Here is a 144,179-nt window from a genome sequence, read left to right as displayed (position 1 = left end):
ATAAGCCAAACGAAGTACTGCTTGGAGCTTCTAATAAAGTTTGATATGAAAAATTCAAAGAGAATATCCACCCCCATGACGTCAAATGATTTGATAGACAAAGATGAGAGTGGAGTAGAGATTGACATTACCAAATATATAGGTATAATAGGATCCTTACTCAATGTAATTGTGAGAAGGCCAAATAATATGTTTAATATGTCTATGTGTAATAGATTTTAGGCATGTCTTAGGGAATCCCACTTTAATATCGTAAAGAGAATTTTGAGGTATCTTAACAAAACCTCACATCATGGTATTTAGTTTCCCAAAGGAAGCGAATGTAGCTTAGTAGGTCTTTTGGACTCTGATTTTGTTCGTTTCAAGTTGGATAGGAAAATCACTAGTGGTACCTGTCATTTATTTGGAAACTATTTAGTTTCTTGGTAGAGTAAGAAGCAGCACATCGTTGCTCTTTCTATCCCCAAGGATGAACATGTAGCCGTTGGTAATTGTTATGCACAAGTCTTTTGGCTAAAGCAATAGTTATTGGATTATGATTTAGAACTCGATTGCATTCCAATCAAATATGACAATACTAGCTAAATAAGCCTCACTAAGAATCATGTACTTCATTCACGTACTAAACATATAGGGACTATGCACAATTTCCTTAGGGATCATGTTTAAAAGGGTGATATTAGTTTTGAATATGTGGATACGAAAAATCTGCTTGCTGATATCTTTACAAAATTGTTAGCCTCTGAATCTTTTGACAAGATATGTAGAGAATTGGAAATCCTAGATTCGTTGTGCTTTGAATAGATTAATTTTCCTATTTAGTTGTATTTTTTATTTGTTTATACGGTACACTAACACTTTCTTGTATCAATTTACTCTAACCAATTCTATTGGTATGTTTCTTCAACTCTAATATTCTTTTATATCATTATTTGTATTTTGTTCTTATATGTTCATTTGTTTACTTCTTACATTTTGTATCTCATTCATTCATTCATAAGTTGCTATATGATTGTTCATCAGTTGCATTTAAAATATTTTTAAATGTATACTGTTAATTATGTGCATTTGAGCATTATTGTATTTGTTCATGCATTATTTAATTCTTCCATTCATAGCAGTTTTGATCACGTAACTGTGTTTTGTCGTGTAGCTTCATGTCTAATTGCGTATTTGTTGAATTTAGCATGTCTATCTTTGTATTCTGTATTTGATCTTTGATGTTCTATATTCTTCTTAGCCATGTTCAACTCATTTGTTTCCCTAGAATTTTGTTTGTATTGCTGGGTTTTTTTTACGTGTAGGCTCATTATCATTTATCTCTTTTTGATCTTGTCAAAGGGGATAAGTTCTAATGTGAGTATAAATTTGTTTTATGCATTTATGTTTTGCATGTTGTGCAATAATTAAGGGACAACACAAGCAATTGAATGAAAGCATTGATCACGTTTTTATTTTGCTTGAAGTCGACTCAATTCCAAGTGAAAGCTTGCTAAGCACCAAAAAAGGGGTGACTGAAGTTGCATGTCTCGAATACATTAAGGGGGAGACTATGTGTCTTTGACATATGGTTTTGTTGATTGTCTCTTAAGCTTTACTTTGATTTTTAGTATTATATTTGAGTGTCCTATTCAATTGTGCATCTTTAAGGATCGAGATTTAGATATGTATTTTGCCATGCATAATTCAAACTATTTGTGTTTGAGTATGAACAATATTTTTTAAGTCAATTAGTTGAGTTTTTGGAACAAGAACCATATTTGAGAATTGGTTCAAGTCATGTCACAAGTAGAATCACAAAATATCTTTAAGAACTTTAAAATTTGAGATTTGAGATTTTTGTTTCGAATCACACATTCTATGAGACGAATCAAATAAAATAGAGGGAAAATAGGAGTTTCTGCAAGTTCGTGAGTGGAATTACAAATTGAACATGATTCGAATCATAGAAGCTTGTGAGTCCAATTACAACTTCTACATAAGTTGAATCACATAGTTCCTGTCAGCCACTTTATCATTTGAGTCAAGTCATAGCTACTTCATGACTCAAATCAAAGTTTACTTGACTCAAATCATGCTATGTTCTTGTCTCGAACCACAATAAAATATGTTCATGTGTAGATCTTATTCCATATTACTTTGCCACTTGACTCAAATCAATAAGTGTTCTTGACTTGAATCAAACATGATTTTTACACTAATTTTTGCGCTTCATCTCCAACACCTATATATCATTTTCTATCTCAAAACTTTCACATTGTTAGTAAACATACACTTCCATTGATGATTTGAAAACTCATAAACCACTTGTTTTCTCATTTTCAAAAGAATTTTGAATCTTTCTTAAACACTTGCAAACACTTTCTTTCATCTTCTACCTCATTCTTTTTTCATTATTGCATGGATTCAAATCTTATCTTTGAAAATTTGTGATTGATTGAGGAGATTCATTTTGGATTTAATGTTTCTTTGAATATTTCTTGAAGATTTCAGAGGCTTGTAAGAGTGTGTAGCATTGAGACTAGTTCTGACAATTCCAGTGAAAAAGAAGGAGGTTCTTATCTCTAGGTTAACCTCTGTAATGTTGTAAGGAAGCCTACAGACAAGGTAGGAGTTATTATCAATCTTCAGACAGACTAATGCTAAGGATACTGGTGGAATTATGTGTAAATTTCCACAGACGAAGACTTAGAAGCAGGTTGTTAGGGATGGAAAATTCAAGTATGGAATTCGAGTAAAGATTTTGCATAGAGTTCAGTTCGTAGAACTATGTACAAATCAAAATCCAGAAAGAAGAAATTTAATTTTTCAGCATTTATTTTTGGATTATTGAATAAACGAACTCTTGTTATTTTGTTACAAATCATACTGGAAGACCAAAAATATTTCAATGGGCAACCATTAGAGTGTGAGTTAAGCACAAAGCTAGGACAAACGTGCCAAACCACTATAAATTCGGGTGTACTCTCTTCTCTATCTCTCTCATTTAATTTCATAGTTGATCGCATGGTTATGTTCTTTTTATTGCTTTCTAGAATTGCACGCTGATAGGATTTTCTGTTGGTAGGGATTTATTGCACAAGTTCTAGGTTTTGTTAGAATTGGTAATTCAACCTTGTCTTAGTTTCGATTAAACCTGAAGACTTTGATAGTAGAATCTTGTGTATGATTGAAAATAATTTGATAACACTTCTTGTGGAATTGAGCGATTTTGCAATACAATTAGTTTGTTCATTTAATGTAATTCAATCGTCCAACTTGATTATGTTGTAAACTGATTAAGGACAGTTATGAATCTTTTAATCGACAAGCATATATCTCTTTTACGCAAAATTTGCATCCTCCAAGCAAAATATAATTTGATTTTGAAACTTTAAGAAAAACCTTTCCAAATGGATTTTTAACTTGGGAGGCAACCATTGGAGTGTGTGTTAAGCACAAATCTAGGACAAACGTGCCAAACCACTATAAATTTGGGTGTACTCTCTTCTCTGTCTCTCTCATTTAATTTCATAGTTGATCGCATGGTTATGTTCTTTTTATTGCTTTCTAGAATTGCATGCTGATAGGATTTTCTGTTGGTAGGGATTTATTGCACAAGTTCCATGTTTTGTTAGAGTTGGTAATTCAACCTTGTCTTAGTGTCGATTAAACCTGAAGACTTTGATAGTAGAATCTTGTGTATGATTGAAAATAATTTGATAACACTTCTTGTGGAATTGAACGATTTTGCAATATAATTAGTTTGTTCATTTAGTGTAATTCAATAGTCCAACTTGATTGTGTTGTAAACTGATTAAGGACATTTATGAATCTTTTAATCGACAAGCATATATCTCTTTTACGCAAAATTTGCATCCTCCAAGCAAAATATACTTTGATTTTGAGACTTTGAGAAAAACCTTTTCAAACGGATTTTTAACTTGGGAGGTCTACTCCCCCCCCCCCCCTAGAGCATTCATAGTCCATATTCTCACCCAACATGGAGGATAAGAAAAGTTGCCTATGGGTCTAAGGTTTGGTCACCTTAACTTAAGATCCAAAAATAAATAAGTTAATCAAGGTATGGTGCTAGGTTTTCAAAATTTGAAAATTCCTGACCATATGTGTAATGGTTACTTGGTTAGTAAGAAACCTAGGAACTCATTTTAGACAACTTACAAATGAGGTCAAACAATATGCTAGAAGTTGTATAGACAGATGTGTGTGGACCTTTTGAGTATAAGTATATAGGAGACAATATATAACACATCAAATTTGTTTATGAGCATAACACAAAAATGTGGATCTTTTTTATTAAATCTAAAGATGAAGTGTTTGACATAGTCAAGAAGTTCAAGGCTCTCGTTGAAAATCAAAGCATCGGAAGAATTAAGGTTCTAAGAACTGATGGTAATGGTGAATACACATCAAAGGTGTTTGAGTAATTTTGTGATGATGAAGGTATACAACATGAAGTCACAACTCCTTATACACCACAACATAATAACTTAGATCAAAGAAGAAATAAAACTATCTAAGATATGGAAAGATGTATATTAAAGCATATAAGTATGCCCAAATCATTTTGGGGTGAAATAATAAACACTACAACATAAATGTCAAACTAGGAGGTTAAAGAACAAAGTACATGAGAAGTTTTAAAGAGGAAGCAAGCCCAGTGTGCATCATTTCAGAGTATTTGATACGTTGTGTCACAAACATGTATTTGATGCTAAAATAAAGAGGTTAGATGATAAGAGCATGCCGATGATTTTAGTTGGTTATCATGCAATTGGTTCCCATAAAATGTATGATCCTTCCAACAAAAAATATGTGTATCAACAAAGATACAATCTTAGATGATGGAAGATCATGGGATTTGAAATCAGGGAGCAGTTCAAGCAAGTCTCAGGTGAGTTCGTTACTCAACGACGACGATGATGATAATGAATCATCTGAAGAAGATGCTCAAAATGTTGAGGTGAATTAGAGACCTTTAAGAACAAGGAATATTCCAAGAATGTTGCAAGAATGTGAACTGAGTAATGACAATGAAGTGACTTAAGAAGGTGATTTGGTTCATCTGGAACTGATAGCAGATGTCGAGCCCACCAACCATCATGAAGTCGTAATGAGAAAAACACGGGAACTAGCTATGAAAGAAGAACTAGCTGCAATTGAAAGGAATGATACACGAGAGCTAATAAAATTGTCATATGATAAGAAGGCTATTGAAGTAAAGTGGGTGTTCTAGTTGAAACAAAATCCAGATAGATCGATTGCAAAACACAAGACCATGTTAGTTGCTAGATATTTTCTGCAGTGACAAGGTCTAGACTATTCAGAGGTTTATGACATTGTATCAAAAGCTAAGATAGTTAGGCTTATAATATCCATTACAAATGAAAAGGGATGATCCATGTTCCCGCTAGATGTCAAGTCATCATTTTTAAATGAGCCAATTGGGGAACTAATCTTTGTCATCAACAACTAGGATTTGAGATCAAAGATAGAGAATAAATTGTTTATAGACTAAATAAGACACTCTATTGCCTGAAAGTGGCAGCTAGAGCCTGGAAAAAGAGAATGGATGGATTTCTAGTGCATTTGGGCTTCAAGAAATGCATGAATGAGTAAGATGTCATACTCGGTCATATAGTTCTGATATGCTTGTATGTTGATGATTTATTTGTGACTAGAAGTTACAAATTAGAGATCAAGAGATTGAAGGAATTCATGATGTGAGAGTTTGACACTACGCCAAACAAGACCTTAGACAGCGCTTTTTTTAGCCTTAGACAGCGCTTTAAAGCGCTGTCTAAACCTCCGCTGCTAAAGGTTTAGACAGCGCTTTTTTAAATCTTAAAAGCGCTGTCTAAGCCCCCCCCCCCCCCCCCCTTAGACAGCGCTTTGGCCAAAAGCGCTTTCTAAGACCCTCCTATTTTAATTTTTTTAGGTATACCTTAGACAGCGCTTTTGGCCAAAGCGCTGTCTAAGGGGGGGGGGGAGGGGGCTTAGACAACGCTTTTCAAAAAGCGCTGTCTAAGCCCCCCCTATTTTAATTTTTTTAGGTATACCTTAGACAGCGCTTTAGGTAAAAGCGCTGTCTAAAGGGGGGGCTTAGACAGCGCTTTTCAAAAAGCGTTGTCTAAGCCCCCCCCCCCCTTAGACAACGCTTTTGCCTAAAGCGCTTTCTAATCCCCCCCTTAGACAGCGCTTTTTACAAAAGCGTTGTCTAATGTATACGAAAATTTTTGAAGCTTTTGTTTTAAACCACATTTTTTCCAGGTTTATAAACCAGAATTTCTACCTGTTTTCAACCAGGTTTTGACAGACAGTTATCACATTTTATACATGCCATTTTGGCCTTTTTTCTACCAATTTTTGGCTAACAAATATATATATATACCAATTCAAACCAATTTTGCCTTAAATGTATCAAAATATATACAAATTTATGTACACATTTACAAGTCATTACATATACTACAAATGTACACATTAATTACACAAATTTATGAAAAAACTTTGAGCTCTATCATGAATTGACACCACTCCTTCTTTGATTTCGTCCACTTGATCCTTTGTATAAAATGCACACTTGAATTCCTCAAAGTACTACATAATAATATAACATATTTTTGAATTAATTCCAACTATTTAATTATATGAGATATGTGTAAATATAAAAATAACTCATAAGTTAGAAATACATACATCGGTGGGAATCACTAATCGGCCCAAAGCAAGAGTATCTCGCATAAACCTCAACACGAAATACCCGCAATCTATTTGATTACGTTGTTGAGGACACTACATGAAAAAAAAATATGGATTATAAATCCTAAGTTTTATCAAGTGTCATCACTAATATAATAAAAAATGTGGTAATTAAAAATATACCGCCACTTTAATCCATGTAATGCAGTTGGCGCCCCTCCTTGAGGTTTGGATATCTCATTGGGCCCGAAAAGCTTGTAGGACGCTAATAAAATAAAAATGAAGCAATTAGAACAATTCACATAAACTAAGAAAATTTTTGAACATTCTCACTTACGTGTCAATTAGGACCTTCATATCCGGGTATGTTGTCCAATCATTTCCTAACGAGTCAAGATAATACACAATTTCTCGGATAGGATTGATTGCGAGCAACAACCAATGTCCACTGTAATGATTAGGCAAATGTTAGATGGTAACTTGGAAAATAATTATAATAGATGAATTTAGAATGAAATGCTAACCCGGTATTAAACGGTATAAAAAACAACTTCTCCGCATCTTTATTGTCCATGAGGATCCGAAGAACATACTCCGTCACGGTATGCGGTCTACTTAAGATTAAACCTAAGTTGACGGTCGCGGGTGCTAAGAATCCGAATGACTCGTCCAAATCATTGGGGCGCATCAATTTGTCATACAAAAACCTAATATAAAAACATCATTAACACCTCTTTTGAAACATAAAGTAAACCGGATTAACATAAAGTAAACATCATTAACATAAGTTGTTTAATTAATAAAACAAAGTAGACCGGATTTACCTAATATATGTATTGACAACGTTGACGCCGATTTCTTCATGACCAAAAACTTGCATGAAGTCTTCATTACCAATCATTTGGTCGTAATCAAAGCCGAAAATCCCTACCTCCATATGTACATTCCGAACACCTCCGGGCGGTATATCGGTCATCTCTAGAAATGTCCTGAGGCACGACCTATACTTGGTGGTAGGTTTTTTCCTAGCTACGGTCTTCTTAGCACCAGAACTTTTTACCCGTGCGGAGGCGTTGCTAACTTTTTTTTTTGTTGTGCGGAGGCATTGCTAACCTCATTTTCTTTTGATTTGGATTTTGTGGGAGTCTATTTAACATAACCAAGGAAAATATGTAAGTAAAATTTTAAGCATAAATTTTAAACTTTGAATATACACATTAAAGTTAACATAAGTTTTAAGCATACCTCATATCCTACGCATATGAGGTTTGTCGGCCATGCAACAAACGAACCTACTGCTTCGTGCACCGTTGTTGCATCCGAATCATCGCTAGGATATGGTAATGCTGCATTTGGCTCAACTGCAATATCAACTGATACCTTCAAACATCCAGCAGGGAGCTCTCTAGTGTGGAGTAATACTCCGCTAACGTTATGCACTTTTCCCTTGCCAACCATCCGATAGTATGGTGACGACAAATACAGCTGACAATGGGAAATGCCCTAAAACCAATAATAACAAGAAATCGTTAATGTGTATATATGTCAAATACATAATTTAAGCAAATAGTTCAATTTAAGACAATTATATGTAATTACCTCTGGAATGTTCGGCTGAAAGGTACAGTTGATACTGTTTTTGTCCGAAGCATCTCTGTATACCGTTGAGGCGCTAGCCTCTCTTTCTCTCCTCAATGCATCAAGCTCAGCTTGCATGGCTTCCAATCTTGCATGAAGCTCCCGATTACTAGGAGCCTTTCCTTTTTTAACACTGAGGGAGGTCGGAGTGACTCCAAATCCCTTACCCCTCACCCGACCAGAATACTCAGGGACATCTAATGCCCGACTAAGTATGCTCTTAGTATCATCGGGAGATAGAGACTGAGATAGCTCCTCCTGAAAAATCAGATGAATACCGTATACTTGTCAAATATTTGTGTATAAAAATGTTATTCAATTAATGAAAAAATGTTATACTTACACATTTCTGGTATACGTTTAAAACTTCTTCTTGAGGAACTCCAGATTTGCCCACACGGGCTTCCTTCCACAAAACATGTGCAGGAAGAGATGTTTCTGAACTTTCCTCCTTCTGCAGCTACACATTAAGTCATACAATTTGATCAGATAAAACTAATATATGATGAACAAATTTGTTTTCGCAATTTATAAATACTTACCATGGATTGTTCTAAGCGTCCATATCCGACACGTCCTTTTCGGTACGGATATGCGGGACTTGATGCTCTTTCCCGATTTGTAGCACTTATTCTTTGAAAAGTCGGGTCTTGTCTTTTGGATTTGAAAGCTTCCCATTCTTCAGCCGATATCAAACTTTCATATTTTCTAGGAAGCTCCGCATCCACAAAATTACCATCCGCATCCTTAAGGAACTTGGATGATAAAAATGTCCGAAACCCTCTAAGAAGCTTTCCGGCCAATTTCATACAAAACCCTCTTCTTTCTTCTTCGATGTTAAAACATCGCTAAGAAAAACATACAGATTGATAGTTAGTATCGGTAATTGAAAAAACATAATTGATACCGTATAATTAAGGGCCAAATGATTGTACCTTTATCTCACTCCAAATTTTTCTTTGGACTCTTTCAACTCTTTATTTCTCCAATCATCACATGTAATGGGAATTTCATTCCTTACTAGTGCACCGATGAAACTAGTTAAGGTATGCCCATTAGGTTCTATAAGTTGTCCCTGGTTGTTCCAAAAGACATCTAGTATGATGCCTCGAGATCTTCCTTGGACCACCCTTCGCATTACTGTGATGCCTCTTCGAATTTCTTCTTCCGCGGATACTTTACTAACTTCCTCATGTTGGTCATCAGCCATGTCTAACCTGTAATAAACCAAGGAAACCATCAAATATCAAATATAACTTATAATCAAAGCAATTGAAAACAAAAAAATAAAGAAATCATGCATTATCAGATATAACTTATAATCAAAGCAATTGAAAACAAAAATATAATGAAATCATGCATTATCACATATAACTTATAATCAAAACAAATGAAAAAAAAAATAAAGAAACCATGGATAATTTACCTAAGTCACTAACATCTCTTCTTTTCTTTGTTGGAATATTAATCACTTGTTTCTTAGCAATGCGTACGGATGAATTGATCCAAATTCCCTCATTATGATCGTTTCTTATATATGACTCATCCGGTATAAGATCCTCAACTTCATCATTTCTATTCAACTCATTCCGTCTAATGCATGACTCATTCTCAACATCAATATCACATTGATCGACACCGCTATCATCAGTCACTTTGTTAGAGAAAAGCACTATAGACCATTTTGTACTCTTTGGGTCATTCACATAGAACACTTGTTTAGCTTGAGATGCTAGAATAAAAGGTTCATCTTTGTACCCCACCCTAGTAAGATCAACTTGCAAAAATCCAGACTTATCCATTCGTATGCCACTACTATTCACCCACTTGCAACCAAAGATGGGAATCTGAAACTTCTCGTAATCAAACACCCAAATGTGCTCAATAACTCCAAAATATGACAAATTTGCATATTTGGGGTTTAAGTCCTTCATACTTGATATATGCATTGCTTCAGCTAGCACGGTGACACCACTATTTTGCATAGTACTCTTATCATCTTGTTCTTTGGTATAAAATGTGTATCCATTAATTGAATATGCGCTATGAGAAAACACATGCAAACTTGGACCATATGCCAAACATCTCAACATTTCTGTTACCGAAGAAGGATCTGAAGAGCGCTTCAAATAAATATGATCCTTCAACCATTGTATGAAACTTTGATTGTGCTCTATAACTATCCAATTTTCATTTCTGTTCGGATTTAACCTTCGGAGTACATCCTTGTGCATTTCAACATATGGCTCAACCTCATTATTATTGTGCAGAACATACAAATGAACTTGATCCCGTTCATCCCTTGATATTGTCACAATTTTATTCCCAATTAACTTTTTACCTTCCATTTTGTCGAAAATCTGAGCTCTGGGGAGTCCAATCGATTGAACGTTAGACAAATATTCAGTACAAAACTCAACAGCTTCTTCAACAATGTATCGTTCAACAATACAACCCTCTGGTCGACTTCGGGATTTCACGTACCCTTTTAATATTTTCATATACCGTTCAGCAGGGTACATCCATCTCATATAAGCTGGTCCACACAACTGTGTCTCTTTCACAAGATGAACAACTAAATGAACCATTATGTCAAAAAAGACGGAGGAAAATACATTTCAAGCTCACACAAGGTAATTACAATCTCTTTTTGTAGTGTTGGTAAGATCTCGGGATCGATCACCTTACTACAAATTGACCTAAAGAAAAAACACAATTTAGTTATGGCACTTCTTACTTTTTCTGGCAAAATAGAACGTATACCTATCGGTAGAAAATGTTCCATTATAACATGGCAATCATGTGTCTTCAAATTCTTCAACTTGAGGTCTTTCATAGAAACAAGTCTTCTGATATCAGATGAGTATCCTTCTGGAACCTTAACTTCACTCAGAGACTTACACAAATTTTTTTCTCCTTTCTAGATAAAGTAAAAGCAGCAGGTGGTAGATATGTTCGTCTTCCTTTCTTCACGGGTGCTAATTCAGTTCTCATTCCCATTTTTAACATGTCCTCCCTTGCTTTAAGGCCATCCTTAGACTTGCCTTTTATATTGAGTAATGTACCGATAACACTTTCAAATACGTTTTTTTCAATATGCATAACATCGAGAAAATGTCTCACGTACAAAGACTTCCAATATGGCAATTCAAAAAATATCGACCTTTTCTTCCATCCACCTTTCACAATCTTATGTGCAAAAGGCTTGCCAAACTCAGTACGCACATCTTTCACCTTTTCAAAAACTTGTTCACCTGACAATGCGGGTGGAGCTCTACGATGTTCGGTGTCTCCATTGAATGCTTTTCTCCACCCACGGTAGTGATGTTTAGAATGTAAGAATCTACGATGACCGAGAAACACATTCTTCTGGCAAAGTTCCAATCGAATCGTATCGGTTCCGTCTTCACAAACAGGACACGCACGTTGACCTTTAATGCTATACCCAGATAGATTCCCGTATGCTGGAAAATCATTAATTGTGCCAAACAACATCGCCCTCAAATTGAAACTTTCTTTCCTATATCCATCATAAACCTCCACACCGTTCTCCCACAAAATCTTTAAATCTTCGATCAGAGGTGTCAAGTATACGTCTATGTCATTCCCTGGTTGTTTAGGCCCAGAGATTAACATAGATAACATCATGTACTTACGCTTCATACATAGCCACGGAGGTAGGTTATAAATCATAAGAATCACAGGCCATGTGGTATGTGAGATACTTTGAAGACCATGTGGGTTCATTCCATCAGTAGATAATGCCAATCGAAGGTTTCTTGCTTCTGATCCAAACTCAGGATAATCATTATCAATCTTCGACCACTGTGGTGAATCAGCCGGATGCCGATACATTCCATCAATAATTCTTTCATCTGCATGCCAAGTAAGATGTCTTGCATCGGTTTCACTACGAAACATGCGCCTAAATCTCGGAATTATCGGAAAATACCATAAGACTTTTGCGGGAGATAATCTTTTCTTATATCGAGACAAACCGCATTTAGGGCACTCAGTTAACATTGCATATTCGTTACGAAACAAAATGCAATCGTTAGGACAAGCATGTATCTTATCATAGCTCATGCCAATAGAGCACAACATTTTTTTTGCCTCATAGGTTCGATTAGGAAGAACATTATCATCCGGTAGCATTTCTCTCATAAGGGCCAACAACTCTGTGAAACTTTTATCCAACCATCCATTGCCCGCCTTTAAGTTGTACAACTTTAATACCACAGAAAGTCTTGAGAATTTAGTGCAACCTTTGTACAACGGTTTCTCTGCATCGCTTACCATCCTCTCAAACATTTCAGGACAATCATGAAGATCTTCTTCCAGTGCTTCTACAATCTCTTCAACTCGATCACAATCGTATGTTTCCGTGTCTTTGTCGTATGAAGCATAGGTCGTATTACTTTTTCCACTCGATTCAACATTCTCGTTAATTTTCTCACCATGAAATATCCAACACTGATAACTTTGATCAATTCCATGCCTCAGCAAATGCGATTTCAATCCATGTGCGTCAACCTTACCAATATAACAACAACGCAAGCAAGGACAATGCATTCGTCTGGGGTTTTCAGCGTGTTGAACAGCATACTTAACGAATTCCAAAACCCCACTCTCGTACTCTTTGGTCATTCGATCGGCACAGATCCATGTTTTATCCATGGTTTTCCTACTTATTAAAGTAAACAATTAATCCAGACGAAAATACATAACTAAGGTAGTATCTTTGAATATCCTAACAATTATAAGCTTTAATTCATTTTAAACTTCAAAAACCTATACATAACCAATGTTAATATAAACTTCAATAACGTATCCGATACGCCAATATACCAACTTTAATTACCTCATCACTTTCATTTTTATATTACAAGAATCAAACTTTTTCTATTACAATATACCTATAACTATATTAGAGTTCGTTCAATCATTTTATGGGAGAAATCTTGTTCCTTTAGAATGAAAGTGAGATGAACAACACTTTCACAGTTAAAAAGAAAAAAACTACCTATTCAATCTTCAAGTATAATCACTAAGGAAACATGAAGTTTGAACAATATTGAACATCTAAATCCAAGCCTAGTCATGACAGCCCCAACATGCAATGCATTTCAAAATTCATCATGCATACCAACCAAGTATAAAGAAAATCAAATTGCATACACATATACATACACAACTCAATATACATACATACACAAACTAACAACTCCCAAATCACCAACTATCATTAAACATTGCATTTGTAACACCAACAACTAACCGATTAGCATAGCATTTTCAACAAACAGTTAACCATAATAAAATTAGAATTAATTCAATTAACATCAACATTCAAAATCAATAAACCAACCATATTCCATAGTAGTTTCAACGAACATTCAAATTGATTTCAAAGCATCATTAACTTTAGCATATCATTGCAACGTCCATCAACACAATAATGATTTCTAACTTCCATACTAACCTCAACTAACATGATCAATGGACTTCTAACTCATGTCACCTCTAATTACTAACAGCTTATTAACTAACATTTTTCATAACACATTTTCCTAACTGTTTTGACTACTAATCTAACTCTCCTAACACAATTAGTCTTCAAAGGGCATATGACTCTCAAGTTTTGAGAGTATCAATGAAGATAGGATGTAGTTCATTGAATATGCCAAACCTAAAGAACTTAAGTCCACAAGTCAAACACACCAGTTCTGTTCATTGAATATGCGCTTTAAAATTTACATGGTACTCATAGAATCACCCTAGCTCAGAAAAAACACACAAACACAAGAAAAACAATAAAAAAGAAAAAGAAGTATCTTGAAACATACCAGTTCTGTTCGCTTGGAATCGATGCCCGGTTTTATATGTGCTTCAACAGTTTCGTCAAACTTTGCCTTGGCGTTGGCCTGAACAATATATAATGATATTAAATGATACAGTAAGCAATGGAACATTGCAGGTAAAACAGGAACAGTGTAATTGTGTCCAGTATCTTACTCAATCAAGAATACAGTACACACAAAAAATCAAGAATACAGTACACACAAAAAATTTGGGAATATCGGCACGGTTGAGATTGTTGAGATGAGGAGTGCGGTGGCGGAAACGGTGGAGGTTCGGAGGTGAGAGGCGAGTGCGGCGGTCGCTTGTTTGGGTGACGGCGGAGGGACCCTCGAAGGCGGAAAATAGGGTTTTCGAAAGTTGAAGGAAAATGGGGATGTCGTGTTTGGGTGTCTGAGAGGTGAGTGAAGAAGAGGGAAAACAAAAAGACTGAGAACGAAAATAGAATCCTGAAATTTTATTTTAATAAGACCTTAGACAGCGCTTTTGTGGAAAGCGCTTTCTAAGGTATGCCTAAGACAGCGCTTTCCAAAAGCGCTTTCTAAACCCCCCCTTAGACAGCGCTTTTGGTTTTAATTTTTTTTTTTAATTTAAAGACTTTAGACAGCGCTTTACCAAAAGCGCTGTCTAAAGTCTATATTTATAAGCGCTTTCTAAAAGCGCTGTCTAAGGGGGGGGTCTTAGACAGCGCTTTTAGAAAGCGCTGTCTAAGACCCCCCCTTAGACAGCGCTTTTATTATTTTCTTGGAACATTTTCCGTGTTTGTTTTTAATTTTAACCTTAGACAGCGCTTTCTTTTAAAAGCGCTGTCTAAGATGCGCTGTTAAAAGTCATTTTTGGCGTAGTGTGAGATGAATGGTCTTAGCATGTTATCCTATTTTCTAAGAATGAAAATTCTACACACCTTAAGAGGATTGATGCTACATCCGAGAAAGTATGTTGGTGAAATAATATAAAAGTTTAAGATGGAAGAATGTACCTCTATAATAACACCTATTGAAGTAAATCTCAAGCTAGAGAAAGGAGACAAGAAGAAGAAAAAAGAGTAGATTCCATAATTTTTGTTAGTTCTCTTAGATATCTATGCAATAACATGCTGAATATTTATTTTGTGGTTGGTTTGTAGAGCCGGTTTATAGATGATTCAAGGAGAAACATGCCGAATATTTGTTTTGTGGTTGGTTTGTAGAGCCGGTTTATAGATGATTCAAGGAGAATTCATATGACAAGTTTTTAAGAACTTCGAAAATTGTAGAAGTGCTTAGTGTTTTTACATAAAAAAAACCCCTCCAAAATCCATCTAATAATATTTAAATACATAGACAGTTTAATTTTAAGCTAGTACAACATAAAAAAACATTTCAAAACTATTACTTTCTTATTAATTTAGTTTTTCTAAACTGTAAAGATTAATTTAAAAAATTTAAATATTCTTTCATTCAACTATTTAGTTTTTAAGTTAAATATCTGATTGAACTAAATAATTAAATAAAAAATTAAAAAAATTGAAGTTTTTAAATTGATAAAATAACTGATTTATATAGTTTATAGATTAAATTGATAAAATACCATAAGTATTAAATTGAAGAAACAACCATAAGGATTAAATTGAAATCTTATTGATCCATCGCATACAACTCAGAGTTAGAGACCCCACTTTGACGTCTCTACGCACTCAAAACTCAAAAGCAAAAGTCATATGAATTATGAAAATGAGAATAGCATGCACCCACCCAGCCATCACCTTCTTACATAACCGTTGCACAACGGAACCCATCCCCGGTAACCAAATTCAAACAACCACAAACCCTGAAAAGCAAAAAAGTACCAAAAGCTAAATATGCCTGTTTTTCAAACCCAACTCCCAATGCTATATCAAATTACTTAACCACCACAATCACTTCACCACCCTTTTCTTTTTCCTCACTCCCTTGCATCTCATTTCTTGATTTCTCAACCAAATCATGGGTTGCTGCATTAGCAAATGCAAACCCAACAAAACCTCTCTTGATCAATTCAACAAACACCTTCAAGACAAACTTGTTATCTCTCATCAACATCATAAACCCCTACCATCTCATTCTCCAACAACAACAACAACAACAACGCTTGTTTGTCCTTCAACCAAAATCTCACCTTCACCTCTATCACCTCCGTCACCAACCTCTTCAATTTCTTCATTCACATGCACTACTTCTTCCAACACTATCTCATCTTCAAGCTCTAATTCGTTATCATCTTTAAGCTCCAAAGATCGATCCTTCTCCAACGAGTTTCTCTGGTCATGCTACAAGGAAAACCCGCACATCATCACTCGAATCAATTCCCTCGCCGAATCTTCTCCGCTTTCCTTCGTCCCTGTCAAACCTAAGAAGATCATAAACCCTTCGCCACCTAAACAAAACATGCCACAGAAAAGAGTTCGATCAAATTCACCGACGAACCTAACAAGACAGAAGAGTTTCAGAAAGGAAGTTGAATTACCAATGAGGCCTAATAGAATGACGGGTTCACCTTCTCCAAGCCGTAGGTTCAATGGAGGTGCTTTATCTACCACAATCTTGGACAAAAGTGTTTCGAGGCGAATGAGTAATAATAGTCCCAATGTTAGTGTTTCTCATTATTCCCGTTCGGTTAATTCATCTTCTTCTATAAAGAAAGAAAGCGTTAAAGCATCGATCTCTAGTCCAAATCCAAACAACAGTTTGCGGCGGATTCATTCTTCTGGTTTGAATTTGAGGCAGAGAGAGGCTGTGGTTTCTTGCCATAATCACAATATGGACTCAACAATCATGGAAGATGTTGATAATCCTCTTATCTCATTGGACTGTTTCATCTTTTTGTAGAAAACAGTGTGTGCTATATATTTTGTTTGATTTGGTGTTTATACATAGTTAGAAACCGGTTTTCTAGGTTTTCCTTTGTTTTTTTTTTCTTTTAACTTTCTTTTTGGGGCTTGTTTATTCTTTACTACACTTGAAGTATGTAAGGTTGATGGAATTTATGATTCTACTTTTTAGTTATATAAGATTAATGACACACTTGTGTGTTCTGGTTTGAATTTGTATTATTTATGGCATAATGAAATAGCTTCTTGATTAATATGGTGGCAATATTGTTGAGTATGGATTAAAGGCTTATAACTATGAGAAAGGTTAAAAAAACTGTCTTTTATCATGAAAACCACCGCGAAAAAAACGTTGAAAACACCTTATTCTGAAAGCGTTATTCATCATTTCTATGATAAAAAAGAAATAGTGATTAATTGAGATAGAAATATGTGCACATTAATGTAACACACTTGAGCTAACTCTTGAGATGAATACAATATAAATAACACTTCCATACATTTTATAGTTTTTTTAATGTTCATTTTCTTGATGTAGAAACTTTATTGATGTAAAACATAATTTGCAATTAAACAAAGAATAAGAATGATTGAAACACCTATTATTATAAAATGACCCAACTAACTATTAAGTAGATTATGTCCAACTAACTATTAACTAAATATTAGACACAAAATGACTCAAATCCTAATTATAATATCTAATAGTTCCTTTCAAACTAAGGAGTGTTGGTCAAATAAATCAATTTATCAACTAATCTTATATTGAGTTGTTATTCGCTTCTATGTTACTCACAGATTCTAATAAAATTTTAAAAATATCTCTAGATTTTGAATTTTAAAACCACGACACACCTAAAATACACAACATTCTCATAAAATATGTCATAGACAATGTTAAAAAAAATCTGAATTTTATAATCCGAATTCTTTTTTTGATATTACTAGTTAAACACACCACAATCTCATGTAAGAGGGTTTCTAGATTATAAAATCCGGAATATATCCTATTATAAAAAATCCAGAAAAATGAAATAAATTTCAGATAAGAACACAGAATCAGATATGAGATTTTCTGGATTGTAAAATCCGAAATATACCATGTTAACATAATCAGAAACACATAAGAAATTTCAAACAAGAGATGAAAAAACACAAATTAACATAAATATTTGTTATCACATACACAAAATACATAACGTTACATATATCTTTGTTAACAAAAAATCTAATATCACATTTCATAATTTAGAGATGGTTAGGGACATTTCAACATCTTTAGAATATTGTCAATCTATCTCGTCACTTTCGCATTCACTTCGATCGCACCCTTTCTTTCGTAATGGTGAAACATACTCCACATAACTCTTAAATCTTTGTCAATATTCAACTCAAAGTTGGTGACCTTCAAGTTTTCTTTGTTATCAATCGAGGATGAACAACACTCGATCTTAACCACCCTTCGATTTGGTGGATAGCACAAGAGATTATCCAGTTTATCTTTCAGAACTTTAACAGAGGTGTCCTCTATGACCCTAAATTCAAGAGGAGGAATGACGTCGTTGAAGTAAACAAATGCAAAATATCAATATTGAGACAGTTTGTGTTGTGGTTTGATAGTTACATCTACATAAGATGCATATTTATATATGTTTTAGATAAATAAGGACCATATTATAGCTATCATGTCTCAGTTGTCATTCTAGAGTTTGAAATCTGGATTCAGTTAGACACAATTAATGGTTTAACTGTAGATTGAATTCTAGAGTGAAAATTTTACGTATGAAAAGACAACACATCAAAGACTAGTTAAGCAAGAGGTTCCATGATGTAGCTAAAGTGCTTGGTATAACTAGTTAAGCAAGATGTTCAATATATGAGTATGTATCATCTTAAAATAAGGTTGGAGTTCTAACTATCTTCATATGTCCTTCAGAAGAGTTATGGTGTTGACTTCTTTAGAAGAAACAAATGTTTTATTTTGGGAAGAAGTTTATGTTGTTAATCCAAAACCTATTTGAAAAGATTCAAATTTGTCTCAGTCAAAGAAGATTTGATTTGATGTACCTTAACGGAAGATTTAGTCCAAGATTTACTCTACAAAGAATACCTATATTAAGAGATTTTTTTTTGGATGTTATGGTGTAACATGTGGAGCATTATGTTCCAACATGTGTGCTACAACATCTGGTCTATGTCAACAGACAAATGTTATTGCAGTTGTGGTGAAGAAGGGCGTGCTGCAACATCTAGTATATGTCAATATACAAATGTTATTGTAGTTGTGGTGAAGAAGAGACACATGTGGAACACGATGTTCCAACATATGTGCAATATCTGGCCCTGGTTCAGCAAATCAATATTGTTGTGTTTTTGGAGAAAAAAACTTGTTCATATTCAATAAGATTTATTGCAATATTTTAGCAATGTATTTGTGTGATTTGTTTGATAGATATTGAAGATTAAACCAATTTAAATAGAGATTAAAATTTGAATTTGAATTAAAAACAAATCATATCTTTTGTTGGAGATTTTTATGGAACAATTCATATCCAAAAATATCTACATTTATTCTGGACGAAATCAAATCAAATGCCCATTAGAAAAATCTCATAAGATTGATTGATATTTAAGGAGACTCAAACCTAGAGTTCTAGGTGTGCACTTTTTGAAGACTCTTGGTATTAGGGTTTCTATTTTTTAGTCTTTGTGTGAGTTACTATTGTACACCACTCTAGCGCCTCCATTCATATATTACGGCATAAAGGTTGGTTTCCATGTTGAGTTGTAAATATTTGTTCCAAGATACCAATTCTATAAGCTTGAGAACAAAATGTTTTTGTTTCTTGTATTCCACACTAATGTTGTATTAGTGTTGAATCTATTTGTGTACTTCACTATATGTTTCAGTAACTAAGCATAGTTGTTAGTTTTGTTGGAACATGTTTGGTTATACATTTACTATCCTTGAGTTTTGATGATAACAAAGTATAAATAGAAATTTTGTACTCTAATAGTTTATTGAGTGTGAATACTCTAAATAAGACAAATCCTGAACAGAGCAAACTATGATCAATCCAGATCCTGAATAGAGCAGACTCTAAACAAGCTAGATCCTAAATATAGCAGACTTTGATCAAGTCAAATCTTAAATAGAGCAGACTCTGAACAAGTCAGACGCTGAACAAAGTTGAACAAAACAGACTCTTAACTCTAGATAAGAGACTCTGGACTCTGCACACAAAAAAAGACTCTAGACTATAAACTAGAAATACTCAGGATTTTGGATATAGAGACTTTGGACTCTGAACAAAGAGAGACTTTGGACTCTGGACAAAGAAAGACTCTGGACAAAGAAAGACTCTGGACTCTGGATATATAGACTCTTGACTATTAACATCATTTGAATTTGAAACAAAGTAATAATACGAAGAAGAGCTTAAAGTCAACTTTGGATACACCAGTCAATGCTTCTGAAGTAAGCAACCCAGATATGTTATGATATATTCAAGCCTCATTTTCACTAGACTCTGAAGTCTATTCTCAAGGCTTTGAACTCTGACCAAGCTTCAAATCTCTCAAATATGAAGCCAATTATTTATAGAAATGAATGAATGAATATTCTAAGATTATAGTACAAGTTAAGCTGGAAAATCAAAAGGATTATACTACAAACGGCTATAAAAGATTTTCTCTCCACTACCCATGGTTTACGGATGAACCTCGTACTAATTATTACAATTTTGGATTTTAAGAAGTTTCCAATTCTTACCTCCAATAGTCTTATTCTTCATCTATATAAATAGGACAAAGGAATTGAGAAAAATAATTGATATAGAGCTTTTGCGAAGAACATGAACGTGCAACTTCATGTTGAAAGAATTTCAATAAGAGAAAATCAATATCAAGAAAAAGAAAATAGAGAGAAACACTTAGAACTTCATTTCATATATTCTTAAGTGCAAAGTATGGTTATCATTTTGTGTATCTTCTTATTTAGAAGCAACCTTGTAAATACAAACATTGTATTTCATAGTTGTTAAATTCCTTGAGAGACTAGGTTATAGTCAGAAGTCTCAAGAAGTCACTGATGGGTAGTCTTTAAGTTGTAATTCCTTAAGGGACTGAGTTTAGTCAAAATCCGTGAGAAGTCATTTACGGGTAGTCTTTGAGATTTTAATCAGTTTGATTATTGGATTAAGTCATGTTGAGAACAAAAAAGCACTCTGGCGAGTGGACTGGACTAACCTAGTTAACTGTGAACTAGGATAAAAATACCTCGTTCTTTTTATCATTGTGGTTATTATTTTTGGGTCAAGAAAAATTATCATATTTGAAACCCAATTCAATCTCACCTTTATTATGTTTCCTGAACCTTCAATTGGCATCAGAGATCTGGTTTTTGTATTGACTACTTTATGTCAAACACTTAACAATGTCAGATAAAGAACCATATTTTGAAACACATAATGGCACATGCAAACAATGATAAAGATCATTATACTTCCAAACCACCAATCTTTGATGGAGAGAAGTTCGACTATTGGGAAGATAGAATTGAAAGCTTTTTCATAGGTTGTGATGCTGATTTATAAAATATGGTAATAGATGGTTATACACATCATATAGATGCAAATGGTACAAAGATTTAGAGAAGCAAAATGAATGAGAATCAAAATAAGGATCACAAGAATCATCATAGATCTAGAACTATATTGTTGAATGTTATTTCCTACTCAGAGTATGACAAGATTACAAATAGACACTATGCTAAGTATATATTTGATTATTTGAAAATGACTCATGAAAGAAATGAGCAAGTTAAAGAAACTAAGGCCTTGGCTTTAATCCAGAAGTATAAAGCCTTCAAAGTGGAAGAGGATGAAATGATTGAGGGGATGTTCTCAAGATTTAAAAATCTTGTGGCTGGATTAAAAGTTTTGAATAAAGGCTACACCACTATTGATCAAGTAAATAAAATCATCATAAATCTTCCAAAGAAACGGTGGCCAATGGTGAAAGCACTTAAGATGTTAAAGAATCTAAATAACACGACTCTGGAAGAACTTATAAGTTCTCTAAGGAGTCATGGGATTGAGCTTGAAGATCATGAACCCCATAAGAAAGTAAAGTATGTGGCCTTGAAGTCCAAAGGCAAGCCTGAGAAGGCCAAATCTCTTTAAGCTGAAGAAGAGGACGAGCTATATATACTCTCTAGAAGGGTCAACCAACTATTGAAGCGAAGACATACAAAGTTCAGAGGCTACATAAGAACAGGTAGACAATCTAAGTCAACCTCTGGGCATAAGAAGTCTGGAGCTAATAAGGATGTTACCTTCTTTGAGTGCAAACAACCTGGACATTATAAAAATGAGTGTCCCAAACTCATACCTAAAAGGAAATTCTTCAGAGAGAAGAAAAAGGTTTTGATGGCAACCTGGGATGAATTGGAAGCTTTAGAAGATGACTCTGAAGAAGAGAAGGCTAACATGGCTCTGAAAGCTAGCACATAAGCATCTAAATTAAGATAAAATTCAGAATCAGACGGGGTATTTTTCGCATCTCACTTGTTATGAATTAGAATTATCCATAGTTGAGATTCTTGAGAAGAATCAGAAGACTCATCGAAGATGCAAGAATTTGAAACAAATTCATGTAGTCAATTGTGAAGCCCATAGTGAACTGCTGAAAGAAAGCTCTATTTTAAAAGAGGGAGTCTGTAGTTTAGAAAATGAAAACTCTTCCCTAAAAAGAAAGAGTGAAAAACTTGAAAAATAAATTCTTTCAGAAGCTTTTGTGGAATATGGATGTGCTTCTAAAAGATATGAATCATCTTTTCAAAAGTTCCTAGAAAGAACATAGAATGAAGAAAGATGGCTTCAATGATCTATGGAGTTAGTGGAAACGGGAAAATAGGAATTCATTATGTTAAAATAAAGAACTTTGTGTTTAAGCCAAAACCCAAAGAGACTGTGATAAAGCAAAGAGCTTTATACTCTCATTTCACGTATGGTCACACACAATATATATTCTACACATAAACCCTGGTTTGATAAAACCTCCAGGAGAACTAACCCTAAAGGACACAAAAAAATATGGGTACCTAAAGACAAAATAGTCTATGTTGTAGATATCCTTAGCATCCAAGTTGAGGCACCAGTCACAGTACATGGAATTTGGGTGCTCTCGACACAACATGAATAAGGCATATGTTTCAAGAGTTGGAACATAAGCCTGGAGACTCATTAGGCTTTGGAGGAAATAAAAAGGATAAGATCATTCGTATTGGTACAATAGGTAATGATTCTCTTCCCTCTATTACTAATATATTATTAGTTGATGGTTTAACGCATAACCTCTTGTCCATAAGTCAATTAAGTGACAATGGTTATGATATTATTTTTAACCAACAATTCTGCAAAGTTGTAAGTCAAAAGGATGGCTCTATACTTTTTAGTGGCAAAAGGAAAAACAACATTTACAAAATCAAACTTTCAGATTTAGAAAAACAAAATGTTAAATGCCTTATGTTAGTGAACGAAGAGAAATGGACCTGGCATAGACGGTTAGGCCATGTTAGCATGAGAAGAATATCGAAGCTCAACAGGCTCAACTTTGTCATATGCCTTCCAAATCTAAAGTTTGCTTCAGATGCTCTTTGTGAGGCTTGTCATAAGGGCTTTCAAAAACACATTTCAAAGCAAAGAATGTTGTTTCTACCTCTAGGCCTCTAGAACTCTTGCACATTATTTTTTTTGGGCTAGTTAAGACTGCCATTGTCATTGGCAAGAAGTATGGGCTAGTTATTTTAGATGACTTCAGCAGATCAACTTGGGTAAAGTTCTTAAAACACAAGGATGAGTCACATTTTGTGTTTAATACCTTTTATACTCAAGTGAAAAATGAAAAGAATTTAAAAATTATCAAAGTCAAAAGTGATCATGGAGGTAAATTTCAAAATAAATATTTTGAAAACAATGGCATTTATCATGATTTCTCTTGCCCGATAACTCCTTTACATAATGGAGTTGTTGAACGGAAAAATTGCACTCTGCAAGAAATGGATCAATGAGACTAATATGGCAAAACACTTTTGGACATAAGCAACAAATATTGCATGTTATATTCAGGATAGTATCTCCATAAGACCAATTATGGAGAAGACTCCATATTAACTGTGGAAGAACAAAAGCCCAACATTTCAGATTTCCATCCATTTGGATGTACTTATTATATGTTTAACACTAAAGAAAACTTGAAAGTGTTTGATTCCAAATCTAAAAAGTGTATCATGTTAGGATATTGTGAATGCTTAAAAGGTTACAAAGTGTATAACACTGAAACCCAGATTTTTGAAGAATCAATACACGTTAATTTGATGATAAGCTTGACTCTTAAAAATCAAAGCTAGTTGACTAATTTGAAGATTTAGAAATTATTTATTCAGACTCTGACGATAAAGCTTCTGGAGATGCTCAACAAAAAGGTAAACCATCAGAACCAGAATTTGTTGACACGTCAAAACTAGAACTTGATAATACACCAGCACCTCAGAAGAAGTTCAAGCAAAGGCTATCTCATTCTGAAGATTTGATTCTGGGTGAAAAGACAAAACCTATCAGAAATAGATCATCATTCACAAGAGATGAATAGATGTTTTTGGGGTTGGTGTCTATTACAAAACCAATATCCATTGATGAGGCTCTTCAAGACTCTGAACTGATTTTGGTGATGCAAGAAGAACTAAATCAATTCTCCATAAATGATGTGTGGACTATGGTTCCCGAACTAAAAGGAAAACATGTCATTAGAACCAAGTGGGTTTTCAGAAGCAAGCTGAATAAGAATGGTGAGGTGGTAAGAAACAAATCCAGACTAGTTGCACAAGGTTATAGTCAACAAGAAGGAATTGACTATCCTGAAGCCTTTGCACCAGTGGCCAAGTTAGAATTTATTCGTCTCTTAATATCTTTTGCAGTTATCATAATATTATTCTATATCAAATGGACGTTAAAGGTGAATTATTTAATGGATATATAATAGAGGAAGTGTATGTTCATCAATCCCCTGGGTTTGAAAATCACAAAAGTCCTAAATTTATTTATAAACTTAAGAAATCTTTGTATGATTTGAAACAAGCTCCCAGAGCTTAGTATGAAAGACTTAGCAACTATCTTCTGCATTATGGTTTTTCAAGAGGAAAAGTTGACACAACTTTGTTATGTAAATCATTCAAGAATAACATTTTAATAGTTCAAATTTATGTTGATGACATCATATTTGGCTCTGCTAATGCTTCTCTTTGTTAAGATTTTTTGAAGTCAATGCATGCTGAATTCAAATTGATCATGATGGGTGAATTGAAGTTATTTACGGGAATTCAAATTAATCATGTTCTAGAGGGAACTTACATTCATCAAAGTAAGTATTCAAGAGAACTTCTGAAGAAGTTAGATATGGCCGAAATCAAACCGGCCAAGACTCTAATGCATCTAACGTGCATTATGGAGAAGGAGGAAGAAAGTAAAAAAGTTTATCATAAGGTATTTGGAGGTACGATTTTCTCTCTTCTGTATTTAATTGCCTTTAGAACTGACATTTTTTTCACTGTGCGTTTGTGTGCTAGATTTCAGTAAGATCCTAGAGAATCTCATTTAACAGTTGTCAAGAGAATCTTTAGGTATTTGAAAAATACTACTAATATTGGTTTATTTTATAAGAAATCATCATATTACAACTTAGTAGGTTATTGTAAATTTGACTTTGCTGGAGATAGAATTGAAATAAAAATCACAAGTGGAAGCTATCAGTTTTTCGATGAAAATCTAATCTCATGGTCCAGCAAAAGACAATCAACAATTACACTATCAACAACAAAAGTTGAATATATTGCATCATCTGGATAAAGCACACAGATTCTCTGGACATCTAGAAGACTATCAACTTTATGAGAGTAACATTCTTATCCTTTGTGATAATACCTCATCCATATGTTTGTCTAAGAATCCCATTTTACACTCTAGAGCTAAACACATTGAGATAAAACATCATTTTATAAGAGACTATGTTCATAAGGATATTATTAATTTAAAATTTATTGATACAGACCGTCAATAGCCTGATATCTTTACAAAACCCCTTACTTAATACATATTGGTTTTCATTCTAAAGAATTTAAAAATGGAAATTTTTCTGAGTAAATATACAAGTCTCAATGTGTGTTGCCTTTGGAAAGTCAAAATGAGAATCTGAGGAAACATGACTCTGAACCAGTTAACCCTCTAAAGTGAGAAGGTTATCTGGGTCAGAAGGTCCTAAATCATATTCGCTCTAGGAATTTCTGTCTTCCGGACTCTTTATGATATAAATGCTTTTATTCAGGCGCTTTCATTGTGGCTAAGAACTATTTTGACACATGTCTAACTAATTCTTACAGTAGTAAATCGTTTGAATAGACTTTGGGAACTATTTTTTTGGGTAAAACAAAATTCTTGTTATGACTCACCCTTTGTCATTAATTTTTTTCTTTTTCGAATATAGTCATGATGTCTTATGACAAGTGTGCCAAGTAACGTGTCGTGTTATAAACGTTATTAACGAGGTTTTTCAAGGTAACTGTTGAATTTCCTTTCATTTCAACTCTTAGTCTTAACTCTCTATGAGTCTTTTCAACCCCTCTTCTCACCATATTTAAATCCCTTTTCACCCCCCCTCTCCCTCTCCTAATAATCTCTTGTGTATCCTCAAAACCTTCTTATGAAAAACTCTTTTGTCTCCTTCGTCTCAACCTAAACCACAAATGGCCTATAGAACATTCATGGGTGAAGAAAATCTTTTTTCAACCATTAATGAAATATATATTGTTTTTCAAGAGCTAAAGAATAAATGGTTTGATATCTCTAGAGCTTTCTCTTCTCAGCGATAGGGTAAGTACTTTGACATTCTCTATGGACCCATTTATCCTATTCTTGTAAAAGAATTCTGGATAAATGCTTCCATTAAGCATACCATACTTAATGCTCTAAGAATCTAGTCTGATGTCTTTGGAATCCCTATAGTCATCACTTCTTCTCTATTTATTAAGGAAATAAATTGTGAAGATACTTATGTTTTTGTTGATCAGTACATAAGGAGAAGCCCATTCCTCCCCATCATTCTTAGGTGCATTCTTGCCAATCTTGATAAGTTGTGTCATACCCTCAAATTTACCCTACCTCCACATCACCCTCTATAACCCTAATTGATGAGCATACACCCCACACATGTTATCTTATATGCATTTATACTTAATGATCCATAAACCAAAGGCATGGGGTTCATTTATGAAACTCAAAACCCTCTGATCATGTTGAGGGTGCCCAAGCAACCTTAACCATAATCTATATCCTCAAGCATACAATAATCTTGGAGGATCATTCAAGTCATCTCACTGACTCTCCAAACCCAATTTGGATGGTGAGTTCCCTTTGGAGATACATGAAGATTCATCTGGTCACCCAAGGACCTTAGCCCTAGCTCTTAACCCTCATTGACTTGTAAAATTCATGGTTCACCTTGAATCTTTACCATGCCATTGATAACCCCTAAAATCCAAAGTTTTTTATACTTCAATCCTTTGAAACATCTCAATACATCCCTTGCATCACCAAACCCTAATTTGTCTGACCATGCTTCTTAATGAAACTTGTTATTCAAGAAACCCCGATATGGGCTTCCTTTGATCATTAGACTTACTTCATTTGATCACCATTTCATACTACCACTCACTTGCCATCAATTCAAGTCATTTTCAACCATAATTCACTATTCAAATATCCATTTCATTCATGTTACAAGTCATTGGTTTAGTATTAGTTTTTTTAACTTTCAAGGCATTGAATTCACCTATGAACATGACCTAAAATCACTTCAAAAATCTCCAAGACTCATTTTACATCATGATATGATCATATGATCTCAAAACATCCATCATGGTGCCTTAAAAATCAAGAAATCATAAAATTGCATTTCTATGTCATGTTGGTTGGTCACATTTTGGCAAGTTTGGCCTACCATTTGGTCCAAAGTCCATAACTTTTTCATCTTGCAAGATTTTCAAGATTTTATTTGAGCCAAATGTCCTAATTGAATCCCTATTCAACTTCGTTTCAAGGTCCAAGACCTTATTCATTGAGCAAGGACCTCAATTTCAGCATTGGACAAGCTGGTCCAATGTGCCTAACATGCCCTAAAGCATAACCAAGACCACCATTTTACCATATTTCCATTTCAAAACAACAACTCATTTTGACCTGAATCTTTTTGAATTTGATCAAGGGCATAAAAAAGAGTATTTGACACAAGTTTCATGAAAAAATCACGAGCCAATTTCATTTGGCCTAAGTTCAAAATTGCTGACTTGCCATGTTGCACAAGTCAGACCACACGTAACTAGATTTTACATTAACATGTTTTAGGACCCTAAACCACTTTGTTTCACTTCTATTTGGTTCTAAACATTTCTGTAAACATCACAAGACACATTTTCAAGCTATAATGGAAAGGATTAATGTCACATGTGAACACTTTGAGCCAAAGGTCAAAAAGCAGAATTTGCCAAAAGTGGATAAAAGCAAAGAAGCATCAACACTTATTGAAGCCACCATTGCTTCACCAAAAGGGTACAATTTGCAAAGAAAACTGAATGGAGACAAATTACAAGGTCAGACATAACCACAATTTTCCAACAAGTTTCATCCATGAGCATGTTTTGAGCCTCACCCTTTATGAATCAAACCACTTCATTTTCCCCTCCAAACCACTCCATCACCTTCCCTATAATAAGGGAGGATGTCTCCCTCAGAAACCAATCTTAGAAAGCCATAATCACCTTGCTGCAAACTCGAGTTCCACCATTGAAAACAAAAATTCGGTTTTTAAGTTTCAAAGTCTTTCAGTTCAAACCAACCACCCAAAATCCTTCCTTAAAGATCATTGAAAATTTTCCAAAGACTAACTAACCTTCCCAACACCTCACCTGAGTTGCACCAACTCATCGAAGTTCATACCTGAAACTAATTTCGATCAGGTAGTTACACTCTCACCCTTCACCCAAACAAGTTACCAATCAACTCGAAATCACTCACTGATCAGTAACCCCATGTTTTGAGTTCTGATTAATCATTATCCATCATTTAATTTTTTTCTAGTACAAACTTGTTCTTCTAGTTTTGGGAAAAATACTCCACACTCAGAGCCAATAAATTGCTCATGAGTGTGGAGGGTAGTTCATTGTTATGCATAGGTGTTGATTCCATGTTTAAATCCCATGAAAAACACATGTTTTGTGGTTTTGATTCTGAAGTCTCAAGGTTGAAGACAATGCCTTTGCGCACATTTTTGAATTTGAATGTTTATGCTGGCCACACCTGATTGGCCAGCTTGCACGTGCTTCACATTTATTATTTTATTATATGAGCAGAACTTTCATTGTTACAAATCTGTTGTAAGTTGATCATTTGATCATCTTCAACACTTTGCATCAGTGATAAGCTATCCCCTGATGCACCATATTTTGAATCTTTTGACCTAAGGATAGATAATCCTCAAGTGTTGAACTTGTGCGTACTACTAACCATACTTAACTTTACTAGCTTTGATTAAAACCAACCATTGTTATTGTGACTTTATCATTGTTACTTTGTTATTTAGTTTTATGATGTTACTTTGTAATTTATATTAAAGTACTCATCATATTTATTATATAAACTCATCATGCATGTTTATTATTGTCATTTATCTTTATTGTCATCATACGTTAAAAACAACAAAAACGTGATAAAATGATAAGACCAAAAAAAGATTTATTCCACTTGTAATCAACTTGGACTTAGAGGATCTCATCTTAGGACCTTTGATTGGAGGACCTTTCCATACTTTGTGATAATTTTCCTTTAAACTTTAGATTTCATATGTAACTTGCATACCGGTTGTAAGAATGGCATTATGGCATCATCCTAGGGGGACATGTTTGTAAAACCATTATACTTTGTTTAGCTTATGTCACTTTTGCACATACAACGCTTTCTCTTGGGCTACCTTACAATGAGACCCTTTACTTTTCATGCTTGGTTACTTTGTTTATCCATTGTACATTACCCAATTTGATAATCAAATAAACCAACCCTTAATCCAACTTCAAGCGACATTTTCTTAAGTCAAATATGAAATACATTAAAACTACAATTAGTATTGCACGCCACGAGCCTTAAGTGGTGGAGAATGAGTAAAAATGGAGCTTTACTACCCTTACTCTGATTATTTTGGACACAAGACGCGTGACTTGTTTGTCTAGAATTTTCACCTCCGCCCATAGACTTTAGTGCAATATTCTAATCACAAACTCTTTTTCATAAACCCTTATTCAAGGTAAAAACAACACAACCCATCAAACCTCATTTTTTGTGCCTTAAGTCACCACCCTGAAAAACCTTTTCTCAAAGGTAAAATCAACCAACACACAAACATTTTCTACTCTGAACTATGGAGCTCTGATTCCTCATCACCCGATGAGTGATACGTAGGCACAAAGGCCATAATCCTTGGCGTGCAAAATAATAAAAAACCCAAAACCCTTTCTTTCACACTCAGTTTTATAAATAAGAATAAATAAAAATAAGAGAGATAAATACCCACATACCCAGACAACCTAAATGGTTCCTATGGAGTACCATGAACGAGAGGGATGCTAATAAATTCCCCTTGCGTAACCGACTTCCGAACCCAAGTCTCATTTGTGAGATCGATTCTTTATCCGTACCTTTGCGCTTCCCGTTCACACCTTTTTCTTTCGAGGGTTTTAAGGATTGTTTGGACTTAGATAATTTCCATTTTAGTAGAGTTAAATTTGAAATGAGAATTTCACATTGGATTGTTGTGAAAGTTTTGTTCATGAAACCCCACAATTGGGCAAGAGTTGATGATCAAGATTTATACCTTATGTGGGTTCTTTGAGAAATGTTTGGTGTGATTGGTTCAAGTTCACTCTAAGTAGGATTGAGTACTGTAGAAGTTCTCCAAAGAGACCATTTTTATTTTCTTCCTTCATTTAGTTCATTTTGGACTTGAATGGTATCTCCTCCACTAATGAAGGTTTGGTTAAAACACCAAAGCCGATTGATTCAGCTGTTATCAATTTGATGTGGTACTTTAAGGATGAAAAGAATATGTATTACTATTTGGACAATGTTGGTAGGTATATTTATGAAGACAAGATTGAGGTTCCATAAGGTTAGGAAATCAAGTCAAAGAAGAAGAAGAAGAAGAAGAAGAAGAAGAAGAAGAAGACATCTATAGAAATGCATGGGCACATTGGTTCATCCAAGAATGCTTCACCTTCTTCCACTGACAAGTTGTCGTCTATCGCGGCTAAAAAATAAACAGAGTCGCCACCATCCTTTATTAGTTCCTAAGGAACAGGGAAATAATGATAAAACCTAATAGTTTAGTTGAGATACTAGGTTCGGGAGTCAGTTAGGTAAGGGGAAGGTGTTAGGCGCCCCTTACCTCCATTGTATTCAATGGGATCCTCCTACAATTTTAGGGTTAGTGTATGGTTCTAAAGTGTTTTCTTTAATATTATTTATTTTCTTATTTACAGGAAGTGTTACATTCACATGGGAAAGAGACTTAAGAAAAGGTTTTTATAATTGTACTCGCTAGAGTTCACAACTCCATGCCTACGTACCTCCGCATTAGGCGAGAGATCATAGTATCGTAGTTCTTCTTGAAAATATTGGTCGGTTAGGTGTTTTTATCCCTTGAAAACTCTCAAGCATCGGGGACGGAGAAGTTTTTTTTAGAAAATGCATCAATACACTAGGGTAGAGATCTTACGGTTTGAAGTGAAGTTGAATTGATTTTAACCTTTTATCCCTTGCAAAACTTTTATTTTAAAATTGTTTAATAAAATAAAATAAGAGTCATAATTATGTGATAATCCCTTATCCCGATTTTTATCCCGATTTAACCCTTGAAACCCCCTTAGTTTTATCCCCAAATCGTATCTCATGCCTTTGTCCCATTTTAATTTAAAAATATCGTTTAATTTAATAAAAAAACATATCAAATATGATATAATGATATAATATAAAATAAATTAAATTAAAGATAATAAATTAAATTGGATGTCGTAAGATATACTTTTTTTCCCGATTTTTTATCCCATGTTATACTCCCTTAAAATTCTAAGTATCATCCCTGGTTTTATCCCATAATTCATGATTTAATTAACCCTAATGTACATGATAAAAACCCAATCAATTGAAATATTATCAACACTCTTAATTAATTAGGTAAACATGTCACAATTTTAAAATAACAAAGATTTTATTTTATTGGTTTTATTTGAATTAACATTTAAATAGATACATATTAGTTAATAATTAATTAAGTCATTTAATTAATTAAAAATCAAATGAAAACTTAAAAATTAATTAAGGGATTAATTTATTAAAAATTAGATGAAAAATTAATAATTAATTAAGTGATTAATTAATTTAAAAATGGAAAAATTCATAATTAATTAATTAAAAGATTAAATGAATAATTAATAATTAATTAAGTGATTAAGAAATTAAAAGATTAATTTATAATTAATTAAGTGATTAAAAGATTAAATGGAAAATTTATAATTAATTAATTAAAAGATTAAATGGCTAAATCAAAATTTAATTAATTAAGTGATTAATTAATTAAAAACGAAAGGGGGTGTGTCTGAAAGGGAATAAGCAAATGGGCCAACATTGGGGGGTGGGAATAGCAAGGGAAAGAGTCCATTAAGACTCTGAGGCCCATTAGTGACTCAGGGTCCATGGTGAGGGGGAGTCAACAAATGACTCTCTCTGCACCATCTGATCATGATCTAAGGGGGAGGATGACGCAAAGCCCATGCCATTAATCAGATTGACTAGTCAAAGTATGCAAATCTAGAGGTTTAGATCCAAAGTCAATAGGGGACTCTTGTATGCACGCGCCTACGAGATCTTTGGTTGACCGGGGTGGTCAACTAATCTGGATCTCCTCGGAGTGCCGCTTGGCACGCATCTGCGTGATCCTAGGGGGGTATATTAACACGCTCCCCTCACAATCTCTCATTTTCTTCTCTTCTTTCTCTCTTCTCTCCGATTCTCTCTCTATTCTCTCAACCCCTTCTCCCTCCGGCCACCCATGTTCTTCACCCCCACCGTCCAAACCATCGCCTTCTTCAGTTTTCCGATTGAACTTCAACCGAAAAATTCAAACACTCAAACTCCTTATCCCCAGAACCTTCAAACCAAGCCCATAAACCTTCATAACCCCTCGAACCCCATGAACCTTAACTGGGTTCGGATGAACCCTAACATTTTCCAGATGAACCCTAACCCTACCCTAACCCTAAAAATTGCCCAGAAACCCCCAAATCCACATCAAAACATGGATTGAACATTAGCCCCAATACATCACAAAATCGAACCCCCAATCAATAGAGCAAACACGACCAACAATAATAAATGTCAAAGCAACGTTTAAAGAGGAAAACGATCAACCTTCGGAGACGCGACTTTCTCAAGTAAGGTACTTCGATTCAACTCTTTTTCCTCTTGTCTACGCTGATCCAATTCCCTCATTCTCTAATCCTTTCTTCTTTTCTTGGTGCGAGGTCCTAACGGAATGAAGGTCAAGCTCGGGTACGATTAGAGTTTAATGATAACCTTAATCAACCGGATTTCAAAGCTCTTATGAGGGTTAGTGATTTATGTTTCTATCGATTTCAGAGTCCCCTCTTCTGATTTAGATTCCATTTTTATAGAGTTAAGGTTTAGGTTTTAGTTTTAATTTTGATTTGTAACTTTAGGAAGTTTTCAATTGATTGATTGTAATTCAGATTTTAATTTTAATTAAGTTTGATTTTGTTTAGAAATAGATTAGGGTTTTGAGATTTGATTGTATCTGGACTAATTTCGTTTGTATTATTATCCCGATATTAATCTATTTCTGATAAAATAACGAATAATAATATTATCCCCGATTAAACAAGTTCTATTGTCAATGTTCAGATAAGAAGAAGCATTGATAACAGAAATGGTGAAGATGGAATCAAGATCCATCGAAGAAGAAGAAGATACAAATAAAAGTTTGTTGTGAAACAGTTAGAAATAAGTAAATGATAAAATCTATTGTATTCACATTATCCATATAAGTGGATATATATATTATCTACACAAAGAATGAATGGCTAGAAATAAAACTAATATTTACGTGTCTTTCATCTAATGCTTAATACTAATACACAAAGCTATATATAGGCTAATATCCCCCCTCAAGTTGGGCAGGGGATGGTACAAACTCCCAACTTGTCCAAATTACTCTTCAAATATGGTGAATGGAGGGGTTTAGTAAAAATATCCACCAATTGGTTATATGTAGAGATAGGAAGCAGATGCATAAGTTTTGAATTGATCTTCTCCCCTATCACATGATAGTCCGATTCAATGTGTTTGCTACGTTCATGGAATGTAGGATTATGTGTCAAGTAAATTGCAGACTTGTTGTCACAAAACATAGACACAGGCTGCTCAAAATGAACTAAGAAATTTCGAAACAGAAAATTCAGCCATTGTAATTCACAAGTAATAGAAGCCAATGCACGATACTCTGCCTCAGTGGAAAAACGTGAAACTGTGTTTTGCTTTTTGGATTTCCAGCATAGTAAAGAGGAACCTAACATGACACAATACCCAGTGACTGATTTACTGGTATCAAGGCATCTAGCCCAGTCAGAATCAGCAAAACCAAACAGTTCTAATTTTCTAGTGGAGGAAAAAAGGATGCCTTTAGCTGGGACAACTTTGAGGTACCTGAGAATTTAAATTGCAGCCCGATAATGAGGAGCACGGGGCTTAGACACACACTGACTCAGATGTTATACTGCAAATGAAATGTCAGGTCATGAGTTGGTGAGGTAAATCAACCTACCAATTAACCTTCTATATAAGGAAGGGTCCTCCAAAACATTGCCTTCATTAATAGACAGCTTCAGGGTAAGGTTAAAGGGGACTGCAAATGGTTTTGCTGCCAAGAGACCAGCATGCTCCAAGAGTTCAAGGGCATACTTCCTTTGATTAAGAAATATACCAGTGGGAGATCTAGCAATCTCAAATCCTAAGAAGAAACGCAACTGGCCAAGGTCTTTGATTCAAGAGATGTTTGACCTGTTGAATCTCAGACAAAGAATTACCTACCAAAACCACATCATCTACATAAACAAATAATGCGGTGAATTCATGTTTGACCTTTTTAACATAAAGGGAATGGTCAGCCTGGGATTGTGTGTAGCCAAGTGAGAGAAGGAAGGTGGAAAGTTTTGAGTACCATTGCCTGCTGGCCTGTTTGAGACCATATAAAGACTTCTGCAGTTTGCACACCTTAGATTCATCATAACCAGATAATCTAGGAGGGAGATTCATATATACCTCTTCATGTAAATCACCATGAAGGAATGCATTATTCACATCTAAGTGTTCTAGGTACAAACCTTTAATAGCAGTTGTAGCACCTCAAATTTGCACCTATCATTGTACATACATTTTCATTATTAGGTCATTAACATTTAACATAGTCCACTGCATAGCATTGCATTGTCCTTTGCCCCAAGTGCAAGATCATCAGACAGATTGGGTCAAACTGGTCAGGAGATCAGTCAATCAAGCAAGCAAGTGCAATTCTCATTGAGCCAAGGCCCTAGGGTTTGTCCAACATGTTCACATGACCTAGGGGTCCTTTGGAAGTGTTTTGGTCAGGGATTGGATGTTCAGAAGTCATCAGTCAATGCACAGTTTGCCAGAAACCCTAAAAAGTCAAACTTGGTCAACTGTGATTGATTTTATGGTTTTGATGGTGGGATTTGGTTTGAGAGAGCTTATTCATGTCCAAATAGGCCTCATATATCATGTCAAACACCATCATGGAAGAATTTGAAGCCAGATCAGAAATTTCCAAAAATAGAAACTGGACCTGTAATTGAAACCTGCCAAAAATGGAAACTTCTTGATCCCAAACTTACATCATGATACAAGCTTCAAATGAATTTTTGCCCAATATGAAAGTTGAAGATCTTGTTCTCCCATTTCCAAAAAGTCCAAGAACACTCAATTCCCATGTATGGTTGGCAAGTTATGATCAAGTCATTCTCAAAAAATTTTGAACTTCAAAAGGCCATATCTCTCAAACCATTTGGCCAAATTGGGTGGGGTTTTTTGCAACAAGTCACATTTGATCCCCTCTTTCCAAATATGTCACCATCATTCACCAAAACATCATAGATCAAAATGGCATTTTTGAACCTACTTGAATTAATTTTAAGTGAGGTGAAAAAGTGAATCTTCAATTTAATCATTTCCAACCATTTTTGCCATTCAAATATGTTCTGAAATGTTGTTTAAAACTTGTTGGAGGCCCATTTTCGTGCAGTACATACACCCATTACCAACTTGTTTGAAAATTGGCAAAAGGACACTTTTTACCAACTCCAATTCCACTTTTTCATTAACCTTGATTAGTACCATTAAACAGAGTATATATTCATCATTTTCTCTCTGAAAGAAACCCTAGCAGCCACTCTCACCAACAGAAAACCTCATTTTCTCAAACACACTCATTTTTCTTCATTTGGCATTTTTGCTGAAAACTTTCAAAGAACACAAGCCTTGGTCGATTGTTCCATCATATTCCATCGTTTTTGGAGCTGTAGCAAACACTATCTTTCAACTGTAAGCAAGGATTCATGGACTGTTTCTTCAAAGCTCCTCTAATGGCAGAACTCGTGTGCATCCAAACCAAGCATTCTTGAGCTTGAAACCTTCCACCATTCACTTATTGGAGCTTGGACCTTCACCTGTTTTAAGCATTTGGAGCCAAACAACATCAGAATTGCAACTGCACTTCAGGATTGGTAAATTTTCGATCTCCTTATTTCATCAAATCAATACATGCTTTAGAAAGGTCTCTCCATGCTGAGCTTCATGATGGTCTTGCTTTTGAGAATGGTTGATTATTTCTGAAGATATGTTGTTTTTAAGTTTGAAGATGAAATGTATTTTTGCTCGATTCATGAGTTGTATTGTGTTTTAGTGAAAATTGATGATGGATTCATGTTAGTTATGCTTTGCTGATCATTTTTGTATATCCAATTGTGATTTCTGAAAAAATTTATGGTTGAGTCGAATTTGAGATGATGAAGATACACTGTGCATTCATAAAACCCTAGAACATTGCCTTGCCCAGATTTCTGAACACACTCACGTATGCATGGCCACTATTCATCCATGAACCAATGAGATTATTTCATTTTCGTGGCCAAAACGACCGTGCTTTGTTAAGTGTTTTGGATAATTTCAAAAATGCCATTCGTGGCACATGACTCATTGCATTATATTGTTTTTCTTCATTTAAATTTCATTTTTGATCTCTAACTTTGAAAAATCATATCTCCTCCATTTTAAATCCAATTTGAGTGGGATTTTTGCATTCTTTTCATCATGATCTGTACTTAATTATCATATTTTTTCCAGAATTTTGTGATCAATGGATTTTATTTGGCATATTGGTTTGTGACATGTATCAATATTGTACACATTTTACCAAAACCTTTGTGAAATAGTCATGACTTATCCTATGGACTTGAAACTTTTTGTGCACAAACTAGACACATTCATGTTTATTTTGATGTAGAGTTTGTGAATTTATCTTATCTGGATTGTGAGTTGTGAATTTTTGAAGTAGGGTGTGACAATTTGTGTCACACCATTGATGTGCAACTTGTTGATTTTTATAGCCATGCCTATTGACCTCCAAATGGATTGATTTTTTGTATGATTGAGCTTGAATATGTCTGGTTTGCATATGATTTTTTGTGGATTTGTTTATGGCATTTTCCATTTGTTTGAGATTTTCTCCCATGTTTGACCAAAATGTTGACCTTATGTGATGCATGTGCCCATTTGTTTTGTGAAATGCTCATACTTTATTAGATGGACATGAAATTTTACATGAGATAACTAGACATCCTAAGCTTTGCCACGGTTTTAGTCCCATTCATTTATCATATGCCATCCCTGATTTATGAATTTTTCAAGTTGATGCATGTTTGGTTGACTTCTTTGAGCATGTTCAAAATTGCTTTGACTTTCTGATTTTCGTTGATTGCCTTCCACCTGTCCAAATAAGATGAAATTTGACATGCTTACCATGCTATGTGTTAGGATTGATCATGATTTATTTGGTGATTTTTGGAAATGTTTGAGTTTGCTTTTGATGCAAGTCTTTCTGTTGACTCCTATGAGCTTCTGTTTGTAATGCTTTGACATAAATTGTTCATGAAATGATGATATTGATTGATATGCATGTGAACCCAATTGGTATTGATTCTTGATTGTTTGAACATGATTTTGGATGCTTGCCCTTTGCTGTTTTGACTTTTTCATTCCTTTTTGACCCTAGGCTTGCCCTAGTGGTCCTGTTACTCACCTTTGAGTTCATGTTTTCAGGTTGATTAACAGATGACCAATGAGAATAATTCTTTTGATTGAGCTTTGTGCCTTGCACATTCATTGGTTTCTGACTAACTGTTGATGTCTGTTTCTTTTTGTTTTGTTTGAAGTTGTATACTAACATCTGCTTGACTATTTCAGGTGCTTTTAGTTGCTCAGTTCCTTGTGAACTTTTGCTTTGCTTTGCTTGTATAAGCAAATTGCATTGAGGTATATTTCTCATCTTCATGTAGTCTGGAAGACCTGGCCTGTTACTTGGCCAGGCAACTGTCTGAAGTCCTCCTTAAGAGGCGATGTTTGTGACTGTTTACATTTGTCCTGTACATATTCAAAGACCTCCTAAGTGAAGAGGCATTGGCAGACACAAGGGATATGCAATCTATCCCCTGCTATTCTGTGTGTCATCTGCTTTGCTCACACCGCTGTGTTGATGCATTGCAGATACAAACCCAAGATCTTGTACAATTGTACAGTTGAGTCAGTTTCAAATGTGTAGAAGGGTTCCTACTTTCTGAACCCACACATTCTTGTCTTAAGCTCTCCCAGGCCAGGGATAAGAGCTGTGAAGTCCTATCTTCACTCACCTTTCATCTGCTTCACCTTAGCCCCTCAATGGCAAGGTTAAGAGCTAACACTACCCAGTTCCAGTGGTTTGTTTGTTGAGGTTGATATGACCCCTCGACTAAAACCTAACCTTGTTTGAGCCCATTGCTTGCATATAGTGTGTGCTACTTGTGCTTGTGTGTTTGCTTTAGCTTGCTTCCTGTGCAAGTTAGGTGTGGCTTGCTTCCTGTGCAAGTCATGATTAGGATAGGCTTGCTTCCTGTGCAAGTTAGCTAGAAACCTTAACTTAGGGATGATTTTGCATGATAACATCTAGGCTCGAGTCGTAGTCTCCCTAGTTGTGTCTCCCTCTGTTATCTGGTTAGGCTAGTCCTTTATCCCTTCGTAGGGGAACTACGTCGCCCTGATCCTCATACCAGATGAGGTACGTAGGCAGGAGATGAGCTGATCTCTCCGGGCGCCTGTGTCTTTGTTTTGTCTTGTTGTGTGCTTGGAAGCTGATGTAAGTCCATCGAGTGGCATTTGGTTCCAGTGTGGGTTTTTTTGGTTCGGATGCTGATGTAAGTCCAGTGATTGGCATTCGGGCTCCACGTTTGCCTTTGCCTGTGTCTGTTTGTGTGCGTGTCAGCCGAGCTACGAATGCTCTGATTCTCCTTCGTCCAAGGAGATACGTATGCATAGGATGCGACATCCTAGCGAGCATGTGTCGTTTCCCCAGTCCGAACTACTTTGACTCTGATGTCTATGCCTGATAGACTAAGTAGGCCCAGGATGCGATGTCCTGCCGAGTCAGTCTCTTTTGTTTCTTGTGTCTCTTTCAGCCAGTGTGTGTGTGTTTAAGCAGTGTTTAGCAACCATTTTCCTTTCTACTGTGCGTGGATCCCGTCGAGTACGACGGATGCGTAGGGGTGCTAATACCTTCCCTTCGCATAACCGACTCCCGATCCCATTCTCTTTGGTCACGAGACCGTGCTTTCTTCCAGGTTTACTCTGAGCGTTTCCTTTCCCTCTTTTGGGATAAATAACGCACGGTGGCGGCTCTGTTGTTCTTGTTTTCCCGCCGGTTTTTCGCGTGATGCGACAGCTGGCGACTCTGCTGGGGACCCATAGAGAAGTTGACCTGTGCTGGTCCGTCTTCCCTAAGCAAGTCTCTCCTAGCGCTCTCTAGGTTAGGGTTTTGGTTGCTGTTTGCTGTTGTATTTATTGCATTCATTTGTATATATTTGCATTTACTGTTTGCATTTATTGTTTGCATTAATGTTTGCATTCATATTCATCTGTTCACCTGGCTGGTTGTCTGTTTCTCTCTGTTGGGGTGGGAGTTACATGAGGTAAAAGGCCCAATACCCAGGCCATGAGTGAAATCTAGGATACTTAGGAATAGAGTGATTCATGGGAAGCGGGTGGTATTGCGCCACTTAGCGGAACATTGATATCACGAGCAGTTCAGACCCTGGTGGGATATTATCGTTACATACTTCGGGTGTGTATATGATGATATTCTGCGAAAGGTTATTTATGTTGCTGCGTTCTCTCTCGACCTTACCCTGGCCTAGATGACACCCGTGAGTGGGGAGGGAATGATCATTATTACAGGTACAGTTGGTGACTTGTTGGTGACTTGTTGGTGACTTGTGATCCTGTTGGTGATTATTGGTTCAGAATTTTGGGGTCTCAGATGACTTTGGGTTTCAGATGAATTTGTGGTTCCGAGTTCAAGCCGAAGCTTTGATCCTGTGTTCTGAGAGACACAGCCAACCAGTCGTGTCTGCATCATTTGCATCATAGCATGTTTATTTTCAAAAAAATACGCAATAAAAAAAAAAGGGGGAAAAAGAAAAGAAAAAAAAACTAATCCCTGCATGCATATCATTTCTCAGGTACATTCCAGAGCTTGTTCACTGATAGAGATGGCAACAGTCCCAGGGTTGAAGCGGAAGACTTGTTCCTACAGCTTTCACCGTGAACCTTTGACGTCTCTGATTGAGTTGAGCAACCTTATGACCAGTGGTAACCAGAAGGGGTTTGTCGACCAGTATGGAGATATTCTGACACTGTTGAAGATGGTAGTCGATCCGGTGTCGTTGCAGACTCTTCTACAGTTCTACGACCCAGAGCTTCATTGTTTCACCTTTCAAGATTATCAGTTGGCGCCTACTCTTGAGGAGTACTCCATTCTGCTGAGTGTCCCGGTCCGGTATCAGGTTCCTTTCTTGGATGTGCCCAAGGAGGTTGATTTCGGAGTTGTTGCCAGAGCTCTCCATTTGGGTATCAAGGAAGTCAGCGATAGTTGGAAGTCCAGTGGGGATGTTGTAGGATTGCCTTTGAAGTTTCTGTTGAGGGTAGCTAGAGAAGAAGCAGAGAAGGGAAGTTGGGAAGCCTTTCATGCTCAGTTGGCCGTCATGATCTATGGGATCGTCCTGTTTCCGAGTATGCCCAATTTTGTTGACTATGCTGCAGTCAGTATTTTCATTGGAGGAAATCCAGTTCCTACTCTGTTAGCTGACACTTACTATGCTATTCACAGTAGGCATGGTAAGGGTGGGGCTATCAGGTGTTGTCTCCCGCTTTTGCTCAGATGGTTCTTGTCTCTCCTGCCAGTCAGTGGACCTTTTGTGGATGCTCAGAGCACGCATAAGTGGACTCAGAGGGTTATGTCTCTTACCTCCTATGATATCAGGTGGCAATCTTACCGGATGGATGTGCGTAACGTCATTATGAGCTGTGGAGGATTCCGTAATGTGCCACTCGTAGGGACTAGGGGTTGCATCAATTACAACCCGGTTCTTTCTCTTCGCCAGTTGGGGTTTGTGATGAAGGGAAGACCACTTGAGGCTGAGGTAGCTGAAAGTGTGTATTTTGAGAAGCAGAGTGACCCGGCCAGATTGGAGCAGATAGGGAGAGCTTGGAAGTCTATTGGTGTGAAGGATGGATCTGTCTTAGGGAAGAAGTTTGCCGTTGCTATGCCTGATTACACTGATTGGGTCAAGGAGAGAGTAGAAACTTTGTTGTTACCCTACGATAGGATGGAGCCGTTGCAGGAGCAACCACCTTTGATCCTTGCTGAGAGTGTGCCTGCGGAGCACTACAAGCAAGCCCTGATGGAGAATCGCCGTTTGAGAGAGAAGGAGCAAGATACCCAGATGGAGTTGTACAAAGCCAAAGCTGATAGGTTGAATTTGGCTCATCAACTCAGAGGAGTGCGAGAAGAAGATGCTAGCAGACTGAGAAGCAAGAAGAGATCCTACGAGGAGATGGAGAGCATGTTAGATGCAGAACACCGGGAGTGCTTGAGGTTGCAGAGAGTTGAGGCCAGCTATCAGAAGAAGATCAGAGACTTGGAGAAGCAACTCAGAGATAAAGACATCCAGTTGAAGAAGGAAGTAGACTTGAGACAGGCATCAGAGAACCACCTTGGAGGAGAAGTGGTAGAGCTTAGACGACAACTGAAGGAGAAGATCACTCTTTTGCCAGAATGTTCAGAATGTGACCTGTTGATAGACCAGTGTCAGTACTTGAAGACTCTCATTCCGGGAGGCCGTTTGTCTTAGCTTGTATCTTTGATATGTATGTTGAGAATCACCTCCAGGCTTGTTGGATGGGATTCATTGTTGTACTCCGATTGTTTGGATTGTCGACTTTGTTGTATGATCCTGTTACTCATATAGATGAGGTTGTTGGTTTCACCTTGTACTCATCACTTTTGTGTATGTTGTTTCTGTGCTTCTATGTTGTTCTTGCTGCAGGTTGCCATCTTTTGAGGATGACTCAGGCTCTTTGAATGCCTGAGGAATGAACATATCATGTGCATCATACGCATCATTAGCACCATACTCATATCATTTTGCATAACAGGTGTTCTTGGTCGTGACTTCTCACTCTTGGTTCCTGTTCAGGCAGGATAGCTGATCAACGTCCGCACCGCTACTCAACAAGACTGAATCAACAGAGAGGTATGGATCAAGTTCAAGCTGAGTTGGCTGAGATGAAGGCTAACATGGCCCAGTTTATGAATATGATGCAAGGGGTTGCACAAGGTCAAGAAGAACTTCGAGCCATGGTTCAGAGACAAGAGGCTGCAATTCCACCGGTCAACCATGCTCCGCCAGAGGGAGGCCCGGTCAATGATAATAATGTTGCTGCTGCTGTACCCATCAACAACTATGCTGTAGGTGATGAGTTGGGGGTATTCGAATCAACGGTCAACCTATTGCTCCAGATGCCGCTAATGCCAGAGCAGTCCGTGCCCCGGCCCGTAATCCTGCTCCGATTGTTGACAGACAAGAGGATATGTTCACTCTGCTCAGTGAAGACGAAGACGTTCTGGGAAGGGTTGATGAGAGGGATCGTAAAGTTGATGCCCTTGCTGAGAAGATCCGAGCTATGGAATGTCAAAATTCTCTCGGTTTTGATGTTACCAATATGGGGTTGGTGGAAGGTTTGAGAATCCCTTACAAGTTCAAAGCACCGTCCTTCGATAAATACAACGGTACTTCTTGCCCTCGCACCCATGTGCAGGCTTATTATCGAAAAATCTCTGCGTATACCGATGATGAAAAGATGTGGATGTATTTTTTCCAAGATAGTCTATCTGGGGCTTCTTTGGACTGGTACATGGAATTAAAGAGAGATTCGATCCGATGCTGGAGGGATCTGGGTGAGGCCTTCTTGAGGCAATATAAACATAACATGGACATGGCGCCTAGCCGGACTCAGCTGCAGAGTCTATGTCAGAAATCCGGAGAGAGCTTCAAGGAGTACGCCCAGAGGTGGCGTGAACTGGCTGCTAGAGTTCAACCCCCTATGCTGGAGAGGGAGTTGACAGATATGTTTATCGGTACTCTTCAGGGTGTGTTTATGGACCGGATGGGGAGCTGCCCATTCGGTAGTTTTTCTGATGTTGTCATTTGTGGAGAGAGGACTGAGAGCTTGATTAAAACTGGGAAGATCCAAGATGCTGGTTCCTCTTCTTCTAAGAAGCCGTTTGCTGGGGCACCTCGTCGAAGAGAGGGTGAAACTAATGCTGTTCAACACCGCAGAGATCAGAACAGAAGTGAATACCGTCAAGTTGCTGCAGTAACCATTCCGGCACCTCAACCTCGTCAACAACAACAACAAAGAGTTCAACAACCGCAACAACAACAACAACAGCAACGTCCGTATCAGCCCAGACAAAGGATGCCTGATCGACGTTTTGATTCGCTACCCATGTCGTACGCCGAACTGCTGCCCGAACTACTCAGGTTGGGGTTGGTTGAGTTGCGTACAATGGCTCCGCCTACAGTATTGCCTCCTGGGTACGACGCCAACGTCCGTTGTGACTTTCACTCTGGGGCACCAGGGCATCATACTGAGAAGTGTCGGGCTCTCCAGCACAAGGTCCAAGATTTGATCGATGCCAAGGCGATCAACTTCGCTCCAGTGCCTAACGTCGTAAACAACCCTATGCCTCAGCATGGTGGGCATAGAGTGAACAATATTGAGGGGAAAGAAGCTGAAGATCTGGTTGTTAATGTTGATGATGTTCAGACTTCTCTGCTAGTTGTGAAGGGCCGTCTGCTGAATGGGGGTGTCTACTCGGGCTGTGATGAGGATTGTTTGGGCTGTGCAGAATCTGAGAATGGTTGCGACCAGTTAAGGGCCGGTATCCAGGGTATGATGGATGAGGGTTGTTTGCAATTCAGTAGGGCTGTAAAAGATCGTGGGACAGTGTCAACTATCACCATTTACTTTAAACCGTCTGAAGGACGTGGACAAAGGGTCGTTAGTGCACCTGCAACAAATGGTACCCCAGTTACCATTTCCGTGCCTGTAACCATCAGTGCTCCAACTACTATCGTTGCGTCTGGAAGAAGGGCTGTTGAGAATAGTAGAGCCGTGCCGTGGAAGTATGATAATGCTTACCGCAGTAACAGAAGGGCTGAAAGTCAGACGAGACCAGTGAATCAAGCTCCAGTGACAATTGGTTTACCGAATAGAGTTCCTGCAACTGTTGGTCCGGCTGTGGATAATGTAGGGGGTCCAGGAGGTTTTACCAGAAGCGGTCGTCTGTTCGCACCGCAGCCTTTGAGGGACAATAATGCTGAGGCTCTCGCCAAAGCAAAGGGTAAGCAAGCTGTGGTTGAGGAAGAGCCTGTCCAGAAGGAAGCGCCCGAGGGGTCATTTGAGAAGGACGTGGAGGAGTTTATGAAATAATCAAGAAGAGTGACTACAAGATTGTAGATCAGTTGAATCAAACTCCGTCCAAGATTTCTATACTTTCACTGTTGTTGTGCTCTGAGGCACACCGTAATGCCTTGCTGAAGATGTTGAATCTGGCTTACGTGCCTCAGGAGATTTCTGTCAATCAACTGGAGGGTGTGATGGCCAATGTGAGCACCAGGCATGGTGTAGGATTCACCAACCTGGACTTACCGCCTGAAGGGCGAAACCATAACAAAGCCTTGCACATCACCATGGAGTGCAAGGGGGCAGTGTTGTCTCACGTATTGGTAGACACCGGGTCGTCGCTGAATGTGTTGCCTAAGCAGATTCTGAAGAAGATTGATGTGGAAGGGTTTGTGCTTACTCCCAGTGACCTGATCGTTCGTGCTTTCGACGGATCCAAACGTTCTGTGTGTGGGGAAGTTACCTTGCCTGTGAAGATAGGTCCTGAGGTATTCGATATCATCTTCTATGTTATGGACATCCAGCCCGCCTATAGTTGTTTATTGGGGCGTCCATGGATTCATGCAGCAGGGGCAGTCTCGTCGACTCTCCATCAAAAGCTCAAGTATGTCTGGAACGGTCAGATTGTGACCGTGTGCGGTGAAGAAGAGATTCTGGTGAGTCATCTATCCTCGTTCAAATATGTTGAGGTGGATGGCGAGATCCACGAAACCTTATGCCAGGCGTTTGAGACTGTGGCTCTTGAGAAAGTGGCGTACGCTGAGCAGAGGAAGCCAGGTGCTTCAATTACTTCTTACAAGCAGGCTAAGGAGGTTGTTGATTCTGGCAAAGCTGAAGGCTGGGGCAAGATGGTGGATTTGCCTGTCAAAGAAGACAAATTTGGCGTTGGTTATGAGCCTCTCCAAGCAGAGCAGAATGGTCAAGCGGGTCCGAGTACCTTTACCAGCGCTGGGCTGATGAATCATGGCGACGTCTCTGCAACCGGTAGTGAAGACTGTGACAATGATTGTGATCTGGACAACTGGGTTCGCCCGTGTGCACCAGGGGGGTCTATCAACAACTGGACGGCTGAAGAAGTGGTTCAAGTTACTCTTCTGACAGAGTAATTTTCTGTTGTTTTTTCATTTTGCATGAAAATCCTACGATCTGCCCAAGGCGTAGTGATTCATTGTAGGGCCTCATCATGTTTTAATGATTATCATTAATGAAGGACATTTTTTGCAATCAAACTTTGTGATCCCTGTCTTTCTTTTTTTTGTTTTGTTTTCATCCTTTTTCAAAAACAATAAAAATGGCAATGTTTTTGTTTTTTGTGACTTTATTGAACTCTTTTTCTAAAACAAAGCATTAAACATGCAGAAGCGATCTTATGGCATTCACTATGAACAGTTCTGTTATGGCTCAGTATGATTTCGACAATCCCATCTACCAAGCTGAAGAGGAGAGTGAGGAAGACTGTGAACTTCCTGCAGAATTGGTCAGATTGCTGAAGCAGGAGGAAAGGGTCATCCAACCTCATCAGGAGGAGTTGGAGGTTGTTAATTTGGGTACTGAGGACGCCAAAAGAGAAATCAAGATTGGGGCTGCTTTAGAGGACTCTGTCAAGAGGAGGCTGATTGAGATGCTGAGAGAATATGTGGAGATATTCGCCTGGTCATATCAAGATATGCCTGGGTTAGATACAGACATTGTGGTGCATCGATTACCTCTTAGAGAAGGATGTCCTTCGGTCAAGCAGAAGCTTCGTAGAACGAGTCCTGACATGGCAACTAAGATCAAGGAAGAGGTTCAGAAGCAGTGGGATGCAGGTTTTTTGGCTGTTACAAGTTATCCCCCATGGGTGGCCAACATCGTTCCTGTGCCGAAGAAGGATGGCAAAGTCAGAATGTGTGTCGATTACCGGGATTTGAATAGAGCGAGTCCGAAAGATGATTTCCCATTACCTCACATTGATGTATTGGTTGATAATACGGCTCAATCCTCGGTATTCTCTTTCATGGATGGTTTCTCTGGATATAATCAGATCAAGATGGCGCCAGAGGACATGGAAAAGACGACATTCATTACACCTTGGGGCACGTTCTGCTATAAGGTGATGCCATTTGGGCTAAAGAATGCTGGTGCTACCTATCAGAGGGCAATGACGACTCTTTTTCATGACATGATGCACAAAGAAATTGAAGTGTACGTAGATGATATGATTGCGAAGTCGCAGACAGAAGAGGAGCACCTGGTTAATTTGCAGAAGCTGTTTGACCGGTTGAGAAAGTTCAAGCTGAGGTTGAATCCGAACAAGTGTACGTTTGGGGTGAGATCAGGGAAGCTTTTAGGCTTCATTGTCAGTGAGAAAGGGATTGAGGTTGATCCAGCGAAAGTCAAAGCTATTCAAGAGATGCCTGAACCGAAAACGGAGAAGCAAGTCCGTGGGTTTTTAGGGAGATTGAACTACATTGCAAGGTTCATATCTCACCTAACTGCCACGTGTGAACCAATTTTCAAACTGCTAAGAAAGAATCAAGCGATCAAGTGGAATGATGACTGTCAGAAAGCTTTTGACAAGATAAAGAGTATTTACAGAAACCTCCAATCCTTATACCTCCAGTTCCAGGGAGACCTCTGATAATGTACCTGTCAGTGACTGAGAACTCGATGGGGTGTGTATTGGGACAGCATGACGAGTCTGGTCGAAAAGAGCATGCCATATACTACCTTAGCAAAAAGTTTACCGACTGTGAAACAAGATATTCACTGCTCGAGAAAACTTGCTGTGCTTTGGCCTGGGCTGCTCGCCGACTGAGGCAGTATATGTTGAACCATACTACCTTATTGATTTCTAAGATGGATCCAGTGAAGTACATCTTTGAGAAACCGGCTCTCACCGGACGCGTTGCTCGTTGGCAGATGATTCTAACAGAATATGATATTCAGTACACGTCACAAAAGGCCATCAAAGGTAGTATTCTGTCAGACTACCTCGCCGAGCAACCGATTGAAGATTATCAGCCTATGATGTTTGAATTCCCTGATGAAGACATCATGTATCTTAAGATGAAAGATTGCGAAGAGCCTCTTGTCGAGGAAGGACCGGATCCGGATGACAAATGGACACTGATGTTTGATGGGGCTGTGAATATGAACGGTAACGGTGTTGGGGCAGTATTGATCAATCCTAAAGGTGCTCATATACCTTTTTCTGCCAGATTGACGTTTGACGTCACCAACAACGAAGCTGAGTATGAGGCTTGTATCATGGGGATAGAAGAAGCCATTGATCTGAGGATCAAAACGCTTGACATTTATGGAGATTCCGCTCTAGTGGTCAATCAAGTCAATGGAGATTGGAATACGAACCAGCCGCATTTGATTCCGTATAGAGATTACACCAGAAGAATACTGACGTTCTTCAAGAAGGTGAAGTTGTATCATGTCCCCCGGGATGAGAATCAAATGGCTGATGCTTTGGCAACTTTGTCGTCTATGATCAAAGTTCATTGGTGGAATCATGTGCCACATGTTGCGGTGAATCGACTCGAGAGGCCTGCGTATGTGTTTGCAGCCGAGTCTGTTGTGATTGATGAGAAGCCGTGGTATTATGACATCAAGAACTTCCTCAAGACTCAGGAGTATCCTGAAGGTGCGTCGAAGAATGACAAGAAAACCCTGAGAAGGCTAGCTGGAAGCTTCTATTTGAATCAGGATGATGTGTTGTATAAGAGAAACTTTGACATGGTCTTGCTCAGATGCGTGGACAGACCCGAGGCGGACATGTTAATGCAGGAAGTTCATGAAGGTTCCTTCGGTACTCATGCCGGCGGACATGCAATGGCTAAGAAATTGTTGAGAGCGGGTTATTACTGGATGACTATGGAATCCGATTGTTTCAAGTATGCTCGGAGTGCCATAAGTGTCAAATTTATGCTGATAAGGTGCATGTACCACCAAGCCCTCTGAATGTCATGAATTCGCCTTGGCCGTTTGCCATGTGGGGCATTGATATGATTGGGAAGATTGAGCCTACTGCTTCGAATGGACATCGCTTCATCTTGGTTGCGATTGACTATTTCACCAAATGGGTGGAAGCAGCTTCCTATGCTAACGTTACCAAACAAGTGGTTACCCGGTTCATCAAGAAAGAAATCATATGTCGTTATGGAGTTCCTGAGAGAATCATCACTGACAATGGTTCGAATCTCAATAACAAGATGATGAAGAGCTTTGTAAAGATTTCAAGATTGAACATCACAATTCTTCTCCTTACAGACCGAAGATGAATGGTGCTGTAGAAGCGGCGAACAAGAATATCAAGAAGATTGTGCAGAAGATGGTCGTTACGTACAAGGATTGGCATGAGATGCTGCCTTTCGCTTTGCATGGGTACCGTACCTCAGTACGTACGTCGACCGGGGCAACCCCTTACTCCCTTGTGTATGGTATGGAAGCTGTCCTACCTGTTGAAGTGGAGATTCCTTCTCTGAGAGTTTTATTGGATGTCAAGCTGGACGAAGCCGAGTGGATTCGAACAAGGTTTAACGAGTTGAGCCTTATCGAAGAGAGACGGCTAGCAGCTGTATGCCATGGACAGTTGTATCAGCGAAGGATGAAGCGAGCCTTTGATCAGAAAGTGCGTCCTCGAAGCTATCAGATCGGTGATCTAGTTTTGAAGAGGATCCTCCCTCCCGGTGCAGATAACAGGGGCAAGTGGACTCCTAATTATGAAGGTCCATATGTTGTGAAAAAGGTATTCTCCGGTGGAGCCTTGATGCTTACAACTATGGATGGTGAAGACTTTCCGTCTCCTGTTAACTCAGATGTAGTCAAAAAATACTTCGCATAAATTGACCCGCTGGACAAAAAAAAAAAGAGTCCAGGCAAAAATGGGCATCCCGGCGAACCAAAAAACAGAAAGAAAGGTTCGGGCAAAAATTAGGGATAAAATGAAAAGAATTTGTACACCCGGTAAGTCGAAAACCCGCAAGGGCGGCTTAGGCAAAAATGGGTATCCCGGTGGATTGAAAACCCGAAAGGGCGATCCAGCCAAAAGAGGGATTAAAGCGAAGACTACAGTCTGAGTTGTCTGTACTTCATCGAGCTTTGTCGTCTGCCATCTCGAAAGATGTGATCCGTCCAGTCATTCTTCTCAGAAAGCAAGGAGTTGGGAGGAAAACTGATGATCTGTGAGTTATAACAGAATTGGGAAATAGTGGATGCCGTGTTCACATTGCCATTAGGATAGATTTTTCCTTTTGTGCGCAATTACCTCTTTCTAGGAATTGCCTCCCAATGTATTTGCCTTTTCAGGCGCATTTTCAATCAATAAAAGTCGTTATTCAGATAAATGGCTCTTTTGTTTTTATTTTTACTGTTTTGTTTGCAAAAATGTCCGAATTTTTGATAAGCATTGCATATAAGAACATGAAGGCTACACAATAACGTGCAAAAAGATAAAACATTTGAAAATCATTTTGAATGTTGAGGACACTTGAGCGTATCTTGTCCATGTATCCCCTGGGGGCATTTTGTTGTGCTGTTTTTCAGGTTGGCATCTGTGAGGACGTTTCCTCAGCAGCATATTTTCCCCAAGCAAGTTTGGAAGCTATCAGAGCTATGTTCCCCTGCGGAGACGTCTGTGGATAGTGCCTTCTATTCCCCAGCAGATCCAAGGATTGCCTATCCCCAGCAGGCCTGTATTTGTCGATTTCCTCCCCGAGTGAGGCAGGTTCATTGAAATTTATCTCCAGCAATTATCCTATCTGTGGACCGGATGGGTCGTCCCTAGCGGAGTAGCTTTTTTCCCCAAAGCAAAGTTTTTCCTATTGTGGATTGGTTGCTTTCCTCCAGTGAAGTCACCAGGTCGTCCCTAGCAAGTCGTTTTACTCCCCAGCGAGTGGCTTTGTTTACTCCTCAGCGCAGTCGTTTTGGTTCGTCCCCAGCGTTATATTGGTTGTCCCCCCAAGCGGAGTCCCCGAGTGGATTGGATCCTATGAAGGATATCCCCAGCGGAGTTTACCTTGCCCCAGCAGCAGTGCTATTCTTCAACATGAGTGAGAGGTCGTTGCTCTCCCTGCAGAGTCTCCCCGCAGAGTTGGAGTACCCGATCAGTTTTGGCTCCCCAGCCGGAGTTTTTCATCATTTTTGCATTTTTGCATTTTAGTGATCATTGCATCCTCAAACTGCATAGCATTCCCATTCAATATGGAGCATTACACCATAGAAAAATTCAAACATATGCATTCATGTGTTAACCCAATCAGACAATATCCCCGGCAGAGGCGGATCATTTTGTTCAACATCGGTGCAACACGCCTGCTACAGTGGCTCCTGACAGCACTCAGGATTGATATTCCCCAGAGAGGTTTATTTCCTCACCCGTCCGAGGACGGAAAGTTTGTTTCTCCCCAGTGAGATCCCCAGCAAGTGGTCAACCTTGCCTTGACATATCTAAGATGACGTTCTTGTGATACCAGTAAGTGTCATGCCAGCACCCGCGTGTGTTTCTTTGTTTGGTGTCGGTAAACACCATTGTTTCGGTGTCTGTAAACATCGGGTATTCTCCCCAGTCATCGGTAAATGTCTGGTCATCATTTTTGGTGTCGGTAAACACCATTGTTTCGGTGTCTGTAAACATCGGGTTTCTCCCCAGTCATCGGTAAATGTCTGGTCATTTTTTGATGTCGGTAAACATCATCTTTCGATGTCGGTAAACATCGAGTCTTTTTTGCAGTCATCGGTAAATGTCTGATAATCCCCAGCTAGAGATCCCCAGTAGAGTCATCGGTAAATGTCCTATCTGGTTTCCAGTTGCAAATATTTGTTTTTTCCATTAGTGAAGTGTTCCCCAGTCATCGGTAAATGTCTGGTCGTTTTTGGATGTCGGTAAACATCATCTTTCGATGTCGGTAAACGTCGAGTCTCATCCCAGTCATCGGTAAATGTCTGGTCATGCTTTGTTTCCTTGTTGATAAAATCAAGATCCCCAGAAGTCGTCGGTAAACGTCTTGTTTGATTACACCACAAAGATTTTGTTCCTCCCCAAGTGGAGACGCCATCGGTAAATGGCCCTGTATGCTTCGATATCGGTAAATATTGAATGCCCAGTTTTATCAACCATCGGTAAATGGCCCCGTTTTCTCGATATCGGTAAATATCAGATCCCCAGTTGCAGTAGCCATCGGTAAATGTTCGAATTGAAGTTGATATCGGTAAATGTCAAGTTTCTTTGAAACCACCATCGGTAAATGGTCTTGCTTCCTTTTACATCAGAGTTGTTTCCCAGCAGCCATCGGTAAATGGTCTTGCTGAAGTTGATATCGGTAAATATCAAGTTACCAGCTTCTAAACATCGGTAAATAGTTTCGCCTTTCTGAAGTTGTCAATTGCAGGCGTCATCGGTAAATGACGTGGTTCTCCTTGTATCATATCCGGCAGAGTGCAAATTTCTACGGTTCTTGGTATTCAATCCCTGTTTACCCTGGAAGTCTGACAGCCGTTGCTATCATCCGTTCGGGTTCCCAGCTGATTGAATAGGGGCAGCTGTAGCACCTCAAATTTGCACCTATCATTGTACATACATTTTCATATTAGGTCATTAACATAACATAGTCCACTGCATAGCATTGCATTGTCCTTTGCCCCAAGTGCAAGATCATCAGACAGATTGGGTCAAACTGGTCAGGAGATCAGTCAATCAAGCAAGCAAGTGCAATTCTCATTGAGCCAAGGCCCTAGGGTTTGTCCAACATGTTCACATGACCTAGGGGTCCTTTGGAAGTGTTTTGGTCAGGGATTGGATGTTCAGAAGTCATCAGTCAATGCACAGTTTGCCAGAAACCCTAAAAAGTCAAACTTGGTCAACTGTGATTGATTTTATGGTTTTGATGGTGGGATTTGGTTTGAGAGAGCTTATTCATGTCCAAATAGGCCTCATATATCATGTCAAACACCATCATGGAAGAATTTGAAGCCAGATCAAAAATTTCCAAAAATAGAAACTGGACCTGTAATTGAAACCTGCCAAAAATGGAAACTTCTTGATCCCAAACTTACATCATGATACAAGCTTCAAATGAATTTTTGCCCAACATGAAAGTTGAAGATCTTGTTCTCCCATTTCCAAAAAGTCCAAGAACACTCAATTCCCATGTATGGTTGGCAAGTTATGATCAAGTCATTCTCAAAAAATTTTGAACTTCAAAAGGCCATATCTCTCAAACCATTTGGCCAAATTGGGTGGGGTTTTTTGCAACAAGTCACATTTGATCCCCTCTTTCCAAATATGTCACCATCATTCACCAAAACATCATAGATCAAAATGGCATTTTTGAACCTACTTGAATTAATTTTAAGTGAGGTGAAAAAGTGAATCTTCAATTTAATCATTTCCAACCATTTTTGCCATTCAAATATGTTCTGAAATGTTGTTTAAAACTTGTTGGAGGCCCATTTTCGTGCAGTACATACACCCATTACCAACTTGTTTGAAAATTGGCAAAAGGACACTTTTTACCAACTCCAATTCCACTTTTTCATTAACCTTGATTAGTACCATTAAACAGAGTATATATTCATCATTTTCTCTCTGAAAGAAACCCTAGCAGCCACTCTCACCAACAGAAAACCTCATTTTCTCAAACACACTCATTTTTCTTCATTTGGCATTTTTGCTGAAAACTTTCAAAGAACACAAGCCTTGGTCGATTGTTCCATCATATTCCATCGTTTTTGGAGCTGTAGCAAACACTATCTTTCAACTGTAAGCAAGGATTCATGGACTGTTTCTTCAAAGCTCCTCTAATGGCAGAACTCGTGTGCATCCAAACCAAGCATTCTTGAGCTTGAAACCTTCCACCATTCACTTATTGGAGCTTGGACCTTCACCTGTTTTAAGCATTTGGAGCCAAACAACATCAGAATTGCAACTGCACTTCAGGATTGGTAAATTTTCGATCTCCTTATTTCATCAAATCAATACATGCTTTAGAAAGGTCTCTCCATGCTGAGCTTCATGATGGTCTTGCTTTTGAGAATGGTTGATTATTTCTGAAGATATGTTGTTTTTAAGTTTGAAGATGAAATGTATTTTTGCTCGATTCATGAGTTGTATTGTGTTTTAGTGAAAATTGATGATGGATTCATGTTAGTTATGCTTTGCTGATCATTTTTGTATATCCAATTGTGATTTCTGAAAAAATTTATGGTTGAGTCGAATTTGAGATGATGAAGATACACTGTGCATTCATAAAACCCTAGAACATTGCCTTGCCCAGATTTCTGAACACACTCACGTATGCATGGCCACTATTCATCCATGAACCAATGAGATTATTTCATTTTCGTGGCCAAAACGACCGTGCTTTGTTAAGTGGTTTGGATAATTTCAAAAATGCCATTCGTGGCACATGACTCATTGCATTATATTGTTTTTCTTCATTTAAATTTCATTTTTGATCTCTAACTTTGAAAAATCATATCTCCTCCATTTTAAATCCAATTTGAGTGGGATTTTTTGCATTCTTTTCATCATGATCTGTACTTAATTATCATATTTTTTCCAGAATTTTGTGATCAATGGATTTTATTTGGCATATTGGTTTGTGACATGTATCAATATTGTACACATTTTACCAAAACCTTTGTGAAATAGTCATGACTTATCCTATGGACTTGAAACTTTTTGTGCACAAACTAGACACATTCATGTTTATTTTGATGTAGAGTTTGTGAATTTATCTTATCTGGATTGTGAGTTGTGAATTTTTGAAGTAGGGTGTGACAATTTGTGTCACACCATTGATGTGCAACTTGTTGATTTTTATAGCCATGCCTATTAACCTCCAAATGGATTGATTTTTTGTATGATTGAGCTTGAATATGTCTGGTTTGCATATGATTTTTTGTGGATTTGTTTATGGCATTTTCCATTTGTTTGAGATTTTCTCCCATGTTTGACCAAAATGTTGACCTTATGTGATGCATGTGCCCATTTGTTTTGTGAAATGCTCATACTTTATTAGATGGACATGAAATTTTACATGAGATAACTAGACATCCTAAGCTTTGCCACGGTTTTAGTCCCATTCATTTATCATATGCCATCCCTGATTTATGAATTTTTCAAGTTGATGCATGTTTGGTTGACTTCTTTGAGCATGTTCAAAATTGCTTTGACTTTCTGATTTTCGTTGATTGCCTTCCACCTGTCCAAATAAGATGAAATTTGACATGCTTACCATGCTATGTGTTAGGATTGATCATGATTTATTTGGTGATTTTTGGAAATGTTTGAGTTTGCTTTTGATGCAAGTCTTTCTGTTGACTCCTATGAGCTTCTGTTTGTAATGCTTTGACATAAATTGTTCATGAAATGATGATATTGATTGATATGCATGTGAACCCAATTGGTATTGATTCTTGATTGTTTGAACATGATTTTGGATGCTTGCCCTTTGCTGTTTTGACTTTTTCATTCCTTTTTGACCCTAGGCTTGCCCTAGTGGTCCTGTTACTCACCTTTGAGTTCATGTTTTCAGGTTGATTAACAGATGACCAATGAGAATAATTCTTTTGATTGAGCTTTGTGCCTTGCACATTCATTGGTTTCTGACTAACTGTTGATGTCTGTTTCTTTTTGTTTTGTTTGAAGTTGTATACTAACATCTGCTTGACTATTTCAGGTGCTTTTAGTTGCTCAGTTCCTTGTGAACTTTTGCTTTGCTTTGCTTGTATAAGCAAATTGCATTGAGGTATATTTCTCATCTTCATGTAGTCTGGAAGACCTGGCCTGTTACTTGGCCAGGCAACTGTCTGAAGTCCTCCTTAAGAGGCGATGTTTGTGACTGTTTACATTTGTCCTGTACATATTCAAAGACCTCCTAAGTGAAGAGGCATTGGCAGACACAAGGGATATGCAATCTATCCCCTGCTATTCTGTGTGTCATCTGCTTTGCTCACACCGCTGTGTTGATGCATTGCAGATACAAACCCAAGATCTTGTACAATTGTACAGTTGAGTCAGTTTCAAATGTGTAGAAGGGTTCCTACTTTCTGAACCCACACATTCTTGTCTTAAGCTCTCCCAGGCCAGGGATAAGAGCTGTGAAGTCCTATCTTCACTCACCTTTCATCTGCTTCACCTTAGCCCCTCAATGGCAAGGTTAAGAGCTAACACTACCCAGTTCCAGTGGTTTGTTTGTTGAGGTTGATATGACCCCTCGACTAAAACCTAACCTTGTTTGAGCCCATTGCTTGCATATAGTGTGTGCTACTTGTGCTTGTGTGTTTGCTTTAGCTTGCTTCCTGTGCAAGTTAGGTGTGGCTTGCTTCCTGTGCAAGTCATGATTAGGATAGGCTTGCTTCCTGTGCAAGTTAGCTAGAAACCTTAACTTAGGGATGATTTTGCATGATAACATCTAGGCTCGAGTCGTAGTCTCCCTAGTTGTGTCTCCCTCTGTTATCTGGTTAGGCTAGTCCTTTATCCCTTCGTAGGGGAACTACGTCGCCCTGATCCTCATACCAGATGAGGTACGTAGGCAGGAGATGAGCTGATCTCTCCGGGCGCCTGTGTCTTTGTTTTGTCTTGTTGTGTGCTTGGAAGCTGATGTAAGTCCATCGAGTGGCATTTGGGTTCCAGTGTGGGTTTTTTTGGTTCGGATGCTGATGTAAGTCCAGTGATTGGCATTCGGGCTCCACGTTTGCCTTTGCCTGTGTCTGTTTGTGTGCGTGTCAGCCGAGCTACGAATGCTCTGATTCTCCTTCGTCCAAGGAGATACGTATGCATAGGATGCGACATCCTAGCGAGCATGTGTCGTTTCCCCAGTCCGAACTACTTTGACTCTGATGTCTATGCCTGATAGACTAAGTAGGCCCAGGATGCGATGTCCTGCCGAGTCAGTCTCTTTTGTTTCTTGTGTCTCTTTCAGCCAGTGTGTGTGTGTTTGAGCAGTGTTTAGCAACCATTTTCCTTTCTACTGTGCGTGGATCCCGTCGAGTACGACGGATGCGTAGGGGTGCTAATACCTTCCCTTCGCATAACCGACTCCCGATCCCATTCTCTTTGGTCACGAGACCGTGCTTTCTTCCAGGTTTACTCTGAGCGTTTCCTTTCCCTCTTTTGGGATAAATAACGCACGGTGGCGGCTCTGTTGTTCTTGTTTTCCCGCCGGTTTTTCGCGTGATGCGACAGCAGCTAATGATAAAAGAACTATGACTGTAGTAATTTTTGCTACAGCAGAGTAGGTGTCAAAGTAATCAATACCCTTCATTTGTGTATATCCCTTTGCCACTAGCCTGGCTTTAAATCTCTCAATAGAACCATTTGCCTTATGTTTGATTTTGTAAACCCATTTGCAGCCTATGGGTGTTTTTCCATGAAGTAGATCAACAACCTGCCAAGTATGATTTTCCTCAAGAGCAATCAACTTTGCATCCATAGCCTTCTTCCAACAGTCATGTTTATTGGCTTGGTTAAAGGTCTTTGGTCCAACATGAGAGGATATAGAAAGGCAATAGTGTTTATAAGAGGGAGAACAATTATCATAGGACAACACAGAGGATAAGGGATAAGCAACATTAAAAGGTTTTGGTTTGGTGTTAGAAGAGTTAGAAGAGTGATGTATAACATTATAACAATGGTAATTCGCCAGGTAACTTGGAGGATGAGACACTCTAGTAGGATATCGAGTATTTAAAGGTTTTGAATTGTTAGCTGGCTCTGGTTCAGGTGAAGGGACATGTGATTGTCCAGTTATAGTAGAAGGTTGTATAATAGTGGGTTCAGCTGGAGAAACAAGAGATTGTCCATTATGTAATGGCAAAGGTGGAGATAAAGTATAAGGTGAAGGTGTTAAAGAAGTTCTGATAGGGACAATTTGAGTAGCAGACCTATGTACACCCAACAAAGGGCTAGAGTTGGACATTTGTGTAGAGTCATTCATGACAGGTTGTAAAGTTGGACTGAGATGAGGAGGGTCATTAATGACCGACTGTTGGGGTGTACTAAGAGCAGGCTGAATAGGAGAACAAGGTGAAAGCCTGTCATAAGTTGTAGAAGAGGAAATAGGTTTGTCAGGTGGGTCATCATACGTGGGAAAGGACACGAGAATGGGATTTTCAGGTACAGAGGTGTTAAGAGTTTTAAATGGAAAGTAAGTTTCGTAAAAAACTACATGCCTAGACACAAAAAGATTATGATTTTGTAAGTCATAAAGAATATATCCCTTAGTGAAGGAGAATTGCCATCCAAGGCGCAGCGGAATTTAAAATTTCTCCATTTAGTGATCCTTACGAATGGGCATGATTAGTGATAGAATCGTTACCTCTTGTGGCGATCACGAACGTTGAACGATGACAACGTCTCTACTCAGTCCACACGAACAGATTCCTTCAATCTCAGTGTTAGCTGCTACGAATGAAGGCTTTGAGTGAGAGAGAGAGAGAGAGAGAGAGAGAGAGAGAGAGAAACGAAATTGCAAGTCTAAGTTACAATGCTTCTACCCAAGGGTTCTATTTATAGAACCACTTGTGTGGGCTTCAAGCTAAAAAACCCACTTAATTGTATTTTGGCCCATGCCCAAAATCACTTAAGTATTTGGTACCTTACCATATTTCGTATTCTACTGAAGTACACCGTATCTTACGATGTTCTATAATTCACTTAAGGAAACTGTACATTACAGCATTCCTTAATTACTCTATCTCTCATCAATCCGTCCTTTGTGTGTGACCCTATAGGTTTTCACGGCGTTGGCAATTATATTAAATCACGTATTTAATATAATAAACAGTGAGCGGTATCTAGCAACACATCACTACTACCCAAGACACGAAAATGTCATGTGATCTGACAAGTCCTTCTGTGATAATAATTATGTGTATAATTACCCTTTTGCCCTTATGTCTATATTGAACACAAGGTATAGACCGTGTTATCCTTGTCCAGTTCAATATTGGGCCCATAGACATTTATCCTGTTACGCAGGATGGACAAATTCCATCTAGGTCACTCATGTCCCTCAGCATTCTTCGTGGAGTACCCATCAACTGTCTTTATGGTTATCCAGTTACGGACAATGTTGGATCAGCAATAAAGCACTCGACTCTACATCTAGGGTCCATAGTGGTTTCAGGTCGAAGAGTGGTATACACCATTATCACCATGAGAATAACTTATGACACTTTGCATAACTTTCTATATAGTATTCTCATAGTGGGTCAATCCGGTATAAATATTACTCTTAATATTCATACCTATGTTTAAGACTTGATAACTCCTTATCCGTGATCCATGAGATGTGATCATCAGTCTATATACATAATAGTCTTAATGCTTTAATGTTATCCCACTTCACAATAAAGCTCGACTACGGATACTTTAAGAATAGTTTCCTTATGTTTAATGTGATCTCATGATTAAGTCATACTTGATACATTAAACGGACTAGCTATTCTAGGGACTTTATTAAACAAACATAATAAAGAAAAAGCCTTTTAATTATTAATAAATAATTCGATACAAGTACCAAAAGTATTGGCCTCTAGGGTCTACACCAACAATCTCCCACTAGCACTAGAGTCAATCAAACATACCCCTAATGCCCATTGATCTAGTATGGCCATCATGCTTCTGCTGCGCAAGAGGCTTTGTTAGTGGGTCAATAATATTGTCAAGTGTAGGTACTCTGCATATTTTCACATCTCCTCTATTTATTATCTCTTGAATGAGGTGATAACGCCTAAGTATATGTTTGGATCGTTGGTGAAATCTAGGCTCCTTAGCTTGTGCGATATCACCATTGTTATCATAATAGAGACCAATGGGATCCACAATGCCAGGAACTATGCCAAGTTCACTAAGGAACTTTTGATCCAAACAACTTCCTTTGCTGCACTTGAGGAAGCAATATACTCGGCCTCGATTGTAGAATCAGCAACTGTATCTTGCTTTGAACTTTTCTAGCTCACAGCGCCACCATTTAAGCAAAACACATAACCATCGGAATCATTCATATTAAAGCGTCTCAGCACTTTGTCTATGTACTCTGACTTAGGCCAAGCAATTTTGTGATCTATCTCTATAGATTCTGATTCCTAATATATAGGCTGTTTCACCTAGGTCCTTCATAGAAAAGCATTTCCCCAACCAAGACTTTACTTGTTGCAGGGTAGGGATATCGTTTCCAATGAGTAATATGTCATCTACATATAATACCAGGAAGACGATCATGCTCCCAGTAACCTTCTTGTAGACACAGGGCTCATGTTCGTACTTGATCCATGAGTAATACATCACCTTGATCAGTTATGAGATATCAATATCTCTCAGGTAGGTGACGTATCCTGCCTGACCTACTGGTCTTGTTCTACTTGAGCAGGTTGCTCTTACACAACTATTTGTGTTTCCTGCTCTAATTCCTCCATAGGTGTATCAATGCTTTGTGATTCTTGAATTTCTTCAAGCTCTACTTTCCTCCCACTGATTCCTTTGGAAATAAAATCCTTTTCTAGGAAAACTCCAGTTCGAGCGACAAACACTTTGCCCTCAGAAGGATTGTAGAAGTGATACCCTCTTGTTTCTTTAGGATACCCCACAAATAAGCATTTGTCAGATTTGGGCTCAAGCTTAGTTGAAATTTGTCGTTTCACATAAACTTCGCAACCCCAAATCTTCATGTAAGACATATATGGTTTCTTACCACTCCATATCTCATATGGTGTCTTCTCAACCTTTTTGGATGGAACACGGTTAAGTGTGTAAGCTGCTGTCAATAGTGCATGTCCCCAAAAGGAGTTTGGAAGATCGGCGTGACTCATCATGGATCGGACCATGTCTAACAGGGTTCGATTTCTTCTCTCAGATACACCATTCCATTGGGGTGTTCCAGGAGAAGTGAGTTGGGATAGGATCCCACACTCTTTCAGATGGTCATCAAACTCTAGGCTTAAATACTCACCACCTCGATCTGATCGAAGAGTTTTAATATTTTTTTTTATCTAGTTGGTTTTGTACTTCATTCTTGAATTCCTTGAACTTTTTAAAGGACTCTGATTTATGTTTCATTGAATACACATAACCATATCTACTGAAATCATCAGTAAATGTGATGAAGTATTGAAAACCTCCTTTGGCTGATATGTTCAGTGGTCCACATACATCAGTATGTATGAGGGCCAAAAGATCATTAGCTCTTTCACCTTTTCCTGTGAATGGAGACTTTGTCATCTTTCAAATTAAACAAGATCTGCATGTCTCATATGATTCATAATCAAAAGAGTCCAAGAGTCCATCTTTATGGAGTTTGGAAATGCGTTTCTCATTTATGTGGCCTAATCGACAATGCCAAAGGTAAGTTGGATTTAACTCATTAGGTTTCATCCTTTTAGTATTAATGTTATAAATAGGCATTTCAAGATCAAGGACATATAGTCCATTATTCATTTGTGAAGTAGCATAGAATATATCATTCAAATAAATTGAGCAACAATTGTTCTTTATTATAAACGAAAAACCAAACGTGTCCAAACAAGAAACGGAAATAATATTCCTGCTAATTGCAGGTACATAATAACAGTTCTCTAACTGAATTATTAAACCACTAGGTAAAGTCAATACATAAGTTCCTACGGCTAAAGCAGCAACCTTTGCTCCATTGCCAACTCGTAGGTCGACTTTACCTTTTGCCAAATCTCTACTCCTTTTTAGTCCCTGCACATTTGTACAAATGTGAGAACCGCATCCAGTATCTAATATCCATGATGCAGAAGTAGATAAATTAATTTCAATAACAAAAATACCTGAAGTTGAAGTCTCTACTCCATTCTTCTTATCTTCTAGGTACTTTGGGCAGTTTCTCTTCCAGTGTCCGGTCTTACCGCAATGGAAGCAGGTGCCTTCTTTTGCTATGCCTCCACTAGGCCTCAAAGCAGCAGCAGTGGGTTTGGGTTTGGCAACTTCCTTGCCTTTCCCTTTATCACCCTGCTTGGTGGGCCTTTTGTTCTGTCTCTTTCCATTTCCGATCATCAGAATGGACTTCCCTTTCGACTTCAGATTCTGCTCAGCAGTTCTTAACATGGCTAGCAGTTCAGGAAGAGATTTGTCCATATCATTCATATTGAAATTTAGGACAAATTGACTGAATCCATCTGGCAACGATTGCAAGATTAAATCAGTCGCAAGTTCCTTTCCGAGGGGAAAACCTAATCTCTCAAGGTTTTCCACATACCCAATCATTTTGAGCACATGGGGACCTACAGAGGCTCCCTCAGCTAACTTGCCTTGAAAAAAGGCTTTTGAAACTTCAAACCTCTCATCCCTTGCTTGCTCTTGATAGAGCATCTTCAGGTGTTCGATCATATCGAACGCTGCCATGTTCTCATGTTGCTTTTGCAATTCTGAGTTCATGGTAGCTAGCATGAGACAAGCAGTTTCATTGGCATCATCGACATGCTTCTTATAAGCATCTCTTTCTGCCTTAGGTGCAGAACTAGGAGGTTCCTCTTCAGGAACAGGTTTCTCCAAGACATACAACTTTTTATCATGTTTGAGGACAATCCTCAGGTTTTAGTGCCAATCCAGAAAATTTGTCCCAGACAATTTCTCCTTGTCAAGGATTGATCGCAAAATGTTGTTAGAGGTGTTTGTTGTTATGGTAATCTACATAAGGATTAATGAAAATATAAGTATCATTGACATATTTAATTAGGCCTTTAATTAAATATGCTCCCACTATTTTACTCAAAACAAATGACCCTTATCATTTGATTCGGAAAATCCCGTTGGAAGATTTTCTAGTGGGTCGAGATCCATATTTCACTTCGTTCTAAGTCCGCGTAGGCGGATTACACAAAACTAGGTTATTTAGGTAGGAACTCCTTCCAGTTGTATCTCATACAACTCTCGAAAATTTCAGTTGGGTGAATAACTCCTTATTCCAATCCATCATATGGATCATTCCCAACTCTTGCTTCTAGACATATATAATATTATTATAATTAAGTTTGACCCGTCGTTTTAGCAGTTGGATATTAAAATTGTCCCATCGCACCTTACTAATACAGAACATGCACCTCGCGTAGGCGAAACCTACATTATCCGATACTAGTCTTGATGAGTGCTAAAACTTGGAAAGCAAACATATATAATATTATTATAATTTGTTTAGTTAAGTTTGACCCATTGTTTTAACAGTTGGATATTACAATTATCCCATCGCACCTTACTAATATAGAACATGCACCTCGCGTAGGCGAAACCTACATTATCCGATACTAGTCTTGATGAGTGTTAAAACTTGGAAAGCATAAACTTAATATTTAATTTGAGGGAATTGCAATTTTTCTGATCTCACCGGCTTATTTATCATATAAATCGTTTCTCACATGCATCAACATACATTCACATGCATCAACATACATACATACATAATGAAACAGTTATGGCCCCTAGCGCAATTGTTCTCCCAAGCCAATGAGAGAACCTAAGCTAACCTAATAACGATCTAAGCTTCCCCAAGCAAGATCTTCAAGGTTGTCCTCCTTTGGCATTGACTTCTTTGCTTTCTTCATGTCATTACATTACATAAGGAAACTCGTTTTACATACGAGGGAGTGGGATGAGAAAAGAAGTTACATTGAGAGATTAAAAGAGAGACACGACACGCATGTCGTATTTTAAAACCCAAAAACAAAATAAAGGAAAACTAAGGCCATAACTGATCACCACAAGACAATAATAATAAACACATTATTATTATTATTATTAATTTTAATTCTTTTAATCAATTAAAACCAAATTAAATCTCGACGACCGATTACTTTACGCAGAGTTAGCCGAACGGGTGAATTTTGCCTTGCGTTAACCGATTAACCAAATGCGTTAACCGGTTAACACTGTTTGAAAAACTTAGAAAATTGAACTTCGTCTTGCGTTAACCGGTTAACCAAATGCGTTAACCGGTTAACACTGTTTGAAAAATTGTTAGAAAATTTTCTTTCTGTCTTGCGTTAACCGGTTAACCAAATACGTTAACCGGTTAACACTGTTTGAAAATCTGTTCAAAATTTGTTTTCTGTCTTGCGTTAACCGGTTAACCATATGCGTTAACCGGTTAACACTGTTTGAAAAAGTGTTTAGAAAGCACAACTCTTGTGCAGTCACAACCCCAATCGCATAACTCTCTGACAATACAACCCTTGTGTCATCACTAACCCTGATGCACCAATTTCAGACCGTGAAACACATCTCGATTGTTGATTCAGTATGATTGATCAACACGTCATTGCTTCACCATACTAATGTCGGATCAAGAAGCAAACGACCATTGATCGCTCAAAGGAAAACAACCATTGAGTGTTTGAATGAACGAAATAAGAACACTATATCATATATAATGTATTTTGCATCAGGATTACATATATCATATATATAACTTGATCGATCTCAATTTAATCTTTGATTCATTCTGTCTTTAATCGTATTAATACAGAAAATAAACAGTTATTAGATTCATGGTTTCGTAAGTGGCTCTGATACCACTAAAGGAGAATTGCCATCCAAGGCGCAACGGAATTTAAAATTTCTCCATTTAGTGATCCTTACGAATGGGCATGATCAGTGATAGAATCGTTACCTCTTGTGGCGATCACGAACGTTGAATGATGACAACGTCTCTACTCAGTCCACACGAACGGATTCCTTCAATCTCAGTGCTAGCTGCTACGAATGAAGGCTTTGAGTGAGAGAGAGAGAGAGAGAGAAAAGAAATTGCAAGTCTAAATTACAATGCTTCTACCCAAGGGTTCTATTTATAGAACCACTTGTGTGGGCTTCAAGCTAAAAAGCCCACTTAAGTGTATTTTGGCCCATGCCCAAAATCACTTAAGTATTTGGTACCTTACCATATTTCGTACTTTACTGAAGTACATCGTACCTTACGATGTTCTATAATTCACTTAAGGAAACCGTACATTACAACATTCCTTAATTACTCTATCTCTCATCAATCCGTCCTTTGTGTGTGACCCTATAGGTTTTCGCGGAGTTGGCAATTATATTAAATCACGTATTTAATATAATAAACAGTGAGCGGTATCTAGCAACACATCACTGCTACCCAAGACACGAAAATGTCATGTGATTTGACAAGTCCTTCTGTGATAATAATTATGTGTATAATTACCCTTTTGCCCTTATGTCTATATTGAACACAAGGTATAGACCGTGTCATCCCGGTCCAGTTCAATATTGGGCCCATAGACATTTATCCTGTTACGCAGGATGGGAAAATTCCATCTAGGTCACTCATGTCCCTCAGCATGCTTCGTGGAGTACCCATCAACTGTCTTTATGGTTATCCAGTTATGGACAACGTTGGATCAACAATAAAGCACTCGACTCTACATCTAGGGTCCATAGTGGTTTCAGGTCGAAGAGTGGTATACACCATTATCACCATGAGAATAACTTATGACACTTTGCATAACTTTCTATATAGTATTCTCATAGCGGGTCAATCCGGTATAAATATTACTCTTAATATTCATACTTATGTTTAAGACTTGATAACTCCTTATCCATGATCCATGAGATGTGATCATCAGTCTATATACATAATAGTCTTAATGCTTTAATGTTATCCCACTTCACAATAAAGCTCGACTACGGATACTTTAAGAATAGTGTCCTTATGTTTAATGTGATCTCATGATTAAGTCATACTTGATACATTAAACGGACTAGCTATTCTAGGGACTTTATTAAACAAACATAATAAAGAAAAAGCCTTTTAATTATTAATAAATAATTAGAAGAGTGATGTATAACATTATAACAATGGTAATTCGCCAGGTAACTTGGAGGATGAGACACTCTAGTAGGATATCGAGTATTTAAAGGTTTTGAATTGTTAGCTGGCTCTGGTTCAGGTGAAGGGACATGTGATTGTCCAGTTATAGTAGAAGGTTGTATAATAGTGAGTTCAGCTGGAGAAACAAGAGATTGTCCATTATGTAATGGCAAAGGTGGAGATAAAGTATAAGGTGAAGGTGTTAAAGAAGTTCTGATAGGGACAATTTGAGTAGCAGACGTATGTACACCCAACAAAGGGCTAGAGTTGGACATTTGTGTAGAGTCATTCATGACAGGTTGTAAAGTTGGTCTGAGATGAGGAGGGTCATTAATGACCGACTGTTGGGGTGTACTAAGAGCAGGCTGAATAGGAGAACAAGGTGAAAGCCTGTCATGAGTTGTAGAAGAGGAAATAGGCTTGTCAGGTGGGTCATCATACGTGGGAAAGGACACGAGAATGGGATTTTCAGGTACAGAGGTGTTAAGAGTTTTAAATGGAAAGTATGTTTCGTAAAAAACTACATGCCTAGACACAAAAAGATTATGATTTTGTAAGTCATAAAGAATATATCCCTTAGTCCCTTCCTTAAAACAAAAAAAAAAAAGCTTTTCTAGCTCTAGGTGCAAACTTAGTTCTGTGAGCTTGTAATGTAGTAACATAACTCAAACATCCAAAGGATTTTAAATGGATGAGAACAGGAGGATGTTGATGTAGCAATTCATAAGGACTCTTGAGTTTCAGTAGAGGGGTGGGGAGTCGATTTATGAGGTTTATGGCATGTTGGATACAGAAATTCCACATATTTAAAGGAATTGAGGAATGAAACAAAAGGGTTCTTGCTACATTCAATATATGTTGATGTTTCCTCTCTACTACCCCATTTTGTTGGGGTGTTTCAACGCAGGACTTTTGGTGAATGATTCCTTTAGATAAAAGAAAATCATTAAGGACAACAAACTCACTCCCATTATCAGACCTAAGGAATTTCAAAGAAGTTTTGAATTGAGTCTCAATGTATGCTACAAACTGTATTAAACTATTCTTGGTTTGATCTTTGGATTTGAAGAATATGGTCCATGTATACCTAGTACAATCATCTACCAAAGTCAAAAAGTATCTATAACCCAATATAGAAGTGGTGGCAAACGGCCCCCCACAAGTCAGCATGTAATATTTCAAATGGAAAAGAGGAAACAATAGTACTATTAGGAAATGGTAGTTTATTTTGTTTGCCAAAATGACAAGAATCACATGGAACATTATTGTGTACATAAGGAATAAAGGGAAAAAATTTGGAAATGTATTTCAAACCATCATTAGAGATGTGGCCTAATCTTAGATGCCAAAATTACAAGAGGAAGCAAAATTGGAATGAAGGGCTTGTGATTGAGGAGTAGCATCAAGCACATATAATCCTCTTTGTAGGTTAGCTATACCAGTCACTGCCTTGGAATGGTTCTGCAGAATGGTACAAGAATTAGCAGTGAAGTTAAAATAACAGTCATTGTTATTAACAAGTTTAGCAATAGAAAGTAAGTTAACATGGAAGGTTGGAATGTAGAGTACATTATGAAGAGTAAGGGTGGGAGATAAAACTATGCTACCAGACATAGAAGCAAATATTTGAGAACCATCTGGTAAACTAACATGGACAAGAATTATGTCTTTGTATGATTCAAAAGAGGCTAAATCATATGAAATATGATATGTTGCACCAGTATCAAATATCCATAGATTAGGGTTCTTACCATGATCATTGTAAGCATGAGAAGTTAGGCCAAAAGGGGATGAGGATATGGAATTGGCTTGAGGTGTGGGATGAGACTGTTGAATTAAGGCCAAAATGATGTTGTATTGTTCTTGTGTAAAACCAAAACTTGGTTGGGATTCATCTGACCCTGCATGAACAGATGCAACAACAGACTGATTTGAAGCATTGGAAGTTTGGGATTTACCTTTACCTTTGAAGCTAGGTGGATAGCCATGCTTGAGGAAACAAGTCTCAACTGTATGATTATTTCTCCCACAATGAGTGTATACACAATTGTGTCCTCGAGCTCCACCTTGTGGCTTGCCTTTGAAAGTCTGACCAATCTTGCCATTAGCATGTCCTGTAGAGGAACCATGAAGCTGAAATGCAGTCACTTCTTTATTTGCTGAAGCAATAGGAGTGACCATAGAGGACCCTGCATAATTCATCTCTCTTTCTTGTTGAATCACTAATGAAAATGCCTTGTCAATGGTAGGAAGGGGTTGCGTCATCATTATTTGAGATTTGGAATGTGTAAACTTCTCATTCAAACCCTTAAGAAACCTGATAACATAGTCTTGCTCTCTATATTTTCGAATTAAATCGATGGCACCACAAGAACACAGTATGATACAAGAACAAGCTGGTACAGGTCGATAATTCTCGAGTTCATCCCACATTACCTTCAATTTGGTGAAATAATTCGAAACATCAAGAGAACCCGGACGAAACTTGTACAAATCTTCTTGAATACCTGAAATGCGGAAAATATCACCTTGCGGAAAATGAAGCTACAAGTTCTTCCATACTCCAGCTGCGCTTTCGATCCACAACACGGACTTAGCAATAGATTCAGATATTGAACGGTGAATCCATGCCAGAACGATTTGTGAGTGTATAAGGGATCAGAAATGGAAGGCTTTGTGAATGTACCGTCAACGAATTTGTCCTTGTTCTTGGAGATCAACGCAATATGCATCGATCTCGCCCAAGTATGGCAATTTTTATCATCAAGTAAAGGTGAAACGAGGATGATTGAAGGATTCTCATTCGGATGTAGGTAATATAGATTCGACGAATTTGTGGAAAAATCGGTGAAGCTCTGGTTAGCCATGAAATAAGAAATGAAGGAACAACAAGAATCTGCAAATAGGAACGAAGAACAATCGGTTGAAAGATAACACAATCGATTGGAGAGGAGAAAGGAAGAACAATGGCTACCAGAGCTATTGAAGCTCTGACACCATATCAATGTTCAGATAAGAAGAAGCATTGATAACAGAAATGGTGAAGATGGAATCAAGATACATCGAAGAAGAAGAGATACAAACAGAAGTTTGTTGTGAAACAGTTAGAAAGAAGTAAATGATAAAAAAAATGTATTCACGTTATCCACATAAATGGATATATATATTATTTGTACAAAGAATGAATGGCTAGAAATAAAACTAATATTTACGTGTCTTTCATATAATTCTTAATACTAATACACAAAGCTATATATAGGCTAATACCTATGTACCTTTAGTATGATGATGTTTCCAGTTATATTCCTAAATTGGAATTCAGTTCATATGAGGAAATAAAAGTCAAAATGGTCCTCCTTTGACTTTTTAAGTCATGGGAGTTGGCCAGATGACCCATATGAGACTCTGAATATATGAGTGATCTATATCCTAAGTTAGTAGTAAAGACGATTGCGGTGGTTAAAATTTGGGGTACGACATCGTCTTATGGTTCCAATGCATATTTTGATGGCTTGGTAGGCAAGATTCTAGTTGATTCTCATATTAGAGATAATCTTCTTCACGCACACATTGATCGTAGTTAAAGAAGCAAGAGAGAGAGAGAGAGAGAGAGAGAGAGAGAGAGAGAGAAGATCAAGGTGAGCTATCTTTTGTGAAAGGTATCCTAAATTATCTTAAGATATCGCATATGATCCTCTTCCCGTTGATGTAGCTTAGTTGTTCCATGCATTGCATCACATCACATCATATTATCATATTCATTTTATTTTCATCATGTTTATTTTTATGTTTTTAGACTTTTGTCGGTAATTTCTACTATTTTGGAATATCATCTGAATATTGATGTGTTTTTATGTATCTTTGGCATTTTAAAGTAATTTTTGTGATATATTGATATGTTATTGTTCTTGATATATCATTTGTCTCTTTATCTCTTATTACTTTATGAAATTGCGCTTATTATCATTATGCATGTATGCAAGTTTCTGGTGCTTAATTTTCTAGGCCTTACATATATCTTGGTTATTCGTTCGTGTTTTTTCTCTCTTTCTGGTATTTGTAAAAAGGCGGAAGTTATCGAGATATTATCGATATTTACGCACAATAAGTGTTTGATATGGGAGGAGCATGAGTGCTCAAGTCTCAAAGTGTACTTTATCATCACGTTGTGGCTAATCAATAAAAATATGTAATTCCGAGTCATTGTTCAATACTTCTCCATACAATTACTAAAATTAAGTCACATATAATATCTCCAAAATTTTCAAACATAAAAAAGGGGAGACTGAAATTTCAGTCATCGTTGGTATCACATATAACTTTAATTGTTTTCCAATTTGCGTGTATAGTGTTTGGTTTATTAGGTGTTTGTATTCTTCTCTAGTTATGTAAATCTATTTTCATTATTGTTGTAACATTATTATCATAATTCACTTGGAATAATATATTGTATTAATATTCTTTCGATATGGCTATTTTAGTCATTGTACCTTTAAGAAACATCTTGACTCATTGACTTAGTTGTTATAGTCCATGTTTGTATCTTTTAAGCATAACAATTGGTTTTATGTCAGAATTATGAGTGTTTCTTGAACCACAAATTATAACACTTGAATCAAGGCTACAAAATTATGTGATTCAAATCATACATATGTGTGAGTCGAATCTTAGAGCATCATGAAATGTGGGATTTGACTCTGCCTCATTTGAGTTGAATCATAGCAGTCACAACCCTATTTGAGTCGAATCATGAGGTATACATGACCCGAATCATGACATGTGTCCCCTATTTCCAACCTTTGATTCAAGTTGATTATCTATTTGATTCGAATAATTACTTAATGAGTTGATAAAATCCTTTTTGTCTCAGTTAGTTGAGTGTAACATTCCCAAAGTCCGTGTCTACCCTCTTGCACCATTATTCATCTTTCTCTTTTTTGTCAATGAAAGAATGTGTGTATCCTTAGGGATAAAAAATCATAAAAGTTTGAGGTAACACATCTATAGATTCATTGTTTTTCTCGTGTTCTTGTTGAAGACCGAGAAACCCAGAGAAAAGGAATATGATTTGATCAATAAAGTGACAGGATTGGTCAATCTTAGAACAATCACCCAAGAACCTAGAAACCCATTTTTTCCCAAGAAACTTATGAGACCTTAGTTGTATTCTTCATTCACAAACAACTAAATTTTTTGTTAATACCTTGTGATTAACCTCCTAGAATGTGGATCATGTGAATGTTAGTTGTGAGTGAGAGATTCATTGGAAAAGTGAGGGGATAACTAAAGCCCGTTTTTTTAAAATAAAAATAAAATAGAGTTTTGGGTTTTCCTATCGGTACATTCCTTAAGCAAAGCGATATCTGAGTTTTCTTACCAATTCATTTGCAACTAAAGGGGTAGGTAAAGCCCATTTTTTTAAAAATAAAAATAAAATAGAGTTTCGAATTTTCCTATCAATCAAATTTTCAATCGAAGGGATAGTTGAGAAATTTCCTATTAGTCCATTCCTCAACCGAGGGAATAGTTAAAGCCCAATTTTTAAATATAAATAAAATAGAGTTTCTGAGGGGGAAAATTGAAGGTGCGAGAAAAGTCAATATATTTTCATATCGGTGCACAAGCTAACCGAGAGAATATTTCCTTCATTACTATTGAAATTTCAAAAATACTACTTCATTTTGTTTTCACCAAGGCAAATATTTCATTGATGGTAAATATTTATTTGAGAAGTGCTAAGAACACTCTTTTTTTTAATATTCTCTCTAACACTCACTCTTTTATTGGATAAAACACATGTAAGTCTCTCACTTTGGAAATGAATCCCACATAAAGTGGTAGGATTCACATATGTTTCATCCAATAAAATAATGAGTATCAGAGAGAGTGTTGAAAAGAGAATGTTGCTAGCATTCCTCATCCGTATTTTGTTGTAGTGAAAGAATATTTTATAATATTTTTCAAATATATAATCACATCGATATTATATACCTTTCAGATTAGCTCATCCAATTCTTTTTGTTCTCGTATATTAATTTTTGAGTTTATTTTAATCTTACAAATTAAAAAATATCCATATTAATTTTTTAATTTTTCAAAAAACGTACTATATTAATCATTTTCGTTTAATTTATGATAAAAAATTTTAAAATTTTGTCATTAATTAGATAAAAATGACAAACATATATATTTTGAAGAATTATAGAATTAATATAAATATTTTTTTAAGTTAATGGATTAAAATAAATCTTGATGTGAACATACGAGATCAAAATGAGTACTAACTCTAAAATATAACTAAAGTAAGATAAACTATTTACAACATGGATTCCTTGAAAAACAATCTTTTAAAAGTTATAGTTGTTCGGCCTTAGTTAGAAGATCCACAAGGTTTCTTTGAGAAGAGACACATTGGAGTGTAAATAACAGGAGTATCTAATATATTTTTTACGATGAAATGTCTCTTAACTTCAATATGTTTGAATCTATTATGATGCATTGTATTGTAGTAAGGATTATGCTATCAATTTTTTTTTATCACAATAAAGTCTCATGGTTTCATCACTTTATGATGCATTGTATTGTAGTAAGGATTATGCTATCAATTTTTTTTTATCACAATAAAGTCTCATGGTTTCATCACTTTTTATCTATGTTTTCTAAGTTTAACTTCAGTGGTAGTAATTCGCATATCCCTTGTATCATTTTCTTGAAATGTGCTTCAACATTAAATATGAAAATCACACTTTATTTCTTACTCTTTCAAATCGCTAGATTTCCACTAAAAAAACCCAGCAATATCTCATACTTGGTCTGTTATCCACAATTGATATCGCATAATCAACACCAATATATGTTTTAGGATCCGGACTTTCATTTCGATTAAACAAAAATCTTTTATTTATATTTCTTTCAAATTAAATTGCATAATTTAGAGCACAACACACAAGTAAATCGCATTTGATTGATGTGTGAATAATTTGTCCAAACTTACCAGAAAAGCAACGTCAATTCTAATTTGTGACTAACATTTGATACATGTCCTTATATTTTCTTTTTATTTTCTAAAACTTTATACTTGGACGGATGGTGAACTTGTACTTTGTCTTGTTAGTCTCCTGCAAAAGACCAATATTTCTTTTTTAGTGGGCAAGTTTAATTTTCAGAAAGTACTTAAGTTTTCACATGGAGTTAATCTACACTTATTGCCTAAAAAATGTTGCTCCTCTTCATCATCGAATATCACTATAATGGTGTTCACTTACACCAAAAACATTGTTACGCTCTCCCCTATCTCAAAAATGTTTGTTAAATAGAGTACAATCTTCATGACTTTATTTGAAGCTCAAGCCTACCATAATCATATAAATTATATTAATATTAATTATAGCCATATTATGCTTCAAATACGGTTTAACTATGAAAACTATTATATAAATTTATATTAATATTAATTATAATCATTTTACGGTTTAACTATGAAAACTATTATATAAATTTTAGACTTTGTGTAATAGTCCAACTTATTGTTGGGAGAATTTTCCACTGGGAGTATTGAACACACTTGATACATTCTCAACACCCCCTCAAGTGTAAGTCTATAATGTTTCCCCTCAAGTGGAAGTTCTTCTTACTTCCACAAACTATTGTACTACACAGAACGTTTCTTATTCACCACCTTGGCGCCGTTGACACTCTTCAACGAAACATTTCTTATTCATCACTATTGTGGCGCCGTTGACTTTTGATACAAGTAAGTCGATCACTTTCTCGAACCACCCTTTCTCGAATCAAATGCTCATGATACCATTTATTGGGGGAGTTTTTCACTAAGGAGCATTGAACATTGTGGGACTTCTTCTTTTAGAGCAACACCTTTGTGAGAGACATATCACATATTCACCTAAAACCTTAAGGTAATAAGTGGGTGGGTTCTCTCACTTATAAATGTTCAAGTCTCCATATTTTCAACCAATGCAGAACTATTATCCACTCCCCCTCAAGTGTGAGTCCACAATGTTTCCCCTAAAGTGAAAGTTCTTCTTACTTCCACAAACTCTTGTATCGCATAGAAGGTATCTTATTCACCACATTGGCGCTGTTGACACTATTCAACGAAACGTTTCTTCTTCACCACATTGATGTTGTTCACTTTCGATACAAGTAAGTCGGTTTATTTCTTGAATCAAAGGCTCTGATACCATTTGTTTGAGAAGTTTTTCACTAGGGAGCATTGAACACTGTGCGACTTCTTCTTTTAGAGTAACATCTTTGTGAGAGACACACCACATATTTACCTAAAACCTTAAGGTAATAAGTGAATGAGTTCTCTCACTTATAAATGTTCAAATCTTTACATTTCTAACCAATGTGAGACTATTACTCACACTACTCACACTTGATACATTCTCAACACTTATACACCTTAAAAGATGAGTTAAATATTAATAAAGAATGAATATTAATATAAATAAAATATTCACAAACATATATTTTCTTTTAAAATAAACTTTTTTTCTTTTACTTAAAAAAACAAGTTAGGAATACAAAGATGTTTTAACTTGTTATCACTCTTCAATTAAATTGACACTTCTATATAGGAACGTTATTATCTGTATGCTCTTATAATCTTTTTATTTGGATTTTCCATTGCGCTAATCGGAAATTTTGAAATAATTATAGAATCTTTTGATAAAAAAAAAGTATTTTTGAAAAAATATCAAAATTTTCAAAATAAAATTCAAACAATTCAAAAAAAATTGACACTATTGAAAATGTCAAAATTTCCAATAAATTATAACGTTTTTCAAAATTTTTGACAAACCATATCATTTTTCGAAATTTCAGGTAGTGTTATAATTTTTTTGTTTATTGAATATGAACTAGTAAAATTTAAAAAAAAAATGGAAAAATAAGATAATACTGTATTTTTTGAAAAATTAAAAAAAAGGAGAAAAAATAAAGCAATTGTTTATTAAATATTGAATACTGGATTTATTTTAAAATGAGGAAAAATAAGGCAATTGCTTATTGAATATTGAATACTGCATTTATTTTAAAAAAAGGAGAAAAAATTTACACTAGAAATTTAAAAATAAACTACTAAAAATTTGGTCCAGTATTCCATAAACAATTATAAAATTGAAATGAACTGTTAGAAAATTTTCTCGCATTTTTTATTTAAAATTCTCCATAAACAATTATAAAAATATACGGGATGTGTCAAATACAAGTGTGAGTGAGTGATAAATTAAAACCTCTTGATACAAAGAAACCTAAGTTGATCTAATATTGTGCCGGCCCAGTGCGTTACATTTGGATCCGTTTGTCTTATAACAAAAACAACGCGTTAGTTAAGATCTCTTATAATCCCATATTGTTCCAGTGTCCCTTTTCATCCAGTTAATAACTATCTACTCCTACAATTTGGGTCACTAAATGGCATGAAACCAGTTTGTGCTTCCTCATTGGTTCATCAGCCTAAAGTTGTTGTTTATATTGCATTCGACCAGAAAAAAATATCTAAATTTGTTTAAGTTTGATTTTCATGTTTTTTCCTCATGATTGCCGTCTCCAATAAAATTAATAGTTACAATAGAATAAGGCTCCTTGTACGCATGGATTATCGGATTTTGAGTATATATACAATTTTTTCTTAAAGGGACAATTCAATATATGAAATATGGAATACTTAAAAACAAATTTTGCATTATATAAATTACAGAAAGGTTATCCTTACACCGATATCTTATACTATATTAGATATAATATTTATAAATTCAGTGATAGTGAACCGTAAATAGTACATGAACAATTATGTGAACAATATCTGATGAATACTACATATGTGTGTGAATATATGTACATGAACAATATCCTTGAATAATGTCCGTACACAGTGGATGAACAATGATTTTTTATAGAAAAACAAAATTAACTAATGAAGCATAATTTTTTTTAATTAAATGATGAAATTGATTAATAAACGCAGTAGTTTTTAATAGTAAAACAAATTTGGTTAATAAAAAGAAAAAAATTTGTTAATGAAAATTAAAAAATTGATTAATGAAGTGATGAAGTTGGTTAATAAACGCATAAATATTAAAAATAGTTTTTAATAGTAAAATATATTGAGAATGTATCAAGTGTGAGTAATGTGAATAATAGTCTCACATTGGTCGAAAATGTGAACACTTGAGTATTTATAAACGAGAGAATCCATCCATCTATCACCTTAAGATTTTGGATGAACATGTTGTGTGTTTCTTACAAAGATTTTGTTCTAAAAGAAAACTCATATCTCTTAATTCAAAAAAAAATATTAAAAAATAATAATTTTAATATTTTTTAAATAAAAATTATTTTATTTTTATAGTAAAATAATATATAGATTTATATAATGTAAAGCTGTTAAAATGGATAAATTCATATGGGCGGGTTCGCCAAACTAAAAAAATCACAAGGCTTGAACCTTTAAATTAGAGCCATATTTTCCAAAACCTTTTTAACTCAGTCCTAAAAATCCACTACCGATTAGGGTTAACTTATATAAGTTGATGGTAGTCCTTTAGGCCCATATAACTATAAATTTTTAAAAATTATATAAATATTTATATTTTTTTACTCTAAATTAACATATTTATTTTTGTCCTCTTTTTTTTTTTAATTTTATACATTAATATATTCAATATTTTTTTCTCGTATTTTATTAGTTTTTCTTATGTTAAATATTAGATTATTATTTTATAAATATGTTGTATTTAAAAATACATTATAATATTTATAAACGATAATATAGTATTTAAAAATTTATTATTTTTAAAATAATATAATTTGTAATTTCATTTATAATAAATATTACAAGATTTTTATTTTTATTTAAAAAAATCCGTTTATGGTCGGATAACCCAAAGTTCGTCTAAGGCCGGACTCCGATAGTAATTATGAAACTCATATTATAATCAATTTTTTTAACTCAGTCTTAAAAAATCTTAGATCCATCTGAGCCGACCAATTTAGGATCGGAAGCCTATTTTAAACGTTTAACGATATAGTGTATGAATTTAATGTAAGAATACTATTCTATAAATAGTGTTCCTATCAAATTATATGTGAATATCCCAAAACCGACGTCTAAAGATAGCATCACGATTTCAACTAAATGTCACTATATCATAAAAACTTTGACTGACCCAAAATGACCCACATTGAAATTTCGCCGTTTATATTGATGATTTAAGGACATGACAACGATAAGAGTATGGGAAAATCGTTCCCACAAAAGTCAAAGAATTTTGATTATCTTTTTCGTGTTATCTTATGACAAATAAATCACTTATGCTACTAGAAAAAGATTTATTAATCTTTTTTTTATCAACGATCATACATAATTAAAGTGAGATATAAGGCTAACGTTAAAATAAATATTTAAAAGATATGGAATTGTTGCATGTGTGAATGAAATAATATTTAGGTGTGATTCATTATCACGTTTATATATAGCAGTAAGTTAGAACTATTCCTTATTGATATGGCATGAGATGCAGAGGATCGTTGGATGCACATCAATGATGGAAATGCTCTAGAGTAAAAGTCTACATTACATCAGTTAGTGGAGAGTTTTAGTCGGACTAGACTGTTGTTTTGACTCAATCTTGTTAGGCCTTTAGCAACCCCATAACAATTTTCCCCAAGTCCTTGCTATCATTGACGAAGTGAAGAATGTTGAGGCTGATGTTTTCAGACTAGTCCAAGCAAATGTTTCGTTGAGGAAGTAGGTTCGTTGAGAAAGTGTCGTAAAAAAGAGAGGGAGTTTCGTTGTGGCGTTGAGTGAGAATTGATAGCATTCAGAACATGCACATATAATGCCCATCGTGTAGCCATAACGTTACCTCAAATAAGGTATCATTGTATGCTCACACACCTAGGTTTTTCATTGAGGATGGTCTCAACATCTCGGATCTATGATGATCGACTAGCCTTTTAGTATATTGATATAAGTCTGTGGTGGACATATTTATCTCGTGGTTTTACTAACTCTTATATCCAACGATCCCGTAGAGAAAAAGATGTCACATTGTGTTGGCATTTCATTGAAAGGGGGAGGTTTTATCAAGGTCACTTGGCAATTATGGCAATACATTATTTTGAAGTCTGAACGATTGAAAAACTCTCATTTATCCTTTAAAATAGTGCATTTAGTTATTTTCTCATCAATTAAATACTTTTGCTAATTCAATAGATGAGTTTTTTAGTTTTTGCTAAAAATGGGTGCAAATGAGTTGGGTAGGGGTGTAGAAAGTGAGATAACCAAAGCCAAATCCAGCATAAGGCCCCAAAACCATCAAGAAGTCCAATTTACAAAAGTCCAATTGATTTGAGCTTTAAGCCAATATATTGGATCACCTTGGCGGGCTCATTTTCAAATCAAATGTGATTGAAACTTCATTTTCAAGTTAATTAAATTTGTGCATTGATGAAAATTAAACAAAATCCTTGAAGATTTAATGACTCAATTGATTTGAGTTTTAACCAAATCGATTGGGAGAGAATTATGGTTCTGAATTTTATTTTGCACAATCTCCATTGATTTTGTGTTAGGTTTACACACTCAAAATCGTTAGAAGCTCCATCATAAATAGGTAATCATTCCTCATTCTCTTGCATCTCATATTTTCTTCTCTATTCTTGTTACTAAAGGATAATCAAACATAAAGCTCGATTGGTTACTAAAGGATTTTTGCAAAGAGAAGACATGGACTTTGAGGAGGTTTTTGCACCGGTTTCTAGGATTGAGACCATTGGGCTTGTTGTTGGTATTGCTAATAAACACAATTGGCATATCTACCAAATGAACGTCAAATCCTCATTTTTGAACGGACCACTTGAAGATGAGGTATATGTAGGACAACCCTCTAGGTTTGTTGTGAAAGACCAAAAGCTAATATTCTACAAGTTGAAGAAAACATTATACAAGCAAGATCCATGCGCTTGGAATAAAAGAATTGATGTGTATTTCAAAGTTTAAGAGTGAACTTATGGAATAATTTGAGATGAACGACCTTGGTCTCATGACATACTTCCTTGGCATTGAGTTCCACAAGTCCAAAAGGGGTCTGCTCATGCACCAAAGAAGGTATGCTCTTGAGACATTGAAGAAGTTTAAAATGGAGCATTGTAATACTGTAATTTATCCAGCTAAACCAAGGTTGCAACTGTCTAAGAGTGAGGATGAGCAAGATATTGATCTAACTCAACATAGGAGGTTGATTGGATCCTTGCGTTACTTGTGCAATACACGACCGGACTTGGTGTTTAGTATCAGTATTGTGAATAGATTCATGTGGAGTCCGAAGGTGTCTCATTTGGTAGTAGTCAAGAGGATCCTACACTATGTCAAAGATTCCGTTGGCTGTAGAATTCTCTTTCCCATGGAGGATACGGGAAGAAAATTCAATTTGCTTGGTTTTATCGATTCTAATTGGTACGGAGATAAAGATGATCGAAAGTCTACAACTGGATACATCTTTATGTTCGACGTGACATCAATCTTATGGTGTTCAAAGAAGGAACCAGTAGTTGCACTCTCATCTTGTGAGGCCAAATACATTGCCGATTAGTTATGTTTGTGTCAAGTCATATGATTTATGAATCTATTGGAAGAGTTGGATAGAAGTGAGGCTGAGGTTGCCACACTCTTAGTTGGCAATGTTTCCACGATTAAATGTTTCTAAGAATCCAATTGCACATGGGAGGAGCAAACATATTGAGATGAGGTTTCAATATTTGAGGGAACTTGTTAGTGAAAGAAGGTTACAATTGAGATATTGTAGGAGTGCGGACCAAGTTGCTGATTTGTTGACTAAGGGAGTCACAAATGATGTGTTCAAGAGGTTGAAGATGAGCATGAGAATGATAGACTTGCATCACTTGAATTAAGATGGTGTGTTGATGTTTTTCAGGTAATTCAAGTGATGTAACCGGTTAACGTGGGTAGCTAACCAATTACAGTAAGGCATGAGGTTCAATCAAGTAGTAGAAAAGTGGTGTTTTCGCAGTTGTAACCGGTTAATCATTTGGTGTAACCGATTAACTTCAATTTAGTTCAGTGCCAAGTGTAACCGATTAACCACTTTGGTTAACCGGTTACAAGCACAATGTTGATTTTTCCTATTATTTTACTTGATCAGTTCAGTTTTCAATTGTACTGTATCTCATATATAAGTCTTTAGGATGCACACTCTTCCTTAATTAATGAAATAACAGTCTCTCTCTCTCTCTCTCTCTCTCTCTCTCTCTCTCTCTCTCTCTCTCTCTCTCTCTCTCTCTCTCTCTCTCTCTCTCTCTCTCTCTCTCTCTCTCTCTCTCTCTCTCTCTCTCTCTCTATTCTTTTCTTTAACTCTCTCCATCCAAAGTTTTTCCACCATTATTCATTAATCTTATGGTGTCTTGTTCCAATATAATTTACCTATTGTTGGATGTTATCACCATTATTCACCAATCTTATGGTGTCTTGTTCCAATATAATTTAGCTATTGTTGGATGTTATCAGTGAAATTCACTTAATCATTGCAAGGAATAACAACGTACACAATAATTACACGTGGTGTGTTTACCTCTTGGACCATGCAATACAATAAACATAATCCAAGAAGCGTCATTGAAGCTATACAATGAACAATGAAAAATCCGAATACTTGGTTAAGAGGATAGTGCAGATCTCTTTCAAAGTAGTTATGGTTGTATATCAAGTTTTAGCGTAAGTCTAACATGGCTGTTGGATGTTCAATATGTTGAACATTTTATAAGTAATCAATTTTATAAATTTAATGTCTTAAGATTTTGAATCCAATCATAATATTTAAGTTATAGTTTATTTTATGTAATTATTCAAAATCTAGTGTGATGATTTTCAAATTCCGACATGATCAAACAAATATCACTTTAAATAATAATTTCCCATATTTATTAAAAAGCTAAAAACTACATGAGACTTAATCTTCAAGCTGGCTAGAACAATGAGGAATGCACATGTTCTTAAGCAATATGTGGCGTACACTTTTCTTTTTCCTAGCCCAATTGAATTTTTAAATTACAGACCTAATCCTTAAAAATTATTTAGTTAATTTATTGCTTGAATATTAGTTCCATATATATTTTTGTTTTTGCAAATATTAGTGGTTAATTTTAACATAAGCTTCTTTTATTATGGATTAAATTTACAATTCTTATAATATCAATTTTAAGAGATAAAACTCATATATCTAATGTTTTAAACTTTAAGAGGAATGATGTGACATTTCTTTGTCTTGTGTTTTTGTAATATTGGTCTCGATTTTGCTCTCTAATTTTTTTCCAGACTTTTTAACAAATGATCAAGGTCCATCTTATAAAGACTCATTTGTTATAGGAAGTGCTGAGTGTAATTGTGATTTGTTAAACCTCATATTATCTATAAATAAGTAGAATGTCAGATTTATTTAAGAAAGAATTTATATGTTTAATAACTTAAAATTTTATAATTAGAGAGTATTGGTTTGGTTGTCTATTCCTACTTAACTTATTGCAATAATTTTTCATATTCTCAAGCGATTGTATTATTGTAGGTATTACACATGTTAGAATAAAACAAAACATTCAACTTTACCTATAAAGTTGTGCATCTTTTTGGTACAAAGAAATACACCATGCTTCTTGTTGGTGGTGTCGTTTGCGACATAAATAATTCTATAAATAAATCTCATTTAAGGATGACAATAAGGAAGGTATAGATAGAATACTATATTAAGTAAGGTATAGATAGAATACTATACTATGTGTTTTCGTACGTATTATTTAAAAAAAATCATATATTTGAACTCATATTCACTTGAATATTAATATTTATATTCATATCTGGATAATTAAGTATTCAATCTATAACTATTTATTCGTGTGTTTAATAAAAATAATTAATCAATAATAATTTATAAGGTAATTTTAAATTATTATTATTATTAAAAAAATTAAAAAAATTATTTTTGATTTAAAAAATAAACAAATATTTATATAAAAATACATAAATCTAATAGTGATATATTTAATAAAAATTATTAACTTGTATATATAATAATAAAAATATAAAATAAATAAATATATATTATATAAGTATGAGATGGAGTGTATACTAAAATATTATCATTATCCATCTTTATACTCATTTATTTAATAGTTAAATTTAACTCCTAACTCTAGTTAGCTTTGAAGAGACCGACTAAAAATAGGTCAATTGCCATCCATAATCTCATCAATCAATTTTTCACTAATCCTTGTATTACTTTTTCTTTAGTAATATAACCAAACGACTAAAAGAAATTAAAGAAGAAGAGTTTAATATAATAAAGCAAATCAGATTCCAACTATCTAGGATGGTTTAATTAAATATAAATATAGAAAATGAGGTGTAGTGAATACTGTTCAAGTCGGTAATGATTCGACTATATTATTTTAAATATCACGGTTAATGGAAAATCTCGGTGTGCATTATGAGAGTGTTTTCTTTGTTACATAATAATGATTAATGAATGTCTATGTCTATATAAAATCCTATATAAAATCCTTTTCAGTCTCATATTACAAAATTCATGGATATTAAAAAATAGTTATAATATAAAATTTGTAAAACTTTGCTATTCCAAAATATTTAATTATTAAAATCTTAAGAGTAATAAAAAAAAATGTTTATTCGTAGTAAGGAAATTTCTCAATAAATTGAATAGTTAATACAAAAACGAAACAAAATAATTACAAATGTAGCTTATATACAAAATTAACTAAAGTTAGGAGTTAAATTTAACCATGATTAAAGCTAACTAGAATTAAGTTTAAATACAAATAATAATACTTAGAGTTTAAAAATAATATTTCATATATAATCAATCAAAATCATTACATTTTTCATATCATATCAGTATATTAAAAATAAAATAGGATATTAGTTCATTGGTTGACATTGTAAAATTATTTTACACTTTCAATCCATATTCTATTTTCTCTAATATTAACATTTCTCCTTAAGTTGGATCATGGATGTTGCAAAATTCCAACTTAGAAATAAAAGCTTGAAATGAATACATATGAAGAGACTTAGTGAAAATATCGACAAGCTTTGAAGATGAAGGAATTGATAATAGATGGATGTTTCCTTTTTGAATCTTCTCTATGATAACATGGTAATCAATTTCAATATTCTTAATACGCTTATAAAACGTAAGTGTTGCGGTTGGAAAGTAACAGAGTAATTACCATCATTTATTTGTTCCTAAGGAACATGAAAATAATGATAAAACCTATAAATTAAGGGTGAGATGCTAATTTTAGGAGTCAATTAAATAAGGGGAAGGTACTAGACACCCCTTACCTTCATTGTACTCAATGAGATCCTCCTTTAGTTTTAAAGTTAAGTTCTAGAATTACAGTGTTTCTAAGGAATGTTTGCTTTAATATTTATTAATTGTTTAATTATTTATTTATTTACAAAAAATATTTTATTATTAACAAAAAAATATTTTAAGAGGAAAAGACCTAAAAAGGTTTTTGATTATTATACTCGCTTGAGTGTTACAACTTTATGCCTACGTATCCCATGTTGGTTGGTTGATTATTTTTATTCCTTAAAAATTCTCACGTATCGGAGACGGAGAAATACTTAATTTTAAAAATATATCTCAATGCTCAAGGACATAGGACTTACGATTTGAGATGTGTCAGACTGATTTTATCCCTTTTTTATTGATTGCAAAAAAATCTAATTATTTTTATTTAAGAAAGTAAACCTGATATTATATATATATCATTATTTTAACAAGCGTATTAAAAGTTTAATTATATAAACCCAAAAACCATATTCATTATCCTGATTTTCATCCCTGAAACCCTAAAAATTTATTCATATTTATTTTCACAAAAATTATCCCAAAATTATTCCTAAATTCTTGATTCATTAATACTTCCTAATATTTTTTATTCTTTTATATTATTTATATTAAAGGAGAAATATTATTTAATAACTAATTACTAATCCTATCATGCTTGATTATAAAATTAACCATAACCCTAATTTAATGTTATTATAAATTTAACCTTAACCTTGAAAAAACTAACTAACTATTTAATTATATATTTTTTCTTCTTATTTATGTTAATTATAAGGAGAAATATAATAATGATGCTAATTAATTATAAATTAATCTAATTATACCTAATTATATTTAATTATCCCAATTAGATCCTCATCCTTGACAATATCCTAATCAAAAATCTAATTTTATAATATATATATATATATATATATATATATATATATATATATATATATATATATATATGTATTCAGTATTATTTTTATTTATTTTGGTATTTTAATGGTTATTATTATTTTTGAATATTTATCTTGTTATTTTTTATAATAAATTTTTTTTATGAAAATAAGATCACTAAACCACTCTCCAAACTAATTATACATATGAATTGCGTGTTAGAATCCTTAATTTACATAACCTCACGAATCAGTCTTAACTAAAACTTAAAAATAAGAGATATCAAATATTTATAAAAATATGGATCAATTTCTAAAATTGAATGGAATAATCCAAAACAAAGAATAGGTCCAAAACCATGAGATAAAGAATAAATAAAAACAATTAGAAATTCATTTAATCATTGGAAGGAATAACAACGTACAATAATAATTACATGTGGTGTGTTTACCTCTTGGACCATGCAATACAATAAACATAATCCAAGAAGCGTCATTCAAGCTAGACAATGAACAATGAAAAATCCGGATACTTGGTTAAGAGGATAGTGCAGATCTCATTCAAAATAGTTATGGTTGTATATCAAGTTTTAGCATAAGTCTAACATGGTTGTTGGATGTTCAACATGTTGAGCATTTTAATAACTTTTTTTTTTATGAAAATAAGATCACTAAACCACTCTCCAAACTAATTATACATATGAATTGCGTGTTAGAATCCTTAACTTACATAACCTCACAAATCAGTCTTAACTAAAACTTAAAAATAAGAGATATCAAATATTTATAAAAATATGGATCAATTTCTAAAATCGAATGGAATAATCCAAAACAAAGAATAGGTCCAAAACCATGAGATAAAGAATAAATAAAAGCAATTAGAAATTCATTTAATCATTGCAAGGAATAACAACGTACAACAATAATTACACGTGGTGTGTTTACCTCTTAGACCATGCAATACAATAAACATAATCCAAAAAGCGTCATTCAAGCTATACAATGAACAATGAAAAATCCAGATACTTGGTTAAGAGGATAATGCAGATCTCATTCAAAATAGTTATGGTTGTATATCAAGTTTTAGCATAAGTCTAACATAGCTGTTGGATGTTCAACATATTGAATATTTTATAAGTAATCAATTTTATAAATTTAATGTCTTAAGATTTTGAATATTTAAGTTATAGTTTATTTTATGTAATTATTCAAAATCTAGTGTGATGATTTTCAAATGCCATCGTGATCAAACAAATATCACTTTAAATAATAATTTCCCATATTTATTAAAAAGCTAAAAACTACATGAGACTTAATCTTCAAGCTGGCTAGAACAATGAGGAATGCACATGTTCTTAAGCAATATGTGGCGTACACTTTTCTTTTTCCTAGCCCAATTGAATTTTTAAATTACAGACCTAATCCTGAAAAATTATTTAGTTAATTTATTGCTTGAATATTAGCTCCATATATATTTTTGTTTTTGCAAATATAAGTGGTTAGTTTTAACATAAGCTTCTTTTATTATGGATTAAATTTACAATTCTCATGATATCAATTTTAAGAGATGAAACTCATATATCTAATATTTTAAACTTTAAGAGGAATGATGTGACATTTCTCTGTCTTGTGTTTTTGTAATATTGGTCTTGATTTTGCTCTCTAATTATTTTTTTCAGACTTTTTAACAAATGATATAAAGCCGGGGTCCATCTTATAGAGACTCATTTGTTATAGGAAATGCTGAGTGTAATTGTGATTTGTTAAACCTCGTATTTTCTATAAGTAGAATGTCAGATTTATTTAAGAAAGAATTCATATGTTTAATAACTTAAAATTTTATAATTCGAGAGTATCGGTTTGGTTGTCTATTCCTACTTAACTTATTGCAATAATTTTTCATATTCTCAAGCGATTGTATTATTGTAGGTAGTACACATGTTAGAATAGAACAAAACATGCAACTTTAGACATAAAGTTGTGCATTCTTTTGGTACAAAACAACACACCATGCTTCTTGTTGGTGGTATCGTTTGCGACATAAATAATTCTATAAATAAATCTCATTTAAGGATGACAATAACTAAGGTATAGATAGAATACTATATTATGTGTTTTCGTACGTATTATTTTAAAAAAATCATATTTTTGATTTCATACTCACTTGAATATTAATATTTATATTCATATCTGGATAATTAAGTATTCAATCTATAACTATTTATTCTAGTGTTTAATAAAAATAATTAATCAATAATAATTTATAAGGTAATTTTAAATTATTAGTATTATTAAAAAATTTAAAAATATTATTTTTGATTTAAAAAATAAACAAATATTTATATAAAAATACATAACTCTAATAGTGATATATTTAATAAAAATTAATAAGTTAACTTATATATATAATAATAAAAACATAAAATAAATAAATATATATTATAGAAAATGGTGGGTAGTGAATACTGTTCAAGTCGGTAATGATTCGACTAATTTTCCATAAATATGTTAATTTGAATATCACCGTTAATGGAGAATCTCGGTGTGCAATGTGTCAGTGTTTTTTTGTTACATAATACTACCTCCGTTTTTTATTATATGTCATTTTGGAAAAATATTTTGTAACACAATATAAGTCGTTTTATAATATCAATGAATCATTAATGTTATTTTTCCTGGTATACCTTTAAATATTTATTATTCTCTCTCTTTTCATTATGTTAATTTATCTTTTCAATACCATTAGTAAATGATAATTTTGTAAAATACTTCGTAATTTATCTTTTTCATACCATAATTATTACATAGTCAAAATCGACTTATAATAAAAAACGGAGAGAGTAATGATTAATGAATGTCTATGTCTATATAAAATCCTTTTCAGTCTCTTATTACAAAATTCATGGATATTAAAAAATAGTTATAATATAAAATTTGTAAAACTTTTCTATTTGTTTCCAAAATATTTAATTATTAAAGTCTTAAGAGTACTAAAAAAAATTGTTTGTTCTTAGTAAGGAAATTTCTCAATAAATTGAATAGTTAATACAAAAACGAAACAAAATAATTACAAATGTAGCTTATATACAAAATTAACTAAAGTTAGGAGTTAAATTTAACCATGATTAAAGCTAACTAGAATTAAGTTTAAATACAAATAATAATACTTAGAGTTTAAAAATAATATTTCATATATAATCAATCAAAATCATTACATTTTTCATATCATATCAGTATAATAAAAATAAAATAGGATATTAGTTCATTGATTGAAATTGTAAAATTATTTTACACTTTCAATCCATATTCTATTTTCTCTAATATTAATATTTTCCCTTAAGTTGGACCATGGATGTTGCAAAATTCCAACTTGAAAATAAAAGCTTGAAATGAATACATATGAAGAGGCTTAGTGAAAACATCGACAAGCTTTGAAGATAAAGGAATTGATAATAGATGAATGTTTCCTTTTTGAATCTTCTCTCTTATACATGGTAATCAATTTCAATATTCTTAGTACGCTTATAAAACGTAAATGTCGCGGTTGGAAAAGTAACAGAATCGTTCAAACTTGGAAATAAAAGCTTGAAATGAATACATATGAAGAGGCTTAGTAAAAACATCGACAAGCTTTGAAATGAAGGTTGATAATAGATGAATGTTTCCTTTTAAAATCTTCTATATGATAACATGGTAATCAATTTCAATATTCTTAGTTCGCTTATAAAACGTAAGTGTCGCGGTTGGAAAAGTAACAGAGTAGTTACCATCATTTATTCGTTCCAAAGGAACAGGAAAATAATGATAAAACCTATAAACTAAGGGTGAGATGTTAAGTTCATGAGTCAATTAAGTAAGGGGAAGGTACTAGGCATCTCTTACCTTCATTGTACTCAATGAGATCCTCCTTTAGTTCTAAAGTTAGGTTCTAGAGTTAGTGTGTTTCTAAGGAATGTTTATTTTAATATTTATTAATTGTTTAATTATTTATTTATTTATAAAAAATATTTTATTATTAACACAAAAAAAATTAAGAGGAAAAGACCTAAAAAAGTTTTTGATTATTATATTCGCTAGAGTCTTACAACTCTATGCCTACGTACCCCATGGTTGTTGGGGACGGAGAAATACTTAAAAATTCTCACGTATCGGGGACGGAGAAATACTTAATTTTAAAAAAAATATCTCAATGTTCAAAGACAGAGGACTGACGATTTGAGGTGTCTCAGACTGATTTTATCCCTTTTTTATTGATTGCAAAAAAATCTAATTATTTTTATTTAAGAAAGTAAACCCGATATTATATATATAATTATTTTAGCAAGCGTATTAAAAGTTTAATTATATTAACCCAAAAACCATATTCATTATCCTGATTTTCTTCTCTGAAACCCTAAAAGTTTATCCATATTTATTTTCACAAAAATTATCCCAAAATTATTCCTAAATTCTTGATTCATTAATATTTCCTAATATTTTTTATTCTTTTATATTGTTTATATTAAAGGAGAAATATTATTTAATAACTTATTACTAATCCTATCATGCTTGATTATAAAATTAACCATAACCCTAATTTAATGTTATTATAAATTTAACCTTAACCTTCAAAAAAACTAACTAACTATTTAATTATAATTTTTTCTTCTTATTTATGTTAATTATAAGGAGAAATATAATAATGATGCTAATTAATTATAAATTAATCTAATTATACCTAATTACATTTAATTATCTCAATTAGATCCTATTCATCCTTGACAATATCCTAATCAAAAATCTAATTAAGGATATATATATATATATATATATATATATATATTATATATATATATATATATATATATATTCTTTATTATTTTTATTTATTTTTGATATTTTAATGTTTATTATTATTTTTGAATATTTCTCTTGTTATTTTTTATAATAACTTTTTTTTATGAAAATAAGATCACTAAGTCATTCTCCAAACTAATTATACATATGAATTGCGTGTTAGAATCCTTAACTTACATAATCTCACGGGTCAGTCTTAACTAAAACTTAAAAATAAGAGATATCAAATATTTATAAAAATATGGATCAATTTCTAAAATCGAATGGAATAATCCAAAACAAAGTATAGGTCCAAAACCATGAGATAAAGAATAATAAAAGCAATTAGAAATGTGTAAATTAAAAGCTAAAAAAGTATGATTTGTTACAATTAAAATGGATTATGGAAAATAAATAGAATTAAACTTAAAGGAGAGAGAACATGGAAAAGGCTAAAGAAATAATTAAAATTGAAAACCCATCTTCAAAATTAAAAGAAAGAAACAAAAGGCAGTAAAATTAAAATAATGGAATCGCGGAGAGAGAAACGAAAAATAATAAAATAAAATGAGAACAAATTGTTGACCCAAAAATTCAAATCCAACACATTTTCCCTTTTGCAAAAGAAAAGTATAACATCGTGAAGAGTAAAAAATATGTATGGGAAAGGATAAGAGATGGAATACCATATGGAACATGATCGGAGATGGGTGCGCGTTTGTTTTTCGGTAGCTTTGATTTTAACTGTGGTTACGCGTTTGGTTCTCCGGCGTGGAAAACGGTGACTGTGATAGTGCAGTTACGTCTTCCAACGAAGTTGTCTTTGCAGATCAGGTGGTAGCTGACGGTTTTCCGGTGATGAATGTGTTTTTACAGATATTTTCTTATTCACTTTCTTGTTTCTCGACTCCGCCTTTAACTTCTTTTTCTTTTTGGGACTCAATTGTTATGATGTTACTGTAATTTTTTTTGTTCTCTTTCACTTAAACTTTTTTTTTCTTTTCAAATTGTGTCTCCCCTTCTCACAATTGAGATTTGATGAAGAATAAATATTTGATTTTTTTCTATTTTTGTTATGGGAATGTTTTGAATATGAGTAATGAAGAGAATGATATGTGTGCTGATGGAAAATATTTTTTTGGAACTCTTTTGTAATATTCTAAATACCAAACTTTTTTATAATAATAACATCCTAATCTAATATAATTAAATAAAATCCTAATAATAAACAATATATTCTAATCCTAATACAATTAATAAACTTAATTATAATCTTTTCTAAAAACAATAGTCTTATTATATTTAATAAATCTAATTCTAATCATAATCTAATAAAATATAAAAGTAAATTTCAACTAATTAAATTTTATAAAAAAAATAAAAATTCTAATCCTCTAATTAAAACAATTCTAAACTAGACTAAACTAATTTTAATTCTAAATTCTATTTCTATTCTAAATTAATTCTAAAATACAAATTATTATAAAAAATAAAAATAATGAATTTATTCTAAAATTATAATCCAATAAAGTATTCTGAAGATAAAAGTAGTAATTATATTAAATAAAAAAATGTTAGAAAATAATTTATATTTGTAATGAAAATTAGGTATAAAAAATTAATTAGTAATTAAAGTGGATCAAAGATAGAATCAAGAGTAAAAACAAAAATTTAATATAAATAATTTCTAACTATAAATAAAAAAATATATTTTTTATTTTTATTTTTTTATTTTTTTTGGATCATTTTTTATTATTTTTGAATAAAAAAATATATTTATTTAAAATATATATTAATAAAAACGAAAATTAATAATAAATATTAAAAAATACAAATTTTATATAATAAAATAAAAAAACAAGGTTAAAAAAAGTAGAATACGGGATTACTTATATTAATGGAGATTTGATTTTATATTGGAACTAGTAAAAGACTCGTGCGTTCGCATGGGTCGCGCAAGTGCAATAATTTATTTTAAAAAAATTAAAATATAATATATTTTTTTGTTTATATATATATATATATATATTATATATATATATATATATATAGTTGGATCAACGTATACAAATTTATTGCATAAGAGTTTTTTTTAATGTAATGGATGTTAAATGATCAATAAATAGGTTCAAAAAATTTCCAAAAATAACTTTTTCCAGTTTGGGACATAATAAAGTAAAACATTATTAATTTATAGTAATATAATTTGCTTAATTTTTTTATATACTATATTAAGGAAATAATAAAAAAATATAATACAAAAATATTTTTACAATTTATTGATATATTGATATATAATAAACATTCCATTGTTAATGTTATGAATAAACATTCCATTTATCATTGAGATTTTGGACATAAGAAATAAAAATATATTTATTTAATAATGGATGAAATTTTCCAATTTGTTACTAATTTGAGGTATAAAAGCGCAAATATTAACCTTCATAATAAATGATTATTTAACCAAAATACATAAACCATGTAAAAGAAATACCTGAACCTCATTTGTTTTAAAATATAGTAATGAATACTACCAAATGTTGAAATTAATTGCAATTGATACAGTAAGGTTTAATGCAACAAAAGATATTGAAACAAAAGGTTCACAATTTTAGTTAAAATTGTGAGAAATAAATCCAGCAACAAAAATAATTTAACTTCGTACAATTCTTTGGTCCTTAAAAAACTGGGTTTATACAAAACCTGCCCGCAACCTTTTAGGAAGTGATGATTCAAAACCTGTCCGCAACCTTAAAAAACTACAATAATAACTAATTTGATTTCAGGATATTGATTTCATTTTGGAATGATAAGATTGCAACAATAATAAAATAACGGTAATATTTTTTAGTAGTATAAATAGGTAATTTATTTTATCACATTTTTCACTCACATCTAGTCTAAATTTGACCAATTTATTTTATTTTATTTTAATTTTTTTGTGTACACATTTCATTTGAAAATGAACCTCAATCAACATAACACATGCTCCAATTTTATGCAAAATGATGGAAGTCCTCTTTGTATCCCAAATCAACAAAACACCCCATATTTTAGAAATCCACCTCTTATTCCAAATCCACACCATAATTGAAGATTTCAAAATTCTCTTTTTATCCCAAATCTATAAAATAATTCACCCATTAGAAATTACTCATATCATACATCACCTTACCCAATGAAAAACTCTCTTTTAATGTATTTTGATATATTTGAATCAATTTTTTAATTATATTTTATATAATATATAGTGGGATTTAGTGGGGCCCATTTTCTTAGCCCACTTTAATTATTTACAATCATTTTCTTGTACAACTAAATGTATAAAGAATTGATATTCTTATTGATTTATTACAAATCATGCATAACATTAATTATCTTACGGCTGAATTATTTTAATACTCCACCGACCTAGCCAATAGAAAGGAGGCAGTGGACATAATTATTCATTTCAACCCCCAACTATATTTTGGCAAATAAATAATTTAAATATGTTGAGTTATAATACTATATATGATGACGTGAGATTAGTAAAAAGTATAGTTGCATGCTTAACTTAATCATTTCAAACAAACAATGTAGATTTTCCATTACCAATCAAAAGACAATTCACTGTATATGATAGTTATACCTTGTTTTTTTTATAAATCCTTAATTCAGTTGAATGCAAGATTCAAACATTGCTCCAACATTTCTGAACTACCTGCAATTTTAACTTATGTATTAGACTTTGAAAAAAATTGTAAAAAAATGTGTTTCTATGTGTTTTCTATAATTAGTTTTGAAGGATTTCATAATAAATTTTATGTAATTGTTTTTTTTAATTTCTAACACCATTAGGCATGCTGAAACCAAACATGACATGCAATAATCTATTTATAATTTAGTCGTATACACATATTTCATAAGATGACAACGTATTTTGTTATCAATCTAAAATACTTATTAACATTTGAAGATATGATACTCATATAAATTTTGTAGTTGAAAGAACACACGAAACACAATGTTCAACATAACAACATAGGATTTTGAATAATTTCACACACATGAATTAAATACTCATTATCATCCTTTAAACCATACATGAAATATAAATGTCAATTGTAATCCCACAAATAAACACTTCAAAAAAGTAAGAACACATCCTACAACCAAAACATATCATGTTCTTAACAACTTCATACTTAAACTCATTTTGGTGCTAAAAAGTTCATAAAATATATTTCAATATCAAATTTCCGAAAATTCTAATTAAGAAGATGGTTCTATCTTTAATTTCTTGGATGGTTTGGTGCCTGATAATTGTGTAGCGCCAGACGCTTCAAAATCAACTTCTTCACCCTTGTCAGCAATTACAACATCCTTAGCCGGAGTCATTAGAATGATTGATTCTGGATCATTTTCACCAGATGCAGATAATGTTTGCTTGCAATATAAAAAATTAATTGTCAGATATAAAATGAATTATAATAATACAATATTTATCATAGAAAATTATTATGTTAACAAATGAAGATACTTACTGCGGAAGTTTCCAAATTTTCTTTGTTAGGGACCAACTTTGCATATTCAGTTTTAGACTGATTCTGCACATTGAAACATCGAATATTTATTATACTTGTTAAATGTTTAAATAATACATGAATTAAGTGAATATTATACGTCTTCTACTATGTAGTCATTTTCAATCTCTTTAACAAAGGCTTCATCATCACAAAGCTTCCAAACAGACGCTTGGGAAAACGTTGGCTGCACCTTAACTCTAAAAGCCATTTTCTTATTCAACAGCATTTCAAGCTCATCAGGATAAACCATTGGATCATCTTCTCCATTCTAATGGAAAAATAAAATATCAACCATGAGTGGTAATCTGAACTTTACAACTCGATAAACTATTAACATTTTAACTTATGTATAACAATGTACCTCCACCATAGAGTTATGCATAAATTCAGCAGTCATTCCAAGTATAGCAGCACATTCGGAATCCCAGAATACAAATCGATATTTTGATTCACCATTGCTAACATATATCTCAATCTTGTACCTATAGTATTTTAAACGAAGAAAATAATATGATTAATAACAAATCCATTACCAAATTTATTTGCAATTCATCTAGATTATATGTACCTTGGTATAGGTTGTTCGACTTTTTGCCCACATGAACATTCATAAGCTTTTTCAGGATTAGGTGCCTTCGAAGAACACCTTGTGCAGCCATAATAAAACCATCCATACTTTGAGACAGCAAATTTCAATGTGGTTGCTACAGTAACACATAAAGTTTCCTAAAAGCAAATCAAAAATGATATTAATTTCAAAAAGCAAAGAATATAATTGTAATAGTAAAGATAAATTCGGCTCTATAGTATTTAACTTACATGTTTGATTTTGCAGAACTGACTTAAGGACATACATTTCGCATTATGAACAAACCTTTCTACTGGCGAATACTGAGAACCACCAGACCAATTAGAAAGAGATTTTGCAGATTGAGTAGGCTTCTCCTTCTGTTCATTAGTAGGCAACCTATAGAAATAAGATTGTTTTTAAAATTAAAAATTATGTATAATAATCTGAATATAAATAAATAAATAAAATCCATACTTAGACATAAAATCTTGAATTTCAGGGATGTCTTCATTTATCAACAATTTGGAACCACTCCATGCATTTGACACTGTAAATTGTATAATTAATATAAAAATTATTGAACGTATAATGAAAAATACAAATCAGCTATGTATTTATAAAGTCTGATAGTGTAATACCTTGGCCATCTTTTAACATTGCATGAGTGAGCAGAATTAAAATAGCTCCATTGTTTTTAGTATCATTGTAGTAAGCCAAAAATTTTGATCCATAGATTTCCCATAAATTGCAATTTATGCAATTACCCCTATTTTGCAATATAAATAAACAATATTATATGATGGGATTCAGTGATGCAAAATATATAAATTTATCAAACACATAAGTTATGAAAACAATGCGCATTACTTCAAATCTTTCAGCACAACAGAAACAACAACTTTCTTCCCCGGAGTGTTGGATTGGATATGGTTTATCTCACTAACAGCACCAATAATATCTACATTAAAGTAAGGTTCATTATTGAATGTGTTTGCAAATATATAAGTTATATAAGTTATAATAGAATTCAAATTACCTTTCAGTCTATCGGTTTTGCATTTGCCTTGAAGTATCTCACCAAAATCTTTAAAGAAATATCCTTTAGGTGGGATATTTTGAAGTTCGATTGCCTTCATTGTGGTACCACCAAGAAACACAATTTTTTTTGAATGATCACATACCTTCCACTGAAAATCATTGTTATAGACACTGCCATTGTTTATAATGCAGGTCATATTCTCCTTAATGACCTCTTTCCATATTCTTTTTATATGTTATACAAAAAAGCATTTTGTTGTAATTACTAACTATCATACAAAAATCTATACTTAAAAAAAGAAAAGCAATTTACCAAGGAATCCATAACAATCATCTCCAAATGTTCAATACCCTTATTATTCACAACACTCCAAACATCCATTATTCGAACAGCAAGACACCAAGTTTCTTTTGAGTCATTGATGTCTTTCACAGAATCAACCTTTCTACTCATTTTCACTGAAAAAAATTTCAAAAATTAATGTAACTGCAAATTTAGATGACTATAAAATTACAAACCTAATAACCTGGAAAAAAAAGAGAGTATATAAATTTGATAGAGGTGTGTGGCAAAATGCTGAAAAGGATCCAACCTTTGATGTTACACATATATAACATCGTTTTGATTGTATAATTATATGTTATTAAATTATAACTTTAAATTAAAAATAACTATTTAATATAGTTGATTAATATTAATTGAGTAATTTAATATTATTGTTAATTTACCTACCAATTAATTATTATTATTGTTATTATTATTATTGATATTTACTCGCCATATATGATAAGAATATTTTTAAAATTTAAATAATATATTTATTATTTGATTTGATTTGATTTAATTGAGATTCAAACTCTATAAATTAAAATCGGTTACTTATTATGAATAATAATATAGGGCCATTCCAATGTCAATCTATTATTAATTGAATTTTACATAGATGTAATTTTGCAATAACACGCTGGCATATTGAATCTTATACCGCTGTTATTTTTGCACTAACATATTTTATCCTTTCAACAGAATAATTATAGTAAATACGTACATTCTGTATACCGAATTATAATAAAAATGTATTAAAATCAAAAGCAATAAAACTGTTTACAGTAAATAAAAATATAGTCTAATTTCTTCATGATCATAAATATTTAAAGAAAAATTCATTGAAATAAAAAATCAATAATAAATCAAAAGTTGAAATAAATGCTAATGACACAACATATATTTAAAATTTTATTTGATATATTTTTATATAATAAATAAATTAGTAATAAGTAAATGAATAATCAAATAGAATAGAATTTTAAGATGTTATTCTATATTTTTATTTACTGTAAACAGTTTTATTGTTTTTGATTTTAATACATCTTTATTATAATTCGGTATACAGAATGTACGTATTTACTATAATTATTCTGTTGAAAGGATAAAATATGTTAGTGCAAAGATAACAGCGGTATAAGATTCAATATGCCAGCGTGTTATTGCAAAATTACATCTATATAAAATTCAATTAATAATAGATTGACATTGGAATAACCCTATATTATTGTTCATAATAAGTAACTGATTTTAATTTATAGAGTTTGGATCTCAATTAAATTAAATCAAATCAAATAATAAATATAATTATAATAAAAATGTATTAAAATCAAAAGCAATAAAACTGTTTACAGTAAATAAAAATATAGTCTAATTTCTTCATGAACATAAATATTTAAAGAAAAATTCATTGAAATAAAAAATCAATAATAAATCAAAAGTTGAAATAAATGCTAATGACACAACATATATTTAAAATTTTATTTGATATATTTTTATATAATAAATAAATTAGTAATAAGTAAATGAATAATCAAATAGAATAGAATTTTAAGATGTTATTCTATATTTTTATTTACTGTAAACAGTTTTGTTGCTTTTGATTTTAATACATTTTTATTATAATTCGGTATACAGAATGTACGTATTTACTATAATTATTCTGTTGAAAGGATAAAATATGTTAGTGCAAAGATAACAGCGGTATAAGATTCAATATGCCAGCGTGTTATTGCAAAATTACATCTATGTAAAATTCAATTAATAATAGATTGACATTGGAATGACCATATATTATTGTTCATAAGTAACTGATTTTAATTTATAGAGTTTGGATCTCAATTAAATTAAATCAAATCAAATAATAAATATAATTATAATAAAAATGTATTAAAATCAAAAGTAATAAAACTGTTTACAGTAAATAAAAATATACTCTAATTTCTTCATGATCATAAATATTTAAAAAAAAATTCATTGAAATAAAAAATCAATAATAAATCAAAAGTTGAAATAAATGCTAATGACACAACATATATTTAAAATTTTATTTGATATATTTTTATATAATAAATAAATTAGTAATAAGTAAATGAATAATCAAATAGAATAGAATTTTAAGATGTTATTCTATATTTTTATTTACTGTAAACAGTTTTATTGCTTTTGATTTTAATACATTTTTATTATAATTCGGTATACAGAATGTACGTATTTACTATAATTATTCTGTTGAAAGGATAAAATATGTTAGTGCAAAGATAACAGCGGTATAAGATTCAATATGCCAGCGTGTTATTGCAAAATTACATCTATGTAAAATTCAATTAATAATAGATTGACATTGGAATGACCCTATATTATTGTTCATAATAAGTAACCGATTTTAATTTATAGAGTTTGGATCTCAATTAAATCAAATCAAATCAAATAATAAATATACTATTTAAATTTTAAAAATATTCTTATCATATATGGCGGGTAAATATCAATAATAATAATTAATTGGTAGGTAAATTAACAATAATATTAAATTACTCAATTAATATTAATCAACTATATTAAATAGTTATTTTTAATTTTAAAGTTATAATTTAATAACATATAATTATACAATTAAATATTCATTTTGTCATTTAAAGAAAATCAAGTAACGATAATATTTGGCAAAAAAACTACAATAATAATTAATTTAATTTCAGAATATTGATTTCATTTTGGAATGATAAGATTGCAACAATAATAAAATAACGGTAATATTTTTTAGTAGTATAAGTAGAGTTTAGTACGAAATTACTTATAGGAACATGAAAGTAGCTGTATTATGGATTGTAATTAGGGTAATTAAGTAATTATGGTGGTAATTAACTTTTATATATTAAAAGTAGATGGAGTGATTTGAAAGATATAATTTGGGAAGATTTTGATAATCGTATTTGTGTATTTTTGAAATTTTGAAGCTTAAAGATGAATAAAGAGTTGGGAAGATTTTGCTATTTCTAGATTAATAAAAATAAAAATCATTTTTTCTTAAATTAATACTATAATAACAAATGATTCTTTTGCTATTTTAAGTTTTTTTATTTTAAATAAATTTCAGAGATTTTTTTAATAAGAATAGTAAAAATTTAATAATAATAAAAGTATAATTTTTTAAAGTTAGAAACCAATAAAAGGGAAAATGTACTAAAAATGACATAGATATGACACTTATGTCTCATTATACTCACTTTACTATCAAATGGGCTACTATGTTCTTTCAAAATAAAATAGAACCCAAAGAATAATATGCAAATGAGAACTTGATTTCCATTTTTGACTCTTTTACAAATGATACCATATTTCTTGTTTTCTCTTTTTTCTTTATAAATGTATAAAAATATTATTGATCTAAATTTAAAATAAGTTTTTAAAATGCAATTTATTTATTATTTTCCTTTGTAAAACCCAAAAAGGTAAAAGTGAAAATGTGCTAAAGCGAAAGTTGGGACTCAAACCGAGACCGTATGATCGTGCTTCTTACACATGATCTCTTATCAAATATATTATTTCATTTATTCAAACTAAAGTGACACTAGAAAACATATGAAGGATGGACAAAAATTTGGGGTACGACAATAAGATTACCAGCCAAGTAAATACCTGAAACATGGTCACAATATACCAAAGTATGAGCATGATGTGTAATATGCAAATTAGAAAGCAGATAATGTAGCCATTGAACTTCATAAGATAGACTTGCCAAGGCTCTATATAAGGTTTTAGAGGATGATTTGGATATTGCGGAATGCTTTTCAGATTTATGGGAATTTAAAGCAGAGCCTAGAAAGACACAATAGCCAGTAATAGACTTGTGAGAGTACCACTGTCAGAAAGTAGTTTTACGATATATGTTCTCTAATTTAACGAGATACTAGATTTAGTACAAGCAGTTTCTAGTCCAAGAAAAAATCTTTAATTTTGAATTCACTATCCAGAACTTGTTTAACATGTTTATTCTCATCATTGAAATACCAGTAAGTGTTGAATTGTAATTCCTTGTGTCGAAGCAGGTTGCTCGACATAAGCAAGGAAGTGTCAAATCACCTAAGTGTTAAAATGTCGAAGAGTATCTCGACAGTGATGTTAGACTTAACTTTATTTGTTTGTTTAGATGAGTTAGTTAGGTTAGTTTTGGGTCTTGCTTGAGCAGCAAGCAAGCCTAAAATCTATAAATAAGGAGTAACCCCTATTATTGTAAACACTAGAATTTTGCAGTTGCAAAAGGAATAAAAATCACAATTTGTGAACAGAGACAAACTCAGCAGAATCAATTCATCTTATTCCCTCTCTCGATAAACCCTAACCCTTTTCTTTCCCCAATTCATTTTTTTTCTTGTTTTCTTCATCATTGTGAAGTGATACAATCTTGCAACCAAGATTGGTTGATTCACTCGAGTGAAGAGTGAAGAACAAGAGGGAATTCGATCGATGCGATTGAATCTTGTTCATCAAGATTGACTCGAAATTACTCAAAGTTTTGGGCTTAACTCCAGCATATGGTATAGAGTACTGGTTGAGTGATTCATGGTAAGCAAAACACGATGGTGATGAATCATCCGAACATACATTTCCAGCAAGTCTCCCAATTCTAAAGAATCAGAATTACGAGAATCGGTGCAAGCAAATAAAAGTTGTCTTTTGCTATCAAGATCTTTAGGATCTTATGAAGGAGGGAGTGACAATGCTTTCAACAAACACAACAGATGAAGAAAAGGTTGCACACAAAAGAATTGAAGAAGAAAGATTATGAAGCTATCTTTATAATTCATCAATGTGTTGATTCTGACAATTTCGAAAAGGTTAATGATGTTGAATCAGCGTAAGAATCATGGGAAATTCTAGAAAAATCATTTGGAGGCGGAGAAAAGGTGATGTTACAAACTCACAAAAGAACGTATGAATTGCTTCAGATGGAAGACAATTAAAGTATAACTGATTTTTTCACTAGGGTTACAAAACTGGTGAGTCAAATCAAGGTATGTAGAGAAGTGTTGATCAAGATTAGTTGTTTCAAAGATCTTGAGATCATTGGCTCTAAAGTTCGACCACATGGTAGCAACCATAGAAGAGTCGAAAGATTTGTCAACATTGACAAAGGAAGAGCTTCAAGGAACGCTTGAATCTTGTCGGGGCTGGAAAATTACAGAGTCACCATCGTCCATTATTTGTTCGTAAGGAATGGGGAAATAATGATAAAACCTAATGTTAAGGGCGGGAGACTAAGATCCATGAGTCGGTTAAGCAAGGGGAAGGTATTAGAAACCTCTCACTTCCAATTATACTTAATGAGATCCTCCTCTAAATCTAGGGTTAGTGTGTTTGTCTAAGGAAAATTTACTTTTGCTATTTATTCTTGCTTAATTTATTTATTTACAAGGAATTATTTGGTTATTAAGAGAAAATATTGAAAAAAAAAGGACAAAGAAAATGTTTTTGGTTATTGTACTCGCTAGAGTGCTACGACTCTATACCTACATACCTTTATGTTTGATGAAGGATCAGAGCATCGTAGTTCGTCTAGAAAATGATTGTTTGTTTTGTGTTTTTTAGATTGTGAAAATTCTCAACGCATCGGGAGCAGAGAAATAATTGATTTTGAAAATGCCTCAATGCACAAGGACAGAGGACTTAAAGTTTGAATGTGTACATTGATTTTAGGTTAATTGATTAGTTTACAAAAATGTTATAAATTAATTTAATTTAGAAATTAAATTGAATAATATAACTATATATATAACTGATTTTTATTTTGAGATTTTAAACATAATTAGATAAATGACAGAAAAATTATTACGATCTCAATTAAACCCTAATTGTCCTTAGTAATATCCTAAAAGTTGGCCCTAAAATTAACCATAAAATTATATTAATAAACCCTAATTATTAAAACATGTATTTTTTTTGTTTTTTAGTTATATTTATTGTTTTTTTTTTGCAAGATGTTTGAATTGGCCGATAAATGTTAGTAATAAATTGGTAGGTAATGAAACAATTGTTTTTTTACAAAAGGCTTGAAATAGGTTTAAAAAAATTTGAGATTATTTTTTATCTTTAGTTGTAAAAAAAAACGTGTTAGAAAAAACGTAAAAAATGTTCTTGACTTTTGGTTAAAAAGTAAGGGTAAAAATGGTTAGTAAAAATTATTTGACACAATGATTAAAAATTTGAAAAAATTGTTTAGAAATGTTTTGAAATTAGGAAATTGTTAGATCTAAATTTGTGAAAAGGTGAAGAATAAGAGTGTTAGTTAAAAAAAAGGTTTTGATGAATGGTAAGAAAATATGTTTAGTAGATTATTGTTAGTTTAAAAAAGTTTTGAGGAGAATGTTAGTTAAAAAATTATTTTTTTTTTATAAAAAACTAACCGTATGAACCAGGAAACAAACTAAGTGAAACATATTGGAAAATATTAAAAATATTCAGACAACAAAACAAGAAATCATGCACCACATTATCATAATCAACCACACAAAAAAACAAACTAATCCCTAAATAAGTAGAAAGAATCAAATCAAAACATCAACAATTTTATAATCGAGACAGTAAGGGGAAACCAACCTACAGGGAGGAGATTATCCCAGGTGGCTGAAAGAGCTGCATGTAAGTCGAAGAGTGACAGGGTTTTGCAGGCGCAATCAGAAAGAGAAAGGAAAGGTAAATAGGAGTGGATCAACAACAAAGTTAATAGAGGCTACAACAATTTAACTGGTTAAAATCAGCAAGAAGGAGGCTAATCGAATCAGAGAATACCCTCATACCAAAGTAACCAAAGAGGCGATGTTGTAGGTAGAGGAAAAGGTGGTGGTCGAAAACCTGACAAAAGTCACATTTAGTGTTTCTATTGTCAGAAGTATGATCACTATTCAAGTGATTGTCCTGAAAAACAGAAGAAATAGGAAACTGATACAAAGTTTGTAAAGCATGAAGAAGAAGAGATGTTGTTGATGGTCACAACAAGAGATGAAGAAAGATTTCAGGACCAATGACACTTGGACTCAGGATGCTCATCACACATGATTAGTAGGAAATGTTGGTTTTTCAACATGAAACCCTCAATGAAGAACATGGTAAAATTTAAAATGACAATACTCCAGCAGTTGAAAGTATTAGTGATGTTATGATTATGAGGAAAGATGGCAAGAGGTCAATAATTTCCAATGTACTGTACATACCAAGCATGAAAAGTAATTTGCCCAGCATATGGCAGTTGGTCGAAAAGAACTACAAAGTGTCAATCAAAGACAAGATGGTGAGAGTTCTCGACTCAAGTGGAAGGTTAATCTTGAAGGCCCATATGTCTTAGAATAGATACTTTAGGATTGAACTTAATGTGATGAAGCATAAGTGCCTTTCAGCTGCAGCTAGCAAGCATAAATGGATATGACATTATAGACTTGGACATCTCAATTTCAAAGACATCAAATATCTGAAAAAAATAAATATGACTTCAGGGTTACCCGAAATTGATATTCCGAATGAAGTGTGTGAAGAATGTGTGAAGGCGAAGCAATGCAAGAACAACTTCTAAGACAATTCTTGGAGTCATATATTCTGATGTGTATGGTCCTATCCAGGTTGATTCGATTGGAGGTAACAGATACCTTGTCACATTCATAGATGATTTCAGTCAAAAACTATGGACTTACCTGATCAAGAAGAAAAGTGAAGTGATCGAGGTATTTGCCAATTTTAAATCTATGGTCAAAGGACAAAGTGGTCGAAAACTTAAGATTATGAGGACTGATGGTGGAGAGTATGTGTCGAAAGACTTTGACAAGTTATGTGAGAAATAAGGGATTGTGCATGAGGTGGTGCCACCCTACACTCTATAGCAAAATGGAACGACGGAAAGGAAGAATAGAACCATCATGAACATGGTGAGAAGTATGTTGAAAGGAAAACATCTACTTAAAGAATTACGGGGAGAAGTGGTGTCGGCAGCTACATATATTTTGAACAGATGTCCAATGAAGAAGCTAGAAGGAATTACGCCAAAAGAATGTTGGTCTGGTGTCAAGCCTAGCTTAAGTCATATGAAGGTATTTGGATCTATAACATATAGACATGTTCCAGATCAGTTGAGAAGAAAACTTTATGACAAGTCGAGTTAGATTATCCTAATAGGATATCATTCGACTAGAGGTTACAAGTTGTTCAACCCAGTGAACAAGCAAGTAGTTATCAACAGGGACATGGTCATAGATGAGCTTAAGGAATGGTATTAGATTGAAAATGTCAAGAAGGATTCAGTGAGAATCTTATGTGAAGAACCAACAAGTGAAGTCAAAAGAGAAGTTTGACAGGAAGAAGTCAGAGGTCAAGCAAGCACAAGCAAACCTCAAAGAACAAGACATATGCCTGCAAGGTTACAAGAATGTGTAATTGCATCAGGTGATATGGTCGATGATGAAGGTGAGCTGGTACACTATGTTTTCTACGCAGATGTCGAACCAGTCAATACAGATGAGGCATTGAAGGATTCAAAGTGGGTGAAAGCAATGAATGAGGAACTGAAGTCCATCGAAGACAACAACACCTGGTTACTTGTCGAATTTCCTCAAGGCAAGAAGGCAATAAATGTGTAGTGGGTATATAATGTGAAGTTGAATCCCAAAGGTGAAATAACTCGACACAAGGCGAGATTATGGCGAAAGGATTTCTTTAGAAAGAGGGAATTGACTTTGATGAAGTTTTTGCATCTGTTGCTAGGATCAAAATAATCAGGTTGGTTGTTGGTCTAGCAAACATGAACAACTTGCAGACATGTCAGATTGATGTGAAATGTATGTTCCTGAATGGACTCTTAGATGAAGAAGTGTATGTTTCACAACCAACTGGGTTTGTGAAACAAGGCAAAGAAAGAAAGGTATACAGGCTGCATAAAGCTTTGTATGGACTTAAGAAAGCTCTAAGAGCTTGGAATAAGAAGATAGACAGTTTCCTAATGGAAAAGGTGTTTGTGAAGTGCACAACTGAGCATGGAGTACATATAAGAAGAAGCAATAGTGAATTACTTATACTATGTATCAATGTCAATGATTTGTTAATAACATGAAGTTGCAAGAAGGAGATCGAAGATTTCAAACATGAACTAAGTGAGGAGTTTGAAATGTCAGACTTGGGAAATCTCTCATATTTCCTTGGCATCGAATTCTACAAGAGTGGTAGAGGATTGATGATGTACCAAAGAAGATATCCAGATGAAATACTCAAAATATTTAAGATGCAAAATTGCAACCCAAGTTCGACTCCAGCTGATCCCAGATTGCAACTTTCGAAAGACACAGATGAAGATGATGTCAATCCAACATGGTATAGAAGACTCATTGGATCACTTTGATACCTTTGTCACACAAGACCTGATCTAGCATATAGTGTAGGTATGGTGAGTAAATTCATGCAGAAGCCAAAGGTATCACACATAGCAGGGACGGAGAGGAAACTAAGGTATCTGAAAGGAACTGGCGACTATGGAATTTTATTTCCTGCAGCTGATGAAGGAAAAAAATGCAAGCTAATGGGATACACCGACTCAAGTTGGTGTAGTGATGTTGGGGATAGAAAATACACAATTGGCTATGTGTTTATGCTAGGTGGTGTACAATTTCTTGGAGTTTGAGAAAGGAACCAGAAGTAGCATTGTCGTCGTGTGAAACAGAGTACATAACTGCTTCTCTTTGTGCATGTCAAGCAAGATGAATGATGAATCTGGTCAAAGAGATTATAGGGAATAATCATGGGGAAATTACCATGAAGATCGAAAACATATATGTTGTCAATATGGTAAAGAATTCGATAGTTCATGGACGAAGCAAGAACATAGAAGTGAGGTTCCATTATCTTTGAGAGTAAGTGGTAGAAGCAAAGATGAACTTGGAACATTACAGAAATGAGAATCATATTGCAGATATCATGATCAAAAGAGTGCATGTCAAGGTGTGTAAGAAGTTAAGGTCTATGATGAATATAGATAGCTTAGACACAATGAATTAGGCGATGTATTGAATTGTAATTCATTGTGTCGAAGTAGGTTGCTCGACAGAAGCAAGGAAGTGTTGAATCACCTAGGTGTTAAAATGTCGAAGAGTATCTTGACAATGATGTTAGACTTAGCTTTATTTGATTGTTTATCTGAGTTAGTTAGGTTAGTTTTGGGCCTTGCTTGAGAAGCAAGCAAGCCCAAAATCTATAAATAGGGAGTAACCCCTATTATTGTAAACACTTGAACTTTGCAGGTGAAAAAGGAATAAAGAATCACAGTTTGTGAGCAGAGATAAACTCTATAGAATTAATTCATTTTCTTCCCTCTCTTGATAAACCCTAACCTTTTTCTTTCCCTAATTCAATTTTCTTTTCTTATTTTCATGATCATTGTGCAGTGGTACAATCTTACAACCAAGGTTGGTTGATTCACTCGAGTGAAGAGTGCAGAACAAGAGGGAATTTGATCGGTGGGATTGAATCTTGTTTGTAAAGATTGACTCATAATTACTCAATGTTTTGGGTTTAATTCCCACAGTAAGCATTATGTCGTCAACATAAACTAATAAATTTGTAAATTTAGAAGAGAATGCCTTAATAAATAAGGAGAGATCGGCTTGAGACTGAGAATAACCAAGAGAGATAAGAGAAGAGTTAATTTTATGATTCCATTGACGACTTGTTCTCTCCAAACCATAAAGTGATTTATGCAATCTACAAACTTTAGTGGAACTATTAGACTTAAGTGTTGAACATATGACTCCATACGAAAGATAGGGGTAGCGAATTGTAAGGGATGGAAAAAAATTATGTAAAATAAAAGTATTTTCATTTTCATAGTTTAAAAACATGTTTAAGAAAATGTTTGAATAATAACAGCAAAAAAATGAAAAAAATAAAAAAAAAAAAGAGAAAAGAGAAGACACCAAGATTTATATAGGTTCAGTCTAAAAGAAGTGACATAATTCTCTCCCTAAGACTTGATCTTAAGAGTATCCAGTAATGCTTATGAGCTTTTAGTACGTTAAGTTTATGAACCCCCTTATACAAGGAAAATAAAGTTTCAGGTTAACCTCCAACCAAACAACGATCAGCAGACTGAAGCAATTTGTCTTCCTTCCAAACACAAACAAAACTTGAAGTACTATGGCTAAATTATAGTATGCAGAAAGTAGAAAAATATTTTCAGAGATAAAGTTAGAAGAGTGAGATAGCTCACAATTCTGGATGTGAAAAAGTGAAGGGATAAACCTCTATTTATAGGCTAGAGTTTGACATAAAAAAGGAAAAGATCCATGGGCAAATTTAATGTCCCAATCGATTGGTCTTCAAGAAAATCGATTAGATGACTATAATAATCGATTGCAAATGTCCATTGTGAAAGTTGAAATTCTGTTAAGCAGATCCATGATGTCATACACGATGTCACAACACTAGGGTCAACAACATTATCACACCACAAACAATAATAGGATTTAAATAACAGTATGACAAGAAATAACATAATTAGTTATTAACCCATCCAGTGCAGCGTCACCTACATCTTGGGGCTACCAAGCCAGGAAGGAAATCCACTATGGCATAATTAGTTTGAAGTCCTGAACAACCTCAGGTTTTACAGACTTCTCACCTTATCTCTACCCATGGACGTTTCTATCTAAGACACTCCTAGATATGAGACCCCTCTAAATTCCCTTTAACCTTACAAAAAATTACAATTGAGAAACACAATTCACTCTTTCTTAAAAGCTTCTGAGTGATTGCTAGTTACAACTCAATACACCAAGTCCAATTCAAGTATCAAGGAGATACTCGAATGGATCACACATAGTACACACACAAAACCCTAACTTGGATAATATATTGCATTGTTTAGTTCCATTCTTAGGTTTAGAACCTATCCATAAATAGCAGTGGAACGACATGGGCTTCGAGCTTGATTTTCAGCAGATCCAAGATCTTTGCACAATCTTTTGCAGATATGATCTTAATCAAATCAGATGTTTCCTAAAACTTGTTGACATCGTTACTTCGTAAATAAGTCAAGACACAATAGTGTTTTTCTTTATGAAGAACACTCAACATAATACACAAACTAAATCTTCAGAGAATCTTCAGATAAAACTTTAAAGAAACCAAATCTCTCAAGATACTTAAGCTAGGTCATAATGCAAAACATGTCAGGATATATTGCTCAACATCTGTCAATAATACTTGTTTTTCCATAATACATCCAACCATAATATGTCATACCTAACAAAAGCCTTGATAAAGATTTGTTACCTTTCATTAAGACACTATCCTAATCGATTGTGGACCTTATTTTCACTTGAAATTCCCCCAAGCACATTATCAGTTATTTAGTTTTTTTGACGCTTTATGTATTATATTTTATCGTAATTTTTTAGTTCCTCATTAAATGTCTCATCACACATACACACACACACACACACACACACACACATAAACAATATGATTTTCATGCATAAAAATGAAATGTTGACTAAAGTCATCTCTAAATGATCCAATTCAAAAGTATTTGAAAATTAATGCATGAAACCTTTATGCCTTGTTATGTTTATGGGAAAAGATTCAAGGATATTTGGAATCAATTCATGGATATTTTTACTCATTTTAGTGCTTTGTCTCATGAACATATAAATAATTTTCTTCTTCAAATTTTTTAATAGAATGATCAAATTTTCATTGAGGAAAAGCTTTGCAAAACACAACTTCATCTCTCTTTCTCCCAAATATTTATTTTCATTTTGTTAATGGAGAATTATCAACTCTTGTTTGTGTGTGATGATTGATTATGAGGAAACATTAGAGATCTGATTGTTCTTTGAAGTGTGTAGTTTTCAAGCAGAATTTTGGTCATTGGGAATTCAAGGTTGAAGTTCCTAAAGGAAAAAGAGAGAGTTCTTCTCCATAGTTGTGGAGTTTTTCATTGTATTTGTCAACCTGTTGAAGAAGAAGTACCCAATGCTTGAAATTTGGGATCAAGTGAAGATCATGGAATTATCAAGATTGAAGAAAAGGATTTAAGGTTTGAAGCTTGGGATTGAGTGAATATCAACATTCATTCAAGATTTAATTTTATCAAAGGGTTGAAGATCAAGATCCGCGAAGATCAAGTGGTAGTCGTGGTAGCTTGTTACAACTAATATTCAATTAGGAAGTAAAAAGGAAGATATCTTGGATTAAAAAGTTTATCTTTTGTTTCGTTAAATTGTTGTAATCAAAACAAAACTAAAATATAATAACGGAAGTGTAAGATATCAATTTTGACCCTAAGATCCCTCATGCTATCTCATCATTTGCATTGACTTTGAGATCACACCTTGGCATCCTCCTTACCCATCATTCATTGGGTTTGCATTGGGAGAGATCACAAAGCACATTAGATTGTATCATACTTTATTTTATTTGTTTACTAACCAAAATTCCAAAAATATGTCTATGTATAGTGTAACACCCCGATAAAAATAAGATAATTATTTAATTTAAGTTAATATTATATTTATTAATTTAATTAAATAATTGGAATTATTGGATTATTATTATTATTATTATTATTATTGGAATAATAATTATTGGAAAGTATATAAGTGGGAAATAAGAAAAAAGAGTTTCATTTTGGTAAAGAGGGTTTTACGTGAAAAGCAGAGAAGCGGCTGAAAAGGGAGAAAGGGCAAAGAGGAAGAGCAAGAGAGCAAGGGTTGAAGAACGGAAAAGCTTGAAGCTTAAAGATTCGCCGGATTAACTCAGGTAAGGGGGGTTTATCGTCGTTTAATGGGTATTATGGGTTAACATGTAATGGGTAGTGATAAACCGTTGAATTGACCCTAATTGGGATGTTGAATGCTGAAAAATTGTGTTGGATAAGTAGTGTTAAAGCTGTAATTGAATCTGTATTTGTGTGAGTTGTGATTTCCCGAACGTATAGCTTTTTACGGAATCGGAATCAGAGGTCCGGAAGTCCTCCAACGGCGGAAAATGCGGAGAATTCTGCATTCTGCTTCGTGTTAGCGCAGGAACAGCTTTCTGTCTTGCGTTAACCGGTTAACCCAGGGTGTTAACCGGTTAACACTGTTAGGAATTGTGAAGTATTGCTGTTTTGCTTGCGTTAACCGGTTAACCCAGGGCGTTAACCGGTTAACACTGTTGTGATTTCTGAGAAATTGCTGTTCTGTCTGCGTTAACCGGTTAACCCAGGGCGTTAACCGGTTAACACTGTTGAGTTTTGCCAGAAAGCGTGTTCTGTGTTGCGTTAACCGGTTAACCCAGGGCGTTAACCGGTTAACACTGTTGGAAAAGTGAAAAATCGAATTGCTCAGAATTTAATGAAATTCGTCGGGGTGAGTCGGGTAATATTATAGTTAATTTTGATGAGTAATTTTGTTGGGTTTATGTTATGGAGTGTCGATACAAGTATGACTGAGTTATTAAGTTATTCCGTGTACGGAAAGTTGTTAAAGATACTGAGTTGTAGGCTTGGTGAGCCAAAGTTAATTATAAGTTGATTATGTTGAAAACATTGTTGTGTTGCTATTATTATTATGTTGTCGGAATTTTAAAGTCGTGTATGTCATGTAAATTCATATGCATTAAGTCGGAGCTTTGCTCACACCACGTTGGCCTGGATTGGCAAAAGTTGAAAGTTGAAGGCTTAAGCCTTGATGCCTCGTTAAATCGGCAAATTTTAAGTTAGGAGTTTTACTCCGAATGGTACCGCATGCATGGAGTCTCATTGCATAATGTATGTATTGTGTATAATATGAATGGATGTGTTCCAATATTATACGTGTGTTTTGATGTTTATGTTGAGCATGATTATGATGTTTGAGTGGAGGTTGCCGTTACCGAATGTGTGATATGATTAGGGTGATTAATGTGTTATTTACTTAGCATTACATGATATTTTATAATGCTTATTATATCGATTGAGGAACTCACCCTTACAACTATTTTTCAGGTAACGAGCAGTGATTGAGTAGAAGCTAGTGCTTGGAGTCTAGTGTAGTCTCCTTAGTGGGTCATGCTCTGATAGATGTAACATCGGGACGGGATGTTTTACCTTGTTGAATAATTTTACATGTAACGTGTTACATGTTTTGCGTGATTGATTTGAGTTCTATCCGCTGCGTATTGTGCAAATGCTTTATGTTTTGAATTAATAAAAGAGCATGACAGTTATTATGGTGAATGGTGTGAAGTGTTTGTGTGACACCCTTAATTGCACCTTTACTCTGATGTATATAATTGTTGTTTTAATTAAATATTTGGGGTAATTTAGAAGGGTGTTACATTAGTGGTATCAGAGCATAGTCGGTCGAGTCGAGTCGTAATTATTCTGTTCCCCTGTACGTGATAGGTGTTGTATAACCCTATCAGTACTTATTGTTTTATCTTGTTGGGTTCTCAGAATAGAGATGGCTGGAAGAAGTAGAGACGATGCTGTGATTGCTGAGGCTCTGGGTATGCTAGCTGGAGTACTTGGGGGAAATCCGAATGTTGTGGGAATGGGAGCTGCTCGTCAACTGAGTGAGTTCCAGAAGAACAATCCTCCAATGTTCAAGGGAGCATACGATCCAGATGGTGCTCAGAAGTGGTTGAAGGAGATCGAGAGGATCTTCCGAGTGACTGAGTGTGCCGATAACCAGAAGGTCAGGTTCGGTACGCATATGCTATTAGAGGAAGCAGATGATTGGTGGGTTGCTACCCGCACTGAGTTGGAAGCTGCCGGGAGTGCTGAGGTCACTTGGGCGGTGTTCAGAGAGAGATTTCTGAGGAAGTACCTTCCAGAGGCTGTCAGAGGAAGGAGAGAGATAGAGTTCTTAGAATTGAAGCAGGGCAATCGGTCTGTTACTGAGTATGCTGCTAAAGTTCACAGAGCTGTCGAAGTATTACATTCCCTATGATGAGGCTACTGGAGAATTTTCAAAATGCGTGAGGTTTGAGAACGGGTTACGTCCCGAGATTAAGCAGGCTTTTGGGTATCAACGGATTAGAGTGTTTTCTAATTTGGTCGACTGTTGCAGAATGTTTGAACAGGATACCAAGGCCAGAGCGGAAAGCTATCAGCAGAGGGTTGATAGGAAAGGCAAGAATCAGAATGATCGTGGGAAACCGTATGCAGCTGGCAAAGGTTTCCAGAGACAGAGTGGGATGAGGAGACCTAGTGGGGGAGACTCCAGTGTCCCTGCTAAGTGTTATAGATGTGGTCAGGCTGGACATCGTTTCTATGAGTGTACCAGTACTGAGAAGAAGTGTTTCAAGTGTGGCAAAGGTGGTCACTTGGCTGCAGAGTGCCGGTTGAAGACTATGACTTGTTTCAACTGTGGAGAGGTGGGTCATATCAGTCCACAGTGTCCTAAGCCGAAGAAAGAGAACCAGTCGGGAGGCAAGGTCTTCGCTTTATCGGGTTCTGAGACTTCTGCAGATGATCGTTTGATCCGAGGTACGTGTTATATTAATGGCTTTCCTCTTGTAGCTATTATTGACACAGGTGCGACTCATTCCTTTATATCTTTGGATTATGCTGTGAAACTTAAATTAGAGATATCTGAATGCATGGAAGTATGGTGATTGATACTCCTGCGAAGGGTTCAGTGACTACTACTTTAGTTTGTTTAGATTGTCCTTTGAGTATTTTTGGTAGAGACTTTGGGATAGACCTCGTGTGTCTTCCACTAGTGCAGATTGATGTTATCTTGGGTATGAACTGGTTGGTGTTTAACCGAGTTTCTATCAACTGTTTTGATAAGACTGTGATTTTTCCTGAGATTGAGGAAGGGAAGAGTTTGTTTCTATCTGCAAGGCAGGTGAATGAGGCAGTAGCAGATGGGGCAGAGTTGTTTATGCTGTTAGCGACTTTGGAGGCTAAAGATAAACTGGTGAATTGCGATCTAGCTATGGTGTGTGATTTTCCTGATGTGTTTCCTGAAGAAGTGAACAAATTACCGCCAGAGCGTGAAGTTGAGTTCTCGATTGATTTGGCACCTGGTACTAGACCGGTGTCGATGGCTCCGTACCGTATGTCTGCTGTTGAGTTAACTGAATTGAAGAGTCGGTTGGAAGATCTGTTAGATAAGAAATTTATTCGTCCGAGTGTGTCACCGTGGGGTGCACCGGTGTGGTTGGTTAGAAGAAGTTAGTTTCCTGGTCATGTGATTTCAAGAGGTGGCGTTGCTGTTGATCCTTCTAAGATAGAAGCGGTATCTCAGTGGGAAGCTCCGAAGTCTGTTGTTGAGATTCGAAGTTTCCTTGGTTTGGCTGGTTATTATAGGAAGTTCATTGAGGGATTTTCTAAGTTGGCATTACCGTTGACGATGTTGACTAGAAAGGGGCAAGCGTTTGTTTGGAACTCAAAATGTGAAGAAGGTTTCCAAGAGTTAAAGAGAAGGTTGACTACTGCTCCTATTCTGATATTACCGAGTTCGTCGGAATCAATTGAGGTTTTCAGTGACCATAAAAGTTTAAAGTATTTGTCTGATCAGAAAGAGCTGAATATGAGACAGAGGAGATGGTTAGAGTTTCTGAAGGATTATGACTTTGGTTTGAATTACCATCCGGGTAAAGCAAACGTAGTGGCTGATGCATTGAGTCGGAAATCATTGCATATGTCTATGTTAATGGTTAAGGAATTGGATTTAATTGAGCAGTTTAGAGACTTGAGTTTGGTGTGTGAGAGTACTCACAATAGTGTTAAATTGGGAATGTTGAAGTTAACAAGTGGTATTCTGGATGAGATTAGAGAGGGTCAGAAATCCGATGTGCTTTTGGTTGATAAGTTGACTCTAGTGAATCAAGATCAAGGTGGTGAATTCAGAGTTGATGAGAATGGTGTTTGAAATTTGGTAATCGGGTGTGTATTCCGGATGTTACCGAACTTAAGAAGAGTATTCTTGAGGAAGGACATCGTAGTGGCCTGAGTATTCATCCTGGAGCTACGAAGATGTATCATGATTTGGAAAAGTTATTTTGGTGGCCGGGAATGAAAAGAGAAATTGCGAGTTTTGTTTATTCTTGTTTGACTTGTCAGAAATCAAAGTTTGAGCATCAGAAGCCGTCTGGGCTGATGCAACCGTTGGTTATTCCAGAGTGGAAGTGGGACAATATCAGTATGGATTTTGTTTCTGGTTTACCGAGGACAAGTAGGAATTTTGAAGCTATTTGGGTGATTGTAGATAGATTGACAAAATCGGCTCATTTCATTCCGATCAGAACGGAGTATCCGTTATAGAGATTAGCTGAGTTGTATATTGAGAAAATTGTCAGTTTGCATGGTATTCCGTCGAGTATTGTTTCGGACAGAGATCCTAGATTTACATCGAAGTTTTGGGAAGGTTTGCAGAAGGCTTTGGGAACTAAGCTGAGATTGAGTTCTGCATATCATCCGCAGACTGATGGTCAGACTGAGAGGACGATTCAGTCACTAGAAGATCTTTTGAGAGCTTGTGTTTTGGAAAAGGGAGGTGCTTGGGATTGTTAATTGCCTTTGATTGAGTTTACCTACAACAATAGTTTTCATTCGAGCATTGGTATGGCACCGTTTGAAGCTTTGTATGGTAGGAGATGTCGGACGCCTTTGTGTTGGTATGAGTCCGGTGAGAGTGCTGTGGTTGGACCGGAGATTGTTCAACAGACTACGGAAAAGATTAAGATGATTCAGGAGAAGATGAAAATTGCTCAGAGTCGTCAGAAGAGTTATCACGACAAGAGGAGGAAGTCACTTGAGTTCCAAGAGGGAGATCATGTGTTTCTTCGTGTTACTCCGATAACTGGGGTTGGTCGAGCTTTGAAGTCGAAGAAGTTGACACCTCGATTTATTGGTCCTTATCAGATTTTGGAGAGGATAGGGGAGGTAGCCTATCGTATCGCTTTACCGCCGTCACTGGAGAATTTGCATGAGGTTTTTCATGTGTCTCAGTTGAGGAGGTACATTCCTGATCCATCGCATGTGGTCCAAATAGATGATGTACAGGTGAGAGATAACCTGACTGTTGAAACATCACCTATGAGGATCGAGGATCGAGAGTTGAAGCAGTTGCGGGGTAAAGAGATTGCCTTGGTGAAGGTAGCTTGGGGAGGACCAGCAGGTGGCAATGTGACTTGGGAACTTGAGAGTCAGATGAAGGAGTCCTATCCAGAGTTATTCGCTTGAGGTATGTTTTCGAGGACGAAAACTCTTTTAGTGGGGGAGAGTTGTAACACCCCGATAAAAATAAGATAATTATTTAATTTAAGTTAATATTATATTTATTAATTTAATTAAATAATTGGAATTATTGGATTATTATTATTATTATTATTATTATTGGAATAATAATTATTGGAAAGTATATAAGTGGGAAATAAGAAAAAAGAGTTTCATTTTGGTAAAGAGGGTTTTACGTGAAAAGCAGAGAAGCGGCTGAAAAGGGAGAAAGGGCAAAGAGGAAGAGCAAGAGAGCAAGGGTTGAAGAACGGAAAAGCTTGAAGCTTAAAGATTCGCCGGATTAACTCAGGTAAGGGGGGTTTATCGTCGTTTAATGGGTATTATGGGTTAACATGTAATGGGTAGTGATAAACCGTTGAATTGACCCTAATTGGGATGTTGAATGCTGAAAAATTATGTTGGATAAGTAGTGTTAAAGCTGTAATTGAATCTGTATTTGTGTGAGTTGTGATTTCCCGAACGTATAGCTTTTTACGGAATCGGAATCAGAGGTCCGGAAGTCCTCCAACGGCGGAAAATGCGGAGAATTCTGCATTCTGCTTCGTGTTAGCGCAGGAACAGCTTTCTGTCTTGCGTTAACCGGTTAACCCAGGGTGTTAACCGGTTAACACTGTTAGGAATTGTGAAGTATTGCTGTTTTGCTTGCGTTAACCGGTTAACCCAGGGCGTTAACCGGTTAACACTGTTGTGATTTCTGAGAAATTGCTGTTCTGTCTGCGTTAACCGGTTAACCCAGGGCGTTAACCGGTTAACACTGTTGAGTTTTGCCAGAAAGCGTGTTCTGTGTTGCGTTAACCGGTTAACCCAGGGCGTTAACCGGTTAACACTGTTGGAAAAGTGAAAAATCGAATTGCTCAGAATTTAATGAAATTCGTCGGGGTGAGTCGGGTAATATTATAGTTAATTTTGATGAGTAATTTTGTTGGGTTTATGTTATGGAGTGTCGATACAAGTATGACTGAGTTATTAAGTTATTCCGTGTACGGAAAGTTGTTAAAGATACTGAGTTGTAGGCTTGGTGAGCCAAAGTTAATTATAAGTTGATTATGTTGAAAACATTGTTGTGTTGCTATTATTATTATGTTGTCGGAATTTTAAAGTCGTGTATGTCATGTAAATTCATATGCATTAAGTCGGAGCTTTGCTCACACCACGTTGGCCTGGATTGGCAAAAGTTGAAAGTTGAAGGCTTAAGCCTTGATGCCTCGTTAAATCGGCAAATTTTAAGTTAGGAGTTTTACTCCGAATGGTACCGCATGCATGGAGTCTCATTGCATAATGTATGTATTGTGTATAATATGAATGGATGTGTTCCAATATTATACGTGTGTTTTGATGTTTATGTTGAGCATGATTATGATGTTTGAGTGGAGGTTGCCGTTACCGAATGTGTGATATGATTAGGGTGATTAATGTGTTATTTACTTAGCATTACATGATATTTTATAATGCTTATTATATCGATTGAGGAACTCACCCTTACAACTATTTTTCAGGTAACGAGCAGTGATTGAGTAGAAGCTAGTGCTTGGAGTCTAGTGTAGTCTCCTTAGTGGGTCATGCTCTGATAGATGTAACATCGGGACGGGATGTTTTACCTTGTTGAATAATTTTACATGTAACGTGTTACATGTTTTGCGTGATTGATTTGAGTTCTATCCGCTGCGTATTGTGCAAATGCTTTATGTTTTGAATTAATAAAAGAGCATGACAGTTATTATGGTGAATGGTGTGAAGTGTTTGTGTGACACCCTTAATTGCACCTTTACTCTGATGTATATAATTGTTGTTTTAATTAAATATTTGGGGTAATTTAGAAGGGTGTTACATATAGCTTTGTTTCTTTTATAGGTAGTGTGTGCATACACTTATGCCCTATCCAGCTCACAACTAGGGTTTGAGACCCTCATAGAAAGAGATCAATCAGGGAATGGTTTACCATTGGTTATAAACATCATATATGGATCCCCATGTTCTTCATTTATCATTTTGATCAAGAATTCATCAAGAGTTTGAAGCTTGTTTGGCTTGGAAGCCCTAATTCATCTAGGTATCTTGTTCGACTTCCTCATCAAGTTTCTTCAACAATTGGTCAAATACATCAATGTATACTTCATTATACACCATATTATGAATATATGATCCTCCATGAGCTCTAAAGATCAAGATAACTTCAAGTTTGCAAGTTGGTTCAAAGAGGTTGACCAGAGAAAGTCAAATGGTCAAGACTGGGGTTCACTAGACCCTATCTCCTACAATGTTTGTCATATGAAAATGATTCCAAGAGAAACGTTACTCTTTATGACATTCTAAACAACTTTCATGTTGGCATAAAGAGCTATTTTTTCTTGTAAAGTCATTGTTTATGGTGAAACATTATAGGTCATTTTGTTTATGCCCTAGTTAGGAGGTCAACTTCCAAGGACCATAACTTGCTCAATTTTTATGATATGAAGGTCATCAAAGTTTCATGATCAATTTCAAGATGTCTACTCCAAATTTTATTCTTTTATAAATGTAAAGTTCAACTTGCATGGGCGTGTGCCAAGAGGAAACATTATAGGTCATTTTGGGTCATCACCATTTAACAAGCAATTTTCCTCAACTTCTAAAATGCATAACTCCCTCATGCCAAATCCAAATGATGTAAAATTTGTGACCAAATTGAATAGGAATTAAGTAGATACAACTTTGGTGAAGAAACCATTTCCATTTGGAGCTCATAGAAAACGTTATTCAAGGTGGAAGAAGGGGTGGTTTGACTTTATACTTAAAAAAAATTCAAATATGTTTGATGTCTCCCACTTTCACCTCAAAATGCATTATGATCCAAGCTCCAAATGGAAAAGTGTTCAGCATAAAAGTTGTTTCCCTTGATGTCACCTTTACAAAAAGTCCAAGATCACTTTATTTGGACAAGAATTGAGGGCCTTGCACATGGTTCCTTTGGTGGGCTTGTTTTGGCAACATTTGAACTTAAATGATTATTTCCTTTTACATGCTTCCATGTGATGACTTCAGTATCCATTATGCACGAATTGGAGTTGGATTGCATCATGATTTGGGCCTAATTCAATGCCCATGCATCCATGCACCAATGTTGCTATTTTTGGCCAAAATTGAAAAGGTGCAAAATTGAATTCCATAGCCTATAAATACAACTGCATTGCATCAAGATCAACACACACACACACCCTGCCCAAGCCTTGCCAAGCTATCTTGGAACCCCACTCCATAGAATTCCTTGAAGGTTTCTTTGAAATCGAGTTTGAATCTCACCTTCTGTTTTGGGATTCAAACTCCAAGGATTCATTGCCATTTTCATCTCAATTGGTCACTACAAGCAAGAGGAGGAAGAACCAAGTGATTTAAGATCAAAATCAAGCCAAATCACTACTACCCGAAGGTGAATTTTCTCAAACTTCTCTTCTTCGATTCTCCCTTATTTCTCAACTATTTTGATTGATTATTGGTTGTCTGAAGACCTACCAATGTAGGCAACAAGATTGAGTTGCTTTGAGGCGAAATCGAAGCAACTCAAATCCATGTCTGCAACTCTCATCGGAGCCGGAGGTCCCGCCGGAGAAGACGGTGGTGTAAACCACCGTCCCAACTCCAGATCAAATCTGGACCGTGCAATCTTGTTTCCAGATCAAATCTGGATCATTCCTTGTTATGACTTAATTAAAGGCTGCCTGTGACTCGGTTGACTTGAGAGTATGGTGGATGCGCGCATGTGGTCCATGTGATATGCCAGCTCAATTAATGAGCTCAATCCAACGCCTCACGTTTTTTCACATTTTTAATTTCTGATTTCATTTTCATTTTATTTCTTTTATTCCATTTCATTTCAAAAAATCATATCTCACTCATTATTGGTCCAAAAAATGTGAGACCAATTGCATTATTTCTCTTTTAATTTCTAGTTTTTAAAAATGATTTTTAATATTTTTTATTTTATCATTTGATATTTTTTCTGAATTTTCTCTTTTCTGGTTATTTTTAATTCATTTTAAATAGTTTTTTATATTCAAAAAATACAAAAATATTTTTCCTACCTCTTTGAATGATGATGGATCTATGAAAAATATTCTCATTAATTTATTAATTGATTTGAGATTTATTTGAGATTTTAATTCAATTAGGTTATTTTTTATGCATTTTTAATTGATTAAAAATAGTTTCTGACTTCTAAAAATGCTGAAATTTTTTGTCAAACTTTGTTTGACCTTGTTGAACTTAGGATAATTCACTTGGACTTTTCAAAGTTGATTTGAAGTGAATTTGAAGTTTGACCTTTATTTGATTATTTTAATTTAAGTATTATTTTAATTTTGAAAAATACCAAAAATATTTTATTTGTTTCTTGACATTTAAGCTTCATTTTGCTTCTGTTTACTAATGTTTGACCTTGATTTCATATATCTTTGGTCAATGCTTGTTGACTACTTCATTTTGATTTCCATTAATGCCCTTTATTATTCATCTTCTTCTTTTTCTTCTTTTTCTTTTTTTGATCAATGAGTTAAAGATTGGTGGTTAGCCTTGGTGTATGGGAGGTTTAACCTTCCTTGATTCAAATCTAATTCATCTTGATCATAGATCAAGTGAATGACTTTGCACTAAGGATAGGTTGCTTCCTAATCAAGCAAAGAACCTAAATCAATACAAGATCATTTCTCATCTTCTTTTGGCATGGCAAGTTGTAGGAGCTTGATTCACTAATCAAGATCTCTAACTTGAGTTGTTGCCTATATCTTTATTGACCGACCTCAGGTAGGTGTGACTACTACATTAGTCCACTTACGATTGTTTAACATAGCGCTAAATTACCTTATGACACACTAACACTAATACTAACCATTAACCATTAACATTTAATTCTTGCACTTTACAATTATGCAATTTACTATTCTTGTACATATTATTCATTTGCTTTTCCCCTTTGCTCATTTGAGCACATGTTTATGTTAATGCAATTTGCCTTTTGCTCACTTGAGCACATAATTGTGTATATATTATTGTGCTTGTGTTTTGTTTTGATTGTTGTGAACCAAATGCAAAAATGGATAAAAAGGACTTAGATTCTAGGACATTCCCTATGCGAAAATGGAGTAAAAAAGGCCTTAATGTTGAAGATGGATTAGAAGTACCAAATCTCTAAACTCACTCTTGTCCATTCTTGGTTTAAATTATGGGACTTTTTGATGTGTGTGCTTTTGTGCTAGGGATTCCCATTTGAGCCAAATTTAAGAACCATTGTCATGTGCATCTAAAGTGAGAGATACAAGAGCCATTGGAAGATTCCTAAGAGCTTTGCTTGATTGATTGATTGCTTGAGTATACATTTATTTGCTTGCATATTCCAAAGGATGGGAGCTACTTGGATCATCAATATGATCTCAAGAAGGGAACTCCATGTGTGGTCTTATTTCTTTCCCTTCATATCTTGTATGATTAGGACTTAACCATTCTTCTTCTTCCCTCCATTCTAACCCAAGCCAAAACTTTTGTGCAAACATTAACACTTGTTTTCAAACATTAGAAACCTAAGCATTATGCTTTTGATTTTCAAACTTTCTTTTCATAACACTTATTTTGAATTGAATCTTTAAGTCAACTTTGACCATATTTTGTAAATACTTTTCATTGGTAAACATAACTCATTCAAATACTTTTTGTGGTTTCAATGGACACTTTCTTATCAAAACTTTTTCATAACCATTAGCTATTAGGTTTGAGTTATCCTTGAAATAGATATAATACTCACCTATATCCTTAGTGATGGACAATGAGTCTTCCATGCTTATTATAGGGTTAATCCCTCACTAGCATGTTGAAGCTATCCTCACATGGTGGATTTGTGGTTTTAGGTTGAGTTTTCTCCCTTGGATAAAAAAAGACCTTAAGGCTTTTGGACCAATCAATTCACCAACTTGTTTTGAGATTTTTACCCCGAACTACGAGGTTTTGATCCTAATGTTTTTTAAGATGGTACGTAGGCAGTGGGTTTATCCATTCAAACACAAAATTGTAAATAACTTGTATATTCTTCTCTCATCTCCCCAATCATGTTTGCACAAATAAATTTTCACAAATACCAACCTACCTTACAACAATTATGAAAAGGGCTCCCTAGGAGTACCTAGGATGTTTTGGATGCTTAAAACCTTCCCATTACAAAACCAACCCTCTTACCCCGATCTCTGACATTTTTATTAGTTTTTGATTCGATAAAACCTCTCGGTTTTTGTTCGCTTTCTAACCTTTCCTTTGGATAAATAGAAGTGTGGTGGCGACTCGACTTGTATGGTTTACTTTTGATTTAGTCAATAAATCTAAAGGTAACAAATACCCCGCTACAGAAAAGTGGCGACTCTGCTGGGGACATTTGCCTAGTGAGTTGTGCTTGTTTTTCACATTTTGTTGTATTGTATTGTATATTATTTTGTGACATATTTTTGTGTTATTTGGGATTACTGTATTGTATGTAATGATTGAATTGCTTGATATATTAATTGCTTGTATGCTTGGTGATCTTTGTGAGATGAGTTCTATACCCGAACTCGAGTGCACTTAGGATAGGAGAATGACACAGTCTTGTCAACTTGTGTGGAGTTATTCCTTAGCAAGTTGACTTGCAAGCCTATTCACTTGGTGGAGGTCATGTTGGGATCAATAATGTCACACGAGTAGTCATGGTTAGGCATTACTCTTTCCAAAATAGACCTTAGAAGCCAAGAACCTTAGTTTACCATGCCCATCTTGGCCTATTCTTAGGACGTAGTGCGAAGGTCGTTCAAGTGTAAGATTTTATACGATTGTTACGCGATACTACACTCATAAGAGTCTCTCTTGAGAATATTTTTGGAATACGAGTAGTCGTTTATCCGATAATATCCGAAAGATGGGATGATGACTATGGGAACCTCTTGTAGAACATGTTTGGCAGGTTTAAACCCTAGTAAACTCCCTTTGGGTGGTTCTTAACCAAGACTCCATGCTCGTGACTTGCAACAAACCCTTGATTCATGGTTGATCCGTTCTTGTGTATCCTTAATATCAATGGAACTTGGGTGTTGATAAGGTGTAAACCATAATCCACCAAAATGGATGATTGATATTAAGGATGACTTGATCCATCCCATGACCTTTGTGTGGTGTGCTTTTCTTGATCCTTGAGTGTGATTGTTGCATCCATGCATTCATGCACCCATTTGCGTCCATATCATCAACCATGAGAAAATTTTAAAGGAACTTAAGAGGTCTATTGATCGGAAAAATAGCAAGTGTACTACTTTTTCCGATGTAGTAATAAGGAGTTTTATTTCCAAGTATCGATCTCAAGGATTGCGTAGGAAATACTTATTTTAATTTGATTCTATCAGAACAAAAAGATAATGGTTTGGTTGTTTTCGAATTTATAATAGTAAACACACAAATAGTAAAAATAATTGATTAAGATAAAAGATGCTAGGGTGAGTGGTTGAGTTAATCGGTTATGAATTCAGTCCTGATTTCCTTAATACATATGAAACATTCTGTAGGTGTTTAATTGGCTGCATTATATGGTAAAACATTGGCTGGATTCTAATGTCTTGACTGATGTCATGACATGGTGTGTATGTGTGACTGCATTGTAGGTTAGAATATCTAACTGTACTCTGATGTCTCGACTGATGTTATGACACACTTGAGTAGTTACTGCAGGATTAGCTAATACAGAATTTATTGAATGTCAAACTGGATACTGTGACATTCATCCCTGTCAGCAGATACTGAGGAATAGAACAGTTGGTGTTCTGTTAGAGCTCAGTATTCATTTGCAGTCTGGTTATCAAGGAAAAACCAGACCTGGCATAAGGCCTACTGTATGAATGTCAAACTGGATGTTATGACATTCATCATGGACAGTATATACTGAATAATAGACAGAGTGGTGTTCTGCTACACTTCAGTATGTTTCTTAGTTTGTTCTCCAAGAGGATAACAGAACAAACTTAAGGCCAAATGTGTAAATGTCAAATTGGATACTTTGACATTTATTAATGTAAGCTGTTACTGTAGTATGGTCATTTTGGTCATGTACAGGTCAGCAAAATTGTACAGTCTGTTTTCTGGAAAAACAGACTCAGCATATGATCCTTGATGTCAAGCTGAATGTCGTGACATTCATTCCTGACAGCATATGCTATATTGTAGGTTGTTCAGTTTTCTGTTTCAGCTTTTTCTCAGGCTATTCTTCAGGGATTCAACAGCTGAGAGAAAATCCAGGAAATCAACAACCAAGCTACATTTAATGAACCTAACAAATAGCCTATTTGTTAGTAACCTAGATATTGAATTTATGGGAACTCATGTGACCTTAAATTCAGGAGAATACAAGTGCAAAAGCCCAGGTACTGCAATATAAAAGGAAGTCGTTCCTTCATTCAGTTTCGGGGATTTTGAGGCGTGAAGATTAAGTGTGTCCATCATACTTCACTGCTGTATTTTTGTGAGTCTTGTATTAGACATATCTTGTAAGTCAAGCCATTATCACGTTGATGATTGTTTTGGTATAGGGTGTTCATTGAGTTGTAAGTGTTGTGTCGCTCAAAGCTTTTAAGCGTGAGTGTTGTGTATCTTGATTAAAGCTGTTAAGCACAATCAAGAGTTGTTTGAAGTGTGACTTCAAAGTTGTCTTTAATATTGATTAAAGGTAGTAATCACTGAGGTGATTGAGGGGGAGTGAGTAGGAACTCTGATCTTAGAGTAAGATTGAAATTACATTGGGTAGGGATTAAGTGACAAGTTGTAAATGGGTGAGTTTAGCTTTGAATTAATACTACTGATAGTGGATTTCCTCCCTGGCTTGGTAGCCCCCAGATGTAGGTCATGTTGGACTGAACTGGGTAAACAATTACTTGTGTTATTTACTGCACTTACTGTTAAGTTCTGCATAATTCTTGTCTATGCAGAATTGGATGTCATAACAACCCGTGTGACATCTAAAGTCTGATAACTAGAATTTCAATTGGCATCAGAGCAGGCACCCTGCCTGTGAATTTCTGGGTGAGATCTAGGGAAGTTACTTTCTAGTACCATGGACAAGGATATAGGACACTCAAATAGACCACCCATGTTGGATGGCTCTAATTATGATGTCTGGAAGCCTCGTATGATAGCCTTCTTAAGGTCTCTAGATAGCAAAGTCTGGAGAGCGGTCAACAAAGGATGGGAACATCCAACGAAGACAGGTGAAGATGGAGTCAGTGTGCAGATTCCTGAAGAAGAGTGGGACAAGGAGCAAGAGGCATTAGCTCTTGGAAACTCCAAGGCCTTGAATGCATTGTTCAATGGAATCAGTAAGAACATCTTCAGGCTGGTGCACCACTGTGAACTAGCTAAGGAAGTTTGGGATACCCTCAAGGTAACTCATGAAGGTACTTCCAAGGTGAAGATGTCCAAACTTCAGATGCTGACCACCAAGTTTGAAAATCTGAGGATGAAAGAGGATGAGACTATTCATGACTTTCACATGAATATTCTTGAAACTGCAAACACCTCTGGTGGACTAGGTGAGAAAATGGCTGAAGAGAAACTTGTAAGAAAGATTCTCAGGTCCTTGCCTAAGAGATTTGCTATGAAGGTCACAACCATAGAGGAGGCGCAGGACATCTGCAATATGAAGGTGGATGAGCTCATTGGTTCTCTCCAAACCTTTGAAATGGGCTTGTGTGAGAATGCTGAAAAGAAGAACAAAAGCATAGCTTTTGTATCTAATGCTGAAGAGGAGTCAGAAGCAGGATATACTAAAGGTGATGAAAGTATATCAGAAGCTTTAGCCATGCTTGGGAGATAGTTCAACAAGTTCGTGAAGAAGATTGATCAAAGAGGGAGACCTAATGTCAAGAACATCCAGTCTGACATCAGGAAAAGATCAACTTCTGAAGAAAAGTTCAACCAAGGCAAGGGAATCCAGTGTCATGGTTGTGAAGGGTATGGACACGTCAGAGCTGAATGTCCTACCTATCTCAAGATGCAAAAGAAGGGGCTAACTATCACATGGTCTGAAGGAGATTCTGAAAGTGAATCTGAAGGAGAATCTGCCAAACATGTCAATGCACTAACCAGTGTTTGTGCCTTTGATGATGACTCAAGTGCAGATGAACTGACCTTTGATGAACTTGCTGCAGCCTATAAGAAGCTGTGTACCACCAGTGCAGAAGTCCGTGCACAAGGAGAAAAGCAGAAGAAACTCATCAAGGAACTGGAAGATGAGAGACAGAAGCATCTGACAGCCATAGAGGGTCTAAATGGTGAGATAGCCTTGCTGACCTCCAAGCTGAATCAGATGACTAAATCCATCAGAATGATGAACAAGGGAACTGACACCTTGGAAGAAATTCTAAAGGTGGGACATAAGTCTGGAACCAAATCTGGCCTAGGATTTGGGAAAAGATCCTCAGCTGAACACAAACGCCCAAAGGCTAAAGTTCAGAAGTTCAAGCGGAAGTCAAAGCCAATGTCTCAACATCGGGGAACTAGGATGAATAATCATCAGAAGAGGAAATACCAGGAGTGGAGGTGTCACCACTGTGGTAGGCTTGGACGTATCAAAGCCTTCTCCTACTGGATTCATGGTTTCCCTAACCAAGCCTCGCATGTCAGGCCTAAGCATAAGACATATAAGCGCTATGTCCCCAGCAAGAAGCAACAATGGTATGCTAGGTTAGCACACACAACTCTAAGGGCTTCTACCAGAGAAGATTGGTACTTTGACAGTGGATGCTCAAGACATATGACTGGTATGGAAAATCTACTGGTGGATATTCAACCTCACACTACCAGCTATGTGACCTTTGGTGATGGTGCCAAAGGAAAAATAAAAGGTGTGGGCAAGCTGGACTGCTATGGAGTTCCAAAACTGAATAATATACTGTTAGTAAGAGGACTAACTGCAAATCTCATCAGCATAAGCCAACTGTGTGATCAAGGATTCTATGTTCAGTTTACTAAGGAGCTGTGTATTGTGACAAATGGTGACAATCAGGAAGTTATGAGAGGAACCAGGTCCAAAGATAACTGTTATCTGTGGGAACCTAAAGTCTCTAACTTTTCAACAATATGCTCCTCAGCCAAGGAAGAACAGGAGGTGAAGCTGTGGCATAGACGACTTGGACATCTCCACTTACGGGGAATGAAGAAGATTATATCCAAGGAAGCAGTCAGAGGGATCCCAAAGCTGCTTATTGATGAAGGAAGAGTCTGTGGAGAATGCCAGGTGGGCAAGCAAACCAAGATGTCACATCCGAAGCTGGGACATCCTACAACTTCCAGAGTTCTGGAACTATTGCATATGGACTTAATGGGACCTATGCAGGTTGAAAGTCTTGGTGGGAAGAGATATGCCTACGTGGTGGTTGATGACCATTCCAGATACACGTGGATAAGCTTCATCAGAGAGAAGTCAGATACATTTGATGTCTTCAAAGACCTATGCATCAGACTTCAAAGGGAAAAGGACAGTTGTGTGGTCCGGATTAGGAGTGATCATGGTACGGAGTTCAAGAATTCCAAGTTTGATGAGTTTTGCTCGTCTGAAGGAATAAGTCATGAGTTCTCCTCCCCTATAACTCCCCAGCAGAATGGGATAGTTGAAAGAAAAAATAGAACTATTCAAGAATCTGCCAGAGCAATGATTCATGCAAAGAAGCTCCCCATGCACTTTTGGGCTGAAGCAATGAATACCGCGTGCTATGTTCACAACAGAGTCACCTTGAGAAAAGGAACCTCCTCCACTCTATATGAAATATGGAAAGGCAGAAAACCCACAGTGAAGTACTTTCATATCTTTGGAAGTAAATGCTACATTCTCACAGATCGTGAACAGAGAAGGAAGCTGGATCCCAAAAGTGATGAAGGTATATTTCTAGGATACTCCACTAACAGCAGAGCCTACAGAGTGTTCAACTACAGGACCAATGTCCTGATGGAATCCATAAATGTTATTGTGGATGATAAAGAGGAAGGGATCGATGTCATAGAGGATGTTGAAACATTCCTTGACAGTTCAACTGACATTCCAGTCAAGTCTGAAGAAGTACAGGAACCTCCTCCTGAATGTGAAGTAGATGCAACCACCAAAATGCCATCTATCAGAATTCAGAAAGACCACCCTAAGGATCTTATCATAGGGGATCCTAATAGTGGTGTGACTACCAGGTCACGGGGAATAAGCTCAAATTCCTGCTTTGTATCCAAGGTTGAACCAAAGAATGTGAAAGAAGCCCTGACTGACGAGTACTGGATCAATGCCATGCAAGAGGAACTTGAGCAGTTCAAAAGGAATGAAGTATGGGAGCTAGTTCCAAGACCTGAAGGGACCAACATCATTGGTACCAAGTGGATCTACAAAAACAAATCTGATGAGAAAGGAGTAATTACTAGGAATAAAGCAAGACTAGTAGCTCAAGGATACACTCAAGTTGAAGGGGTTGATTTTGATGAGACATTTGCTCCTGTGGCTAGGCTTGAGTCCATCAGATTGTTGTTAGGGGTAGCATGCATTCTGAAGTTTAAACTATTCCAAATGGATGTGAAGAGTGCATTCTTGAATGGCTACTTGAATGAAGAAGTCTATGTGGAACAACCTAAAGGGTTTTGTGATCCTAACCAACCTAAGCATGTATACAAGTTGAGGAAAGCCTTGTATGGGTTGAAACAAGCACCTAGAGCATGGTATGAAAGGTTCACCGAATTTCTGACCTCAAATGGATACAGAAAAGATGGAATAGATAAAACCTTGTTCGTGAAGGATGAAGACGGCAAAATCATGATTGCTCAAATCTATGTGGATGATATAGTCTTTGGTGGTATGTCAGAACAAATGGTATCACATTTTGTTCAACAGATGCAATCTGAGTTTGAAATGAGTCTGGTTGGGGAACTAACCTACTTTCTTGGAATGCAAGTCAACCAAATGGAGGACTCTATGTTCCTCTCCCAAAGCAAGTATGCCAAAAACATCGTTAAGAAGTTTGGTATGGATAATGCTAGGCACAAAAGGACTCCTGCTCCTACTTATCTGAAGTTAACCAAAGATGATGGAGGGCCTAGTGTTGATCAATGCTTGTATAGAAGCATGATAGGCAGTCTACTGTATCTAACTGCAAGTAGACCTGACATCTCTTATGCAGTTGGAGTGTGTGCGAGATACCAAGCAGAGCCTAAGATGAGCCACTTGAATCAAGTCAAAAGGATTCTCAAGTACATCAATGGGACTTGTGACTATGGAATGCTGTACTCACATGGGTCTGAGCCTGTCCTATCTGGGTACTGTGATGCTGACTGGGCTGGGAGTGCTGATGACAGAAAAAGCACATCAGGAGGATGTTTCTTCTTGGGAGACAATCTCATATCTTGGTTCAGCAAGAAGCAGAATTGTGTATCTCTGTCCACTGTAGAGGCTGAATACATAGCTGCTGGAAGCAGCTGTTCCCAACTGGTTTGGATGAAACAGATGCTCACTGAGTACAATGTCACTCAAAATGTCATGACATTGTTCTGTGATAATCTCAGTGCCATCAATATCTCCAAGAATCCCATCCAACACAACAGGACCAAACATATTGACATTAGACACCACTTCATCAGAGATCTGGTAGAAGACAAGGTGATTACTTTGGAACATGTAGCCACTGAACTTCAACTGGCTGACATATTTACAAAGGCTCTGGATGCTACTCAGTTTGAAAACTTAAGGGGCAAACTGGGAATATGTCTCTCTGAGACCTTATAGCAATCACTGATGTTTGGAATGTATTTATTGGAACTATGTTCTGATTGGTCAACAGATCATAGCTTTACCACTTGCAACAAGTGTGGCAACAAGAGGGTAAGGAGACACCCTAACGTGAGAAGACCTATGCACCTGCAGGAATTCAAGGACGCTGTTCATGCAGGAGTGGTTCTGGATGTCAGAAACAAAGTCATGGCATCTGATATGGTTGTACCTACAGTAAAGCAAAAGTGGGTGATTACTTGATCAAAGTTGTGAAGCAAGATCAAGTGGGTACTAACTTGGTTGAAACTGTGAAGTAAAACCAAGTCTGTAAGTCTGTCATTTTTTTTCTGGTTATGTTGTTGGCTTTGGCAACATTTGTGACAAAAAGGGGGAGTAACAGGTGATACCCCAGACAACAGATTGGTCTGTGAAAATAGACGTTCATGACAGATTCGAAGATTCCCCCCCCCCTGCAGCAGCTGATGTGTGGTGAAGTTTTTATTTAACTTCTGCTCCTCTGTATGTGTGCTGCCTTGTGAAGTTTTTATTTAACTTCCATGTATGTGAGTGTGCTACCACTCTGAGTGTATTAACTAGGTTTATTTCCTGCTAGATGTGTGATTCCGCTGCTATGAACTCTGTTATGGGGATCAAAGTGTTTTAGCCAAAAATTTGCCAAAGGGGGAGTTTGTAGGTGTTTAATTGGCTGCATTATATGGTAAAACACTGGCTGGATTCTAATGTCTTGACTGATGTCATGACATGGTGTGTATGTGTGACTGCATTGTAGGTTAGAATATCTAACTGTACTCTGATGTCTCGACTGATGTTATGACACACTTGAGTAGTTACTGCAGGATTAGCTAATACAAGATTTATTGAATGTCAAACTGGATACTGTGACATTCATCCCTCTCAGCAGATACTGAGGAATAGAACAGTTGGTGTTCTGTTAGAGCTCAGTATTCATTTGCAGTCTGGTTATCAAGGAAAAACCAGACCTGGCATAAGGCCTACTGCATGAATGTCAAACTGGATGTTATGACATTCATCATGGACAGTATATACTGAATAATAGACAGAGTGGTGTTCTGCTACACTTCAGTATGTTTCTTAGTTTGTTCTCCAAGAGGATAACAGAACAAACTTAAGGCCAAATGTGTAAATGTCAAATTGGATACTTTGACATTTATTAATGTAAGCTGTTACTGTAGTATGGTCATTTTGGTCATGTACAGGTCAGCAAAATTGTACAGTCTGTTTTCTGGAAAAACAGACTCAGCATATGATCCTTGATGTCAAGCTGAATGTCGTGACATTCATTCCTGACAGCATATGCTATATTGTAGGTTGTTCAGTTTTCTGTTTTAGCTTTTTCTCAGGCTATTCTTCAGGGATTCAACAGCTGAGAGAAAATCCAGGAAATCAACAACCAAGCTACATTTAATGAACCTAACAAATAGCCTATTTGTTAGTAACCTAGATATTGAATTTATGGGAACTCGTGTGACCTTAAATTCAGGAGAATACAAGTGCAAAAGCCCAGGTACTGCAATATAAAAGGAAGTTGTTCCTTCATTCAGTTTCGGGGATTTTGAGGCGTGAAGATTAAGTGTGTCCATCATACTTCACTGCTGTATTTTTGTGAGTCTTGTATTAGACATATCTTGTAAGCCAAGCCATTATCACGTTGACGATTGTTTTGGTATAGGGTGTTCATTGAGTTGTAAGTGTTGTGTCGCTCAAAGCTTTTAAGCGTGAGTGCTGTGTATCTTGATTAAAGCTGTTAAGCACAATCAAGAGTTGTTTGAAGTGTGACTTCAAAGTTGTCTTTAATATTGATTAAAGGTAACAATCACTGAGGTGATTGAGGTGGAGTGAGTAGGAACTCTGATCTTAGAGTAAGATTGAAATTACATTGGGTAGGGATTAAGCGACAAGTTGTAAACGGGTGAGTTTAGCTTTGAATTAATACTACTGATAGTGGATTTCCTCCCTGGCTTGGTAGCCCCCAGATGTAGGTCATGTTGGACTGAACTGGGTAAACAATTACTTGTGTTATTTACTGCACTTACTGTTAAGTTCTGCATAATTCTTGTCTGTGCAGAATTGGATGTCATAACAACCCGTGTGACATCTAAAGTCTGATAACTAGAATTTCACATTCAATCACCTAACCTCAGAATGTTCTTACTTAAGTCCTTAAGGAAGAAACTATTAAACTACCAATTCTTTCTCAAATGTCCATTCAATTAATCATTGGTTTTAATGATACAAAATATCAAGGTTTACGGTGATTTACGAAAGTTACTAGTCCTAGATGATGCATTCATAAACCCAATTGTGTGCAAACCCTACCAATCACAATCCTGTTATTGGAAGTCATAGATTAATTTGTATTTGTCCGATACAAAAGCATAATAACATCACACAATTGAATTGAAATATGTAACATAGTAATCAAGAAATCATTGGTTCAAATTCATAGCATACGATAACATCAGGACCACCCCCCTAGCATCAGGGGGTTTAGCCTCTCATAGTACTTAAAGAACTCATAAAGTAAAGATTAGACATTACAAAGAATGAGGAGAGTTTGATCTTCAATGGTTGCTACCCTTGAATCTCGCCGTCTTCAAATCCGTCGTATTCGCTATCTTCTCCAATGCAATGCTTTCGTTCGTCTGTCAAAAGGTCCCTTCTTCTTTCTCTTCCAAGCCTTCTTATAGCTTCAGATGACTCTCTTCCAAGCTAAAGGTCCAAACTACCCTTAATGAGCAGAATCGGTTCACACAGCAAAAATTAGGTTTTCCAAGCTGCGTACAATCAACACGGCCGTGTGGTGGCACACGGGTGGCCGTGTTGTTCTTCATCATTAATTATTTTCAGCATAAGTTACAGTGGCAACAACACGGGCTGTGTCCCTACACACGGGTGCCCGTGTTAATGCACTGTTTTAATCAACACGGCCGTGTGGTGGCACACGGGTGGCCGTGTTGATCTCTGTTTTTCTGCTCCCTCTCTGCTCTGCTTGATCAACAACACGGGCAGTGTTGTGGCACACGGGTGCCCGTGTTGACCTGCTGTTTTTTCATATTTTTGTCCTTCAGAGTGTCCAGAACTTCACCATTCTTGCTTTTAAACCTGTAACAATGACACTACCAAACGAAGCATAAACGAGATCTTTTTGACATAAACTCGTAATCGAATGCAATGCAATACCAAACCAACAAAACCTGCTAATTGACTCAAATGCAACTAAAAACAAACATAAATCTTACCAAGGTGATGAAAATATGTCGGATTAGCGGCGAAAATTCAATGGAAATGGTGACCGATCACAACCCCAAACTTGTTTCATTGCTTGTCCTCAAGTGATGTATTGAGTCCAAACAAAGGTCACCCCCGACTTCATTTTCCACAATGCAACCTAGTCTTTCACCATTCGGGTTCTTCCTTTCCAATCGAGTTTTAGGTCTCTCCGATTCAGGCAGTTTACCACATTTCCACATCAGAAACCTCTTCACCTGCAAGCTTTTCACACACTCACAATATCTCTCAGGGTTAGGTGTGTACACTCACAGCACAGTATGCAATACCAAACTCTTAACTTTGAATACATTCTAATGTCACTACCACAGCAAATTCCACACACTTTTTGAGGTCTTTTTAGGTTGTAACGGGGCTTGGGTACGGTGGGATAAACAAAAAAATTGGATAACAAAGGGTTTTGAACTCGGTAGTCATGTTGATTGACTTTTCTTTCTCGTGCATCACGTATACTCTGGGGGTTAATTTCACTCTTTTGACTCTTTTTCTACTCAAATTTTCCGAGCATTTTATATCTGTTAGAGTCTTAAGTCTCGGCAAGTGCATTTTTCTTTTTTTTTTCTTTTGAAGGAAAAACATACTATTTTTCTTTTTGTATGATTTCATATTATGCACTTGCCTTCTCTTTCAAGATTTCCACCCCAAACTTAGTTTTATTACACATCTTGCAATTCACACAATCATACCGAGTTATGACACAAAAGGAAATGAATGATTAAAAGTTAACAGGGGGTTTATGATGAATAATATGGCTAAGGCTCAACGGGGTTTACGAAGGGAAACATACATATAGGGATGGTTAGAAAGGCCCAGGCTAAACAAACAACTTGCCTCAGTGTGTGTTGTCATGATGTGACGTGTCAACAGGACATACGCAAAATCAGAGTGATAAAGTCATACCTGGCTGAACTCTCATGTTGATATTTCGTGTTTGGATTTTTGTGATCTCACCATGTTGGTTAGCTTGCAAGCTCTGAAGTCTCCTCGTGTTATGTGGTTCTTTTCTAACTTGGTCTTTCCATACCGCTCTCTTGGTCCGGTGTCCCCAAATTGTGTCCGACTTCTTTTCTCAAGGTTGCATCAACTTCCGGGGTGCCTTATCAGCCTAAGTTTGAGGGGTGTCTTTCATCCACTACCATTTATCCCGGATTCATCCAACCATTTCTCATCACTCTGTACACACAAGTCAACAACGAAAACAAACAAAAACAATACGACGACAACAAAAACAAAAGCAATGGAAATAAAACATGAAAGGAAAAACCCCCCCACACCTGAACTAAACATTGACCTCAATGTTTAAATCCAGATACAAAGGACTCACAGCGACTACTATTGGTTTACTGCACTTGTGTGGTTTCCTTCCATTTGGAGGTGTTTGTGACTTTGCCCTTTTAATTCTCCTCCTCCCCTACACAAAATTTTAGCACACACAAATAAAAAGAAAAACAAAATAAATTAGAAATCAAACGCGTGGGTTGCCTCCCACGAAGTGCTTCGTTTAACGTCGCATGGCTCGACGGTTCATTTCCCTTATCATGGGGGGTATTTCAGGTTCAAAACCTTGTTGCACCTCTTGTCTACAACTCGGACGTTGTCTCTTTTATCAGTGTGGAATCCTTTATGCCACGATTCCTTTTTAACTATCCTTTCAGTGTTAGGAATCTTTCCGTTTAGGGTGGCTACTGGCAGTGGTGAGACTTTGATAGTATTCAATGTCCTGATTAAGCCTACTTGATACTGAGATTCTGTATCTTCCTCCACCTCCTGGTCTTCAATAGCATTCAATGTTATTTCCTTGTTGTGAACTTTCAAGATTAACATGCACTCATCCATGTCAAGCTTGCATCGACTCGTCTTCATGAAAGGTCGACCCAGAATGATGGGTGCCTCATTGTCTTCAGGTATGTCCAGGATTACAAAATCGACTAGGAAAGTCAAGTCAGCTATTGTTACCAGCACATCTTCAGCTATACCATACGCATCCTTTCTTGAGTGATCCGCAAACTTCAGATTGGTCTTTATATCACTGATATTTTTAATACCCAACCTGTGATAGATCGATAATGGCATCAGATTCACACTAGCTCCAGAATCTATCAGTACCTTTTTGAAGGTTCTTTCTTTAATTGTGCAAGGTATTGTGACGGTTCCTGGATCCTTTTGTTTGTTAGGAATGTTCTGCTCCAGGGAGTTTGCATTATATTGTTCCTTACCGGATACCTGTTCTTTAGTGGTTGGTTTCTTTTCAGCCATTACCTCTTCCACGAATTTCTTGTACATGGGCATCCTTTCAAGTGCTTCAAACAAGGCCATATGACCCTCAATCCTTTTAAACATTGTCATGAATTTCTCCAAGTCTGACTCACTAGGTTCCTTCTTTGTCACTCTCTGAGGGTAGGGCAACTTAATCACCGGTTTAGTTCCTTTTGTAGTTTCTTCTTTAGTCGGCTCGCTCGGTGATATAATTTTTTTCTTTTTAGCAACCTCTTTCTCTGTCGTCGTGACAGTATTAACATTCTCATGACCTCTCGGATTTTGAACAGTTTCACTTGGTAGGGAACCTGGTGTTCGAGAACTTGCCAATTGCTGTGCTATCTGCCCCAGTTGAACTTCGAGATTCCTTAGGGAGGCGGTGGTATTTTTCTGATTGTTTCTAGTTTCTTCTTCAAATTGCATATTTTGAGCTGCCATCTTTTCAATTGCGATCTCCCAATCTGCCTTCTTAGGGACCTGTTGTTGCTGTTGCTGATATTGGTTTTGATATTGACCTTGTACCTGCTGTTGCACATTCCCGTTCTGATCCTTCCATGCAAAGTTGGGATGATTCTTCCACCCCGGGTTGTATGTGCTGGAGTAGGGATTATTTTGCTTTAAAAACTTTATATCTTCTATCTGTTGTGGTGTTGCAAAGCAATGAACAGTATTATGTGGTCCATTACAAATGCCACACACATCGTTTGGTGCCTGTTGTACTTGAGCCACTTTCTGAGCACCCATGTTTAGTGCCTTCAACCTTTTCTCCACCTCTGCAGCAACTGCTTCTTCAATTTTTACCTGTTTGTTTGTTTCAAGCTTCAAATCAATTACCGTAGATTTGCTTGACACCCTATCATACAACTCTAGATGCTTATTTGAGGCAATTGCTTCAATTATCTTCTTCATACCGGTGGCTGTTGCAAAGTTAGCTGAGCCACCAGCTGCTGAGTCAAGGATTTGTCTCATTTGAATTCGAAGACCATTAACAAACATTTGCATCTGCTTAGTTTCATCCATGTTGTGAGTAGGACAAGCCACTAGAATTGTCTTGAATCTTTTATAGGCATCTCCTAGTGACTCACCCTCCTTCTGCTTGAAGTTTAGGATTTCGTATCTTTTTCTCAGTGACACTGATGCAGGAAAATATTCATGCAAGAATGCTGTTTCCATCTCTTCCCATGTAGTGATACTGCCAGCAGGTAAGGAATAGAACCACTCTTCGGCTTCATCTGCTAAAGTGAATGGGAACATACGAAGCCTTATTGCTTCTTCGGTATGTCCAGGCATTTTCAGCGTTGTGCTTATAGTTAAAAACCTTTGGAGATGCTTGTTGGCATCTTCATTCACTCTTCCAGAAAAGGACCACCTTTCAAGTTTATTAATGGTGCTGGGATGCAGCTGAAATTGGTCGACATTTACCGGTTGGTTTACAATTGTCATACGACCACCCGAATTGTTGTTTCCGCCATAGTCACCGAGAAGTCTCTCTGGTGGTGGTGGTAGTGGATTAGCAGCCATGATTTCAGGAACTGTTTTCGTGTCTGAATATGAATTCTCTGAGTGCATTGAAACAACTTCTCCCTCCACTTTCTCTGCTAATTCCAGTTTCTTTCTCTTAGCTTGTCTCAGTCTAGCACGAAGAGTTCTTTCTGGATCTGTGTCAAAAGAAAAACTCGCTGAGGACTTACCTCGCATAAACAGGTTAGACAAAGATTAATATTGAATAACAAAATTGTCACAGATAAAATTTTAGTTGGCGAGCAACAAAATTTCGATAGAATAGAAATTAAAATATGTAGTTTGGCAATCCCCGGCAACGGCGCCAAAAACTTGATCGGAAAAATAGCAAGTGTACTATTTTTACCGATGTAGTAATAAGGAGTTTTATTTCCAAGTATCGATCTCAAGGATTGCGTAGGAAATACTTATTTTAATTTGATTCTATCAGAACAAAAAGATAATGGTTTGGTTGTTTTGGAATTTATAATAGTAAACACACAAATAGTAAAAATAATTAATTAAGATAAAAGATGCTAGGGTGAGTGGTTGAGTTAACCGGTTATGAATTCAGTCCCGATTTCCTTAATACATATGAAACATTCAATCACCTAACCTCAGAATGTTCTTACTTAAGTCCTTAAGGAAGAAAATATTAAACTACCAATTCTTACTCAAATGTCCATTCAATTAATCATTGGTTTTAATGGTACAAAATATCAAGGTTTACGGTGATTTACGAAAGTTACTAGTCCTAGATGATGCATTCATAAACCCAATTGTGTGCAAACCCTACCAATCACAATCCTGTTATTGGAAGTCATAGATTAATTTGTATTTGTCCGATACAAAAGCATAATAACATCACACAATTGAATTAAAATACGTAACATAGTAATCAAGAAATCATTGGTTCAAATTCATAGCATACGATAACATCAGGACCACCCCCCCTAGCATCAGGGGGTTTAGCCTCTCATAGTACTTAAAGAACTCATAAAGTAAAGATTAGACATTACAAAGAATGGGGAGAGTTTGATCTTCAATGGTTGCTACCCTTGAATCTCGTCGCCTTCAAATCCGTCGTATTCGCTATCTTCTCCAATGCAATGCTTTCGTTCGTCTGTCAAAAGGTCCCTTCTTCTTTCTCTTCCAAGCCTTCTTATAGCTTCAGATGACTCTCTTCCAAGCTAAAGGTCCAAACTACCCTTAATGAGCAGAATCGGTTCACACAGCAAAAATTAGGTTTTCCAAGCTGCGTACAATCAACACGGCCGTGTGGTGGCACACGGGTGGCCGTGTTGTTCTTCATCATTAATTATTTTCAGCATAAGTTACAGTGGCAACAACACGGGCCATGTCCCTACACACGGGTTCCCGTGTTAATGCACTGTTTTAATCAACACGGCCGTGTGGTGGCACACGGGTGGCCGTGTTAATCTCTATTTTTCTGCTCCCTCTCTGCTCTGCTTGATCAACAACACGGGCAGTGTTGTGGCACACGGGTGCCCGTGTTGACCTGCTGTTTTTTCATATTTTTGTCCTTCAGAGTGTCCAGAACTTCACCATTCTTGCTTTTAAACCTGTAATAATGACACTACCAAACGAAGCATAAACGAGATCTTTTTGACATAAACTCGTAATCGAATGCAATGCAATACCAAACCAACAAAACCTGCTAATTGACTCAAATGCAACTAAAAACAAACATAAATCTTACCAAGGTGACGAAAATATGTCGGATTAGCGGCGGAAATTCAATGGAAATGGTGACCGATCATCTATTTGCAAATTTTTAGACATGGACAAACAAAGAAGGAATATAAAGAAGTACAGTTTCAGACAACCCGACTTGAAAGAGTTAAGGAGTTTGACATCCTATGTATTAGATCCCTTGGAGTTCAAAGCTCGTCATGGGAAGCTTCTACCTATTCTGGCTACTCAGGTGGACGAAGGTCTGATGAGTGTATTGGTGCAGTTCTATGATCCCTTGTACCGTTGCTTCGCATTCCCGGATTTCCAGCTTTTGCCCACGCTTGAGGAGTATGCCTACCTTTTGGGTATGCCTATTCTAGATCAGTTTCCATTCAGGGGCTTAGAGAGGGTTCCTACTTCTCAAGAGATTGCTGATATGTTGCATATAGATGAATCTCTGGTTGGTGCTCATATGACTACCAAAGGTGGAATTCAAGGTCTCCCTTCTGAGTTCCTCGTTGCTCAAGCTACTTTGTATGGGAAGGCCATGAGTGAGGACGCCTTTGAGGCCATATTTGTACTTCTCATCTATGGGCTAGTGTTATTTCCCAACATCGACAAGTTTGTGGATGTGAACGCTATTAGGATTTTCTCTACTCTTAATCCCGTTCTGACTTTGTTGGGTGATACTTATTTCTCTTTGCATATGAGGAATGCAAAGGGTGGTGGTACCATTGTGTGCTGTTTGCCTCTGTTGTACAAGTGGTTTATTTCGCATTTTCCGCAGACGGCCGCCTTCAAGGAGAACAAAGGATGTATACGATGGTCCACGAGACTTATGTCTCTCACTAATGATGATATCTTTTGGTACAACCGTGTATACGATAGTGTGCAAATTATTGACTCTTGTGGTGAATTCTCCAATGTGTCTGTTCTTGGTACATGTGGTGGGATTAACTACAACCCTATTTTGGCACGTCGTCATCTTGGGTTCCCCCTAAAGGATAAACCTAATAACATTCTGTTAAAGGGTGTATTCTTTCAGGAGGGTAAAGATCCCCAAGCCTTGAAGCACAGGATGGTTCGCGCTTGGCGCAAGATCCATAGGAAGGGAAGGAAAGAGCTTGGTCCAAAGAACTGTATTGCTTTGGAACCCTATACCTCGTGGGTAAGGAGGAGAGATTCTGAGTTCCTTATGCCTTATGAGTATCCAAGACCTACACCTTTGGTTGTGGCTGGGCCTTCAACCCTTCCTGGCCAAGGAGTAGAAGAGTTGAGAGACGAAGACCGTTCACGTGCTTGGATCCGTGAACGAGAAGAGCTACTTCAGCAGCTTAGAGATAAGGATGCATTGATAGAGTTTCTTGAGCATCAGGTTATTGATGAGCCTGATGATGTGGTGACTTCTCTTCTTCCTCAGTCCTCCAAGTTTTGGAAGAGGAAGTACGACCGACTCGCCAAAGAGAAGGCAGATATGGAGGCAGCCTATGAGAGGGAGGTAAAGAGGCTTCGTGCAGCATATCTTCCAGTCTCCAGAGCTTTAGACGATTGTTTCTAAGGTTTCGTAGGATGTTCATTTTCCTTCTCTCTTGTATTGTATTTGGTTATCAAGACTGTACTTCTTTGGTGTAAAAATATTTTCCAGATACTATTGATATGATATTTCCATATATGTCTAAATGATTAATACTTTCAATATTTGCAAATAGGACACTAAAGTTCCTGTGATAAATAAAATAAATCATATGCACAAGAATTTAATACATCATGTGCATAAGCAGGTTTTGCTCTAGGCTTCTTGTTCAAAGGTCTAACTCTGTGTTCTTCATTTATTTTGAAGACAAGTTGACTCACCGATACTACACCAGAGCCAACACTTCAAGACTGATAGATCACCTAGAGCAAGAGAACCGAGAACTCAAGGAGGAAGTGGCCAGATTGACTGCCCTGATGGAGTCTTTCATGGCCGCCCAAAGCCAGTTATCTTTGACGCCTTCAACTCCTCCCCAGAAGACAGTCATCTCTGAGATTGCCTCTTCAACAATGCCTGCTGCCAATGCCCACTTCGCGCCAACTGCTATGCCATCCGGGTTTCCCTGGGGGATGCCCGCAAACTTTGTTCCTGAGGGTCTTGCCCCCACGTTTGCTTCTCTGCCGGCATCTAGCCCGGTCCTCATTGTTCCACCTCTGGTCGTGCATACTATGCCAAGAATAGACGACACCATCTACCACTTTGAGCCGTCTGAGGACCCAAACGTGTATGAAAAGATGGATGCTATGAATGATCAGTTTCTTGAGCTCCGCAAGGAACTCAAAAATCTCAGAGGAAAGGACCTCTTTGGCAAGTCTGCTGCTGAGCTCTGCCTAGTTCTGAATGTCAAAATCCCTGTAAAGTTCAAAGTACTTGACTTTGAAAAGTACAAGGGAAATACTTGCCCTCTCAGCCATCTGATTATGTATGCGAGGAAGATGCCGACTCAGACCGACAATGATCAACTCCTCATTCATTATTTCCAGGACAGTCTGTCCGGTGCTACCCTGAGATGGTATATAGGCTTGGATAGCGCGGACATCCGATCCTTCAATGACCTTGGCGAAGCTTTCGTCAAGCAATACAAGTATAATGTGGATATGTCTCCCGATAGGGATCAATTGAGAGCCATGTCCCAAAAGGACAAGGAGACTTTCAAAGAGTACGCCTAGAGGTGGCGTGAACTAGCTACACAAATTGTGCCTCCGCTGGAAGAGAAATAAATGACCAAGATCTTCTTGAAGACCTTGAGCTCATTTTATTATGAGCGGATGATTGCCAACACTCCTTCTGATTTCATCGAAATGGTGAACATGGGGATGCGTCTGGAGGAAGGAGTCAAGGAAGGGCGCCTGACTAGAGAAGAAGGCTCTTCTGTCAAACGATATGGGGCGTTTGGAAAGAAGAAAGATGTTGAGGCACATGCTGTGACCTCCCATGTTAAACCCAGAAGACCCTTGGTAAGGAGGAAGACCGTGCGTCCCTCCGGTAATCAGCATCAGGTGGCTCATATAGCACCTGTTTTTAGAGAAAACCAGCACTATCAACATAATAATAACCAGCAACAGCAACATCAGCAATATCAACAACAACATCACCGTCCTCAACAGCAGGCCTACCAGCCTCGAAACAACAATCAGACTAGTACCAACTATGAGAGGAAAAGGGTCACTTTTGATCCTATTCCTATGACCTACGCAGAGCTATATCCCTCTTTGATAGAGAGGAAACTGATAACTCCACGCGACCCACCAGCAATACCTACCAACCCTCAATGGTGGTATAAGCCTGATCTACATTGTGTTTATCATTCCGGTGCCCCTGGACATGACGTGGAAAATTTCTACCCGCTGAAGATCAAGGTTCAAGACCTTGTGAGAAGTGGTATCTTGTGTTTCGAGGACGTAGGTGTCGCAACCTGAAAAATACAGTGCGCGAAAAAAACAACTAGCGAAAGAAAATAACAGAAGAGTCGCCACCGTGCGTTATTCATCCCAAAGGAGGGAAAGGAAACTCTCGAAGTAAACCTGAAAAAGGAAAGGACAAGACGGGGTCTAGCAACCAAATCTTGGGTTCGGGAGTCGGTTATGCGAAGGGAAGGTATTAGCACCCCTACGTATCCGTAGTACTCTACGGGATCCACTTTTGTAGTTCTTGTCTAAAGGGTGTGAGTTTATCTTGTGTTGTTTACTAAAAAAGGGGTTAAATGAAAATGACTCGCGCGGATGTCGCATCCACTGCATACGTATCTCATCTGAATATGAGAATCAGAGTCTTCGTAGCTCGGCTGACCTATGGGTTGGGGGGATGTGTGCTCGCTAAGACATCACGTCTTATGCCTACGTATCTCATCTGGAATTAGAATCAGAGCAAGTCGTAGTTCGGCTAACTACGGGGTTAGGGAGTGGGTTTTGGACGAACGATGTTACTACGCAATCTACCGGATGCTCGACCTTTGGAGACTTACTCACCTGTAGTAGAAGGAGTAAACGTGTGTTTAGGAGAAGAAAAATCAATGAAGGGTTAGGGTTTGGTGAACTCATGCAAAAAGGCAGTCCTTGACGAAGGAACCTGTAAAAAAACACACAAAAACATTGCCTCCTATCGAGGTCTTCCAGCTAGGAAAGCAGTAAAATGCGAGAAAAATGTAAAAGTACCACGCGGATAAAGATCCGAAGTAATAGCAGTTAGAGGAATGGGAAACCCAGGGATCCTTCCAAGCTAAACACCATCAAAGAAAGTGAGTCAGTACAGGTAATCAAAATGAAACCTCCAGGGGGTATCCCACAAATAAAGTGGAAAACCACGCAAGTTATCCCTGCAAAAGTCATGTGAGCCCTCACAAAAACTCAACAAAAGGGTTAGTGAAACACGATAAGCATTTTTTTCATGGATAACAATATGGTTTCAGAAACCTCAAACCCTGTGGCATACACTTCAGAAATTAAACGATTAAGCATTCAAGGCATTATTTATACATCCATACATAATTATGACCCGTGGGCAAAAACCTAATGAAATTCATCCATGATACCTCAAACATTCAGATGATCCAAATTAAGAGCATAAAGGTAATGGGAATAAGGGCAAACCTGATTGGAGAGCTTGATTGAAATTGAGTGGCACCCGTGAGGTTTACAAAACAATCTTTAGGGTTTATGTGAGGCAGAGGTGATTATGTGCAGTTGAGTTCCCTTTAGGGTTTGGAGGCTGCTCTGAGTTCTCTGTCAGGTTTCTCTCCAGGTTTTGTTTCAAGGAAACCCCAGAGTATTTTGCTTCTCTTCCTTTTTCTCAAGTGAAGCCTTGGTATTTATAGACTGAATTTCATGGCTTTGTGGGCTCAAATGAGAGAGACCCAAGTCCAAAATTTTTTGTTATATTTTATTTATTTATTTATTATTATTTTTATTTTATTTTATTTTATTTTATTTATTTATTTATTTATTTATTTATTTTATTTTATTTTTCGTTTTTTTTTTTAAATAAAGCTTCTTGGATCTAATTCTGATTGACATGATGAAATGCAATGTATCTAATGTTAAATGACCTAAAAATAAATGCATGCATGAGGTGTAAAGCGTATGCTTCCAGGAAAAATGAAGGGTAAATTTTGGGGTATTACAGCTGCCCCTATTCAATCAACTGGAGACCTGGAAAGAAGATAGCAACGGCTTTCGTGCTTTCGAGGTATCAAGGGATTGAATACAATAAAAGCCCAAAAATTTGCACTGAAGTGAAGTGAAGTAACAATGCCTGTCAGAATCGGCAAAGAGGTGGTCTTGAAAGAAGAATCCGTCTGGTACGGTGAGAGTCAGTCTGAATACCGAAAAAGAATGTTAACTTGGATACCAAAATAAATGGTAACACAGAAATAACCATGGCCTGAATGCCGCTCATCAGTCTGAATACTGGAAATGACTTCGATCTGAACATCGGGAGATATGAGATTATTAATATCGGTCTGAACACCGAGAGGCTGACCTAAATGCCACAAGTTGCGTCGACCTGAACGTCGGAAACTTCTTCGATCTGAACATCGGAAAATTGGCCTGAATACCACAAGTTGCATCGACCTGAACGTCGGAAACTTCTTCGATCTGAACATCGGAAAATTGACCTGAATGCCACAAGTTGCATCGACCTGAACGTCGGAAACTTCTTCGATCTGAACATCGGAAAACTGGCCTGAACGCCACTTCGGTCTGAATACCGGAAACTGGCCTGAACGCCACTTCGATCTGAATATCGGAAATTGGCCTGAATGCCACTTCGGTCTGAATACCGGAAAATTGGCCTGAATGCCATTTCGGTCTGAATACCGGAAAAACTTCATGCCTGTCAGCATCGGCAGAAATAGGGAAAGATAATAGAGGCGGCGCATGGGCCAATGACACTTGCTGGGGATAACAAAGGCAAGTCATGAACAATCTTCAGTCTGAGTACTGGAAACAACTTCTAGCTTATCACTTGGGATACCGAGAATGTTTTATGCTTACATGCGTATGTGTGAATTTTTCAATGGCATAATGCTCCATGAAAATGGAAATGCTACGCGATTTGGAAGGATGCAATGCAATATGATTCTACATGCAGGGATGCGAAATGCTGGGTAGAATGCCAAGTTGAGGCAAGGGGATCTGCTGAGGAAATGATCACCATCTTCTGGACCCTGGCAAGGCTGCTGGAGATGCACAGCGCAAAGAATTATGTGGGGAAATGACCCGCCACACGGTGTTCTAGCAATGACGAAATGCCGAGATTCAGACTGGGGAGAGAACGACACCGAAAACCTGCTGTTGGGGAAAGCGATAGTGGTTCTGGCAACCACGATCTGCGAGAGATGACTCATCAGGGGAAGCAAACACTGATACGGTACCGAGGTTCTGCTTCAAGGAAAGAAACCATGGATCTAGCATTGGGATTATCGATCTGGCCTCGAACTCTAAGGAGCAACCACTTCTGCTGGGAAGATACAGTATGGCACTGTTAACTCCGCTGGGGATATATAGTCTGGCATTGTCAACTCTAATGGGGAGTGTATGTCCTGAAACAAACGCTT

The 144,179-nt window shown here is 35.7% G+C and overlaps 1 protein-coding gene across 1 annotated transcript; it reads left to right on the top strand.

The window, feature by feature from the left end:
* The first annotated feature begins 15,945 nt into the window (after positions 1–15,945).
* LOC127082738 (uncharacterized) lies at positions 15,946–17,301 on the top strand. Its single transcript, XM_051022968.1, has one exon. It carries the CDS (start codon positions 16,164–16,166, stop codon positions 17,043–17,045), a length of 882 nt encoding a protein of 293 aa, XP_050878925.1. The 5' UTR covers positions 15,946–16,163; the 3' UTR covers positions 17,046–17,301.
* Positions 17,302–144,179: the final 126,878 nt, after the last annotated feature.

Source organism: Lathyrus oleraceus, chromosome 5 (assembly GCF_024323335.1).
Source record: "Lathyrus oleraceus cultivar Zhongwan6 chromosome 5, CAAS_Psat_ZW6_1.0, whole genome shotgun sequence".
Lineage (NCBI taxonomy): Eukaryota > Viridiplantae > Streptophyta > Magnoliopsida > Fabales > Fabaceae > Lathyrus > Lathyrus oleraceus.
Note: the sequence above shows the minus strand (reverse complement) of the source record. Positions and strands in the feature narration are given on the sequence as shown.

Bases quoted from the DNA above. Each gene is read 5' to 3' on its own strand.
- LOC127082738 (XM_051022968.1), top strand. From the start codon at position 16,164: ATGGGTTGCTGCATTAGCAAATGCAAACCCAACAAAACCTCTCTTGAT.